Source organism: Vespula pensylvanica, chromosome 1 (assembly GCF_014466175.1).
Source record: "Vespula pensylvanica isolate Volc-1 chromosome 1, ASM1446617v1, whole genome shotgun sequence".
Taxonomy (NCBI): Eukaryota; Metazoa; Arthropoda; class Insecta; order Hymenoptera; family Vespidae; genus Vespula; species Vespula pensylvanica.
The window spans coordinates 9,095,163-9,220,557 of NC_057685.1; the positions used below are offsets into that span (position 1 = coordinate 9,095,163).

General features: G+C 28.9%; 28 protein-coding genes, 1 long non-coding RNA gene and 1 other non-coding gene across 70 annotated transcripts; 17 read left to right on the forward strand and 13 right to left on the reverse strand.

The window, feature by feature from the left end:
• Positions 1–6,011: 6,011 nt before the first annotated feature.
• Positions 6,012–7,099, forward strand: LOC122636461 (polyamine oxidase 1-like). Its single transcript, XM_043827685.1, has 2 exons — positions 6,012–6,721; positions 6,840–7,099. Exons 1-2 carry the CDS (start codon positions 6,580–6,582, stop codon positions 7,076–7,078), a joined length of 381 nt encoding a protein of 126 aa, XP_043683620.1. The 5' UTR covers positions 6,012–6,579; the 3' UTR covers positions 7,079–7,099.
• Positions 7,100–7,332: 233 nt separating this feature from the next.
• LOC122632945 (amine oxidase [flavin-containing] A-like) lies at positions 7,333–8,657 on the forward strand. The gene is made up of 3 exons (XM_043820275.1): positions 7,333–7,755; positions 7,912–8,400; positions 8,474–8,657. The coding sequence occupies exons 1-3, from the start codon at positions 7,622–7,624 to the stop codon at positions 8,655–8,657; spliced, it is 807 nt and encodes a 268-aa protein (XP_043676210.1). The 5' UTR covers positions 7,333–7,621.
• A 236-nt stretch (positions 8,658–8,893) lies between these two features.
• On the reverse strand, positions 8,894–10,402 carry LOC122636454 (40S ribosomal protein S7). The gene is made up of 5 exons (XM_043827672.1): positions 10,265–10,402; positions 9,758–9,928; positions 9,451–9,632; positions 9,134–9,284; positions 8,894–9,001 (listed from the first exon to the last, which is right to left on the reverse strand). The coding sequence occupies exons 1-5, from the start codon at positions 10,331–10,333 to the stop codon at positions 8,924–8,926; spliced, it is 651 nt and encodes a 216-aa protein (XP_043683607.1). The 5' UTR covers positions 10,334–10,402; the 3' UTR covers positions 8,894–8,923.
• Positions 10,403–10,682: 280 nt separating this feature from the next.
• LOC122636437 (PSME3-interacting protein) lies at positions 10,683–18,623 on the forward strand. Of its 5 annotated transcripts, none has more exons than XR_006328952.1 (7): positions 10,684–11,103; positions 11,412–11,510; positions 11,575–11,794; positions 11,981–12,048; positions 12,124–12,458; positions 13,338–13,397; positions 18,301–18,623. XR_006328952.1 is itself a non-coding variant. In XM_043827644.1 (6 exons), the coding sequence occupies exons 1-5, from the start codon at positions 11,007–11,009 to the stop codon at positions 12,453–12,455; spliced, it is 816 nt and encodes a 271-aa protein (XP_043683579.1). In that variant the 5' UTR covers positions 10,684–11,006; the 3' UTR covers positions 12,456–12,458; positions 13,338–14,760. The 5 variants fall into 5 exon arrangements, 2 of the variants coding, with proteins under 2 accessions (XP_043683594.1, XP_043683579.1); XR_006328947.1 differs by lacking the exon at positions 18,301–18,623 and adding an exon at positions 15,536–15,763; XR_006328948.1 differs by lacking the exon at positions 18,301–18,623 and adding an exon at positions 15,584–15,763.
• On the forward strand, positions 14,188–15,763 carry LOC122636424 (speckle-type POZ protein-like). The gene is made up of 2 exons (XM_043827614.1): positions 14,188–14,325; positions 14,718–15,763. Exon 2 carries the CDS (start codon positions 14,767–14,769, stop codon positions 15,679–15,681), a length of 915 nt encoding a protein of 304 aa, XP_043683549.1. The 5' UTR covers positions 14,188–14,325; positions 14,718–14,766; the 3' UTR covers positions 15,682–15,763.
• Positions 18,624–19,624: 1,001 nt separating the features above from the next.
• LOC122636432 (speckle-type POZ protein-like) lies at positions 19,625–21,366 on the forward strand. The gene is made up of 2 exons (XM_043827625.1): positions 19,625–19,853; positions 20,316–21,366. The coding sequence occupies exon 2, from the start codon at positions 20,369–20,371 to the stop codon at positions 21,281–21,283; it is 915 nt and encodes a 304-aa protein (XP_043683560.1). The 5' UTR covers positions 19,625–19,853; positions 20,316–20,368; the 3' UTR covers positions 21,284–21,366.
• Positions 21,367–22,172: 806 nt separating this feature from the next.
• Positions 22,173–26,471, forward strand: LOC122636415 (serine/threonine-protein phosphatase 4 catalytic subunit). The gene is made up of 6 exons (XM_043827604.1): positions 22,173–22,433; positions 23,117–23,290; positions 23,414–23,566; positions 23,663–23,914; positions 24,108–24,346; positions 24,473–26,471. The coding sequence occupies exons 2-6, from the start codon at positions 23,141–23,143 to the stop codon at positions 24,600–24,602; spliced, it is 924 nt and encodes a 307-aa protein (XP_043683539.1). The 5' UTR covers positions 22,173–22,433; positions 23,117–23,140; the 3' UTR covers positions 24,603–26,471.
• Positions 26,472–30,538: 4,067 nt separating this feature from the next.
• On the reverse strand, positions 30,539–33,671 carry LOC122636391 (60S ribosomal protein L3). The gene is made up of 8 exons (XM_043827575.1): positions 33,649–33,671; positions 33,081–33,273; positions 32,518–32,686; positions 32,114–32,249; positions 31,849–32,035; positions 31,397–31,599; positions 30,970–31,125; positions 30,539–30,787 (listed from the first exon to the last, which is right to left on the reverse strand). The coding sequence occupies exons 1-8, from the start codon at positions 33,649–33,651 to the stop codon at positions 30,587–30,589; spliced, it is 1,248 nt and encodes a 415-aa protein (XP_043683510.1). The 5' UTR covers positions 33,652–33,671; the 3' UTR covers positions 30,539–30,586.
• Positions 33,338–33,414, reverse strand: LOC122637399. Its single transcript, XR_006329241.1, has one exon. It is a non-coding gene; the product is annotated as a small nucleolar RNA U43 (small nucleolar RNA).
• Positions 33,672–34,067: 396 nt separating the features above from the next.
• Positions 34,068–36,720, forward strand: LOC122636541 (malonyl-CoA decarboxylase, mitochondrial-like). 2 transcript variants are annotated; one of them, XM_043827885.1, is made up of 10 exons: positions 34,068–34,495; positions 34,571–34,711; positions 34,794–34,934; positions 34,993–35,145; positions 35,225–35,378; positions 35,473–35,608; positions 35,786–35,814; positions 35,887–36,099; positions 36,165–36,270; positions 36,349–36,720. In XM_043827885.1, the coding sequence occupies exons 1-10, from the start codon at positions 34,295–34,297 to the stop codon at positions 36,467–36,469; spliced, it is 1,395 nt and encodes a 464-aa protein (XP_043683820.1). In that variant the 5' UTR covers positions 34,068–34,294; the 3' UTR covers positions 36,470–36,720. The 2 variants fall into 2 exon arrangements, with proteins under 2 accessions (XP_043683820.1, XP_043683814.1); XM_043827879.1 differs by having other exon boundaries at positions 34,072–34,495; positions 35,473–35,612; positions 35,679–35,814.
• On the reverse strand, positions 36,571–39,194 carry LOC122636553 (CCR4-NOT transcription complex subunit 2). Its single transcript, XM_043827898.1, has 7 exons — positions 38,869–39,194; positions 38,334–38,560; positions 37,889–38,131; positions 37,433–37,694; positions 37,127–37,234; positions 36,821–37,046; positions 36,571–36,677 (listed from the first exon to the last, which is right to left on the reverse strand). The coding sequence occupies exons 1-6, from the start codon at positions 39,192–39,194 to the stop codon at positions 36,827–36,829; spliced, it is 1,386 nt and encodes a 461-aa protein (XP_043683833.1). The 3' UTR covers positions 36,571–36,677; positions 36,821–36,826.
• Positions 39,195–40,392: 1,198 nt separating this feature from the next.
• Positions 40,393–45,102, forward strand: LOC122636556 (DCN1-like protein 3). Its single transcript, XM_043827912.1, has 4 exons — positions 40,393–40,937; positions 41,198–41,363; positions 41,440–41,750; positions 41,827–45,102. The coding sequence occupies exons 2-4, from the start codon at positions 41,282–41,284 to the stop codon at positions 42,424–42,426; spliced, it is 993 nt and encodes a 330-aa protein (XP_043683847.1). The 5' UTR covers positions 40,393–40,937; positions 41,198–41,281; the 3' UTR covers positions 42,427–45,102.
• Positions 45,103–46,178: 1,076 nt separating this feature from the next.
• Positions 46,179–48,082, forward strand: LOC122636575 (histone H3.3A). Of its 4 annotated transcripts, none has more exons than XM_043827947.1 (3): positions 46,179–46,336; positions 46,782–46,915; positions 47,030–48,082. In XM_043827947.1, the coding sequence occupies exons 2-3, from the start codon at positions 46,788–46,790 to the stop codon at positions 47,310–47,312; spliced, it is 411 nt and encodes a 136-aa protein (XP_043683882.1). In that variant the 5' UTR covers positions 46,179–46,336; positions 46,782–46,787; the 3' UTR covers positions 47,313–48,082. The 4 variants fall into 4 exon arrangements, with proteins under 4 accessions (XP_043683882.1, XP_043683895.1, XP_043683903.1 ...); XM_043827960.1 differs by lacking the exon at positions 46,179–46,336 and adding an exon at positions 46,471–46,602; XM_043827968.1 differs by lacking the exon at positions 46,179–46,336 and adding an exon at positions 46,603–46,621.
• A 735-nt stretch (positions 48,083–48,817) lies between these two features.
• Positions 48,818–51,213, forward strand: LOC122636563 (histone H3.3A). Of its 2 annotated transcripts, none has more exons than XM_043827926.1 (3): positions 48,818–48,985; positions 50,020–50,155; positions 50,250–51,213. In XM_043827926.1, the coding sequence occupies exons 2-3, from the start codon at positions 50,028–50,030 to the stop codon at positions 50,530–50,532; spliced, it is 411 nt and encodes a 136-aa protein (XP_043683861.1). In that variant the 5' UTR covers positions 48,818–48,985; positions 50,020–50,027; the 3' UTR covers positions 50,533–51,213. The 2 variants fall into 2 exon arrangements, with proteins under 2 accessions (XP_043683861.1, XP_043683869.1); XM_043827934.1 differs by lacking the exon at positions 48,818–48,985 and adding an exon at positions 49,593–49,938.
• A 240-nt stretch (positions 51,214–51,453) lies between these two features.
• On the reverse strand, positions 51,454–55,898 carry LOC122628510 (acyl-CoA-binding domain-containing protein 5). Of its 2 annotated transcripts, none has more exons than XM_043810885.1 (6): positions 55,569–55,898; positions 53,510–53,703; positions 53,274–53,436; positions 53,032–53,180; positions 52,603–52,956; positions 51,454–52,520 (listed from the first exon to the last, which is right to left on the reverse strand). In XM_043810885.1, exons 1-6 carry the CDS (start codon positions 55,627–55,629, stop codon positions 52,377–52,379), a joined length of 1,065 nt encoding a protein of 354 aa, XP_043666820.1. In that variant the 5' UTR covers positions 55,630–55,898; the 3' UTR covers positions 51,454–52,376. The 2 variants fall into 2 exon arrangements, with proteins under 2 accessions (XP_043666820.1, XP_043666830.1); XM_043810895.1 differs by having other exon boundaries at positions 55,779–55,885.
• Positions 55,899–56,356: 458 nt separating this feature from the next.
• LOC122627797 lies at positions 56,357–60,592 on the reverse strand. The gene is made up of 4 exons (XM_043809347.1): positions 60,103–60,592; positions 59,896–60,030; positions 58,866–59,821; positions 56,357–58,781 (listed from the first exon to the last, which is right to left on the reverse strand). The coding sequence occupies exons 1-4, from the start codon at positions 60,437–60,439 to the stop codon at positions 57,087–57,089; spliced, it is 3,123 nt and encodes a 1,040-aa protein (XP_043665282.1). The 5' UTR covers positions 60,440–60,592; the 3' UTR covers positions 56,357–57,086.
• Positions 60,593–60,658: 66 nt separating this feature from the next.
• On the forward strand, positions 60,659–63,036 carry LOC122627804. 9 transcript variants are annotated; one of them, XM_043809388.1, is made up of 10 exons: positions 60,813–60,932; positions 61,094–61,146; positions 61,207–61,391; positions 61,614–61,777; positions 61,867–62,046; positions 62,122–62,207; positions 62,288–62,444; positions 62,533–62,576; positions 62,662–62,736; positions 62,814–63,036. In XM_043809388.1, exons 2-10 carry the CDS (start codon positions 61,119–61,121, stop codon positions 62,912–62,914), a joined length of 1,020 nt encoding a protein of 339 aa, XP_043665323.1. In that variant the 5' UTR covers positions 60,813–60,932; positions 61,094–61,118; the 3' UTR covers positions 62,915–63,036. The 9 variants fall into 9 exon arrangements, with proteins under 9 accessions (XP_043665365.1, XP_043665357.1, XP_043665331.1 ...); XM_043809414.1 differs by having other exon boundaries at positions 61,333–61,391; XM_043809430.1 differs by lacking the exons at positions 60,813–60,932; positions 61,094–61,146 and adding an exon at positions 60,659–60,746 and having other exon boundaries at positions 61,333–61,391.
• A 1,357-nt stretch (positions 63,037–64,393) lies between these two features.
• Positions 64,394–70,282, forward strand: LOC122628128 (structural maintenance of chromosomes protein 6). Of its 3 annotated transcripts, XM_043810034.1 has the most exons (20): positions 64,394–64,697; positions 64,913–65,105; positions 65,178–65,330; positions 65,397–65,641; positions 65,721–65,840; positions 65,958–66,088; positions 66,166–66,366; positions 66,537–66,730; positions 66,823–66,969; positions 67,070–67,254; positions 67,331–67,641; positions 67,740–67,959; positions 68,043–68,213; positions 68,300–68,487; positions 68,608–68,773; positions 68,857–68,970; positions 69,055–69,252; positions 69,319–69,452; positions 69,547–69,602; positions 69,704–70,282. In XM_043810034.1, the coding sequence occupies exons 1-19, from the start codon at positions 64,596–64,598 to the stop codon at positions 69,569–69,571; spliced, it is 3,198 nt and encodes a 1,065-aa protein (XP_043665969.1). In that variant the 5' UTR covers positions 64,394–64,595; the 3' UTR covers positions 69,572–69,602; positions 69,704–70,282. The 3 variants fall into 3 exon arrangements, with proteins under 3 accessions (XP_043665969.1, XP_043665986.1, XP_043665978.1); XM_043810051.1 differs by lacking the exon at positions 68,043–68,213; XM_043810043.1 differs by lacking the exon at positions 69,704–70,282 and having other exon boundaries at positions 69,547–69,628.
• On the reverse strand, positions 70,212–71,389 carry LOC122628148 (cuticle protein 21-like). The gene is made up of 2 exons (XM_043810094.1): positions 71,278–71,389; positions 70,212–70,945 (listed from the first exon to the last, which is right to left on the reverse strand). Exons 1-2 carry the CDS (start codon positions 71,287–71,289, stop codon positions 70,289–70,291), a joined length of 669 nt encoding a protein of 222 aa, XP_043666029.1. The 5' UTR covers positions 71,290–71,389; the 3' UTR covers positions 70,212–70,288.
• Positions 71,390–73,599: 2,210 nt separating this feature from the next.
• LOC122628146 (cuticle protein 16.5-like) lies at positions 73,600–74,636 on the forward strand. Its single transcript, XM_043810078.1, has 2 exons — positions 73,600–73,651; positions 73,766–74,636. Exons 1-2 carry the CDS (start codon positions 73,640–73,642, stop codon positions 74,528–74,530), a joined length of 777 nt encoding a protein of 258 aa, XP_043666013.1. The 5' UTR covers positions 73,600–73,639; the 3' UTR covers positions 74,531–74,636.
• A 775-nt stretch (positions 74,637–75,411) lies between these two features.
• Positions 75,412–76,905, forward strand: LOC122628161. The gene is made up of 4 exons (XR_006326989.1): positions 75,412–75,736; positions 76,011–76,234; positions 76,414–76,485; positions 76,580–76,905. It is a non-coding gene; the product is annotated as an uncharacterized LOC122628161 (long non-coding RNA).
• A 1,071-nt stretch (positions 76,906–77,976) lies between these two features.
• LOC122628140 (mediator of RNA polymerase II transcription subunit 15-like) lies at positions 77,977–79,360 on the reverse strand. Its single transcript, XM_043810064.1, has 2 exons — positions 79,207–79,360; positions 77,977–79,001 (listed from the first exon to the last, which is right to left on the reverse strand). The coding sequence occupies exons 1-2, from the start codon at positions 79,312–79,314 to the stop codon at positions 78,072–78,074; spliced, it is 1,038 nt and encodes a 345-aa protein (XP_043665999.1). The 5' UTR covers positions 79,315–79,360; the 3' UTR covers positions 77,977–78,071.
• Positions 79,361–81,474: 2,114 nt separating this feature from the next.
• On the reverse strand, positions 81,475–82,870 carry LOC122628151 (larval cuticle protein A2B-like). Its single transcript, XM_043810107.1, has 2 exons — positions 82,809–82,870; positions 81,475–82,154 (listed from the first exon to the last, which is right to left on the reverse strand). The coding sequence occupies exons 1-2, from the start codon at positions 82,818–82,820 to the stop codon at positions 81,798–81,800; spliced, it is 369 nt and encodes a 122-aa protein (XP_043666042.1). The 5' UTR covers positions 82,821–82,870; the 3' UTR covers positions 81,475–81,797.
• Positions 82,871–84,144: 1,274 nt separating this feature from the next.
• Positions 84,145–85,535, reverse strand: LOC122628983. Of its 2 annotated transcripts, none has more exons than XM_043811961.1 (4): positions 85,026–85,535; positions 84,730–84,908; positions 84,431–84,652; positions 84,145–84,372 (listed from the first exon to the last, which is right to left on the reverse strand). In XM_043811961.1, exons 1-4 carry the CDS (start codon positions 85,101–85,103, stop codon positions 84,315–84,317), a joined length of 537 nt encoding a protein of 178 aa, XP_043667896.1. In that variant the 5' UTR covers positions 85,104–85,535; the 3' UTR covers positions 84,145–84,314. The 2 variants fall into 2 exon arrangements, with proteins under 2 accessions (XP_043667896.1, XP_043667989.1); XM_043812054.1 differs by having other exon boundaries at positions 84,451–84,652; positions 85,026–85,533.
• Positions 85,536–86,634: 1,099 nt separating this feature from the next.
• On the reverse strand, positions 86,635–93,320 carry LOC122631190 (popeye domain-containing protein 3-like). 4 transcript variants are annotated; one of them, XR_006327654.1, is made up of 10 exons: positions 93,140–93,320; positions 92,194–92,373; positions 91,790–92,050; positions 91,125–91,492; positions 89,955–90,112; positions 89,723–89,825; positions 89,482–89,622; positions 89,182–89,347; positions 88,137–88,410; positions 86,635–87,559 (listed from the first exon to the last, which is right to left on the reverse strand). XR_006327654.1 is itself a non-coding variant. In XM_043816774.1 (9 exons), the coding sequence occupies exons 3-9, from the start codon at positions 92,010–92,012 to the stop codon at positions 87,495–87,497; spliced, it is 1,224 nt and encodes a 407-aa protein (XP_043672709.1). In that variant the 5' UTR covers positions 92,013–92,050; positions 92,194–92,373; positions 93,140–93,320; the 3' UTR covers positions 86,635–87,494. The 4 variants fall into 4 exon arrangements, 2 of the variants coding, with proteins under 2 accessions (XP_043672709.1, XP_043672624.1); XR_006327644.1 differs by having other exon boundaries at positions 86,635–87,562; XM_043816774.1 differs by lacking the exon at positions 88,137–88,410.
• Positions 93,269–94,772, forward strand: LOC122631310 (centrosomal protein 20-like). 2 transcript variants are annotated; one of them, XM_043816916.1, is made up of 4 exons: positions 93,269–93,379; positions 93,549–93,762; positions 93,885–94,094; positions 94,177–94,766. In XM_043816916.1, the coding sequence occupies exons 2-4, from the start codon at positions 93,735–93,737 to the stop codon at positions 94,311–94,313; spliced, it is 375 nt and encodes a 124-aa protein (XP_043672851.1). In that variant the 5' UTR covers positions 93,269–93,379; positions 93,549–93,734; the 3' UTR covers positions 94,314–94,766. The 2 variants fall into 2 exon arrangements, with proteins under 2 accessions (XP_043672851.1, XP_043672933.1); XM_043816998.1 differs by lacking the exon at positions 93,269–93,379 and having other exon boundaries at positions 93,514–93,762; positions 93,869–94,094; positions 94,177–94,772.
• Positions 94,773–94,820: 48 nt separating this feature from the next.
• LOC122631008 (E3 ubiquitin-protein ligase RBBP6) lies at positions 94,821–108,427 on the reverse strand. 4 transcript variants are annotated; one of them, XM_043816300.1, is made up of 16 exons: positions 108,176–108,427; positions 107,157–107,340; positions 106,833–107,067; positions 106,366–106,605; positions 106,132–106,298; positions 105,686–106,048; positions 104,659–104,920; positions 104,322–104,589; positions 103,918–104,227; positions 103,710–103,779; positions 103,353–103,637; positions 102,977–103,279; positions 102,535–102,828; positions 98,290–98,538; positions 97,960–98,187; positions 94,821–97,848 (listed from the first exon to the last, which is right to left on the reverse strand). In XM_043816300.1, exons 2-16 carry the CDS (start codon positions 107,320–107,322, stop codon positions 95,421–95,423), a joined length of 5,868 nt encoding a protein of 1,955 aa, XP_043672235.1. In that variant the 5' UTR covers positions 107,323–107,340; positions 108,176–108,427; the 3' UTR covers positions 94,821–95,420. The 4 variants fall into 4 exon arrangements, with proteins under 4 accessions (XP_043672235.1, XP_043672148.1, XP_043672408.1 ...); XM_043816213.1 differs by having other exon boundaries at positions 108,093–108,427; XM_043816390.1 differs by having other exon boundaries at positions 94,822–97,848; positions 104,322–104,565; positions 108,093–108,426.
• Positions 108,428–109,099: 672 nt separating this feature from the next.
• On the forward strand, positions 109,100–109,953 carry LOC122631420. The gene is made up of 2 exons (XM_043817119.1): positions 109,100–109,547; positions 109,605–109,953. Exons 1-2 carry the CDS (start codon positions 109,460–109,462, stop codon positions 109,760–109,762), a joined length of 246 nt encoding a protein of 81 aa, XP_043673054.1. The 5' UTR covers positions 109,100–109,459; the 3' UTR covers positions 109,763–109,953.
• Positions 109,954–114,438: 4,485 nt separating this feature from the next.
• LOC122637820 lies at positions 114,439–115,719 on the reverse strand. 5 transcript variants are annotated; one of them, XM_043830240.1, is made up of 3 exons: positions 115,580–115,719; positions 115,177–115,408; positions 114,439–115,102 (listed from the first exon to the last, which is right to left on the reverse strand). In XM_043830240.1, the coding sequence occupies exons 2-3, from the start codon at positions 115,395–115,397 to the stop codon at positions 114,667–114,669; spliced, it is 657 nt and encodes a 218-aa protein (XP_043686175.1). In that variant the 5' UTR covers positions 115,398–115,408; positions 115,580–115,719; the 3' UTR covers positions 114,439–114,666. The 5 variants fall into 5 exon arrangements, with proteins under 5 accessions (XP_043686175.1, XP_043686185.1, XP_043686196.1 ...); XM_043830250.1 differs by having other exon boundaries at positions 115,321–115,476; XM_043830261.1 differs by having other exon boundaries at positions 114,439–115,092; positions 115,320–115,476.
• LOC122637778 (COP9 signalosome complex subunit 5-like) lies at positions 115,602–120,418 on the forward strand. Of its 9 annotated transcripts, none has more exons than XM_043830163.1 (5): positions 115,602–115,719; positions 116,795–116,972; positions 117,090–117,324; positions 117,389–117,583; positions 117,694–120,418. In XM_043830163.1, the coding sequence occupies exons 2-5, from the start codon at positions 116,821–116,823 to the stop codon at positions 118,138–118,140; spliced, it is 1,029 nt and encodes a 342-aa protein (XP_043686098.1). In that variant the 5' UTR covers positions 115,602–115,719; positions 116,795–116,820; the 3' UTR covers positions 118,141–120,418. The 9 variants fall into 9 exon arrangements, with proteins under 9 accessions (XP_043686098.1, XP_043686133.1, XP_043686081.1 ...); XM_043830198.1 differs by having other exon boundaries at positions 117,107–117,324; XM_043830146.1 differs by having other exon boundaries at positions 115,671–115,800.
• The last annotated feature ends 4,977 nt before the right edge of the window (positions 120,419–125,395 follow it).

Consider the following 125,395-nt stretch of genomic DNA (forward strand, 5'->3'; position numbering starts at 1 on the left):
CTCTCTCTCTCTCTCTCTCTCTCTCTCTCTCTCTCTCTCTCTCTGTGTGTGTCTCTCTTTCTCTCTCTCAACGATAAACTTCAACGAACAGACACGCGACAGGATCGTTTAAGCCCTTTCGTGATTATACGAATCGGAATTATGGTTATGGAAATAATGGAGGTGATCAATGATCTCACTCGGACTACGCGCGTAATAAATCAAGCGAATGCTAGATTTCATTATGATTTGGATGGATATATTGATACCAGATTTACAGTGAACGAACTCAACTAACAATTAGTATATCTCTATACCAACATAAGCAATGATTTTGTACGTTCAAAATCTGTTGTCGAATCGAAAAACATAGAATTCTGACGATTAATAAAATAAAAACTATATCATCAAGGGTCGATAATAAAGGATGTTCCATTTAATTTTGAAATATCTACGTTGCATTTGATAATAAAAGAAAGAAAATATTTTAAAAGAGCATGGTTCTATACAAAGGAAGAAATTTTTTTATTAGCACAAAATTATTTTCAACGTTATTTGAATCAAAAAATTTTTATTCTTTTATATTATTTCGTACCGTCAAAATATCTCTGTATTTCAAGTACTCGAGTTATGGTTAAAACATCCTGTACGTATGTATATTGTATTAGCTTTCCGTACATTACATACGATGTTGCATTGTTAGGTAGTAACGTATAACGTGATCGCATTGCATGGATCAAATCAGAATTTTGTTTGTCCATTTCCCGACTATTTGCGAATTTCATGTCTTGATCGGCTTAAATACGCGTGTTTCATCTGCTATTCCTTTATATAAAGGGTTTATCTTGCGTATCTCTCGCTGGACGATAATCAGATTTATCGGCCCGGGAAGTATTTTCAAATCCCTTTACTTTTTTACTCGATGCGGCCCACGGATAAACAGCTTTCGAAGGACGAATTATTTACCGTTCGAGGCGAGCACGTTACGCTCCGTTTCAAAGAAGATTCGAATCCATCTCATTCCGCATTTCAAGTACATATATTTGTTTCTTCTTAGTCAACCTTCTCGTAGCTATGAACTCTTTATTCCACATATACATATCTGTATATAGGTATACAAATATCGTATGCCTTTTGGTGAATCGGTGGACTCTCATGAATGCACGTCGGTGCATTAATTTAACGTCTCTTGACGAAATCATATTACTTAATGTTTAATCTATTAACTAGAAAAATTATCCCTATCATTCGAAGGGACTTGACGTTAAATCTTTAACACATACTTTGTCTTTCATAGCATCGGCACATCTTCGTCTTGTTAAGAGTCGATTGCTACATTAAACTCTTTGCTTGTCCTATACATCATATATTATAAACATTCCAATATTACATTTTTTTTAAATTTACAATTTTTTTCTTGTGTTTTATGAAAAGTAAAACTTTTTTTCCTAATAGAATATATAATTTATATCTACCGTAATTTAAACAAGCAAAAGATTCAAATTATTCGCATTGTGAAACATCTCGTAATACTGTAATGCATTTTCGCTCATAATGAATATATTCAATAGACATAAAAAAAAGGATAAAATAATTTACAAAATATTGATAGATTAATAAAAATCAGGTAAGAAGAAATTCTGTCAAAGATGGACAGAGAGTTTGATATAAGAAAAGATTTTAATAGAACGTCAACCATCGCCAACAATCCAAACGAAATACCACACACACTTTTAGCAAGGAAGGATATTATCTACGTGAGACATAAATTTTAATTTCAGATGAGAACAATCATATCCCGTCCGACGAGTCAACGGTCTTTCCACTTTAGGCCACCAACGCTAGGACCGCCGATCGAAGTTGTCTGGTTTTACATCACGGTAGAGGGCGATCTCATATATGTGTTTCATGTAAAACATGCCTCGAGCATCGACAGCTAAGTTACCTCGCGACGACCACCCCTTTTTGCCACCCTCACCTCCCACTTGCTCTCCACGTTACACGTTGAACCTATCCGAACGTGCACGGTTTACACGTCCATGTACCTAATGTTTACAGTGTTAGGTCTATTGGATTAGGCCATACATAAAGCACCTCGTTCTCTTTGATATGCACGTATGTGCATATCAAGAACTCTCTCTCTCTCTCTCTCCCCCCTCCCTCTTTCACACACACACACACACACACTTTCCAAATGAGCGTGCTGTGTGATCGAGCGTGCTTTCATTAGTCGAACTCGACCCCCGAGAGACGATCACACGAAGAACCAACGCCGTTCGAATTTTTTTTGTTACAATAACGATCCTTTCAATCTTTTCTATTCTGTAAGTTTTCGTTGTTATTATTATTATTATTATTATTATTATTATTATTATTATTATTATTATTATTATTACTTTGGAAATAACGAAGATTATAAGCGCGGATTTAACAACACAATTGTATCGAACTTCTACAAGAATTGTCTATTACCGTTTAAAAGATCAATCGAGTTCTCGATATTTTTTATTTTCTTTATAGAAAAAAATGATGAAAATTTATTTGACAATCAACAATATAAGAAAGACGTTACTTTGGAAGAATTGGACGTTCTTATCTTCTTAAAAAAGTTATAACGAAAAATTGTGCTCGTGCGAGCCATTTCTCTCGTTCGTTTCTTTTCAACATCCAAACCGTAAGGCGCACGCTTTCTAGCAATTGGCCCGGCTAGTAGGGTGGAAGATCGTGAACGGAGATATGAGCCCGCGTTCTCCGCATATAGGGAATTTCCTCCTTCGTATCCCAGCAGATTGAAACATTGCTCATTCAAGAATCGCAATGATCGTTAATCTTGCACGAATTGCGCTGCCTCTCTCTCTCTCTCTCTCTCTCTCTCTCTCTCTCTCTCTCTCTCTCTCTCTCTCTCTCTCGTTTTCTCTCTCTCTCTCTCTCTCTCTCTCTCTCTCGCTTTCTCTCTCTTTCTCTCCCACTCTCAATAATTACGGGACAATGTATAAGCTTAGAAATTAACCCTCTAATTATTAACACTGCTGATTGTTAAAATAAATTTCCTTTCTATGTTACTATTACTAGTAATTAAAATAGAAAATATCAGTCTTATATAATTTAATGTATTACTTTTTTATTACTTTGAATTCATTGATAAATTTATCAGTAATATCATATAATATTTATACATCAAAAATAAATATATATATAATATTACATAGATATATACATATATATCTAAATGATATTACTTTTATAAATTAGATAGATCAGATCAGCAATATAGATATTCGAAGCACCTTGAATTTAAAAAATTAAGATTGTTAATAGCTTTCTCTCTGTTTCTCTCTCTCTCTCTCTCTCTCTCTCTCTCTCTCTCTCTCTCTCTCTCTCTCTCGTTCTCTTTTACCAAGTTTAAAAAGAAATTCTCAAAAATAAATTACATAAATTATATTTTCTTTATCAAGCTATTACAATTTACTATAAATAATTAACATTCATTCTATTATAAAGAAGTTTACATTAATACAATAGAAAGTGCAATTTTTGATTAACCGACGAACGTTTCTCAAACCATTGCGTAAGTCTTCGAAACTCGAACGTAATCAAATCGGTGTATTGGCACGGCCGAGAAAGGCTCGATTAAATTCACGGTTACGCGAAGTTTGTGGCAATTGAAACGGAGAGCGGGTCAAACTGGTTTCAGAGAAAGAAGTAGAAAAAGGAAAATAAAAAAGAAAGAAAAAAAGAAAAAAGGGAGAGAGAGAAAGGGGGGGGAAGAGAAAGAAACGATAGAAGGAGAAAAGATAGAGAAGAAAAAGAGTCTGGATCGTAGGGAACACGAAAAGAATCCACGGGAGAAAACGGCTGGATGTTACGGTGGATAGAGGAGTGAGAGGAGAAAGAGAAAAAGTGAAGAGGAGAAGGAGAAGTGAAAGAGGAATAGAGGAGAGGAGAAGGAGGAGTGAATGAGAAAGAGGAAAGGAGAAGGACGAACGAAAGAGGAAAGTCGAAACCCGCGCCGAGGAAACATAGGAGCGCGTTCCACCGTACAATACACGCGGAGGAACACGCGGGCTTTTTCTCGAGACACGTAGAGATATATACTACATGTAAAGAGAGAGAAAGAGAGAAAGAGAGTAATGTGCGCGCGCGCGTACGAGCGAGAAACACGCGAGTACCATGGGCCGTTTCGCACGTACGTTTCACGAAGAAGAAGGAGGAGGAGGAGGAAGAGGATGAGAAGGAGGAGGAGAGAAAGAAGGAAAGTGTGAGCGAAAATACACACAAGAAAGATACAGCATGTACGCGTTTATATATACACGTGCGCACGCACACACACTCAAAAAGAATAGACAGAGAAGAGAATACAGACACATAGATCGCATACTTATGCCGGTGCTGTGCACATAAAGTTAGGGGGCCGCGCGTTCTCTTTCCTACGCTGCCGCACAAGAATAAGAAACACGGTAGCATACATAAACAAGGAGGTTGGGGATGCAGCAATTTAAAACGTACCCCGGAATTCCTCCCAACGGGGCCGTAGAGCGGCCCTCTATATTACGAATTCCCCTCCTCTTTCTCCTCCTCCCCACCACCTCTCACCCTTTCTTTTTCTCGTTCTCTACGGCATCCACGCTACGAAATTTCGGTCGCGTAAGAAGATCGAAACTGCTTGCGATCGCATAATTTCTTTTCGATTTCATCTTGTCTATCTAAATGTATGTGTGTGTGTGTAGTAGTAATAGAAGCTAGTACAGTAGTAGTAGTAATAGTAGTAGTAGTAGTAGTAGTAATAGTAGTAGTAGTAGTAGTAGTAGTAGTAGTAGTAGCAGTACTAGTAGTAGTAGTAGTAGTAGTAGTAGTAGTAGTAGTAGTAGTAGTAGCAGTACTAGTAGTAGTAGTAGTAGTAGTAGTAGTGTAGTAGTAGTAAAATAGTAGTAATAGTAATAGTAGTAGAGTAATAGACGTCGGTAAAAAATAAAAATTAAGAAATAAAAGAAAAAATGATGAATCCATAAACGAACGATCTCCGTAAAGCTTTTTCTCGCAAATTATTAAAACTCTACGGCATTGTCGAGTTCCTCTCGATAGATCTCAGCTAGTACAGGGCTCGTAATAAACTTTTATGAGACGTTAACCGCGTATAATATCGAAGTGGAAATCCTTGGCTTTACATGATGACGCCCATTATGCAGATCCTACGTCGTCGTAGTCGTCGTTGTCGTCATCTTCGTCGTCGTCGTCGTGGCAATGCCGCGGATAAGTCAAATAGCGATAACAATGGCGGGAGGGAATTTGAAGTTGTGCGGCTCTGAACGTTCTGAAGGCAGGGCGATTGGCTGTTTGAACGGCGGTGTCGCCTCAGGCTGCCGTGTTTGCAGACATAAGGGAGTCGAGGTCGGTCGGTTCTCTCTCTCTCTTCTCTTCTCTCTCTCTCTCTCTCTCTCTCTCTCTCTCTCTCTCTTTCCCTTTCTCTCGTTCTCTCTCTCGTTCTCTCTCTCGTTCTCTCTCTCGTTCTCTCTCTCTCTCTCTATCTCCTTCTCTTCCTTCGTGAAGTGCGCACACGCGATGACTTTGGATTCCAGAGAAAGAGAGAGAAAGAAAGAAAGATAGATAGAGAGAGAGAGAGAAAGAGAGAGAAAGTGGATGGAGAGGGTACAGAGACGAGGGAGTTCAATTGGTGGCGGCAATCCTAGTAATGTACCCGTGGGGCTGTGTCAAAGTGCCTTCTAGAAGAGAACGATGTTGCATTCAGCATTCTAAAACTTCTTTCTTGCTACGCGAAAGGGCCGTAAGCTCGAGAGAATGAAAAAAGAGAGAAAGAAAAGAGATATTCCTGTTCTTGTACCAACGATTTTATTCGAATCTCCACGCATAAGCATTGCACATTTTCGGTTCCTTCCAAACAGGACTATCGAAGAAAAATTGACATCGGAGAGAATGACCATGGATGCCGTTCGAAATTTTCGGACTCAAGAAAAATGATATCGTTAAAGAAAACTCGATGAGAAAGAAGTTCGATGCTTCTTACGTTCGCACCTTTCTACTCGAAGTATGGCAAACTTTTAAAAAGGCGACGATCTCTTAATAATACATATCGTGGTGGTGGAAGCGACCGGTAAAACAGTTATAAAAACAGCGGTAACTACGTTAGAATCAATTATTTAAGATGCAGAGCTCCGTAAAGAGAGAGTGGAGCAGTCGTAAAGGGGGTGGAAGAAAGTAATGCCGTTCGTGGAAGGATGCTGGTGTCTCAAGGAGGTGCCTTCGGGCGAAGAAAGAGAGAGAAAGAGAGAGAGAGAAAAGAGAGAAAGAAAGGATAGATGGAGAGAGAGAAAGAGAGAGAGAGAGAGAGAAGCAAAAGGAGAGAGGTAAGATGGCTATCGCGGGGATTATAAAGGCCGTAGTTAAAAGTTGCTTCGACTATCAGGGGACTGACCGGCCGGAGACGAAGTCGAGCGTTATTGCGAGACGCTCTCGTTTCGTGTGAACTGCGAAAAGTTTGAAAAACATTCGATAAACCTTTAGAACTAGCTGAAATTCGAGAGAAAGAGACGATCGATCGTGAATCGCTTCCGATCGGTTATTTAGATCTTACTCCTATTTAAAATGACCGTACATGTTTGGAACGAAGAAGATGACAACGACTTTGACATAGTGATCATTGGTGCTGGTTTAACGGGACTTAGCACAGCGTACAATATACTTAGAAGAAAACCCGCTTTAAGTATACTGATCATCGAAGGAACCGGTAATAATTCATAATTTTTCCTATATTTCCAATCGAAACAGTATATATACCTTCTTACAAACGAGATTCTTTCGTCATAAAATCTTATGTATATCTTATATCTTTACGATTACTATAGATAAAGCCGGAGGACGCATTTTATCACAGAATTACAGCGAGAGCTTTTACGCCAGTCTCTTGCAAGAACGCGTCACTCAACTTATCCATAGACTGAACATAAATACTTGCCCGAGTCAGAGCACAGATGGAAAAAGAGTGTTTTTTACGAAAAATGGTCCCGTAGAAAATTTTCCAAGCTTATTCGCAGCTGAAATTCGCTACTTTATTCAAGTTGTGATTATTTATTTGGATCATTGATTTTCAGAAATAATATTCTTAGACTCGAGATCTGATAGACTTTATAATTTTCTTCTTTTTTGTTCAGATTCAAAAGAATTGTTTAAAACCATGTTTCAAAACCTATGTCAAGAATAAGATTACACGTAAATTAGCCACTACCAGCGTCGATCAACTACTGAAACAACTTGTGTTCTTCTCTTATGCCAGATCCATATGCAGTTCACTTATTTATAGCACATGCGGTAAAATCCAATTCTGACGTTCTAACTTTTCAATCAATCCTCTTCCCTATTGGATCTTTCTATCGTATATTCGTTTATCAGGAATGAGAGATCTTCGTAAACTATCAGCGTTATGGATGTTTGTAATGTTAAATGGTGCAGGTGGATTGCTCGGTCGACTAAAAGTAACGATGGGAGATGAGAACCGTTATTTCGTTCAAGTTATTATCCAATATCCTTACAATTAAAACAATTATAATTAACAACGTACCAATAATATCGCGATATTTTTTAAAATTTCAACGAAAAAAGGAAAGATTGCCCTATTTGACAGGGTGGAATGACGCGAATAACCGAAGAATTATTAAAATATATACTTGCCGAACATGGTCATATAATTTATAATGAAATTGTTACAAATATTCAATTCAACGACGATAGAGCTTATTGTTATACTACACAAAATTGTTTCAAGTACGTTTAAATAATATTAAGCTATATATATATACATATATACGTATACAGATATTTGTATAGAATTAATTGATATTAATCATCGTATGAACGTGCGTATTAAAGTAATATTTTCGTAAATAATTTTCATAAATTCAATTGTATACGGCTATATAGATGTGACATCGTTGTGATAGCAGTACCACCCCCGGAAAACTCTCAAATTCGTATCGAACCATCTTTACCCGCATACGTATCTCAATCCCAAACGTCATTCCTACATAGTGATAACATATTTTTCAATGTATTTTACAAAAAACCTTTTTGGAAAGATAAGTATAACGGCAATGTTTTAGCCACATTAGAATCCAATACTATCTTAAATATCGCCTACGATGCAACCTGTAATAACGCAAACAGAGGAATTATAGCTGGATTTCTTAATGATACCAATGTTGTATCGAATACAGCGAAATTACAATTGTTCGAAACGCTAAGTAAATGTTTTCAAAATGAGGAAGCGAAACGTTATATCAATTACAAAGAACTTCAACAATCTGCGAACGAAGATATTGGAATTAAATTAGAAAGTGGTTGGCCTATGAGCGTTATGCAACCATCTCATGTATTTAATCCTGTTGATCAAATAAATGCATCCAATGATAGGTACGAATATTCCATTAATCTATTTCAAATGTATATTTTTGAAGTATTTTAATGGTAACTCTTATTCTACAAGAATTCTCTTCGCTGCTAGCGAATATGCTACAAAATGGCCTGGAACGATAGATGGTGCAATAGAGATTGGCGAAGTAACAGCGTGCCTGATACTTTTAAAACTTAGACCACAATCTTTAGAGACTGCTGACATGGTAACTATGTACGTTTTAAATTTACCAATTCATTATATAATCACTACCTAATATTTTTTAATAAATATTTTGTTTAAAAATAAATCTTTTGTTTAAAAAATATACAAATCTCGATGTTTTACTTTTGATACAGATCAAAAAGCCTCATCACCCAGAGATCGTTCCACACTGAACTAGCCATGATGCAATATTTTTGTTTAGCAATAAACGCGGTCATTTTTCTTTCATTTTTACACATGGCATATGACAAATATTAATAATGATATAAATTTACTAACTAAATCAAATAATTTCAATAACCTTTATTTTTTATGAAATCATACATAAGATTCAGGAAATTCAAATGTGACATCCCGACCCGTCAGTTTCTTATAGACAGAGGCAAAAGTATCAACCTAAAAAAAATAACAAAGAATCTTTGAAATTGCAAATAGCGATACATGTATGACGACGATACAATCTGTATATGTATATTATATGTATTTAATGTGTGATTTAATCACACGATTAACACCATGAAGACATACCTTATGCTCAATGTTTGTCTGTTCATTCTTATCCAAATGCACTTTGATCAACTGCTTGCCTTCTGCTTTAACACGAATGCGTTTACCAACTATTTCTACTGGATATACCAAATCTTCCAAAAGAGCATCATATACAGCGGTTAATGTACGGCTATAAAGTTAAACAATGTCATATATTTAATATTAATACATATATAACATTCTATTACATTACATAAAATTTAAGCAATGTGTTTTCATGAGACAACAATATCAATATAAAAATGTTTATAAATAATTGTATTTGCACTGATATAATTAACAAATAATTATATCACCTTCTTGGCCTCTTTTGCTTATTCTTTGTACGAGTTTTCCTCGTTGGTTTAGGTAAGATTTTTCTTTCACCTACAAACATGACATGTTTACCCGAGAACTTCTTTTCTAATTCACGTACCAGCCTTGTATGAATCTTCTGGAATGCTTTCAACTTTGGCATCGGTACATAAATAATAATCGACTAAAATGAAAGTAAACATCAATTAATTTCATAAAAATTAAATGTTTCGACCTTTTCTTACGTATCACGTATATACATATAAAGGAAATTTGTACGTGAGATAGTTGTATCAAAAAATATTTCACCTTCTTATTATTGGTCTCGATTTCTCTCGCTTTAGTGATATAAAGCTCTCTCAGTTGTGATTTTAGATCACTATTCATTTCTAGCTCCAAAAGAGCTTGTGAAATACTAGCTTCAAACTGATCAGGCTCAGCGCCACCGCTTTTTATAATTTTAGCGTTTGCCGTGAACATCTGAAAATAATTAGGTTATGTTATTATTGATGCAAATTTTACAGCACTGATTTAAAACTAATTTTACTACTGCAATAAAATATTAAAAACTCTAATAATAATCTTTTTAAATCACTAGATAACACTTCAAAACGACGATATATTATCAAACTACAATCTTTCGGATGTCACACGGTATGCAACATCCATCGGTATCAACTTGCTGAACATGTCATCTGCGAAAAATATTCACTTCCATATCACTTTAAGGAATTTTTAATCACATTCACAAAGTAATTTAACATTCTTTTTTAAACTTTTCTGTTAAATCAGAAAGAAGCTCTAAAAAGCACGTACCTTGACGGCTTCACGACCGCATGAAAGAGAAGCGGAAGAAAGAATGAAACATAGATATGCAACTTCCATACGAGTATGATTTGCTCATCTTTTAACATATGCTCAGGATTGGTGGATTTATCGAGCGCACAATATCAGCCAATAGTATATGAATATATTTTTACGAACTTCTATAAAAAATCTTTATAGTAATTAGTAAATATATTTCCTTTTCTATTTACCAAAATAAATTTATATAGAAAATATTACAAAACTATAAAAGTATTATTCTATAATACGCCTATATGTATGTGAGCAGAATAATCAGTATCGTACAAAGAACATAGATCACAAATGTAACGGTTACTAGATGGCAGTATGAACGCGTTTCTGGAACATATTCCTATTATTCTAGATACTAATCTTGAACATTATATACTTGGACTATTCATTGTATTACGTTGAATTGTGCTTAGTACCACTACCGACAAAGAAAAAGCTGGTTACGAAATATTATAAAATATTAAGAAGTGTAGGATGTAAATGTTTTCTCAATAATGAATTGTATATTAATATGTTAAACGATTATTTTTGGATACATACTCGATATATAATTACGCATATTATAAGCTTGCAAAGCAAGAAATTTTTTATGGTCGGCTTATTATGATCGGTGTTTATACACCGCAGACCGAATGTGAATCAAAACTTCTTCATTATATAAATATATATGCTTATCGTTGTTTCATTAAAATAGTGAAAAATGAGTTCTGGATTTATATCAGAAGCTGAAATAGCGGAGCAAAGGAGAATAAGACAAGAAGAATGGGACCGTGTACGAACAGCTGACCAACCTTTAGGTTATTATCGTACAAGTTATTCAATTGTTCTTTATTTATCAAGTGTCATACCTATCAAATTTAAGTAGTCTGTTAACTCTATGTAATGAAAAAAAAGTATAAGAAAAAATTAGAATTTTAAAATCAATATAAAATATTTAAACTATTAGTAAATATATTCTTTTTCTCTTCAATTGTATTCTCGCAAAATATTTATAATATAACAGTAAAATGATTAATATTTTATCATATTTTTCAAATAAAAGAATATATAAGACACGTGGTTATAAAAGTCTAATAAATACGATAATATAAAATTTACTTTTTAGAACCTCCTGAAGAATCATACGATCCTAGATCTTTGTACGAACGATTGCAAGAACAAAAAAACAAAAGAGATGCAGAATATGAAGAAGCGCATAAACTTAGTAAGCTGAAATTATTTTTTATCAAATTAAATTTATTAGAAACATTGTTATTATTGTTTTTCAGAAAATATGATAAAAGGATTGGATGATGATGAAGTGGAATTTTTAGATTTGGTTGATAGGACCAAGTTAGAGGAAGAGCGTAAAAAAAATCTTGAAGAAGAAAAAGAAATGCGCGATTTCAAAGCTGCTGTTGCTTCTTTACAAGAAAAGTCATTAGATGAAAGATTAAAACAAGAATTAAAGAAACCTCAGATCGCCAACAAGAATATTTGTAGTAGCAGGTAAAATATTAAGTCAAAATACATTTATGCTATATTTCAATTGATCGTTATAATTGCATTAATTATTGCAAATTCTATTCATAATTAATAATTTCTTCAATGTCAAATCAAAAAAAGATAAGTGAAAACTAAATTAATTAAATAATTGCTTTAAAATTTTATTAAAAGATTTACTTTATCTTTTAGTGGTCGTAATTCACAGTTAAAACTATTGGCAGGTGTAGTTGTGAAAAAGTCAGAAAAACCAAAGTTGAGTAAGTCAGAATGAAAACTTATGAAGTATAATACAAACATTCAGTTAAAAATTTTCTCATGAATTAATAATTTAGGTGAAAACAAGGGTGTCAAAAGAAAATTGTCTTCGCCAGAACCAGATAAATCTTTAACAAAGGAGGATGACCCTCATTTACAATATCCACAAATACTAAATGCCGAATCAAATATACTTGTAGAAAACAAAAATTCATGTTTATCTAACACAATGATAAATCATACAGGAGGAATGAAATGTATTGGTATTTTACCAGGACTTGGTTCTTATGATGATTCGAGCGATAGTGACTGTAGTTCAGATACTGATCAAGATCCAGAGTTAAATCAATCTAAATATGATCTTTTAGGACGTAAAATAGAAGCTGCAAAAGATAAGGAGAAAAGCTGAATGGAAAGTATAAGTAAATTTTTTTTCAAATAATAAGATGAGTGGCATTTTATTGTAACTAGTTGTGAAATCAGAAAATATAATCATAACTTAAATTTTTAATTTTGAAAATATTAAAGTTCCAATATATGATGCGTGGATATATAAAAATTGAATTATTCTCTTAAAAAGGTCGTGTGATTTTTATTTTTATTTTAGCTATATATTATATGTTAATACAATAAGATTAATTAAAGAATGAAGAATGTAATTATATGGGGGTATAAATGTATTAAGCAAAGACGACCAAAAAATTTACATTCCTATACAATCGATAAATGGTTCTAATCAACGTTTTTTCTAATTGGTATTAATAATACTTTAAATTGTTGACGAAATATCAACAATAAATAACTTATGTATATATACATATATATATATGTATATATGAGCCGTTTTTTAAACGATACATATCCAATCTTTATGCCGAGATATTTAATGTTTTGTATTTTAAAGTATTTAAAATATTGTTAAATGTGCTAATAAGCTTGTTTTATGCTTTTAAAATTTCAAATATGCTTAATTTTATTATGTGTGACCATTTTTATAAATATTCTCAAAGTACAACTGTTTTTGTTAATTGCTATTTTCAAAAAAAAAGTGAAAATCGTGAATATCACATTTAAATTTATATTATAATTAAGAAAAACTTTTTGAAACTTGATTCTAAAATAAATAATGACAATTATAGAATAAAGATGTATTGAACATAAAAATTTATTCATTTGATAAATATTTTTGAGAGTACTATTATAAGTTTAATGGGAAAACAACTTTAAAAAAATGAAAGTACACCGTGGATAATATTAAGGATAATATTAATAACTCTTATTCATCTTTTAGTCTTTATTTGGCTTCATACAAAGTGTCATAAATATTCATGGTGGACAGGAGATACATAAGGTAATGAACTTATCATATCATTGTATTTATCTACTACTATAAATTTTGAATTAGTATATAATAGTAATATTATTTTGCTGAAATTTTTTGATATTCCACATGTCACTATAAGTTATAATATGTTCTTGAGCTGTAACATTCTGAATGTTTTTATAAAATATATAGTATTTTTTAATTAGGCCAGAATCAGTCATAAGCTCTTATGTTCCACAAACATAATTAATGAATAGATTTCCATTGGTATAAATAGGTTTATACCAGTTTAAAAAAAAAATCATTCTTACAATTTCATTTTTAAATTTCTTTTAACTAATTCGTGAAAATTGTACTATATTGATTTTGTTACAAATATAAAAAAGAGAAATTTATTTCTGACTATCTATTGCTAAAATTAACTTTAATTCACTTTTTCGTTTGGACTTATACCATTTATAGAAAAACGGCTCGTATATATTGTAATTGTATTGTACATAAATTATAATATATAGATTCTTTTCTTCTTACTGTTTTATAAGCTTTTTTAGTGTATATAAAATTCTAATTTGCTTATATCTTTATAATAAATATTTAGCTTATATAGATTTATTTAATATAAATTACTAAATAACATACATGATCTGTCACTATAACATAATATCTTTTTTGAAATTTTCTTAAATTATTTAATTACTTTTGCAATAATAAATTTGTAGTATTCATTTTTACTTTATATTCTAATGTCCTAAAGCCACATTTACAAATAAAAACACTTTGTAGCGAATCAAGTTCGCCACAATTATAACCTTAAATGAAAATCGATCATGCAAACATTATTTAATGAAAAACAGCCAACAAATAATAATCCTGTACAAATGAAGACATTTTGTAATATGTTTCATTTTATTGTTCTCTACGTGTATGCAAAATCCTGCTGAACAAACGTGTTCTCGTACGTATACATTTTTACATATATATATATACGTATATATGACAAGTAACTCCCGTGTAAAACTAAGTTCCTAGAAAATATATTATACGAATTCGTTGTACAAAACAATGAATTAAAATAAAAAATAGGCTTGTTTCAAAAATTAAAAAAATTATACTACTTTTTTTAAACTATTAAAAGTCGAATAAAATAATTTTCAAATTTTTATCTTATTTTTTTAACGAACACAAAGTAGCTATACAGAGCTATTAACGAAATACTCATACATACAGAACGTTTTACAAAAGTAAAATAATATCATGTAGGAATATCATATTATAAAGGGGTTACTTGTATAGCCATACTCTTGATAGACAATAATTTCATTTTTTTTTATACGATGCGTGTTTTAGGGCTATTTAATCAAGATTATTTTACCTTATTGAGATATTAGTTGAAAAAATGGAAGGAAATACTTATTATATAGAAACTACATTTATGAAATATGAAAATCCACAATTTTTGTGGCCTGTTCAACAATTTCATTCTAATACAATATTAATGTCACCCGTGTTTCTATTACCGTCTTGTACATATACAGCTACGATGGAGCATACTGGTCGTAATCTAACTTTACAATTTGATTTTGACGAGAAACAATATGGCGGATATTTAAATGTTGTATATTCTTTGTTAGATTGTTGTCAAAAGACACAGATTATAAATGGGACCAATAAATCAATCATATATCAAAACTTGTCTTCATTTTACAGCAAATTTGATCTGTCACTTAAAGTCACTCATATGCTTCCTGTAACTAAACAATTGCCCAATTTCAAGATAAAACATATACGAGAAATAATGAGACATATAAGTTCATTACATTTTAATTCTGAATTAAGCGATTTAACAATATGCGTTGAAGATTCAGTATATCCTGTGCACAAATGTATACTTGGAGCACATAGTCCTGTATTTGAAAATATGTTCACATTTGGAATGAAGGAACAGAAAGAAGACAGAGTTTATATAACTGATTTAACAAAAGGAACATGTACTTCTATGTTGTCTTATATATATACTAATAGACTTGAAGATTTAGATAATATTGCAAGTGAACTTATTTTTATAGCTGACATGTATAACATACTAGATTTGGTAAAATTATGTAAAGGTGCTTTGATCAAACAAATGAACGAGGAGAATGTATTCGACACTCTTGTTATTGCAGATAAATTACATATGCATGATCTAGAATTACGTTGTCTTCAATATATAGCGCACAACAAGACCATTATTCATTCAAGCAAGGAATATGAAGATATAAAGAAATATCCAAATATAGTAGCAAAAATTTTGGATTACTTCATGGGCTAAAAATACTTTATTGTTTTACCAAAATCTTAGTGTATTAAATTGATATGAATAAAATTAAATAAATTTCTTTTCTATAATTTTATGTTCTGCAATTTCAATTTTTCCATATAATCGATAAGTAGTTCTTATTTATATTTCTTCTAATTGGTATTAAGAGTATTTTATTTCAAATTAAAAAAATATAAACAATGACTTATGCACACAGGATATAACAAAATTTCAGAAATTGATTCCTTATATATAAAAAAAATCTAAAAAAAAAATCTAAAAGACTATCAATATGTTTAGATCCAAAAATGCTTAATTTCTGAGTCATACTACCAATTAACAGTACATATAATAGTTTAGTACGACTCGTGAACGTAATAATACTTGACTGACTATAACTAGCGATAAGAACTTAAACACTTTGCTTCGAATCTGTTTCACTTGTTTAGTGAATTCGAATTTTTCAAAATTCAAATTTGTGCTCAAATGTGATTTGAAGCATATGAAATCTTGAAAATCTTGATAAATCTCGAGTCTTCTGTCACTTTCATTGTTATATCGACAATAGACACACGCTGAAACAGTTCAAATTACTTCGAAAATTATTGAATATCTTCATGGTTAATTCATACGTTTCAGTCTTAAAAGTTTCGATAAATTTTAAAAGCTAGATGAGTGAATATCCAATATAAATAGATATAAATATTTTATATCAATATAAATAAATATAAATATTTTATAAGCTTTCTGATTACTTTTGTTCAAGCTATATCATTAACATAAAATATTTAAAAATTTACTTAAAATTAATGTACTATTGTGTATAATATAATATAATAATATAGATTACAGTAATTATATTTTCAAAGATAAATAAATATTAGAACCATTTCAACAATTTACGACATTTCTTCTTTTTCACTTTAAGATTTGTTTCATTTAAAAAAAAAAAAAAACCGCGAACTTTTCGTAATAATAATTTTATTAATTGTTTAGAATACTAAAATAAGTAGATTAAAGAATTTTAAATAATACCTTGTTACTAAACAAGTAATAAAAATTATTAATGGTATAAGATTTAATATATTGCGCGCAAAAAATCCATTCGCTAATACAATATAAGTGACAATATATTCTAGATTTATCAAAATCATTAAGAATTATAAACTTAAAATTATGTTCGAAATTACGATACAGATGCAAAACGGTTTGAAGTATCCGAGATCTCATTATGTAAATTCATGGTTGCTTGAAAAAAGATTCATCAAAAATTCAAAATGTATATTAACTATATTAAGTTTCGAATCATATTCGAAGAGTTTGAAATTGTCGTCATTTGTTTAGATTCAATGCGATTCGATCATTATCTATAACGAACTAATTTGAATGAACAAAGAAGATTCTCGTAAATCTCTATTGGTTCGCGTATTGGAAATCAAAATTCTCAAAATGTAGATGAGTTTTCTCATCTAGACGTGCAATACGCTATCTAGATGTAATTACTTGCCTTTTAAGAATTGTCACAGTTTACATCACATAATCAAATAGTTTTTCATTCTAATAAACGTTATGCAGCCAATCTCATAAAATATTTTAGATTCCTATGACTCGTTGTAAATGTTAAATTCAGAATTTTCAAACTAAAGCTCATTGGCAATCTTGTTTAACATATTTTGCATTGTATCGTCCGTAGATCAAGTGAACATTAAACAAAGAATGTTGGCTAGCATGAAACAAATTTTGTTAATTTCATGTTAATCTATCAAAATATTCCCTAAGAAAAATTATTACAAGTTTGTTGAGTTCATATGTTCATTTATATGTTAATAGTGTGTATAGATAAGTGCAATAAAAATACCAAAGAGTCATGGAGACATTTGAGAAGATAAAAAAAAAAATAATTAAAAGATCTTTTAATTTTACGTTAAAAAAAGAAAACATTCTGTTAAGATTAATAAAAAAATATAAGAATGAAATTGAGTATAAACAAATTGACTGTAATAAATAAAATAAAAGCTACTGAATACTAACAAAATAAAAGCTAATGCTTGCATAAAGCTTATCAAAGATTTCAACACGATTCTTGAAGAATTTAGAAATCTTAAAACATTAAAAAATATATATGAAAATATAAAAAAAAAGAACGAAGCATAAATTTAACGAACATAAATTATATGATAACTACATATTTAATATAATTATATTTATATATTATATATAAATTTATATATTAACCCTTTGACTGCCAGCGAGGCGATCGGCCCTTTGTGTCTATACAAAACCTGTCATAGGTTAATGCATCAGTTCCGTGCATTTATATTAGGATTATCGCTCCTCTATATTTCTTATATATTTTTCTTTAAATTTAGAAAATTTAGTATAAAGTAAATATTAAAATTTTCTTAGAAAGAGAAAAATCGACATTTTTTTTTATAAAACATAAAAATATGCATGTCAAATCGGCTCTGGCAGTCTTCGTATATACCGTACAAATGAGACTAGAAGGCAAAGGAATAAATATAGTTATAATCATATATATTATATATTATACATAATTATGTAGAATTTGTAAAAAAATTAGATCATTGAATTATTTGATTTAAAACTCGAATTCTTGTTTTTCTCTTTTAGGACGGCTGCTTTAATTATTAAACTATCCAGGCGCCTCTAATCTACTGCTCGACGAATACTTATATCAAATGAAGGTGCTCACTCACAATTAAAATAAAATTATATTTATATATTATATGTAAATTTTGGTTATTAAATTACATATTTATATATTAATATGATTATGATAATTGTATTTTTAATTTCAATTTGAAAGCTTAATCGTTCTATTTGGTGCAATGACGTGATCTTTCGCGGTAAATTTTTGGTTATGTTCTACTGTTGGCAATAAATATTAACTCTCGAAGTAAGGATAAAAAAAAAGTAAATATTATTCTATTTGATTCTGTCTTATATTAATCTGTCCTGATCCATCTCGTCTCATACTTTTTTTATCTTGTACTATATTTCTACTTACTCTAACTTTTTATTTAAACGATCTTAGATATCATAGAATGTAGGGGCTATATAAAGAAATGTTTCATATAAAAGTTATTTATTTTTTATGTAAAATAAGATAACGTTATAAAAATTATTAGTTTCTATTAAGAAAAATATAATTGACCTTAAAATGGTCTTTAAAACACTACCGAATTAAAAATAAATGAGATTGTAAATGTATTTGTTCTTTGAATCAAACAATTTGTATTTGAGATTTTCTTTTCAAAAATTGCTTTCGAGATATTTAAGTCTTAATTTAAAAAATTTACTTTGTATATAATGATTAGGTATCTGTCGGCATCTTCTGTTTTAAGAATTATACAAAGCAATATCCAAATATTTAAAGTAAATAAAAATTGAAGTCTTTTGGGAAAAGAACATCTTAAGTGAAAAAAATTATTGCATATTATATGTTTGATCTTTCGAAAGATTGAACATTTTTTCCGACTTTTTATTTTATCAAAATCACAAGAAATAAAAATGGAAAAGAACTACCAAATTATTTTACAATCTCTCCTCTGCATGTATATATGGTTTTATAACACTGCTTTAAAAATAAATTTGTAAGAAATTATTGTCTTAATATAGGTTTCTTGATATTTTCTTCGAGCAAAAATATTGATGTATTTCAGACTTTAATTAGTAATTAAATGCTGCAGTTTATAAAAAAAAAGAAAAAAAAAACTAGTTTATTTATATAGATATATAGAAATGTAGAAAAAAATATTAATTTTAAACAAAAATAAAATTTTTACTTTCTAGATTTTGTATGTAAATTTCTACTATGAATATATATAATAAGAGAGCATTTTTCGGCGAGCTTCTTTTATTTTTCGAACTGTACTACGTGTGTTAATGCGCTCCCATTGGTTAATTCACCGTTATGTGATTCGTCAGTCTATATCGGTGTGCCTTCTGTGATGTCACGTTCATTGGTGCCCTTTTTGTTTATGACATGTCTTTTCATGGCGTTTTAATGCTCCATACATAACCTTGACTGAAAATCGATCATGCAAAAAATTATTCGATGAAAAACGGCCAAGAAATTATAATCATGGATAAATAAAGACACTTTGTACTATGCTTCCATTTTATTGTTTTCTACATATATGCATGCTGAATAAGAGTTTTCCGTACGTATAAATGTTACGACGTATATGTGTATGTACAAGTAAACCTCGTATAAGACGGTCGGCTAATTCCTAAAAAAAAACAGTATTATGTAAATTCGTGCTATTCAAAACAAATTTAGTTAGAACAAAAAAGAGACTTAAGTTTCAAAAATTAACAAAACTATACTACTTTCTTTTTAAAACTATTGAAACTGTATTGTTCCACTGTGCAATATTTAGCCGAATAAAATAATTAAAAAATTTTTATTTTATTTATTTTATAAACAAAAGTAGCTGTCACACGCCTATTAGCGAAACAGTATACATACAAAACACTTTACAAAATTAAAGTGGGACCATGTTTATTAGAGTAATAGCATATATAAAATTAGAGTAATACCATATTATAAAGGGATTGCTTGTGTAGCCATACTGTGTGTAGACATATTGATTTTATTATTTTTAATACGGTGCTTGTTTTAGGGTTATTTAATCAACAAACTATTTTATTTTATTGAGGTATTATTTGAGAAAAAATGGAAGAAAATACTCATTATATAGAGACTACATTTATGAAATATGAACATCCAAAATATCTGTGGTCTGTTGAAGAATTTTTTGACGATACAGTAAAAATGTCACCTATGTTTCTATTACCATCTTGTTCATATGCAGTCACAATGATGTATCGAAATGATGATCTTGTTCTGCAATTTGATTTTAAAAAGAACCATTATGGTGGATATTTATTTGTTATATGTAATATATTACATTTAGAACAAGCCAGACAGATTATAGATAAGGCTCATAAAATAATTAAATATGAAGATCTGATGTTAGATGAAGAAGAATTTGATGTGTCACTTGAAGTCGCTCATATATTTCCTGTAACTAAACAATTGCCAGATTTCAAATTAAAACAATTACCGACAATAATGAAGCATATAACTACATTGCAAACTAATTCAGAATTAAGTGACCTATCGATTTATGTTGAAGATTCAGTATTTCCTGTGCATAAATGTATACTTGCAGCACAAAGTCCTATATTTAGAAGCATGTTCACAATTGGAATGAAAGAACAAAAAGATAAGAAAATTTATATAACTGATGTAGCAAAAGAAATATGTAACTCTATGTTATCTTATATATATACTAACAAACTCAATGATTTAGATAATATTGCAGATAACCTTATTTTTATAGCTGACATGTATAACATACAAGATTTGGTAGAATTATGTAAAGAAACTTTGGTCAAGAATATGAATGCAGAGAATGTATTTGACACACTTATTATTGCAGATGAATTACATATGACAGATCTAGAATTACACTGTCTTCATTATATATCAAAAAACAGGAGAAATATTAATTCAAAGAAGGAATATGAAGAAATAAAGAAATATTCAAATATAGTAATCAAACTTGTGGATTTCATGATGGAGTGAAAATACTTCATTATTTTACCAGAAACTTAGTGTATTAAATTAATAGAAATAACTTTTAATAAATTCTTTTTTACTTTTACATATATACTGTTGAGTATCAATTTTTTCATGAATCTCTCAAATTTAATAAAAAAAAAAAATATAGACATTTTATAATTATATTTACATTTTGTAATATTTTACGTGTTACTTAATTAACGGCGTTTATAATTTTCGTTTATAGTTTTAAAGTTCAATTTCATTAAGATTAGTATTACCGCTTCCGTCTACATAATATACTTCGCACGTTAATATCTTATTAATAATTAACTTGTAGACGATACTTGTTTAATAGTTTTTTAAAGATAACTAAATAAAATATATAATTAAATAAGAAACTATATAATATATTCTATAAGAAAAACTAAAAATCATTCAATTTCCGGTCAAACAGGAAATCGGGTGTTTTATTTCGTACTTTTAAAATATTTTGCTCATAAAATTATGAAGTTTTTCTTAATACTTTTTTTTTTTTCTATTGCTTCTAACAAAGAAGATATTCAACTGGACCTTCATTTATAATCAACTTGTATACATAAGTGCATTCATTTTTAGGTCGTTTGGGTTAAGGGGAAGATATTTATAATTAGACGAATTATTTTCTCGTATTCATTATTGTAAAAACTTACACATCAATTTTATAAATCTCTAATTCATGATCCCAAATAATATGAATTTACTATGATATGTGTGCGTGCGTGCATGTGTGTATTATTTTTTATATATTATTTAATATTTAAAAAAATAAATAGTTTTATATGTTTTCAATTATACATAATAAATTACACTGACATTATGCCAAATTGATAACGTAGTTACTAAAACTAATTTTAACTGACCATCATTGTATTCGTTTGCATTAAATAGAAAATAATAAAAATTTCTTTAAAAAGGTAAAAAACCATTTTAGTGTCTATTTCCTATAGATGGCACAATTGTCTCATCTTCTGTACTTCCAAATGCAACACAATTGGTATCTTACTTGAATCGAGTAGTCATTGGCATAAGAATATAGCCTAAAACAGTTTTTTCTAACGACTGGACTGTAAATTTATTTACTTGATGTATTAACAGCTTTATATAGACATATTTCACACGGAATTTGATATAGGTATGCATTTGAATCGATATGTATATATATATATATACACACACACATACGCAGCTACATACATACACATATACATACATATATATACAAATTGTATATAAAATAACATATCTCTACATTGTGTGTAATTAACATATTATTTTGCATAATATTTATTTATTTATTTATTATATCTTACATTTTATTTAAATATTATTAAAATAATATAAATTAGTAAAAGATTGTTCTTTATAAAATTAATTATGCTTTCAAATTTGCTCTTTCGAAATATTCTAAAAACTATATCGTAATTTATTTTGTGTAATTGATATAATTTATATGAATTATTTGTACAAATAATAGCTTATAATCATATAAGAAGATTACATGTTAAGTATACAATAATATATATGCTTATATATTTTAACTATGTTTACTTCTTTAAAATTCTATATATATTAATTACATTTATTATATTAAGAATGAATTGAAATTTATATTTTTATAATATGAAGAACGATAAGAACATATTTTTTTGCGATAAATTAGTAATATTTATTACAGATAATGTATACCAAAACATTTCTGATTAATGGATAATAGATTATTTATTTTTAGAATAAAATATATACTACTATATTTTATCTTATCTATATATAATCTTTGTTATTTTGATATAAGGAAAGAGATATGTTTATTTGTAGCCATTTTCATCTGGTGTCATTACAATGGCCGATTCCAGTGATTTGGATCGGCAAATTGAACAACTTAAGAAATGTGAAATCATAAAGGAAGCAGAAGTAAAAGCTTTATGTGCAAAGGCTCGTGAAATTCTTATAGAAGAAAGTAATGTACAACGAGTTGATTCTCCAGTGACAGTAAGTTTTAATTGACAAAGTTAAAAATATCTAATAATTTGTCACAAAATATTATATACAAGATAATTAAAATTAAGTATATGTGTGATTAAGGTTATTATTAATTGTAATTTATGTTTGTAGGTATGTGGAGATATTCATGGTCAATTCTATGATCTGAAAGAATTATTTAAAGTAGGTGGTGATGTTCCAGAAACTAATTATCTTTTCATGGGAGATTTTGTTGATAGAGGATTCTATAGTGTCGAAACATTCCTTCTTCTCCTTGCATTAAAAGTAATATATCTATAAATTTAGGAGTACATATTACTTGTTTTCACATTTTCAATGTATTTGCATTATTATTTTTGGAAATTTTGATTGATTTTATAGGTACGTTATCCTGATAGGATTACATTAATAAGAGGGAATCATGAATCAAGGCAAATTACTCAAGTATATGGATTTTATGATGAATGTTTACGTAAATATGGTAGTATTACAGTATGGCGATATTGTACTGAAATTTTTGATTATTTATCGCTGTCGGCAATTATAGATGGTAAAATATTTTGTGTTCATGGTGGTTTGTCTCCTAGCATTCAAACTCTTGATCAAATTCGCACTATAGATAGAAAACAAGAAGTGAGTAATAATAATGAAATATTTAATTCTTTTCTTATAATAAGATTTATTTGTTGTTATATAGTTTTGTTATATTAATATTTAATATTTATACACACACATATATATAGACTAATAAAAATTATATTTAAAAATGTGAATCCAACTTTCTATATATAAGTTATAGAGAGAATAATATGAAACTTTTGTACAGGTTCCTCATGATGGTCCAATGTGTGATCTATTATGGTCTGACCCAGAAGATACTCAAGGTTGGGGAGTCTCACCCCGTGGAGCAGGATACTTATTTGGTAGTGATGTTGTAGCTCAGTTTAATTCTGCTAATGATATTGATATGATATGTAGAGCACATCAGTTGGTAATGGAAGGTTATAAATGGCATTTCAATGAAACTGTTCTCACAGTATGGTCTGCTCCAAATTATTGTTATAGGTATAAATTTTAATTAATATTTTAAATGCAAGTTATATTATTATTGAAATGTATATGGCTTTGTTGTAATATATTTAGAAAATCGGACTATTTTCGTATGTTATATATTTTTTTATTTATTTTTAGGTGTGGTAATGTGGCGGCTATATTGGAATTAAACGAACACTTACAAAGGGATTTTACGATCTTTGAAGCAGCACCACAAGAAAGTCGAGGAATACCTAGCAAGAAACCACAAGCAGATTACTTTTTGTGAATTGAATATTATGAAATTCAAACCTGCATGTTATCATTCTAAAATCACTGACATAGGATCTTTAAGTTTTTCATAGGTAATATGTGTGTGTTCATGTTATGACACCACAAGTATTTCCAATTTATACGAAATCATCAAATTTATTTTTAGTATATTTTTATGGCTATATATATAAATCGACAATTATATTTATTATTGAATACTGGACAAAATTATTTGCCAAAAAGATTACGTAGAAATGACAACATATGTTTAATATGAAAGAATACTAGCACTCACGATAAAATAATCGTGCTTTACTTCGTTATTTTGCATCTATAAAGTCTTCAAAAACTTTTTTGTAAACTCTAATATCGAAAGAAAAGTACATTGAAGTTTCCACTACATTTTTTTCAAAAAAGAAAAAAAGAAAAAAAAAGAAAGAGACATTAAAAAAGCCATACAAAACTTAATTCTGTATCCGTATAAAGATTATATTTCTTAATTAGTTTTTCTGTATCTTTCCAATTTTTGCATTCTTTTATGTATATCATTTGTTGATACGTAATTTTTTCTGGATGTACATGTCAAAGGAAGTAAAATACAAGTTAAACGCTTAAATTCATTAAATACATTTATTGAAATAAAGCGTAATCTTTAGTCTTAATAGAACTGACCGTGAATCTAGCAAAACAACAATTTATTGCATAAAGTAATTAAATGATTCATTTTATATTTACGTTATTTCTGTAAATTGTAAATCTTTCATCGATCTTTAAATAACAGAAGTCAAACGCTATTTGTCATACGTGTTTTTGTAATAAATATGCATAAATATCAAATTCCGTATAATCATGAGTTATATCGTTGATTAATTTTATTTTTTACCAAGACTGTTAATATAAACGGTACGATACGATAAAAAAATGAAAGAAATTGAAAAATGTTAAGAAATGTATGAAATTTACGTATATTAGGATTAAATGTTTTATTTAATAAAGCCGTTTATAGACGGATACATTAAATCTGTTTTATTTTATGCATGTAAAAATTAAAAATTCACGCGCTTTGTCCTACGTATAATTTAATTATTTGTTTTAATTTTCAAGTTTCATTTTCTACCTCCTTTTAATACTGATACATTGTATGTTGTTATATTAAATGTTTTTTTAGTTACTTTTGATTTAGTGAATTCAATAAAAGTCGAGAATTACATATTTATATTATTCGACGTGATTTGAATATAATCATGTAATTTGAACATGCATATGAAAAAAAGAAAATTAAGTTATCATATACATCTATATACACTTGTTAAATTACACATAAAGGATAATAATTGATTTTAATATAGTCGCATATCCCTAGAATTACTTCCTTCTCCGATTTACTTTCATCCAACAACTTTTTACTATTTTTGATCTTTATTTATTTAATTCGAATATATTAGATGAATATTACATGCACGATGTTTCACACTGTTATTTATTTATAAAAAAATTTATTGGAATGATTTGGAAATAAATTCAAGTACATTATTTTAATATGTAAAATTATATGATATTGTCGCATAATAAGAACATATATTTTCTAATATACAGCTTATTCCAGTATATCAATTGCACGAATTTCATGCGATGCAAGTCGTGGTATAATTGTATTTAAGAAATATTTGCGAAATTGACACCCGTAGAAATCTCTTGTCGGGTTTTCTTTGTCTTCATCTTATGTTTATATATATTGCATTTTAATTACTTAATTGGATAGGTTGGATTTATAAACTTTTCATTTGAATGATTTTGTACTCTAATATATATCGTATTTATAACATTTTTTGAATCCTATATACTGAAATATTGTAATTATTATTAAATCTTCATGACTCAAAAATCGTTCGATTACCCTGCCGTTGATTATCCATGTTGAATTTACGGACGCTTAGATATGAAATCAGCATAGTATTTTGATTATAACTAATAAAAACATTTTTAATAATGTACAGCTCTATTCAGAATATCTATTAATTATCAAAAGTGCAATTTTCATGGTGCAATATTCGCAAATTGGGGCATCGTCACATTTAAAAGAAAACCGGAGTTCTTGGTATCCTTTCGGCAGAGAGACAACATTACGTATATAACGTTTTTTCCGAAATTTTTGAATCTTATTTTTATGATATTGATATTATTTTCGTGAAACTTGTGAAAAAATTGTATGTTCTATATAGAGACGATGCTGTAGATGATTTATCATTAAGAAAATGATTCCGATTATTAAAAGAGGTTATTAAAAAGATTATTAAAGAGAGATAAATTTAAAAATGTATCATAGATACATTTCATAAAAAATGCTAGGGTTAACTCTTCCCAATAAAATTTTATTTAAACGGGCAGTTGAAATCTCACTTTTAAACGAAATAACATTTGTATTCGTGAAATTAATAATGATATGAAATATATATATATCCTGAAGATCCGATTTTATGGATTCCGAGAGCGTTAAAGATCGGAATAAATAAAGCAATCTCTTTTGTTTATAGAAATAAGAAGAAAGAAACTGTTTCTCCATTACTTTATTTAACTCTTGTGTATGATTACGTAGGAAAATAAGATGGAATAAACATGCTTAGTCCTTTTTCCTAAGATCAGGTTTCAATATATGAAAAACGTTTGTAAATAATTGATTTTGTTCGCTTATGATATAGATTCGATATTATAATCGATATTTTTTTATTAATATTTAAATAATACATAATATACCTAGAGTATAATAAATAAATATTTAAACAATCATCTATTTATTTAAATATTATGTAGCGTTAAATATAAAATTAATACTTCAAACAATGAAATTTTGAACTCGGAATTGACTACATGTAATATTGACAAAAACGGACGCTCAAATGACTTTGTCAGTTATCGAGTCAGTACTCTTTCACATTTCAAAGAGTAAACGTCGAAGTTCCTTCTTTCCATATGGGTAATGTTAAATAATTTATAATTTCATTTATTTTATATTTTATATTTACAATTTATAATTTCATTTATTTTATTTTATAATTTCATTCATTTGGATAAGTGTATTTTATACCTAAAGTATAAGTAACTAGTATTTAAAGAATAGTTTACAGAAACGCGAAGTAAATTCATTGTTGGTTATGATGAGAATCATTTTGGGACAGAATACACATGGTAAGTAAATTTTTGTATCAAACATTTTCTGAATAATTTCAATAATTTTATATAATAAGAACGATACTAATAATTTTATTTTTATCTTTTTGTTTCCGAACATTTTGTAATCATACGCGTAGCAATGATGAAATCGAGTGTTTGTGTCCTTAAAATAAAAACGAAAAAATCGCGATATAGAAACAGTATTTATTCGTTTACGTTTCACGATTTAAGCAACAAGTGTATTTGCATCGACTGTGTGCAGTGCAGTCGTAGAATCAGTGTTTTTTCACAAAGTTCTTTTTTTTAACAATCGCGCAAATTATATTTATAATATAAGACAAGTAGAATTTCGCGAATTAAATTCAGTGACGGTTTGTTAATAATTATCGTACTAGAGTTAGTGCATCATTAAAAAGGATCTCAATTAATTTCAACGTCGACTTACCTCGTTCATTCACGAATCGACCAATTTCAATTTTAACCTAAATCACAGACGAGTGTTTTGGAGCCATCGTAGAAATTCTTAAATAGTTCGTTTATTTTATAGGAATTCACTTGGTTTGGTAATATAATGTGATATTGTAAAATACTATTATATCTGAAATATGCGACCAAGTATTTAAATTGATGAAATAATAATATGGTTAATTAATAATATCGTGAAAATTCTGAGGTTATATCTAATTATTGATTATTTCTCTTTCTATCAATAGGAAAGTATTATTTACATATTCGTATTGACTTTGGCTACTCTATCAGTTATTGTTATATATCTTTTATAATTGTTATATAACCTATATATTATTATTATATATCCTATATCTCCATATAGAAATCCTAATTTTAACTCACCATTTGAATCAATTACTTAATCAAACACAAATTAAAAAAAATATATTGTAGGTTTTTATTTCCTAAAAAATTGTTTATTTATTAAAAATTTATATATAAAAAATTGACTTCTTCGCATATCTATAATACTGGACTCTCAGTGAAAATCGATATGTCACAGGTATATGAAACTAGTAGCAAACGTGTTAAACACTTTTCTACATTATCTACGCATGCCAAAACATTATTGGAAATGGAATACGAAGTATTACTTCGTTTCAGGCTTCAATATTTTTATATTAATATTAATAATAATATTTTAAGAGATTGTTTAATATCTTATTTCAAAGGGATTAGTTGGTTAAAATCTAAGAAAATTTTTATTTTCTTTAAGAAAACATAAAATCAGTCCTAAATCATCATTGGTATTGTCTGAACATTCCTTGAATCCTATTTTTTATTTTATTAAATTATTTTTCTTTTTATGACGAGAATGATTTTTAATAATTATTGTGTATTGTTTTCTTTAATGTTTCTTTTCTTTTTTTTAAGATTAATTTTAAAGTAACTTTTTAAATATACTTAAAATATACTTGAAAAATTTAAGAAACTCAATGCCTTCTAAATATAATTGAGAAATTATTCATTAAAAAGGTAAACCAAAAAAATAGACAAAATAGAGATAAATGACGTTTTGCAACAAAATGAATATGCAAACTCATTAATATTTTTCATAACTTTCACAAACTTTTAAACTCCATAGTAATCGTTGATTTATGACTTCTTGAAGATCCTTCAGTTCTTTGGCGCATTTTATTAAGTTTAATAGATATGTTTTTGACAGCATCGCATATATTGGCAGCCTTCATCTCATTATTTCTTTTATCCGGTTAACCATGCAATTATGAAGCATTAGGAAGTCGAGAAAAATGATGAAAGCTAATATTAAATGTGTCATTATCATTATGTTGCTTATTTTATTATCTATTCTTATATTGTTACACTTTTCCTTTCTCTTCGCATTTCTTTAATTTTAATGGACCGACTGAAACATCACAGAATATTATGAAACCTCTCAACCATATGTTATTCCATACCTTTATATTTCTTTTTAACTTAAAAATATACAAGAATATCCCGTTTTAATCATACTATTTCTTATCAAAATATAATAATTATATTAATTAATGCGACAATAACAGAGAAAAATTGTTCAACATTTATAAATATTTCTTTATTTTTTATTTTCTTCTAATTATTAGTATTAGATAGCTTACATTCTTAATTTATTGAACAGTATATATCGGATCTGTTAATAATAATTTTTTTCTTTTAAATTATTCACAGATCTTTGTTAATGTATAGATTAATTGGTGTATGACTAATAATTAGAATAATTAACGCACATGAAGGGTTTCGAAAGAGATTATTTTTAGAGATGTTTGTTATTTAAAAGATATAGGTCGATTGATAATATAATGTTAGTGCAAATAATTAATTATTAATTATAATAAGATACAATATCTACAAATAGATAGCTCTCCTAACATCAGAAGAAAAGCAAAAAATTAAAAGAAATAAGAAAGAGCATAATCTATCTTCGAATCGTCTAAGATTTTCTTTTTGTTTGTTTCTCATTTGTTTAAAAATAAGAAAGTCGATGAATTCGATACTTTCGAAGAAGCAAGAAATTTACAATCGTTTATAAAAGTTATACATGTTTATCTGTCCGTATTTATAGTTAAATATGCATATCTCTTCATGCAATAAAATTTCACGCATTCAAATATTTCCGATCAATCTATAATCGTTATGACTCGAAAATGTTATACTTCTCCAATTTTAATTTAATTACTACTAAAGTACATGATGTAGAGAGATCATAAATATCATAAATGTAGATAAATAAAACAAGGATACTTTAAGATTTAAATGATAACAAATTCTTGATTGATTTAAATCTTTTTATTTTGATCACAATGCATAACTCAAACAACTTTATTGAGCACTTGCAGTTGCAGGTGTCGTAGTAGTGGCTTGAGCTTGCTCCTCTCGAAGGCGATCTTTTTTGAGTTGACCCATAAAAGATACCTTGTCCGCAGCTGTCTGGAAACGACCATGACCGAACTTCGAACTTGTATCGATGAATTTCAGATTAATCTTCTCCAAAGCAGATCGTTTCGTATGTATCAATAAAGACTGGAAAATAAATTATTTTACTTATGATATGATAAAAAATAAAACTTTCTTATCATTAGCACATTAATCATCAGTCCTATCATTATATATCATACGTTTGTCAATAATTATTTGGCTCAAAGAATCTCATCATATCAAACTACATTGATTTAGATTTACATAAGCAATATCGTGGTGCTTACCTTACGAAGAGTAATTACACGTTTCTTTGGCCCCATACAACAACCTTTTATCATAATGAAGTCGTTATTGACTTCACCATAGTGTGGAAAACCACCCATGGGAGTAATGGTTTTTTCAGTGAGATCATATTCCGTTGAAGCATTATTTTTAATGATCTGTAATAAAATATACATTAAGTAATCACATAAACAACAATTATTCATATATTTTGAAATGAAGATTCTTATTTTTATATAAAATTGTTGCTTTCATTGGAGACCTAAAATAATAATAGTAATACCCTAGGTACTATGACGAGAAATCATTATTATAGCCCATTTTTTAATAATACGCAACGACACTTCCATTAAAAAGAAAGGTTATTGCGGAGAAATGGGCAATATCAGATTGAAGTTTGACTTTCTTGATAAAAATGTAAAAAATTACCTTGCCGTCCTTCGTGTGTATACCTTGACCAATACGATAGATTTTTTTATTCATTTCGGTACGATGATGGTATCCCTTTTGTCCAGCTCTTGCAACAGTAAATGAAACGCGACTTGGATGCCATGCACCAATACAAGCCACTTTCCTTAAACCTTTATGAGTTTTGCGTGGCAACTTCTTGGTATGCCAACGAGATGTAACACCTGTTAATAGAAAATATACTAACATTAGAAGAATAAATATACATGTAAATATAGATATCATGTGCATATTTGAAATTAAATCATGATTAAAATAAAGGACGTCAGAAGGAAGGCAGCAACATGACGGTATCTTCAGATTATCAGATAATGAAACATCATGCTTTATCATCACAGTCCAAAATGTAATTGGTTATGAAATAATTTATTAACGTGATTATTCAAAAATATACGCATATTCAGATAACATACCTTTATATCCCTTTCCTTTAGTAACTCCAATTACATCTACCATCTCATCTGGTGCAAACACATTACTAACAGGTACAGGTTTTTCCAAATGTTCACGAGCCCACTGAACCTTTTGCTCGATAGTTCCTCCATTCAATTGGATTTCCATAATATGAGCTTTCTTCTGGCGTTGTCTCAATAACTTCATCTATTTAAATAATAGATTTTGTTGGATTAACAACTTGTACGTAGTTTTAAAAATATTTTAAATATCTGTATACATTACCTGGGTATGAGCAATGATGCGGACGACTTTACAGTACTTCATAATTTTCTTAAAATCTTTTTCTATAGATTTACGACCGAGATCATCCTGCCATTTTTTAGAAGCTTTAGTGAAAGCCTTCTTCTTACTCTTGTACCTGCACAGAAGTAATCAAAATTCCTTTCTATGTTTCTATGTGAGCATCAACTATCCACCTGTAACGTGTCAATCTCTTCAAAATGAGCGGAGATTAAACACATTTCTCAGATAAGCCGAATAAATAAGCCATTATAACAGCTCAGTGGCATTATCTAAAATATTGCTCTCATCTGATGAGCGGAGAGCTAATTTGAAGATAACTTTAGTTCAAATTTGACAAAATATATATATTATATAATAAGTAAAATTACAAGTCATACTCGTACCAGTTCTTGTAGAAGCGTCTACGACAATCTTCAGAAAGATGTTCTGCCCATACTGTTGTGAGTGCACGAAGACCATGTGGGGTTTCAATATACCCAACAACGCCAACAACAATCATTGGTGGAGTTTCAAGAATTGTAACTGCTTCTACAATTTCTTTCTTATTTACCTCTATAAAAAAAAAAGTATAAATATTAAAATTTGCATGCAAGTACAATATTTAATAATATTTCTTTTGCAATGTTAAAAAAAAAAATCTGTGCCAGACATGGTTTGTCTCAATTGTCATTGCCCAATGGGCTCCAAAGAGTTTATGGAATATGCCGTGCTTCCGTATATTTCTACAAATGTAGAGTACAGAATTGATTTACGACATCGCGGATAAGAATATACTGCACAAGATCAAGCAGCTCTCTGACCGCTACCAAAACTGACTGATACATTTCTGTATCTATCAGATAATGGAAAATGTCGATTAAAAAAATATTTACAAAAGAATACAAATTACAAAAATGATATAACTGAAGATATATATTTAATATATACAGTCTTTGCAAAAACTTACTTGATCCAGGTCTATCAGCTTCACGAACAACATGTGTCATACCAGCTTTATATCCAACAAAAGCAGTTAAGTGAACAGGTTTGTTTGGATCATCTTTAGGAAAAGCCTTAACTTTCCCTCGATGCCGCTGGGATCTCTTTTTTGGATAGAATCCCATAGATCCATGGCGAGGAGCACTGAATTTCCTGTGTGACTGAAAAAACGATTGGATATTAGATATGTAATAAATTGATATTCTTCATTTTCTTTTCTAACATAAATTCAGACCGCCCTAGAATAATATCTTCATGGTTTCTCAGATATAAACCATAAACATTAATTTCTAAATCATCATGAGAAATTATACAACTTTTGTAACATGTGCTCGTGGCATAGTAAATCACATACGATACGATATATTATTGATGGTCCATAGAACATTTAGTTTAACTATAAATTAGTTAATAATATGCGCAGAGTGTAAATAATGCATTTGTAAATATTATATTAAGACAAGTAATTTAAAATTTATTGAGATGTAATAAATATAAATTGATTCAAAATTTGACAAAACTGTTTTAAGACTTACCATGATGAAACGAACGAAGCAAATGGAGGAAGTGTTATAGTAATTTTCCTTATATACTCATGATGGTAAGAAAATGTCTCTAGGAAGAATTTGAAAATTTATGGGGTAACACTGATTCAGTACAATTCCATTCGATAAATACTGACCAATCAGATATTTACTATATAACATTGTTCGTAATTGTAAACTAAGCAAATGTATCCGAACTTATAATTACAAAATTTGGCGGGATTTATAATTGCTAAAAATTATAATATAAAAACTTTGTAAAAAATATCACCTTATAATAGATTGCAATGAAAAAATACATTCGAATATTTTTAATGAATTAAAATTATACAAAAATTTAATTACCATATTAACAAACTATTCATTCAAATATTTCTTGATTTAAAATTTTGTAATATATTTCTACATATTGCATTAATTCGTATAATGGAAATGTTAAATAAGATATGACTCTGCATTAATCTTATACATGTTAAGTTGAAAAGGAACGAATATACTCACTTTTTGACTGTTAGAATGAATCAATTCGCGCAGTAACTGTGGAACGAAGTGTTTGTTTTCACATATTATTATTTTTTTAAAGGATCAAGAGAAAAAGGCAAAAGTTTGGAATAAATTATACGTCATAAATTATACGATGTTACGTCAAATAGAACATTTAAGAATTCCCATAAAATATACACTTATGTTTAAATTAATTTTAAATCGTTCTTCTTCACTAAATTTGTTTAATAATACATTTTTATGTACTAATGTTAATTTCAATGTATATATCGAAGAACAATTAAAGGAAATTTTTAAATTAAAAAATACTAATATTAGTACATGGATCGTGGAGGTTAATATTTCGTAGTACAAATCGAATAAGGTAATAAAAAAAATTATATAATTAGTATAAATGTATTTATTATAGAATAAGGTACGGAATCTATGTCATACATATATAGGAAGTGAAAAAAAACAAAAACAGCATATTTTACAAGTACTAGCTGTAAATTATGCAATTAAACATGATAGTGTAATTGAAAATGCAAGAAAACTTCTTTCTACACAAGTATGTGCAAATTATTAATTAATCATAAATTTATTGTTTAATCATAAATCATATATAGAATTATATATCTTTTTTATTATAGTCGAATAATGAAAGACAAATAATTGTTCATGAAAGAACTCTAAAAAGTATTCTCATACCACCGTATCAATGGCTATTTATTATCATGGGACGTCTTAAACATGGTGTGAAATTTTTAGTTGATCTAAGAACAGACATTTTAGTAAGTAATAAGCAATAAATAGTTCTATAACGTAATAGTAACATAAAAATTTGATTAGGAGTTGATATCAGAAACAAGTGACAGCGACAAGAATTTTGTGATGCAGCAACTAAATCTTACACTCAAAGATTTATTATTATTATGGTTTTCAGTAGGATTTTTGCATTTAGAACGAATAACATGGGAAACCTCTTGTGATATATTACAAAAGGTATACGTATAAATATAAATATGTAAATAATAGAATTTATATATTAATTTTATATATAATATTTATTTTTAATAATAAGGTTTCAGATTATGAAGCAATACATCCAATAAGAAATTGGGTAGACTTAAAACGAAGAGTTGGACCCTATAGAAGATGCTATATATTTATGCATCCGTCTATGCCAAGAGAACCTCTTGTTGTATTACACACAGCATTGTGTGATACTATACCAAGTAAATATAATCTTTTATTGCTTATTATATACGTACTATATTTTTAATTATCAATATTATAAATAAATAATTGTATATGTTCATATATTTATAGATAGCGTAAAAGGAATTGAAGAAGCAGAACAGAGAATTCTGGGAAGGGTAGGACGACAAGTAACATATTTAGAAGAAGATAAGTCAAAAATAACGGCAGCAATATTTTATTCAATAACATCCACTCAAAAAGGCTTGCAAGTAAAAACATTTTAAATGTTATGACTATTTAGAAAATAGGTATTAAAATAGATTTAAAATTTTTAGGGTATTGAATTAGGTAATTATCTAATTAAAGAGGTAGCTAATCAAGTGGTTACAGAATTTCCAATGATACATGAATTATCTACTTTATCTCCTATTCCTAATTTTAGAATATGGTTATTGGAAAAGATGAAACAAGGTAAGGGTGAAATTTTTTTGGTGTATGCATACATACATATATATGTACATAATATTCATTTTTTTTTTACAGATATATCTTTCATATTTACGTTAAAAGAGCAAGAATCTATACAAAAAATTCTTCGATCAGAAGATATATTTACAACGTTAAAACAACTTTTTAATAATTCTTTGTGGATAACTGACGAGCAATTATCAGAATTACTTAAAAAGCCATTACTTCGAGCATGTGCATGGTACTTGTATAAAGAAAAACATCGTAGTTATGCCTTAAATAACGTTGGTATGTACTCTCTGACATAAGATGTTCTTGTATTGATTTAAATTTTTTACTAAATTTTGTCACAGCAAATTTTCACTTGCGTAATGGTGCGATCATGTGGAGAATGAATTGGATGGCTGATCCTTCACCACGAGGTATTGCAAATAGTTGTGGCATAATGGTAAATTACAGGTAATATTTTAATAGATTATATTTTTATGAAAAAAAATTATGTAAAAATAATATTAATATAATTTTTTATATTTTTAGGTATTATTTGAACGATTGTGAAAATAATAGTCGAAATTACATTGAAAACTATTTCATAAATGCTTCCGAAAATGTAATCAACCTTGTGACACAAACAAAAACAAATGAGAATGTCACTTGATGAAGATATCTAGAAAAAATCGTAACATATTAAACAATTCAATTGAACAATGGTGTATGGTATTGTCAATAGGATCGAAATTCTTAACAAAGAAGATTTTATTACTCTTCAAATTTTATATTTTTATTAAAGATTATTAAATTTGTTCATTTATACAATAGCTGATTCCTTTCCAGCTTAAAGACAGCACAAAGGTCTGCAGGCAGATCTAAAACAAAATAATAAATAATTGTTTAATTATTTTAAAGAAATTTATTCTTGTTCTATATTATTATTATTTCATTTGCGTTTAAAGAGCATTCAATTTTTTTTTATAATCGTTATAAAATATAATACAAAATAATTTCATACCTGTAGTCAAGGCTGGGTTTGATGAAAGTTTGTGGGAAGATGAGGTCTACTTTCTAGTTTTGTATAATCCAGATGGAATTCCTTAGCTACCTTCCTCCAGTTTTGCGCATCAAAATAATAGTAAGTACCACGTTCGTATGTCGATGTTTTTTCTACAAGTCCTAATCCAGGTGCTTGAGTAATCCACACTTTCTCCTCCATGTGATATCTCCATTCCCTGCTGTACCTTAATAGTACGAAGTCAAAATATATAGTATTTTTTCAATATTTTCAAATCATTTGATATGATACTTCTGCTTTACTTACAATTCTGCTGCAGCTGCCAGTTGGAGGACATCCCCGACATTTGTATAAAACATATAAAATAGTAGATCATCTTTGTATCGATTTAGTTTAACTGGTGCTAACTTATCCCTAAAAATGCATTACATATGATTAAAATAAAAAGGCAAGTAATTCAATATATCTTAAAAATATAATCGAAGTATCTATGTGTTTGTGTGTGTATGCATGCACGCGCATGTATTTGTAAAAGATAAAAAACTATATTATTTGACACTGCATTCCAAATCATATAAAATATATCTAATATTATAACAATTAAAATACTACCTGATTGCTGCATTAATAAGATATTCTGGTGGTACGTGAAAGTCGATATCTTGTGGTCTACATGGTGTTTCTGCCCAAGGACCACCAAAATTTTGATACAAATTTTCAGGAGAATTAAGATTCAATCCTAATGCTGTAAGATCTTGTCCTAATGCCAAAGATACTAAATTTGGATCCGTTTCTGCTGCTCTGATAAAAGTTAAGAGACCAACCATTCCAAATTGATCTTTTACCATACTTGCAGGTATATTTGTCACCTTCCCTATAAAAAAAAAATTTGATAAAATTATTAAACAAAAAGAAGTCTATTAAAATTTTATATTGCATGTATATCATAATTTTATATTAAATGACAATAATTAATAAAAGAAAATTTATAAATAAAACAATAATTAATTTAAAGAATTCATAAGCTAGCAATGATAAATTCACTTTACATCGAGATTCTTTGTTTACCATCTGGGGATGTTTGAATGCCTCTTTTAGATGACTGAGATTTTTCAGATCCAGGTGCTCTGTTTGCTTGTAATACATCCTGGCCAATTTCTGGACCTAGACCAACGGATATACTTTTATCTCCAGAAACACTTCCACCTGGTGATGGACCTTCTCTGTTTTGTGTGCCTGGTAAAGCAGGAAAATCTTCTGAACTCATAGTAAATTCACTCGACTCTGATGTTGGTTGCTTTACCATTCCAACTATAATATAAAATAATAAAAATTATTTTTTAAAGTTAAATTATATGAAAATATGCAAAGAAATATTGGTAATATTTAAAAAACATATGTCTAAATATATAAAATCATTATTTACATTATTTTGTAATACACATTTTCTGTATTTTTTACATAAATGTACAATAGAAAATTATTCCTAATTTATCATCTGATGAACACTAACCATAAGGTTGTTTTCCAGGCATGGGACTAGGTTGAGGCATGGAATCACCCTGACCTCTATTTGTCAAAGATGGAAATTCCGAAAGATCTAATAGAGGGGGTGTACTTGTATCTCCACCTCCACCACTTCCAAACACAGAATGGAAATTATTAATCGCACCTTGAGATCCGTAGTTGCGACTTGGAGGTATACCAAAACTGCCCATACTACCCATTGGATTTGAGGTTCTGTAAAATAACACTTATATATCATCTGCGTATTAAAAATATAAATATTTTCACTTTTTAATACACCACAAATTTAAAATTTGAAATACATAAGTCAAATGAATAGTACAGAATATAATTTCTTTTTTCAATTTGTCCTTTGATCAAAGTATTTATTTATATTATCAATAAACAACACTATGAAATACTTTCTATAGAGACAAAAGACATAAGATATTACTAAAAAATAAGTCAGTTATATCATTACTATAATTGATATAATTAATATACCTAACTATTTTATTTTTATAATCTATCAGTAAACTTACCCAAGAGCAGGCATTGTACGTCTATCTGTGAAAGCCCTTTGTCCAAACAGCCCTCTGCTACTCATAGGAGAGAGCTGTTGTTGTTGGGATTGATGACTGGTCTGCGTGCCTCCTGATCCTGATGCACTAGGATAAACGTTGGTAACCACTACCACAGAGTTCGCTGTGCTTGAGGTACTTGCAGATGAGCCTGAGAACATGCCCGATGTGGGCGTGACATGACCCGCAAGGGTCGATGAATTTAAGCCCCCCCCACCACCCGCGCGCGAAGTAAGGCTTGTGTTCGCAATACTGCGTGGAGGCTGCTCAAAATTCAGGTTGGCCATAGCCCAGTGGCTCCAATATATAATACCTGCCAGGGCACACCAACACACTTTTGTTTTATGTCAATTACCACAACCACTTTGTTTGTATACTGTGACACACAAGTTGTGCAATTGCATGGGATCCATGAAGATCCATGACAATACCTCGTTGTAATAACCTGTAATAATGAAGCAAAGACTAAAACATATTAATTACAAACTGTTTACTATAGCTTAATATGAGAGTTCGAAATTATATTAATATAAGTTAATTTAAAACATAATGATTGAAATACCAAGAGGTTTATTGATAAATACAATTTTTCTCATTCATTGATCTGTTTTTATCCAGTATGTAACGTATATAAAGAATTACTAACATAATGTTTTAATGAATATATAAAATATTCTTTTAAAAATATCCTAGATCTTTAGCATGTTTATAAGAACAAAGATTTGGATATTTTGAAAAATATTTGGGAATTAATCGTTTTGATAGTATCAAGTCAAGATTTCGTTGACAAGCACAAAGAAGTAAGCAGGTTATAATCCATGCAATGTGAAAATATGAGAATAATAGGAAAGACTTTAAGACTGTTACCTGTTGTACTTAATCTGATTGTATGTCACTGAGGGCAGAATACAATCAAATTCATAATAAACAAAGTAGATGAACGTAAGGAAAAAAAACACAAAAACTTCGATGTTGACTTGGAATGAATGTGATACGAAGATATTATTATAGTCAGTTTTTTTCACAAAAAAAAGACTTTCACATGGACGGGACCAGAAAATTCACGACTTTGTACACATCACAGCACTCTTTAGTAATAGATTACTGTTTTGTCAATCAGTTTCACAGCTTAAACAACACTAGATACACGAATTTCTGCCATATTAACAATTTCTACAAACGTGTTCAAATCAGCAAATAATGTTTATTTTGTAAAAATTCATATGTGAGACGAGTAAATTCCAATTATATTGACTTTAACCGAATAATAACAAATTAATAACATATTCCAATTTCGATTATTACTTCTCCATATGCTGATCTAAAAAGAAAATAAATGGTTCTACATTTGACTAACAATTGTTGAAATTTCTAGGGTTATTTCTCTACACGAAATTCTGGATAATGTCGTAGATAACGTACAAAGAAATCTAGTGTGTTTAAGTCAAAGACCAAAAAATTAAAAGTTATCCAATCATTCTTATGCTTATGATTTGTTTTTTGTAACTAAAAAATGACTTTTAGAACTCTTCGCCGATGACAAGATTATTTCTTCAGATTATGTTGCATTCTTTTTTGAAAATATACTTGCGAATAATTCTCTTTCCAAAATAGTGCTTTATCTAGCTTTATTTTTTCCTAATATTTCTATTGGTCGATGGTAATTTGTGTTTTCTCCCGGTAAGCGGCCATATTAGTTCTAGATTAATTTAACAAAAGTGAGTGTTTCGTGCGTGGAATGAAATTATCACCGTCGTGTATCAAGTTGAGCGTGCACTGTACCAAGCAAGGTTACATTGTTACAAATGACAGTGGCACTTGGTCAAATGCGAATACGACCGAGAAGTCATGTGAACGAAATGCATGGAAATATTAGGACGAATACGTCTTGTTGATCTCTATCAGTGCATACAAGTACATCTTTTTTGTGACACTTTATGAATGTGGTCAAAGCAAGAGATCATCTTGCGGGGGGTCTTGGCTGGGATTACCAAAATCTGACTAGACCAAAAAGCCGCCTTACTGATAAGGTATCCACTTATATTAGTTTGTTTTCTCTATTCTTTTTATACAATAAATATCATGTAGTACATATATTAATGAAATATTCACGTTATTGTGAAAATCTATATTTATTTTCTATCTATTTATATTTCTGTATTAATGTAAACATATATTAGGTATTGCCATAAAAAATATATGTATAAAAAATTTTGTTAAAATTTGTTATAAATTATATATGCATATATCAATGTATACTGTTAATATTTTTATATGAAATATTTTCTAGCTTTTAATATCAAGACTGCCAATCTAAGACTGAACTACTGATGCATGGGATAATTATCTTTAATGTCGAGTACGGACAGCATCAATGGGAAACTGTTTTTCTTGTTTCAAGGTGCCACTTCCACCAGTCACTACGGAACAATCAATTGTATTGGAACATAAAGACGGTAGCATCTTCATAATATGAAAATAAAACTAATATAAATTGATAAATAACTATCTTATAAATTTATTTCAATATAGACACAATGGAACTAAGAGGATTATTCCCAAATTCTTGCCAACAAACTGGTCCACTCGTGCCTGCAGAAACACATGTCAATGGAAACAGGAAATCATTAAATACTGTACCTACGCTTAATAATGTAGGGTCAGATAACTGTGGATCTATGCCTAGTATACAAAATAACTTACGTTTGTCTCGAGGATTTTATGCTCGATTACCTCCACTAGGCCGTTCAGGCACTTCTTCAGGTCTTAACTTAACCACAGAATTTAAACAGCAACGAGAACCATCAGAAAGCAAATTGAATACGTTGTTTGACCAATATAAGGTATATTATTTATAATATCTATGAAAATACAAGGTTCTATATTTAATTTATTTAAAAATATTTGTTTCTTTTAAAGGATTTACATGAGGATGTAATATTAGCTGATGGAATAGAAAGGCTTTGCAATGATTTGCAACTATCCCCAGACGAATTTAAAGTACTTGTTCTAGCTTGGAAATTAAATGCTGAACAAATGTGCCAATTTACGCGTCAAGAATTTGTAACAGGGCTGAAAGCTATGCGTGTTGACAGTATACGTGGTATTCAGGCAAGATTACCTGAAATTGTGCAAGAGTTAACAGTCAATAGTGATTTATTTAAGGATCTCTATCGATTCACATTCCGCTTTGGTTTGGATGTTACCTCTGGTCAACGAATACTGCCAGCTGATATGGCTATTGTCCTTTGGCGACTTGTTTTTACAATTCGAGAACCACCACTTTTGACAAGATGGTTAAAATTTCTTGAATGTCATCATGTTCGAGGTATACCTAGAGACACTTGGAACATGTTTCTGAATTTTGCTGAAAGCATTGGAGATGATCTTGGTGCTTATGATGACGCAGAAGCATGGCCAAGTTTATTTGATGATTTTGTAGAATATGAAAATGATCAAATGAACCAAAATATTACTAAAGATGACATAATGAAGGATGCTTCTATTGATAAGGCTTAAAAATCGGTTTAAAAAAACATTTATTGAATTAAAGTACAGTCATATATTTGGCTTTTGAATAGAATCTTCTAAAATGACTTAATGACATAGATATATGTGAAGAAACGGTAGGATAACATTGTGATATTTACGAATATTTTTAATCAGTGAATTAGTGAAATGACTAAATTGTACATTTTTTATTCAAAAGTGGCATTACATTTCCAAATATGAATAGGTGTATTTTAAGTTATATGTTAATTTATTAGTAAAGGGTTGTGAATTTTATACACAAAAAATTAAATGACAAATTCTTTATTTGTTGACAAATTCATGTCAAAAAACATGGTGTAAAGTAAAAATAACATACAATACTCTTTGTGAATTTTATAATTTTCAAAAATCTGTATAATATTACAGAATTGTAACATTACAATTTACAAAAATAATTATATGCCAAGAGGTATCATTTTTTTTTTTACAAGATATTTATTAACAATGATAAAAAATAATATGTATTATTAAAACTGTATTTTGTTACATATTTTTGTGTTGTAATACTAAAATTTGCATTTAAAATATATTTAAATGATAATCTATAATGGTTTATAATATGATATCTCTTTTCATATGGCATATATAAATAAATTGAAAATATTTGACGAAAATGGAAAGCATTAATAATATAGTATATAAGATTAATTGATTGAGTATGAAAGTATACTATGTTTTTGATAAAAACGAAAATTATAACGATTATAAAAATATCTGAAATACATTTTGGTTAGATACTTTATCATTAAATTTTATCAAAGTAATTCTAAATTATAATAATACATAAATATTGGATAAATATTTGGCAATTACTCTGTTACAAATGATTTTCAACTTCGTTATAATTATAAAGAAAATTATATGATGCAATCAAATTAAAAAAAATATATATAAAATCATGTAGTTTTCCAATTATATAATTACACACTTAAATGCTGTATATACAAGAAAATTAAAAATAATGTGAAATTATTAGATAATCTACATGCGCCAAATCCAAATTATTATATAAGAGAATAAACAAATTTATAGTAATTATGAAAAATGAAGAAGATTCTGTTCAAAGGACTTTTTGCATAAAAGAGTTTTTAATAAATCTCTCAATCTAAATTTGTGATACAGTGTGTACAAGTCTATACAATCTTGGATTCATTAATATTTCCTACTGATAAAAGAGAGCAAATGTAAAGAAGTAAAGTATTTTATATTAAACATAGATTCCAAAATTTGTCTGGTTAAACATAATATATTTTATTAGACTAGAGTGTATAATGTAACCCTATGCAAAACATACACATGTATTCTAGTGTAACACATGTCCATTATGAATTTTGGTTTTTAATAGTTATTTCTACTGATTCTTTCTCATAATGGAACATAAAGGATTATTAAAATCAGGTTCCTATTTAGTTTTTATATTTTTTAATGCACTTACAGCAGTACTAAGGGAGAAATATTTACTTTTTATTATTGTTGTAAATTTTTCATTAACTAACAAGATCTAATGAAATATTCTAATACAAAATTAATATGATTTTTATAATGTATTATGAATATGTAATATAATCTGAGTATATGTATCACAGTGTATCATGTCAGTTTAAAAAATTCTACAAAGATTTTATAAACTATTAAGGAACCATTTCCTGTTTTATTTCATATAAAATTGTGATATATATTCATATTAAAATCAATTTCATGAAAAACAAAACTTTCTTTAAAATTATGGTTATCTAAAGGTTGATTTTTTGTAATGTACTTTTTTAATACTATGCTTTAACATATTCACCGTCCTTTTGTCCACAGTACCTGATACAGGTACAATATATGAATACACAATTATATATATATATATATATATATATATATATATATATATATATATATATATATGGATTAATGTTGGATATAAAGCAAAGCTTACACAGAGATACATAAACATAATTATATATTATGAAAAAATAATTGCAAAAATGAAAGTATAGCTTTATAATTCAGAGAAGATAACTATTTAAAAAGTAAACTATATCAAAAACTAGGATTAATAGGTTCTTTTTTCATATTATGAAGCATTGAAATAATATGTCTGAAAAATAAAATTGCCTTGTAATATCTATCTAAATTATTATCAATCACTATTACCATTGCTATCATAAATGAGAAAGGTTCCTTTTTTAGAATCTCTGTGTAGGTTACACTTAATTTGTACGAGGATTATATTAATACACATGAACGTATTGCTTAACCTCAACAGACGCACACATATTATTAACAATATACTATTAAAATAATTTAAACTTAAGCTTCAATTTAAGTTGAAGCTCTTGCTTGACTAAGGAACAATTTTATTTCGTATCTAATGATCGCACATATGTCATTATTATTTCTTTTAATGCTTCCACTAAACTTTCCTAAAATATCCTAAGATTAAATAGAATTACTTTGATTGTGATAATTTTAAATCAGATTGAGTCACATTTTGTAGAAACGTTATCATTACAAAAAATAGGTGTGATAATTAAATAAAGAGTCAACTGATAGTTATAAGTAGGATTCAAACATTGGTATGATAGACTATTTATAATAACAGATGTACATTTCTAATAAGTCTTAATAAATTCATTTTAATTCTACAAAAGTAAATATGTGAAAATAGTGCATGAATAACAATGCTTTAACTCTTTAAATTCTCCCTTACGTAAAAATCAAGATTTTGTATAATCACAAAGAAGCTTCCATCCAATTTTAACATATTTTATTGATAATTATATATTGATGTTACACTAAATATTGTATACTTATATCACAATTGAAAGTGTATTTTATGTTGTCTTTGATAATAGTTTAATATATAAAAATAGAATGTAATTGGTGATACATAAGGGTACACAATGATAAATAAATTCAACATTAAAGTAAAAAATATTTTTTTCTAAAAGATTGTGTGTGTGTGTGTATGTGTGTGTAGAAAGCACTATATATATATTTCTAAAAGATTATATATATATAAAGGATTTTATTTATATTATTAATTTGTATTCATTAAGCTATAAAAGGTAAAATATTTTAATGATTAAACTATGCTATTCTATGATATACTTTAAAATATATATTATATGCATTTTTTTTATAAAAAATGCAATGAATATAAATTACTTATAATGTTTAAAAAATTTATTGTGCTTGTATAATATAAACAGATTATATGCTTTCTGATACATGAAATTAGTTTCGTTTATTATAATATACACTTAATCAGATGCTTCAATACTTATATAGGATTAAAATAAATTTTAAATGACTATAAATAGGTAAACGGACTTTACTCATACATTTTTTAATTTAAAAAAATAATACACTGTTAAACTACGAATTAAAGGCTATTTATTTTTAATTATGTACAAAAAATAATCATATGCGCGATATATTATTATTTTAATAAATATTTTAAATTATTAAAAAATGTAATAATTTCATTCGCTTTCTATCTATTATATATATAGTTACAATATTTGGATGCACCCAATACTTTAGATGCATCTAGCAAAATCCTGCATCGACATGCAACGCTATGGCACAGTGGACGATGCTGATTGGTCGATATCGGGAATAGACACCAATTATATACAGCGTACGTTGAAGACAAGATGATGCTGTTGCATCCCTACATAGCACACTAACCAATCGTAAGCGGTGAATCTTGCTTTCACACGCTATAGTTTTGTATTTATATGTGATCTGTAGTACAAAGCTACGAGAGAGTAAGTGGAGTGAGTAGAGTGAGTAGAGTAGTCAAATATCGTTCGGTTAACAAAGCGCTTGTTGAGAGATTCTCTAAATTTTTATTAAACTTCGGAGAACAGTGTAAAACGACCAAGTACGTATATTTATTATTTTTCACAGAAAATAGTAGATAATATAGATATAAATAATAACTGTAACGTATCGTTATTTACGCGTGAGAATGTTTGTTTTCTTGGTACGAAATTTCTACCTTACACTTACGCAGTTTCACGCAAGGAAAACTTCATGTACGCCTTCCGCCATTTTGTTTATTCGGTCTGCTTTTGGAGGGAAACCAAGAACGACTTTTAGTTGATTAAAATTAGTCGCTCATATACATATTATCGTAATTCTGCTTGTGTATGTGTTATAATTAATCGTGAGTCATATATCGATGCAATCATATATTTGAATGAAGACGATTGCTTCTACTTTATTTTTCCGATTAACGCCATTTGTCAACAACGGGGTATATTGACCCCACATACATATCTAATTTATTGTGAAGTGTATAATATAATAATATTCTGTAATTTTAGTAAACTATGGCTCGTACGAAGCAAACGGCCCGTAAATCTACTGGAGGAAAGGCACCCAGAAAACAACTTGCAACAAAGGCAGCCCGTAAAAGTGCACCTTCTACTGGAGGTGTAAAAAAACCACATCGTTACAGGTATGAATAAAGAAGTATTATGAAGTGCATTATGAATTGATCAACTTATAATCTACGAACAACATTATGTATTTATTTTCTTGTTTTTGTATTTAATACTTTGTTCTATTTTAGACCTGGAACTGTAGCACTTAGAGAAATCAGAAGATATCAAAAATCTACTGAATTGCTGATAAGAAAATTACCATTCCAACGATTGGTTCGTGAAATTGCACAAGATTTTAAAACTGATTTGCGTTTCCAAAGTGCAGCTATTGGTGCCTTGCAAGAAGCTTCGGAAGCATATTTGGTCGGATTATTTGAAGACACAAATTTATGTGCTATTCATGCTAAACGCGTTACTATCATGCCTAAAGATATTCAGTTGGCACGAAGAATTCGTGGCGAACGTGCTTAAATTACAAACAACTTGCAATTTTTGTTTCAATTCATTTTATTATCATGTCCTGGGACATTATCTTATAAAGTAATTAAATACATCGCAATTCAGTTCTTCCCACAAATAATCACTAGAGTCTACACTGCCAAGCACTATAAGTAGTATAAATGGGGAAATATAATCTAGGTTTGTCTGTTCTATTACATCATAAATCATTGAAAAATATTTAAAATTCAATAATAGACAATTAACTTCTCCAATTATGGTATGTGAACATGATTATAGTGGAATAGTATTTGTAATCAAACTTATATCATTACACACGAGCAATAAGTTATAGAAAACATTTTGATATGTAGAAGATCAAGATTAGGATAATAGAATATGGAAACTCATATTTTTACAATCTTACAAGATTTGTCATATTAATTTAATTTTCATACATTTAATGTTGTGTCAAAAGAAACATAAATTTATGTTTGAAAAGTATCTTGCTATTTGATTGAAATATAATTAAATTAAAAAATTTTGTAAGTATAATATTTTGTTAGTAAGCAATATTGTTATGTAAGGAAATTTCGATTTGCATTTACATTTCATAAATATTAGTTTAATAAAATAATAATAATAATAATATAATAATAATAATAATTATAATAATAATTATAAAAAAATTAGTGAGTATTTCTTAGTGTTTTATTACTGTTAACTGTCATGATTATAGACATTATAATTTCATGTAATTACTCTCATAAAAATTTAAATAAATAACCTACTAGTGTACAGAATAATTATTACATTTAATTGTAAGATTTATTTTTTACATTTATTTTAAACGTATATATATATATATATATATATATATATATATATATATATTAATTTATGTTTACTCCGCATAAATCCTAATTTTATATTTTCATAATTCTCTTTTTCTTTAAATGAAAAAGAAAAAGAAAAATTTGTTACTATTTTTTTTTAGCAATGAGTAATCACATAACATGATGCGTTATATGTACTTCTTTAAATGGAACTTGTGTCATCATTTTTTGAAAAATGTAAATGATACAATCTTAAACATATTCTGTCTAATACATTCATTGCGCAATATCTATGACGAAATCAAGGGGTAATGTACGTAGATTTCCCCCACGCATGGAAAGATCGGCGGCGGTACAACCAACAGGGGTAGCTTCAGATTGAAAGTTTTAACTGCTGATTAAGAAAAAAGTAAATTCTATAGTCGCTTTTTTTTCGTCTTTTTTCTTTGTTTTATTTGATTTCATTCATTTCAATAAAAAAATTGTAATTTCAAAAATAATGTAGTAATGAAAAAAAAGATCCTTATCTTTTCTAGAATCATCGTAGGCGTAGTTAGTAAGTAAGGAAGTAAGAGTAACATGTCGGACCAGAGACGCGTATGCTGTTAATAAATCGTCACAGGCTCACAGCTTTGTATTTTCTAAACGTAGGAAGGTAAGCCAATCGGCTAGCTCGTATTACAAGACAAAACTCGTCGTCCAACGTCCGATTGGATGGCCCGTACCGCGGGCTTACGTGCCTCTCGCAATTTAATTTCTAGGGGGTAGGGACAAGGGAGCCCGTGACTCGGAGAGCGTCCACTGCCATCGAAGTACAAGGAAGCGGATAGCGTTGGCTCTCAGCTTCTTGCGTAAATTTTCCTTCTAAGGGTAAGTAAAAGCTTTTCGATTGACTTTTATGAAGTGTCAGAACGTATTTGTTTTTTCGCGCGATAATGTCGTACTATCGATTATGTCGAAAGATATCCTGAAGGCAAAGAAAAAAATTTTTATTTTCAACTGCACTAACAAGAAGCCTATCGCAAGAGCTTGCCTCCATTTTGTGATTGACGTTTCGTAGTAGGAATCGTTCACGAGCCTGACTGGTACGCCAACTAATTCTTGCCTGTCTCTCTCTCTCTCTCTCCTCTCTCTCTCTCTTGATTTTCTTTCTTTCTTTTCGCTTCGATCACTTCAGTCTTATCAACATTTTCAATGATCGATGTGTTTAAACTCTCATTGACAATCTTTTTTCGTCAGTTTTCTCGCGATCATATTCTCGAAGATTTTTTTCAATCGACAGCGCGTGGGCTTTTCCACGCTAAACCAAGCGAGGGACGAAAGTTCGTCCATTGCGCAACGCACAAAGTTCCTCCGTGCGTGCTTCCTCGGAGTGCGCACGGTAACGGATCCTACCCCCACCAAACATAAAACCCCACCACTACGACAATTTCCTTTCCTCTGATCTTCCCCCACCATATATCGACTCTATCGCTTTTCAGTTTATACTAGTTTCTACTCGCGATTGTTTGTTGTGTCTAGCTGACTTTGTTTTCATGATCTTCGATCATTACCGTCAATTATCGTAGTCTCAACTTTTGTCTATTGTTGTATTGTTTTACGTTCTGCTCGCACAACGTTACCCTCCGATCTTTTTATTTTTATTTCTTTTTTAATAATTTATATTTCTCTCTAGAAACGTTTTTATACTTTATAGCATGATGCTTCTATATATTAGATTTAATAGCAGTTGTGTGTTATAAATTAAAGTAATCGTGAATGTGTGAAAGTTGAAAAAATAGGATAATAAAAAGTACACAAGAAGAGAAGAAAAATTTTGTTAGGTGTGTCATGAAGCACAATTAATATAGATATGATAACTTTTCATAAAATTATTTTTTAATAATATATAATTGTTCTTTCAGATTAAACCATGGCACGTACAAAGCAAACAGCCCGTAAATCAACTGGTGGGAAAGCTCCCCGTAAACAGTTAGCTACAAAAGCAGCCCGTAAAAGTGCACCTTCTACAGGAGGTGTTAAAAAGCCTCATCGTTATAGGTATAAATAAAAATTCACTTATCACACATACACACACCACACCACAAATATATATTTAAAAAATTATTAAAGAAAATACATTTGTTTATTTTAGGCCGGGTACAGTAGCTCTTCGAGAAATCAGAAGATATCAGAAATCTACTGAATTGCTAATTAGGAAACTACCATTCCAGAGATTAGTCCGTGAAATTGCACAGGATTTCAAAACTGATTTACGTTTTCAAAGTGCAGCTATAGGTGCTTTGCAAGAAGCATCTGAAGCTTACTTGGTTGGATTATTTGAAGACACAAATTTGTGCGCTATTCATGCCAAACGTGTTACTATTATGCCGAAGGACATCCAATTGGCTCGGCGAATTCGTGGCGAACGGGCTTAAATAATAACGTGTATTTCCCATACATACTGTTTATTACTACTACTATTATTATTGTTCGTAATTATTGTGGATGATACCTTTTCATTCCAAGATACATGTTATGTTGTATTTCACAAAAGCATAGAAACTGTAAGACACTCTTATGCGTGCGTAAAATTTCTAATATAATTAAGTAAAACATTAGATAAAAAATAGTATCTTTTTGATTAAGAAACATTTGGAAATTGGTTTTACTTATACGCACGAAATATTTTAAAATATGTAGTTTTAATATCTGATTTCAGAAGAATTATCAATACTTTGGAAACGTTTACAAGACATTAACAAATAAGAGTAATTGGTATATTGAGAAATGACTGCTGAAAGATTTACTTTATGAATAAGCAAAGTAAATAAATATTGCTAATTCTTTTGAATTTACAGAGCAAAAGGTCGAGGCAATGATAATTGTTTTTTCATTATTTGCCTACTATTATCATTAATATCATGATAACATCATCATTATTATTACTATTGATATGATATACAGAATATGTGACTTAGCAAATAAGAAATTTGTCATAGTGATCTGATGTAGTACTTGTCATATTAGTCTTTTGATTGTATTAAAAATATGAGATAAAAACCTGAGTATTCAGTGTATATGTAAAAACATTTCATAAATAAATCTTCCAAATTGTATATGTATGTTCATAAAAATATATATATTTATATCTTAATTTATATTATTTTAAAAAATTAGTATTATTTTAAAAAATGGATGATTAAATTTTTTTGTAAAGTGCATATTTAAAAAATTTAATTATTGAATAATTTTAAGGAATTTCAAAGTTCATTTATTAATTTATTGTCAATTATCTTACATTATGAATTCATTATTTAATTTATTTTGTAATGAAGCTTAAAGAACCAATCTGAAAATATATTTAAAAGTTATATTTATATACCATATGTACATAAAATTAACATTTTTTTTCTTTTATAGTCGGATAAAAATAATTATTTATAAAAATCGGTAGTTCCCCCAATCAACGATCGAACATTTGTATAGTGATGTTAGAATAATAAATAGACTACAAGTGAAATATATAGTATATGCATACTCTCTCTGTATGTTTGTGTGCGCGCGCATGTACGTACGTGCGTGCGCGCATTTGTGTGTGTGATACACGTATATTGTTTTTTCATACAATAATCTAGTACTCATGGAAGCACTAAATTATATCAATAAGTTATTATAACCGAATTTTTATTAAAAAATAATGTTCACATAATTTATTATTACGAACAATCAAGAAAAAAGTACTGCATATATGGATAACAATAAATTCTAACTTGATAGTCTACATTCACAATAAAAAATTTATATATATATTATGTTTATATTATATTATGTAAATGTATAAATATAACTTAATTCACCTTTAAATCCAATTGCATATACCTTCGTGGAACATAGATATACAGAGATTAATAAAATACTAAGAATGAAAAACTATTTTTTATAAATTTTTATATACATACTATTGTCATGAATTATATTTTTTAAATTTGGATTTATTTATATAATGGATAAGTATACTTCTATTGAATTTTGGAAAGATTAATTTTCAATATTTAGAACTATTTATATTGCACTTAACATTTTTTTTAATCTTATTATATCTATAACTTGATCAAATATCATGAAAAATCTATTTATATAAACAAATTCTCCATTACTATTACACCCTTTAGAATATGTCGTATATATAGACTTAAATGACAATAATCTCTGTATATGTTTAACGTATCCTAATTATAAACATGGTATTCAGATTAATAATAATATAAACATTAAAAAATCACAGTCTCCGTTGACGATACCGTTGTGTAAGAGAGATAAGAATTTGTGCTACAAACGGCCATACTATAAGTAGAGTAAACATTCGTGGCGAACATTCTGGAAAAGGCCACCATTTTGGGTAAAATCGATTGTTATTTTGCTCCTATAACATATAATTTATATATAAATCAACTCAGGATCTCAATTAATATACATTTATTATGACATTTTTATATTTAACATACTCTTAAAGGCGATAGTGCTTGAAGCGCTTGACCTTCTAAACTGCGAACTCGTGCGGTTATTCGATCGAGATCTCGTTGTAAATTTTGCATTGTTGATGCTATTTGACTAAAAAATTCAGCATTTATTTTATCATCTTTCCTTGTTCTTTGCCGACCTCTTTCTTGTTTCGTATCTACATTTATTTCAGTAAGATCATTTGTTTTAGCACGACCATTAATTAACTCTAATGAATTTTCCTTTGTAGTGCTTTGCTGCTTATTTGCATTATCATCTGAAGTATTAAATGTAATACTTGTTTTCTGAATGCTTACAGAAGATTTAATGGCATCTTTTTGTGTTCGATCTGGAGCAGACTATAAAAAATATACATAGTAATTCGTTATTAATATTTTTTATTTTTGTAAGAATAAGGAATGTCTAATACTTACTTCAACTGTATCAATAAATTCTTCTTCTTCACCATCTGTATCAGGTGGTAAAGGACTAGCACTGTGACTGCTAGCTGGACTTGTTTCCAAACTACTTGTTATATGTCTTGATGTATTGCAAACTCTATGTGGCGATGTTTCTCTAGATGCTAAATAAGTTTAAGGAAATATATGTCATAAAAAAAAATATTAAAATAACTTAAAAATGTTGATATTATATTAATGTAAAAATAAAAACGAACCTAAAGGAGAACCAGACAATGGCGAACTTGGTTGTGTGCGCATACGGTCTAAAACTGGTCCAACAAGCAACTCTAAATCTTCAACAGGTACACTCTCATAAAATGAATCCAAACTACCCAAAAAAGTTGCTACATTGTCTGTATATGACATTGTTTCAACTATCTATACCATAAGAATAAAAAAATTTTCATATATTTTTGTAGAAGCATGTAATGTATTTAAAACTTCCACATACTTTTTTTAATTCTTCTACATAATTGTTCATAGCTTCTGTACGACTCATATTGCCTAAACGTTGCCAAGCATCCCATTTTGCTTTTTTTATTACCTCCCAAAAACCTGGTTTTGGTTGCTGGCATGGTCCTTCTGTAGCTTGTTTGTAATAAGAATAAAAACGTAGCATGATTTCATTGCTAGGTTGGTAAGCTCCTGAAATCATGATTTTTATGTGTATATAATTATATGTAATGAAATTGATTTACAAATGCTTATATTAATAATAATAACTATAATTTAAAAATATACCAAATCATTTCTTATATTAAGATATTTTTTATATGCTACTATCAAATGTAGAGGTATGAAAAACAGTTTTTATCTTTTAACCTTTGGTCAATATATAGTGTTTACTGATAATTAGGTATTCACTCTACATGAAGTAGCAATAATGTGTCGAATCATAGACGTATATCATCTTCTGACAGAGAGAACAAGGTATAATTTTTTTGTTCTTTTATTTTGTATCAAATTATATACAAAATATTTGCGAAACATAATTTGCATACTATTGTAATAAATGTTAAATAGATCAATGACAATAAGCTTCTAAATGAAATGACTTTAATAATGGTTATTAAAGATCTCTTTATAACAATTTATATTATTATCATTTAATATAATGAACTTTAATCTTACTTAAGTTACATAACAGAGACATCTCTTGCATTTTACTTTTTCAAAAATATGAATTGAGATTAAGAATAGAATGAAATAGACTTATACTAATAAATTAATAAATAAAACATATTTTTTCTTTTTTCTTTGATATGTGCATATAATATATCATACTTTCTCTTTTGTTATTATAATTATTTATTGTTTAACAAAAAAAAATGTTTAATTAAATCATACTTCTGTATGATTTGTACTCAACTGTATTTGTACTCAACTAACAGGAAAGTTATGGTTCATGCAGTTATGGTTCAATATTATGGTTCAGTAAAGACTGATTCATGCACCCCACATTGTTAGAAAGTGAAGTGAGAACATTCACTCATCTTTGTAGTATACATATATGGAATGTATTCTCACTTCCCATTGATATCTCTCTCACTCATAATAATGATCCATAGTTGATGCTTATAAACTTTATAGAAGAAAGTGTATATCATTTTAGAATTCATAATCTTATAAGCTTTATAATTTTATTTTTACTATTCTAAAAAAATTGTAAAACTGTGATGTAGAAGATAAGTATATACGAACTTTTGATATAATTGCTAAATGTATGAAATCGTATTTGATAAATATCTGCTTAGTGATTACTTTTTATCTTGTATATATCTTATATGATGATAATATTTCAATATTTATATATATTGAAATTATTGATAAACAACAAAATTCAATAGATAAATTGATTTTTAGGTTTCAATATAGTTACTAGTAAAGAAATATGGATAGTGCCTAGTGGATATATATGCAGATTTATTCACATTTAAATGTACACGTATTATAACAGTTGACTTTCTTATCCATAGATAGAGTCAATGTTCAAGGACTTATTTAAAGCTGTTATATTATCAATGTATGCAACATAGATGCATAATAAATGTTGCATTTATGGATACGGAAATAATAAAAAACTTCATTAGAAAATATTCTTCCATCGTACTCGCTGATAATTATCTTTAAATAAGATTTTATTTAGTCATAACGTAAATAGAGGAATTTATAAGATTATTTCATGAAAAAAGTTTTCATTAGTATTTTTTTACTCCTGACGACTGACGTCAATAGACAAGAACCGTATGTATTATGAAAAGAGTGCCATTTAAGTTATTAGCATCATAGTTATTAGTTTCGTAAATTTTTTATTGTAGGTTGTAACAAATATGAACAACGAAATTAAAAATGTGACGCAGCAGACTTTACAAAAAGTAACTTTTCGCATTGTTTATACTATGCGATCAAGGACAATGTGCTTCGTTCGATCTGCCGTATGCGTAGTAGACAGTCGTCAATTTCGAGTTGATAGATAGACCTACGTATGCTACGATCGCTGAATAAATTACCGTTTTTTGGCAAGCTCCTAATTACGTTCACAGCCGCGTTAAACTTCTCTTCCGTCGTCATGTTAAAAACTTCGTTGTTAGAGCTCCAAAAATTGTACTTCGCTTGTTATGTCCCAACGTTTCTGTTGTCAATTTTCCTTCTTGATTGGAGAAATAATGACACGCACAAGATTGAAGATTCAAAGAATGAAAATTCACAGCATAACTTACAAATTAACGTACGGAAGAGAGTAACTGCTGAAAACTGTGCAAGACCCCGCCGTCTACGAGTGACAGATTACCGATCAGTGATTGGCGATCGTCCGGTGATCGTACAAGTCTCCAGCCTTGACGCATGCGTAAATCAGCACTTTCTGTCGGACTATGTGACGATGCGGTTTTTTAATCGGCGTCGCGCGGCCCCGACGTTGTGAAAATTACTACGAATGTTTTCACCGTTGATCGTACAAATAGCTGAACGGCTTAAAATATTTCATCTAATCTTTTTTTTTTAGAATTTATACTGATATTTTATAATGATATATTTTATAATAATGATTTATATAATGATAGTATTTTTGATAGTTATATTTAATAAAATGCTATATGTTAATATTCGATAAAACCCATTATATTCTTCATCTTTATTTATTAATGCGTTTTAATTTATTCCGAATAGATTTGTACAACATGTTATTTTTGTACGACGAAAGAAATTCTTAATAAGTGCAAATTTACTGATATTTTTACAGTAACAAATTTTCTTTCTCGTTCTAAGGATCGATTATTGATACACTATCCTTAAAGAGTTTGTTGTAAATTATAAGATTTATTGATAGAAGAAAACGATACAGTTACATATACATAGAAATACAAAATTTTTATATTTGGTACGATAAATTAAGTATTGTTATATTAACTACTTCATAGTTAGCAAACACAAAATTTAGCTTATATTAATTAATTAATACTAAGCCACTTTAATTTTACTTTTTATTTATAAAAAATACAATTTTATACTTATAACTGAATCTGCAACTATGTAGTTTTTGTTTACTCAATTTCACATTGATAAATCTCACATAGTTACATAAAATTTAACATAAATGTAATAATCAATGCACTATATTAACAAAATATATGAATGATTTTGACAATAAACACAATGAAAAAATATTTAACAAAACATACGTCTTTAATTTTTATGCATCTAATTGTAAATTGGAAAATGAAAGTAGACATTTGTATTTTATATAAACAAGAATTATACTTTCAATCATAACAATGCAATATTCTATTGCACTGGTGTTTGCTTAAAAATTAATAAGGCACTTTTATTATTAATTTTAATTATTTAAGCATGATCAACTTTCAAAATAATTCTTTTAAAATAGATAACAAATCTATGAGTTAATATCTAAAAATATCTATGTTAAATTCAATGATTCAATTTATAAAGAAAAATTAGCAAACATCATAACTTACTGTAATATAAAATCAAATTGTAAAAAATAACAATACGAAGTATTTTTATCAGAGTTAACTAATTGTACAATGTGCAGGAGTTAGCTTGTTTGTTTTCATTGAATGAGCAGTCTCTGTCGAAGTTGTACCTGTTGAAGTTAAAGATTCTCTACGTTTAATTATTGGAGGCATGCTTCCTGTAGTATCTAAAAATTCATCCTCATCCGAATCGATCTCTTTATCTTTAACATTTCCAAATTGTTTTCTTGGTATTATTTCACGTATATACCGTTCGATCATATTTTGATTGTAGCCATTGGCATTACCATTGTTTGTTGAAAATGGTGAAATTTCAGTTGTTTTCTTTAGTCCGTTATTATTTTGTTCAATGTACATTCTTTGAAGTTCTGCTAAAGCCTCGTCCATAAAACGCACATTTTGCTGTTTACGATCGATTATATTATCAAGAAATTCTATGGATTTAGTATCTTTTACTATCTCATTAGCCTTATCTTTTGATATTTCTTTATTTAATATAGTAGTAGTAAAACCCATAGGAAAGACAGATTTTTGTGATGCTGGTTCAGTATGTAATGAAGACTTGTATATATTCGGCTCTTCACTTACTGATTCAGCAGAATATATTTTGTTATGATCATATGGAAATCCTCTACGAACATCTTGCTTTTCTTCCTTCATTTCTGAAGATAACTGAACATTTGCTTTCGGAGCAGTATAAGCATTCTTTCTTTCTTGTTCCATAAATTGTTCACTCTGAGCAGGAAGATTCCTCCATCTTGCGCTGTTCATTACAAGTTGAGCTAATTGTTGAATTGTCTGTTTGGGTACTACTTTATGAGGCTCTTCTGAATTTGTAGTATGTGTTACTAATTTAGCTGGGGTAGATGTATCACATGGTATGTAACATGGATGAACATTTGATTGATTCAATTGTCGTAAATATTCGTAATGTTCACCTTGGCCAGCAAGTAAATTATCATCTATTATTTTTTTAAAGTTGCTTTTATTTGAATTTGCAGAGTTAAAACGACTTATAAATGGTTCTGACTTTTGTCGTTCTGCTTCTAAGAAAGCAGTTGTGAGTATCATTGCTGCTGTAGGCTCTCTTTGTGTAAATAATTTTCTCCGTGCATTTAAACTTTGTCCTATACTTTGCTGAAGTCTTGCATTCTCAACTTTCTCTTCAATTTGTCTTTCTACTTCTAAAAATTTAGTCGTTTCAACTATCAATGTCTCTAAATCAAATTTCATGTTTCCAACTTCCTTAGCAATACGTCTCTCTGCCGAAGATTGTGTTCGTGTTTCTGCATTAAATACAGGTTGTAGTCCCAATCTTTGTTGAGCTTTAACAAATGGAGATTGCGATACAGGTCCCAATTTCGACCAAATCGTGCCTGGTTTTTTTGATGGACTGGTAATTGGTGAAACGATACCAGGTCTTGTCAATATAGGATTCTTATTGATTAACTCTATATTAGAGTTTGGTATTGTACAAGGTACACGACATGGTTTTGGAGGAACTAAATCCAATTTTGGAGGAACCACTCCTGGTTTTGGTGGTGGGTCTAAACACATTATAGCTGGTTCTTCAGAAGATGGTTGATTTTGTTGTTCTTCGTCTGCATTCTTATTAAGAACTTTAGCATGAACAACATTTAATAAATGATCTAAACGACTTTCTAATCTACTTTGTCGATCTCTATCTATGTCTAAAAATTTAGATACCATATCATTTTGCGCTGCAAGTATCTGAAATAAAATTATAAAGTAAATATATATGAAATTATGCACATAAATATAATTAAATTAATAATGAAAATATTAATATAAAACCTTATTAACAACATCATTTTGAGAATTAATTGCACTAAATACAAGTTGCTCCAGCTTTTGCGCCTTCTTTTTTCTCAGTGGAATGTTTGGTATATTCTCTGTATTTACAGCTGTATCTTTTAATTTATTATCATTTTCCAATTGATTAAGAGAGTCTATTGAGTGATCCAATAAAAGACTATCATCATTACAAGTTGCATTATTTGTTACTACTGAAACTTCAGGATTTGCTTGAGTAAAATTATCTATTTGTAATGAACGATTATATGTCTCATTTAAATTATGTAATTTTGTTTCGTTTTCTGTTTGACAAAAAGCTACATTTAAATTTGGCGTTACATCTAATGAATAATTGGGAGATTCATATTGTTTTGCATCTACTGTAGCAGATGTTGGAACAGTATCTTGATAACGTCTGGAGGTACCTGATGCTACATTTTGTCCATAAATAATTTTTTGTGGTTCTTGTGGCATTGCTCTATTATTTGCCATTGTAGTTTGATGTAACTGGTTATGTTGCCTTAAAATATTAGGATTCATAATAGGTAAAGTAGCAGTTTGTGTTGTGTCATTAATAAAATATGGCATTCTTTCCTGATTTATATTATTTTGAAAACCTAAACCAGGAATAAACATATTTTGTTGCTGCATTTGATTCCATATATGGTTTTGTAGGAAATTCTGATTTTGTTGCATATTTTCTTGTATTATTTGATTTTGTACATTCTGTACACTATTTTGATATGGGATATCTCCAGATGGATAATTAGAAAATATGTTTTGTCTACATTCTTCACGGATTGGCTCTTCTATAGGAGCAGAAATACATTGATCCTTCGTTTTTCTTTCTTGCATACAAGTATTAACAGCAACATCTCTTGTAGGAGAAAGGACACCATAGGGACGAGCTATGATAGTTTCATTTGATTCTGGAGAATCAGGGTATTCATATTCACCTGATATTATAATTATAACTTAGATAATTCTGAAATATTTTTATATATCAAATTAAAATAAAAATTATTCTTACGGCCAATTGTCCATGTTGGAGAGAGAGCTTCTGTGCGAAGAAAAGATTGTACTGGTTCTTGAAACTTATGCCGCATTTGTAGGTTTTTAGATGATTTTACATCCTTCGAAAGAGATTTTATATTTGTTGCAATATCTAAAAAAGTATATATATAGACAAAATTTCATTACTATAACAAAATTAAAATTGATTATCATTGATACTAACCCACTGTATCAATTCCATTATCAATATTATTCTCTAAACGTTTGCTTTTGGAAACTTTGTCAATCAACTCATAATATTGTTCTACATCAGCACGAGTACCTGCTTTTTTTGCTTCACGATAACATATTAATACTTGTTTCATTCTTGAACGACATTGATTTGCTGATACATTATATCCTTTTTTTTTCATGTATCTGGCTACACTCTCCCATATAAGTTTTGTTTTTGTAGCATATTCAAATTGTTTTTGTACCTGGTTGTCCGACCATATAGAAACCAGCAAAGATGTGCTTTCAGGCGTCCACTTATACTTCGGTACATTCTCGGTATTATCCATTTTTTATAAATTTATAAAAGAATTTATAGGATCGTCAATGCAATAAACATAACAAATAAAAGATAATACACCCTACCACAATATAAATCAACAGGTTGTTGATCAAACAAAAAAACGAGATGGACGTTTCGAGAACGATGAATCGATTCGCACAGTCTACGATAGACTAACTGACTGTCTCCAAGCAAGAGTGTTCAAAATTTAAAAGAATCGTTGTACAATTCTCTGATTGGAGAGATACAAGTGTTTTAACTGGTCCATGAATTATGCGCATTCGTACTGCGCATTTCTTATGAAATTAAACAAGATATTGAATACACCATGCTATATGTTTTACAGTAGCATAATCCACATATTTTTGCAATAACAAAGTCTCTAATCTTCTAATAATTAAAAATAAAATATTTGTGGTTTTTTTCGAATCATGATAATCAATCCAAACCCGAGTACCTCCGATTGGAATTTTTTCTTCATTCTTTTGTTTTTAAATTAGGTTAATATCTATTTCATGTGTATTTATACAAAAGAATTCGAAATTATCTTTAATTATTTTATTAAAATTTAATGCAATAAATTGTTAATCATATACACAATATACGTTTATATCGAAAATATTTAACGTTTCATTATAATCAATGACATGGATGATTTTAACTTTTACTTAAAATTTACGAAATCCATGATTTTTAACCTACCAAATCTTAAAGGTAAATTCGTTTCACTTGATTATTGTCTTAAATTCTGTAAAAAATTCTATGTATACATAGATCGTGCAATGGCTGCTTTATGGTTAAATAAATTGACTGAAATAAATGAAAGTATTCCGAAGGACAATCTTCATGTTGAATATCTGAAATTATTGTTATTCGCACTACAAAAAAACAATCTTACAGGTATTTTTGCAGAATATCCACCTGAAGATTCACTTCCGTATCATCCAGGGATGAACACGGTTTGTTAATAATGAAATTATGTTAAAAAGTTTTTCATTGAGCAGCAATAAATTTATTTCTTGTTTTATTAAATTTTTAAAAAAGTATGAAATATGTAATAGAAATGTGGTTTCCAATGTATCAAAATGCTATATATTTGTATTAGTCATGAAATTTTAATCTAAAAAGAAAAAAAAAAAAGATAAGACAATATATCTGTTGTATATAATGTATTCTGTCAGGCAATGGATATGATAAAATTAGTAATTCCAACGAAAAAATTGTCTTCCTTTCCTTCAATTTATACTGTAATAGGAGATGGTATGTCTGAATTAGCTGCAATTCAAGAAATACCGAATTTTGGATTGCACGGTTACTATGCTATATCTAGTGAAGCTTTACCATTGTATGTATATTTCTATTAAATTTCTATAGAACTACTATACTACTTTAGAATTCTTATCTGTTAAATAGATTTGCTTAAAAAATTTATAGGTGGACGCAGAATAAAGCTGGACAATTAAAAAGCAATGAGAATATAAATAAAATATCTCGATTTAAAGATTCTCTTGATTATAAAATGCTTAAAGAATTTAATTTGCAACAAACTACATCACGAAATAATGACCCAATGAAACGACCCATAATCTTAAATGAAATGGATACAGAAGAAGAGTACTCTTTACAATGACTATACATGTTGAATAAAAATAACTACTTATCCGATTAATTGTAAACTGTATTTTTTAGAAGCGAAAGAAAGGAAATATCAACAGATGAAACAAGGCCATGTTGGGGAACAAATCGTTATTTTGAAAAACTTTTAGATCAATCTCGTTAGTAAATTTATTAATGTATAGAATTATTCCTTTACTGCCAATGAATTTAAATTCATTCCTTATTAATTCCTTTTTAGCTCATATTGCTACAGATCTTGAACTAACAACAGCAGATACATTATTGCATATACTTAAAGACAAAAAATTAGATAAGAAAGAAATACAAGATGATTCTTGTAATTTATCTGTGAAAAGAAGACAATTCGAAAAGATGTCCAATTTGACACCTTCTACGTAAGACACATCATTAAAATTTATATTAATTTTATTGTAAAATTCATGATTTGAATTTTTCTTTTAATTATTATAATTACTTATTTAGATGTGAATCAGGATGTGATGGAATACAATATCAAAGTGATAGTGGTAAGACAAATTAAACAAAATTAAAAATAAAAAGTTATATTATTGTATCTATACATTGTCTTAATAATTTCTATGCATATTATAGAAGAACAATTACAATACTTAAAACCAAATTTTGGAAGCGATGGCAAAAATTATTGCAGAGGAAATAATATTCCAAGTAAAAGTCTCAATAATATAGATATAAAAGTAAAATATATTTTAAATAAACTATTTTTAAAACACAAATTTATTTAGGACATAAATATAGAAATAAATGGAAAAATGCCAGGGCCCATGAATCTTCCATTTCTTCAAAGAGCTGTTTCTTAAATCCAAATTATTGTTCCCGATTGTAACATGGACTTTTATTTGATCAGATTTATAACAGATCTTTATGAGACTTTTTTATGTTATAATCAATTGATCAATTATACAAAATATAGAAACAAAGAAAATAAAAATTGTAAATTCAATTAAATTTTACATTTTTTTAGTTTAGTTATTTCTCTTTGAAATTGAAGTTATTTTGAATTGTACAAAGATAATTTTTGTATGTTAAATGATACTTAATCCTTTTCTACCTCTGTTAACATTCTTTTGAAATGTTTCTAAAGATTCATTTTCTACAAGTATTTGCTTATCTCTTTGAATGATTTCTGATCAGGATGTTGGCAATTTGGATAATAATCTTTATAGTATTTAGCAACCATAGATATATTACCTGCATATGTAGCTAACATAAGGATCATGTCAGTATACTCTTTTATATCTTGCAATATTTCTGTTTTATTTATATACTGTACTATTGTTTATTATACTTTGTTCTATTAAACAACTTTTTTTTACAATTGCTGCAATGTTTGAATACGAATTACCCTCCTTAAATAAATTTATAACAATGTTTCTTTCTTCTAATGTCGTTTCTTCTAATGTTATTTCACTTACTGATAATAACTTTAGATTATTAATCTTAAAATATTGTTATATTGGTTAATTTCAAGTAGACTATCTCAATACGTTACGTAATCTACACACACACACACACACACACACACACACACACACACACACACACACACACACACACACACACACACACACACACACACACACACACACACACACACACACACACACACACACACACACACACACACACAACACTGTTTAATTACCAATAATGTACGAATACTTTTGTTTTGATAAGAATTTAGCCACTAGTGAATTTATAATTATTACTGTTGTTAAATTTTGTTTTTTTTTTCATACTTGTTATTACTAATGTTAAAATACAATATACGATCATATATATATATATATCAATATGATTAATAATGTATAAAAAATAAAATACTTTTTAATTTAATTTTTTTATTTTATGTACTATATTTGAAAGTTTTTGTCTCCTATTGTGTATGTAACTATATCGACATTATGACAAAGACTGAATCGTAAATCACAGATTAGAAAAAAAAAAAGAAAAAAGAAAAAAAATATTCTACATTTTTTTTATTTTTCATTTAGATTATTAACTTGGTAATTATTATACCCCTGAAAAAGGAATATAATAATTATCAAGTTAATAATAATTACTAAGCGTATTTTAAAATGTTTTTAGTTTGTAAATTCCTTGTTTTGTTATTGGTTCGTAGTTTCCCAATTTTAATAAATAGCCAATCAAGTTAGAGAAGAGTTATTGGTTAGTATATGTCATTGGGTTATTTTTCGATAGGTTTCGAATCGGAGATTATACAAAGATTGATAAACAGTCTGGCGGGAACTATTTCTATATTATACTTATATACAATCAACGTTTATTGTTTTATGTAAAATAATATCAAATATTTTGGAACAAATTTATATTTTTACATGTTTAATGTATTATTCAATATTATAGTGAAAGAAGAAATATAACCAGTCATTAAAAATTAATTCAATATTAGAATTGTATGATAAAGGAAAAGTTTATGTGGTTATCGTTTTGTGTCTTATATTTTGAATGATTTTATTATCGTTGTTATTTTCTCTAATTATAAGATGGCAAACGAGGAAAGGATTAGAAAAAAGAGAAGAAGCCTGGAATTTGAAAATAGTAAGAGAAAAAAATCGAAGACTTATGACGACACTTATACGCGGGAAGTAAGTATTTTGAAGGTATAGCATAGAATGAAAAAATGTAATAAATAATAATTATTATTAAAAGAAACATTATAGAATTTAAAATCTAAAAAGAATTTATTTACTGATATATATATGTATATATAAGAAATTTATTTACTAATTATTTATATACATATTCCATAATATACGTATCCCAAATGACGAACTTATATCTTTTTATTTCTTTTTTACAGTATACTGTTGGTAAAATAACAAAAATTTCTATGCAAAACTTCATGTGTCATGATGCTATGCAAGTAACATTAAATCAAAACGTTAATTTTATTGTGGGAAGAAATGGAAGTGGTAAAAGTGCTATATTAACTGCTTTAACGGTAGGACTTGGAGCTAGAGCCAATGTTACTAATAGAGGTGTATCTGTTAAAGGTAAGTATATAATAAAGTATTATAAATATTAAAATTAAAGTATATATATTATAATTCTGATCTATTTAATAGATTTTATCAAGAAAGGTAAAAGCGTGGCAATTATAGAAATAACATTGATTAATAAAGGTTGTATGGCCTATAAACCTGATATATATGGTGATTTGATCACAATTATTCGATCTATAGGCAAACGTTCTGGATATAAAATAAAAAATTGGCAAGGTATGTACATCTTTGTTTTTTATATTTAATATAATATAATAATTGTTTGTTATATCTGTTTTATAGGTGAAGTTGTTTCAACAAAGCGAGATGAATTAGAGAGTATATTGTATGCGATGAATATACAAATAGATAATCCAATTTCAATATTAAATCAAGATGTATCCAAAACATTTTTAGTGTCATCTAAGAGTGAAGAAAAATACGAACTATTTATGAAAGCTACACGCTTGGATGTCATTGGGAATAATTATAGAGAAGCAATAATTTCTAGTGAAGAAGCAAGTAAAAAGTTGGAACAGGCTAATGAGGTATGCATATATTTTTTAATGATATTATTAATGATTTAATTCCTAATGAAGTTAAAAATAAAATTAAGAAATTTTATAGGTATTACATAAGACAAAACAAGAGCTTGATGATCTTAAAGAAAGAATAAAATTGTTAGATGAAATTGATGGATTAAGAAATAAATTGAACAATTTACATGTGGAGTTGCAGTGGGCTATTGTAAGTTAATATTATCTATTAATATCTTTTTAATTTATTTATATATTTGAAAACTTTCAATATTAATAGTAATACAGATAATAAAGTATTGCTTAAAATACGTACTTGAAAATTTAGGCTATATCAGAAGAAGTAAAACTTCAACATTATGAACAAAATCTGCAGAAATGTAAACAGAAATTACAAGAACTTAAAGAAACTACTGGATCTATGGAATCCAAAGATGCAGAAATTATTGAAAAAATTACGTAAGTATGAGATATAATATATTATAAAAAAATCATTTATTTGATAATTTTTATTATATATTATTTTTATTTTGTAGGCAATTACAGAATGAAATAAATCAAGCAGAACAAGAGGTTTCAGATAGTTCCAATAAATTTAAAGATACAAAAAATAAATATACGGTTGAAAAAGAGAGATATTCTGCTAAAATAAAAGAATTGCGTATTGCACAAATAAAAACAAAACATTTGGTGGAAGATATTAATTTACTTCGTAAAGAAATTCAGCGGTTAGAATGGTAATCTGATTTTAATATAACTAATATAAAGTAAAATAATACACACACACGTTAAATATAAATATATAATAAATATATATAATAATATATACAATATAAATAATATAAAAAAACTTGTGTGTGTTTGAAATAGTAAGATTATATAGGAAAAATTATATTTATAAATATAGCGGAGATGATAATCAGGATGAACGAAACAAGATGAAACAATGCCTTGGAGAATTGCAACAGAAACTTGATGAAGTTGAAGCTATGTTACGTACGAAGAAAATAGATTCGATGCATTTAGAAACAAACAGAGTGAGACGTTCTCAAGAAATACAATCAAAAAAAATCGAAATAGATAGTAATGAAGTTCGGATTCGTATGTATGAATATTGTGAATAGATTGAATGCATTCTTACTTTCATATCATATAATATCGTATAATATATTTTTTCTTATCGCTAAAAAAAGGTAAACTCAAGCGAGAATTACAGGTTTTAAAGCAGCAATCTGATAATGCATTAATTGTGTTCGGGCCAAATATACCGCGGCTTCTTAAACGTATTGAAGAAGAGTATAAAAGAGGACGATTTAAACAGAAACCTCGTGGTCCTCTAGGTATATTAAAATTATTTATTTAATTACTATTCATTTTTTATATAAAATATTTAAATTATATTTTATACTGAATGTTTTTATATACTCAATAATTATACAGGTGCATATGTAAAGATGAAGGATCCAAAATGGATTCCAGCTGTGGAAAATTTTTTGGGTGCCACTTGTTTTAGTACGTTTTGTGCAGATAATAGTGAAGATGCCAAAGTTCTTACTAAAATCATGGAAGAAGTTTTTCTTAATGAAAGAGCACCTCAAATCGTCTATAGCAAATTTTTCAGTAAAGTAAGTAAGTTTGGTAAATGTGATAAAACATAAATAAAAAGTAATATATATTATAACAATATATAATTATTTTCAGATCCATGACGTTAGTCAACATTGTACTCGTTCGTCTAATTATTTCAACATGTTAGAGGCAATGGATATATCGGATCCTGTTGTAGCAAATTGTTTAATAGATCAATGGGAGATCGAGTGTGTATTACTCATTCCAACGAGTCAAGAAGCGTACGACATTATGTCCGATGCAAAGAAAGTTCCACGTTATTGTAAAAGAGCCATAACTCAACAAGGTGATTTGTTTTATCCAGATCCAAATTATCGAACTTATGGAGCAAGACGGGGAATAAGGGCTAAGTATCTTCAAATATCCACTGCGGAAGCTATTCAGTGAGTATATATTTTTCCTATACATACTACATATTTTTCATAATATCCTATTTTTTAATAGCAATTAAAAATATTTCATAAGTTGTCTTTTCTGATAGTCGATTAGAAGAAGAACTCGCTATTGTTGAAGAAGAAAGAAATGCTGGTATGGAATTATATAAAAATCTATGTGGAGAAACAGAACGAACACAACGAGAGTTAGCAGATGTTAATGCTAAAATAGTGAAATTACATTCTGCACGAGACAAATATAAAATAGCAATTAATGATTTTACAGATAAGATAAAAGCGAGTGAAGCTATATCTGTAACTGTATTTGTAAGCATTATTTAAATAACGTAGTTAATCACTTAACATATAAATTAAGTTAATATTAAACTTCATCAATTTCCTAATTATAGCATACTGAATTAATAGAATTAGAGAAAAAATTACAAAATGATAAATCAGAAGAAGAACGTTTAAGTATAGAAATAGAACAATTGGAGAAGAGTATTAATAATTTAGAGAATGAAATCAAACAGTATAGAGAATTGAGATATGGTTTAGACTTGAAAATCAATCCTTTAAATGTAAATTACTATATTATATATTCTTTATTCAATATTTGTCTAAATAGTTATCTATTTTGTTTCATTTTTGAAATGTGATTTGATAGGAGGAAATTCATCGCCTTAAAGATGAAAAAGAAATACTTTATTTGAAAGATCAGCAAACAATCCATGCTTTAGAAAAAACCAAGGAAGCTATGCAAAGTGCTGTTACAGAATTTGAAAGTCAGCAAGAAATAACAAATGAAGCGATAGAAAATGCGAGCAGATATTGTCAAAGAATTAATACAAAAAGGTTGAAACTAGATTTTATTTGTTATTATTATTATTATTATTATTTGGACAATTAATTACATGAGTTTCATACATATATTTATAAAGTTACATTTTATTTCTAAATAATGTTGTTTTACAGAACAGTAAATGAAATTAAAAACTTACATAAAAGTTTGAAATTGAAAATTCATGAAGTAGAACAATCGTTTGGTTCTAAAAAAGAATTGTCTAAGAAGTTGAAAAGCATGAAGGAAAAATACAGTAACGTAATTGAATTCGCTTCTGTTATTGAAGAGAATAATATAGTAAGTTATCTGTATATATAATTAAATTTTAGTTTGACAATATATGTCGGTGTATAATACTCTTTTTTTAATTATACTTATAGAATCAATTGCGACGTCTCAAAAGCCGGAAAAAAATGTATGAAGATATGAAAGAAGCTATTGGCATTAATGTAAAAAATTCTTTTTCTACTATATTAGCACTTAGAAAATATAAGGTATCAAGATATATATAATATTTGATCTTACAAATTTCATTTTGTCCGCTTAACTATGATCTAATGAAATCACTATTTTTTTAGGGTAGTATAAACATCGACCATGTACATAAATTACTTACATTACAAGTAAGTCCTCAAAATGATAATCAAAATTCAACTACTGATACTAGATCATTATCCGGTGGAGAAAGATCTTATTCTACAGTTGCTTTCATGTTAGCTCTTTGGGACTGCACCAATTTGCCATTTTATTTTTTGGATGAATTTGATGTATTTATGGTACGTTGATTATTTTCTATCGAGTTTTTCATCATTATAATATTTGCTTTTACAATATTTTGCCAGGATAAGGTAAATCGACGAGTGATAATGGATATTTTATTAGATTACACAAAATCACATCCTCAATGTCAATTCACTTTCCTTACTCCTTTGGATACGTCAAATATCTTGGCAGAAGATTTTGTGACGATACATCAGTAAGCGTAGTCTACATTATTTTTGTAATATAATGAAAAAGCAAAATGGATAAGTAAATTTTGTAATTGAATTATATTTCTATTCCTTTTTCAGATTAGCTCCGCCAGAAAGAGCGTAACGGATAGTTTCTATTTTTTAATGAATTTTCTGTAATTATATTTTTTTGTAAAAATATGAAAAAAAAATAACAAAAAAATTACAATGTCAGAAAAATGTAAAGTTATTATTTAATCACCTTATTTCTGTTTAGGAAGATATGATATAGATATTACTACGCTCTACACTTCAAAAAATGAAGTCATATGAAGACATAAAGTCCCGCGAAATATATCGGGGAGGAAGATATATTAACCGTAAGTGGATCAAGGTTCGGGCCATTGCGCGAATTTGGTCCGGTAGGAGTTCCCAAGTAACGCAATATCTTATATTACGCGCATTACGTGCGACGCTCCATGTGTGTTCGCTGGGTGGAGGTGTGGGGCGTGGTTGCGTTGTGCAATGATTGGTACTTAGCTTTGTCGGAGAAAGTATTCAAAGAACGGTGCCCGTGAAACGGTGCCGGCCGAACTCGTTACCCAAATTTCAACCTTCATTTCCTCTTCATGAGATCACGTAAAGAGATGTTAATTAAAGTCGTAAAACTTGATAGACATCGGTGTTTTCTTTTTTTTGTTTTTTTACAAAAAGAGAATGCTAGATATAAAAAATACGAGGATAAAGTAAAAAGGCGATGCAAGGATCTAAAGAGAAAGACAGTCTTTTTATATAGTTGCTAAAAAAAACAAATTTATTGATCAAACATTGTTCCTAACAAGAGACGAGTGGAGAGATTGGTTCAGTGATAGTAGGCCGGGGCTGCTTGTGCGTACGCGACGGGGGTTGCGAGTTTGGCTACGGGTGCGGCGTAAGTGAGAGGAGCGGCGAACTTGGCAACAGGTGCGGCGTAAGCGAGGGGAGCGGCGTGGGCGACGGGGGCTGCGGCGAGTTTGGCTACTGGTGCGGCGTAAGCGAGGGGAGCGGCATGAGCAACGGGAGCTGCGACGTGTGCGGCGTAGGCCAGAGGAGCGGCGTGGGCGACTGGGGTTGCGACGTGAGCTACTGGAGCAGCTGCTACGGCCTTGACGGCGACGGTGGCGGGTTCTTTGCGTACAACGGCGTTGAATCCGTTCACGGGGTCAGCGGTATAGTCAACCGTGCGTCTGGAACCATCAGCTTCGAGAAGAGAGTAGCTACCCTGAACGACATCGCCATCACGAGTCTCCTGTTGGCTCTTAGCATCACCGGTCAGGCTGTCGTGCACGTCGTAAGCGTAGCTGTATTGGGGATGCGGATCGTAGTCGGCATCGACGGCTTTAGCTACTACAGCTTTAGCTACTGGAGCCACTGCAGCTACTGGAGCCACCGCAGCTACTGGAGCCGCAGCATAAGCCACAGGGGAAGCTGGGATCAAACCGGCATTAGCGGCGGCCACGAGGGTGGCGAAGGCTACGAACTGTAATGGAAAAATAGATTCATTAGTTAAAAGAAGATATTTTGAAGATTCAATTGATTTCGTTCAACTCAATGATTCTCTCTTTTTTTATATGCGTATGCTTAGTGCGTTTCCCGAATTCGTGTGTGCCAAACGAATCGAAATGCAAATCGATATGTCGCTTTCGAATAGATTGCATTCGCGACGATATTCGAAGGATTACGATGTTGCGAACGATCTCTTTACTTTCTTTCACGAAGACCACGATTTACACGACGTAACGAGCGAAGAGAGAAAGAAAGTGACTATATTCACAGCTCTTCGATACGCATAAAAGCGTTCTTTCGTTATACCTTGAAGGCCATTGTTCTTCGAGTGGATTGGTAGATCTGTCGATCTGCTAGTTTGTGATGCGAATGATGCTATGGATGGATGGTTTTCGGCTTTTATACTCGACGGAGCAGGGCTCACGGGGCTGCTGACGTAACCGGGTGACGGTTCTTTCGACGGTCAACCGATTCGCGGCCACAGAGCGATGCGAAATTGAGCAAGAAAACGGACCACGCCCAACGCACGACCAGCCGGCGATTGTTGGATCATCGGCACCATCGATGGAGGAACCATCGTTTCGGACTGGGCCACGTCCTTGCTACGAGTTACTTAATTGTACCGTAGACTTCTCTGCCAAGTCTTACCTTTCTTTCCGACCTTGTCATTCGATCCGTTTATCAAGGTATCTATTTACCAGTCTATCCTCTGCCTTTCCACTTTGATCCTATCTTCGAACCATCTGTCGTTTCTTTCTACCCTCGTAACGTTTTCCATATTCCACTTTCTCCTTTAAGTTGTTTATCGGAGAAACTTTGATAAAATGTTCATTCTCTTTGCAACTGCACTCATTGAAGTCTCCAGACGTATACATTAAACGCAATACGTAACTACAATCTATTCTATTAGATGAGTTAAAAACAATGATACTTTGATCATTTAATATTTCTTCGAGAGATCGAAGGTGAGATATTAGGATTACTGAAGTACATCCGGTATATAGTTCGTCGTCGGTTAGTGGCCCACAAACTTCCTTCTTCGACCTTGAGTATTCCCATACTTGGTGAAATCAAAGCCGACTGCTTTTTTTTTTAATTAATGTGAAACAGAGAAAAAGCATAAGGTTATAATATACAAAGGACTCGATCGAAATGGATTCGAATCCATATATGGATATATTGTCATACCCGTTACATATCGTCCTTTACGAATTTTTTTGAAATTTGATCAAATTCTTGATTGCTCGTTGTGATACTACAGAAGAAAAAAAGAAACTCATGCATGCCAATTCGATTTGACGTACGCGGATGTAGAAAGAACGTACTGTGATCTAGATGGACCTAGTTAAAGCTATCTCTTCGCATTAAGATTCAGATTTCGCTCGAGTTTCTTGAGTCTTCCTGGGCGTATTGCCATGACAAAAGGCGGTGAACCAGCAAAATCTTGATTTTCGATCAGCACGGTACGATTTTCGATGGCCGCGGGCTGTCAATCGATCGAGGCGTACCACTGATTCGGCAGCCCACCTATCTTTTCTTTATGAAAGTGCTCCACTTATTTCTCGTGGTCCCGCCAGCTGTAACGTTAGATATGACGCAATCGAAGAGGTAGTTCGCTGTTCAGGACATACCGGCTGACACGTTTCCTTCGAAACTTTCGCGACGCACCATCGTTCGCGATTTTTGATACGTGGCATCAGACTTGAAACATATGAGAGTGACAAAGAAAGGATATCCTTTCGATCTGTTTGTTCTCAAAATACAAAGAAATCGAAAAGAAATAATATCGTAATATTATAACATGTAACACTATATTTCTTATTAATTTCTGTTCTAGAAAATTTGTAATTTTGTATGGACATATGTTGCGTTCTTTAATATGTGTATTTCCATAAGTTAAGAAAACTATGTTAGAGATTGTAAAATATTCACTATAAAATTTCAGTTATATAATATGATTTTCATTTTTTCATTTTTGATAAAATTCCTATTTTAATATAAATTATGTGAAAATTTAAATTTAAGAATAATTATCCATTATTTAGTCCAAATCTATTAATGATCTTTAGTTTATTCAAGAATTCTGTTTGTATCCAAACAAACAATTGCTTTAATGTCTCACGTTATCAACTTTATGAGAAATAGGCAAGATGAACTAAACAAGGCCGTTATTACTTAATCTATTAAAAAAGAGTCTGCATCTATTACAGAAAAATTAAGAAATGAAAAATTAAGAGTACAAGTTAATATCTAATACTTTTCAATGTTTTTTAAAGATATCGAATTGTTTACAAGTTTTGTTATTTATTATAATATGTCTATACTTTCTAGTTAGAAGTTACTTCAACTAATTATCAATGATTATTCGATCGACGTAGAATATAAACTCGTAGGAGATTAGAAGATTATACTAATTTTTAAGACATTCATAGACTTTTACCGAAATAATATATACAAGTATATAGATCATAAGAGATTGACACCGACCAAGTTCAAGTGCGGTTGACTTCAGTCGATATCAACCTGGCCTAACTTTCAAAGTTCGGTAAGCCGAAAGTAAAGTGGGGGAAAGAGTAACCGCGCGAACTCGAGTATATAAACCAGCGGGGATCAACGTTGGACATCATCAGTCGCTTAGTCGATCCAAACCAACCGAGTCTATTCAACAATGGCCTTCAAGGTGGGTAAAGGATCGGTACGGCTTTTGTTTTAGAAACATCCGTGTCCAATCTCTAAGTTAGAACGTTAAAGTAAAATTTAAAGTCTTTCTAACAAGTTATTGTTTTTCTTTCAGTTTGTAGCCTTCGCTGCCCTCGTGGCCGCCGCTAACGCCGGTTTGATTCCAGCCTCCCCTGTGGCTTATGCTACAGCTCCAGTAGCTGCAGTAGCTCCAGTAGCTAAAGCTGTAGTAGCTAAAGCCGTCGATGCCGATTACGATCCGCATCCCCAATACAGCTACGCTTACGACGTGCACGACAGCCTGACCGGCGATGCTAAGAGCCAACAGGAGACTCGTGATGGCGATGTCGTTCAGGGTAGCTATTCTCTTCTGGAATCTGATGGCACAAGACGTACTGTTGACTACACCGCCGACCCTGTAAATGGATTCAACGCCGTTGTACGCAAAGAACCAGCTACCGTCGCTGTGAAAGCCGTAGCTGCTGCCCCAGTAGCTCACGTTGCAACCCCAGTCGCTCACGCAGCTCCTCTGGCCTATGCCGCACCAGTAGCTAAGATTGCTGCCGCCCCAGTCGCTCACGCTGCTCCCTTCGCCTATGCCGCAGCTCCAGCATACGCTGCTGCTCCAGCATACGCCGCAGCTCCTGCATACGCTGCAGCTCCAGCATACGCCAAGTTAGCTGCTGCCCCAGCTCTCAGTTACGCCGCAGCTCCAGCTTATGCTAAGTTCGCCGCTGCCCCAGCCGTTACTTACGCCGCCCATGCCACACCCATCGCCTATGCCGCTCATCCTGCTCCCCTTGCCAAGTTCGCAGCTGCACCAGCCGTCTCCTATGCCGCCCCAGCCGTCTCCTACGCCGCACCAGCTCTTTACCATTAAGTCCACTCTTGCCTCAACGCACTACGTTGTTGTCGACTAAGGCCGAATCTTATTTATTTTTCTTAGCAGACTACATGTGACTGATTAAATTGAGTTACTAAACTAATATTTTTGATTCGTCTCTATCACAATCCCGATTTCTCTCTTTATCTTTCTACTTTTCTTTCTCTTTATCTTTATATTGTTAGATAATTCATGTTAGATATATTCATATCGCTATCACTGTGAACAACATACACATATCATTTTTTCTCGCAACTTACTTGAACGTTCATAACTTCATAACTTATTCCGCTTTCTTGTCCTTGACGAAAGGATTAAGCTCTCTTCTACTACAAAATGCTATCTATAACCCAAGTTCTTTTTGACGATTGCCAAAATTGACCTACTTTCTCCATTTTTCGCCTGTTCTTTCTTAAACGTCTTTTGACACTTGAAAGATACGTTCCGTAATCCGACATCGTTGATCCGCGTTACGAACGTCTACCGACGACTTGAAAGGATCGTTAAGGTCGTACGTGCTTCGATTTAAGGAAGTCGTTGGTACATATGCACAATGAAATTATATATTATTTTAATGGAGTTTGGTTGTTAATCGTAACCTATCTTGCTTCAGGATTTTTGCTAAAAAAATTCTGACAACGATATAGTGATTCAGATGAATATAATAAATTAATGAGCGTTTCAATACCGCACAAACATTATTTCGCATACAAATATAAATACAAAAAACAAGTTTTTTCCCAATATTTTCTTTTTTATTGCAAATAAATGACCAAATCTTGATTGTAATTCAAATAAGTTATTGATATAATTTCGTTTGTTTCTTATATGCGGTTTTCCTTGTTCCTTTCCTTGGTTATCCTTGGCAGAACTTTACAGTCGCCATGCGGAGACATAAAAACGTATAACAAATCCATGAGTGGAAGATTGAGTCGAGTAAAATGGTAGGAGAATGAGAGGCTTCACGTGGGTTGTTGTTGAGGGCAATGTCGTTGATCGTTGTTGATCGCACGGGCCGAATTCGTTACCGAGGGAGAAAGGAGTCCAAATTCCGGGACACGATTTAAAAGATTGTGTAATCGAAACGAAACGGAGCGCACTCGTACTTTTCGGAAGTACATATACATATGCATGCAGCGTGTGCGTATCACAGTGTATGTAGGCTGGTTACGAAGTTGAACGAAATTAACGACGATCGAGAAGGTATGATTTCTAAATTTCTCATTCACTCTAGTTCTTGTCACAATTTACATATTATTTCGTCATTAGCACCGTTTTGTCTTCTCTAGAATCAGACTTTTTTTATTATTCGGCTAAAGACTATATTTAAAATCTTTTTTTCTTTCTATATGTACGTCATACAGTCGGATCTCAAATGTAACACGTATTTAAATGTATTGTAGACTTTAATATAGATAACTGAACAGTGGGAAATAACTAATTATATATATCCTCAAATAAATTTTTATAATTAAAGTCAATAAAGAAATCCATAGCCTCCGGCTGTCACTCTGTTGATTTGGTCGAATACTTTGACGAAGTGGTCTACCAAAAAGTGAACCGGTTTCTCGAATGGCTTATACGTATGTATAATACGTAATATGGGGCGCGATTACGAGAAGGTACATAATGACATTGGGCGCGGTTCTCCGATGGTCGTGGCTGCAGCCCTGGTTTATTTGGTGAAAGTCGAAACTTTAGGTATATATTCTCTCTCTGTCTCTCTCTCTTTCTCTCTTTTTTCTCACTTTTATCGTGCCTCTCGTCGCACGCATACCTCTCACTATGTCTGCCGCCTTTTATCGTGTTCCATTTTTTATTAAGACCATACCAGCCGAATTTATAGAGCAATTATGAGTAACGTTACGTTGTAATTGCAGGTGGATTATATAATACGTGTGTTGTCCTTCAACTTCACAAACATTTTCTTTTCTCTTTGACGTCCTTGCAAGGTATTGTCCTTTAATTTAAGAAAGAAAATAAATACAAACTATTATATTTTAATCATTGTATCGGATTTAAAACTTTCTTATGATTTCTTAACAGGAGGAGAATGATGGATGTGATATAATTAATATTGAATCAAATAAAAGTATAATTGATTTGCAGATTCAAGACGAAAAGTTGTACATTACAATTCTTTAAAAGCCTCAAGTTAAAAGTAGTAATCATGACGATATAGTCGGACATCAACCGGTTTTATCTACTCACTTCTCTCTGCGTCTGGTCAATGTTGATATTATTACTTACTTCTAACGACCAGCCGCATTATATGTTATTAATTAAACAAACATATTATTTTTATGGTAAATATCCTTTCTTAATCGTGCATAGAAATATAAGTAATAACGTCGTAATGATGAACTTTTAAATAAAATTTTAATTTGTAAACACTGAATCCAATTATAAGAATCATGTTTGTAACTTACGGATATATTTAAAAGCCGATCGTTCGTAGTTTTTATCTTATTACGCATTTGTCACGCAACAAGTAGTATTTGTCTAGCTTAAGTCCGTTACGCGGCCAGCATGTGTAGTCGAAGGTCGAGGGGTATTACGATGTCGCATACTTGCTCGCATACGCACATTGTTTGTTGCGTAAAGAACGTATACCCGTCGACGTAACACATTTTGCGTAACGGTGAACGACGATGAATCGGCTCCATGGATGAACGTGACAAGGCATCGATCTATCTATCGGTGACATTGATCGCCGCGCTTTTACTTTATTACACCCACGCTTGATCATGTATTGCGGGTGCACCACACACTGAATTATGTCGATACAAACGAGGTGATTCTTTTTTCCCCACTTACGACGCAATTCGATTGTTTTCGACAAGTCGCGAAAGTTCGATATATTATTTGCGCGAATTTTAATTTTTAAGGTACTGAAATAATAATAATAAAAGTCGTTGTAATGAGTGGGTTTATTATTCACATATTTATCAATGAAATAGTATTATTTGAACATGTATATACACCATAATAAATCATGATAAAATAATGAGAATAAATCATAATAAATTATACACATCAGTTATATTAGGATATCGATAATCAATCATTGTCACATAATAAAATGTAAAAATAATCAAAATCAATATGCAGTATTGCTTTAAATAACAATGGATATATCTTATGAGCAAATGATTTAGATTTAATGTCTGCTGAAAACAATGTTTTTATTTTTTTAGTTCATACATATTTTCATGAAATAAGAAATGAGAAAACTGTTATGAAATTGAGTCGATTTCTCCAAAAAGGGAAGTGAGTATTATCCAAATTAATTTTAGATCTTGTTTGGTACATAATCATAAAAAATTGTTTGGTATATATTATAAAAAAGAAAATTATTGGCTTTCGTAGATGCATCATCAAGAATCATCGTACGTATCATCAAGAAAGTTTAATTGTTATGAGGTATAAAAGAAAAATATCAATTTCAGAAGATTACAAGCAATTTATTAAAATCTTAATAGTAACATATTATTCGATGGACAAGTCGTGTAAAAATCGAGATTAGGCGATACATATTTTACAGGAGTGCAGGTGCATAAGTGAGACTGGTAAGAGGTGCCGCATAGGCAAACGGCGATGAGTATGCTGCCGTATAAGCAGTGTAGGCGGGATAAGTAGCGACAGCTCTTGTCGTTGGTAATTGGACTAATCCTCTTTGAGCATTCTCAGTTTGTCCTAATCGAAGTTGAACCGGACTGGCGAGAGCTCTGACAGGTGAAGATCTCTGTTCCTGCTGCTCCTCCTGTTTTTGTTCTTCCTGTTGACCATCTTCTTGCGAGCGCTGTATTTGTTGCTGTTGCTTTTGCCTGACTTGTTGCTGAATCTGTCGGCGTGTCTGTTCTTGCTGTTCTTGTATTTGTTTGAGCTGCTGCAACTGTTGTTGCTGCTGTTCTTGTTGACGTTGCTGTTGCTGGCGTATCTGTTCGAGTTGCTGTTGTCTCTGCTGTTGTTGAAGTTCGAAATCGCGTGGAGCCGGTGCATTCTTTAGAGGTCCTGTTCTAGCTTCGACCACTTCAACGTCCGAATCGGGACCAGTCGCAGGAATAGCTGGTGCAGCTGGTGCAGGTACAGGTGCAGCTGCAACGGAGGGTGACACAGCAGGTGCATAGGGTACAAAAGGTGCAGCGATAGCAGCTAAACCAGTGACAGGTTCCCTGCTAACGACGGCATTGAATCCGTTTACGGGATCGGCCGTGTATTCGACGATACGCCGGGTTCCGTCGGCTTCGATCAAACTGTAACTACCCTGAACGATATCACCGTTTCTTGTTTCGTATTGAGCCTTCGAGTCACCCGTTAAAGTGTCTTGAACGTCGTAGGCAAAACTGTACTGTGGTGTCGGGTCAAATTCCTCCAGTCTTGACGCAGGAACAGTCGCTACAGCTGGTATCGCCGCCGGTACCACCGCACATTGCCCGAACACCACCAACCCCAAAAATACAACGAACTAAAAGGGAGGAAAAAAAGTTAGGCATATTCTTCAGCTTTTATCCGACAACCATTTTAACCATATTAAGATCTAATGTCAATTTATAGCATTTTACATATTAGCAATATAAATTGATCAAGATTCAAGGATTTTAATCGTTTCTTTGCCTTCGATCAGAATCATAGACCTTCTTCGATTCTAGGACGTCTCTTCCCTTACTTACCTTGCCAGCCATGTTTGTCCACAAGAGGATCGGCAGAAGACTGATGCCTCGGGGTAAAATCGGTGGCACTTTTATACGTCTCGGTTGCGACTTACATTTTTGTGCCATCCGTAGACAATAACCCGCGAGAATTCCTTGCACCCAAAGCCGTCAAAGCACCCGCCTTTACCGCCCCCACCTAATCTTTCGGTGATATCTTCTTTCTTCTTCTTTTATTCAACGACCTTCTCATAATCGTTGCGATACTACCTGGGCTTGCCCAGGACATGATGCGCACGTGTACCAACAAACACAATGAGTACGCGCTTATGTTTCTTCATATCGAACTGTGCCGCATACACGCGACCTGTATGCCAATACGCCAATGACCAGGAACGTTCCTTGTACACCGAGGTCGTTCGACGAAAGCAAGTCTTTCGAGTTGCACCTCAGCATACCGTCCTTCCTCTCCAAGCGCCAACCTTTCGCGATCATTGGGGTTGCTCGCCTCGACTCAAAAGACTGATGACCGAGCCACATCTTGTTTATTCGTAATACGATTTCAGTATGTCTTTCTTATTTTTATCTTTGATTATTTAGAAATAACATTTCACATATTTAATTAAGAATATTTCAATAGAACATTGTATATTTTAGAAAGTGATGACCGAGTCGCATCTTGTTTATTCGTTGTACGATTTCAGTATCCCTTTCTTATTTTTATATCTGATTTTTTTTAAATATTATTTTACATATTTAAAGAATATTTAAATTTTAATAAATATTTAAAAAGAACATTGTATATTTTGTAAAGTACTATTATACTATATAATATTTTCGTATCAGACACTTATTTCGTAAAGCCAATTTTTGTAAAACATTTATTTTCTTCTTCACATTTTGGTTAAAATTCCTTTAGTTTTTGTAAGCGATCATCAAGAATCACTCGGAGTAGTATACATTGTATGCTAATTGAATATCGATGTAAGTCGATTTCGAGAGACAGTAGAAGGCCATTGAATAATGTGTCCAATACCTACAATGCAGAACATCGGAAAATTCAGAACGAGTGACGAGCAAGGAGAGACGATTATCGTCGACAAAACGGTTTACGTTATTCCTAAATGAAATCCTACGTGGATGCCTACTTTCATCACTTAAAACAAACATCAAGTATTAATTGTCGCCAATTTTCTGCGAGTATGATCAATATCCATACCAATATATAAAGAGGCAAAGTTTGTTTGTTTCATTGTCCGAAGTAATCTCAGAAACTACTAAATCTACTAAATCGATTTGATAAAATCTTTCATTAGCCAACAGTCTAGATCTTCCTGAATAACATAGACTATATACGATGTATAAAAGCCCAACAATAAAGAAGAACGTGCATGAAATCCAAAAAAATACGTCCTTCACCCTCTATATTCTAATTTAACGTAAAAATTACACAATCGATTTTAACAAAACCTTCAAAGAATACATTTATAAACATTTCAGGAATTTTTAAGGATAATAATCATTACGTTACAATTTCAGGAAGTTGAGCAATAGATGAAAAAGTGGAGCACAGTGTAAAAGAATTAGTACAGGAAGGCGATTCTTCAAAACTCCTGGTGTAATCGTACGAGATTTTCCTACAAAAGAGAGAGTTTCCTATAAAAAGATTTATTACAAATAGATTTTTGTTTCATTGAAGTACATTTTATAAATCTATACTGGGTGCTCGAGGAACAAGCGCCAGCAAGTCGAATATAATTTTTAATGCAAGGCACGTTTCTCCGCGTACTCCACAAATATCTTTTGCGAAATAATGACGAATCGTCGATAGTTCAACGATTTTCTTCATAAGATATGCTGGCAAGATAACAGAAAACAATTGGGACTTTATATCGCAATAATTCGCACTATTTTCGATTGAGAAAAATAGACAACTTCATTTACATTGTTCTAGCATTTAATAATTTGTAATTGATCCTTCCTCACATCACACCTTATGCATGTAGGAGTAAGTATCTCTTCTAAATCGATTAGTGAATATTAATTGCCCATTTACGATTTAAATTATGAAAATCATTCTATTTTTGACACAAACATTTCCTAAAGGCATCATTTTTCTTCGAAATCACTTTTATTTTCAATGGATTAATAACACAAAAGTCTTCAAAAGATGTGTAATCAATCTTCTTTCTTTTCGAGAAATACTCAGTAAGCAACTTTAAGTATTTTAACATTATCAAATCAAGAAGATAAACAGAAAACAAATGTATTATAATAAAATATCTTTATTATGCATACAAAATGTTAATTAAAATTATTAGTTATATACAATGCTACAAAATTTCTCATTATCGACGAATAGTTTAAAATCTCAAAATTTCTATAAAATGTTAAATAAATTTTCATCCAGTATATAACATCTTCGTTGCAATTTACCTATAAAAAACATCACGATGATTCGTGGCAAGCATTTGCAATATCTATCGCAAACTTTGTATCTTCATTAAGTTGAATGAAGAAAATATGAACCGAGGAAAGTTGTAGAGATAAACGTGACTAGTCGTATGGAGAAATAATAGTATCAGTTATATTTGTATCTAGAATAGGTATAGTCAATGACGGTAGGCAATTGGAGCAACAGGAGCAACAGGAACGATCGGTTTAATAAGAGCTACAGGTTCCCTGTGGACGACAGCGTTGAATCCATTAATTGGATCAGCGGTGTATTCGACGACTCGTCTGGTACCATCGGCTTCGATTAAGCTGTAACTGCCACTAACAACGTCACCATTTCTGCTCTCGTGTTGACTCTTCGAATCACCAGTCAAGCTGTCGCTTACATCGTAAGCGTAAGTATATTGCGGATGAGGATCGTAATCCGTTGCTGGAGCTACAGCAGCAACAGGTACTGGAATAGCTCCTCCATTGCATAGAACAAACGTTCCAGCTGCCATGACGACAAGGATCAACTGAAAAGAAATATTTTTTATATCATCGAATCTATACATCGGATAATTATTTTTTTTCTGTTTACTAATATTGTAAGTGCAATAATACTGAGCCTATGTAATAACATCAAATTGATATAAAATAATAAGACTATCTCTCTTCTCGCATAACGTATGCAAAGCTCGTTGTTTTTGAAAGCGAATTGGTTCGAATGTGAAAAGGACGAAAGTTTCACATCGCCTTATGAACACTTCCTAAGTGGGTTACGGTACAAATGATCAATGTCTAATATGATTGTGCATGATTATTGACAAATACAATCAATTAGTGATATGTAATTCATACTTTTATTAAACCAAGGTGCTATAACGATGTACATCATATTATATTAATAAATTATATTTCAAAAGTAATTTCATCGTTTTCTGAGATACTTTTTTTGATTGATTTATGATTCTCTTTAGTTTCCAATTTGCAAATATTTTTAGATGTTAGTTGTGAAATGAAGCAAATTAAAAGATTTAGAGAAAAAGAATTAAAAGATTTAAATGTTTTTAGTTTTCTTCACAATGTTTGTATTTTTCTAATTAATTTATACTATTTGTATAGAAAATATATTGTCGCACAATATCTTATTATTTTCGTATAGATTTTATTTAATCGCGTATTCTCACCTTGATAGCCATTTTTTTACTTGAATGTAATCCTATGATCTCACAGATGTGTTTAGAGAAGGACTGACGTTCGACCAAGTGCTGACAATCGTATTTATAGGAACGACGGGGTGGTCATTCGTGAAACGTGTGCCGCATCCCTCGTTGCATTGCAAACAGTTTGAAATGAGTGTACGTGACGTGTATCATATGAGACAGGAAAAGTTTCGCTCTCGTTTTGAACTAATTTCGTATCCTCAAATGAGCGTATTATAATAAATAATTACAAAAACTTTTGTTAAAAATAAAAGTCTTTAGTTTTTATATCGACAAAAGGTAAACAAAATCTATAAAAGAGTTCAGTTTTGTAAATTTTCTTCTGTAGGATCGTTTACTCTCACGTTTTCAAACAGTATTCTCTTTTTATAAACAATGTAGTTATATACGACATTCATTAATTTTTTATTAAAGTTATACGCCAAGTCAAATATTTAATATTTAAATGGTCAATAATTTTTCTGTATCACCGTATTACTTTCGCTATTGCGTAACTGAAAGGTTTTGGTCTCAGTTGCAAGTGTAACACTTCCGCTATGTTAAGTTGGCCCGCACAAAGAATACTAAGTGCACTCACGATTTATCGTGGAACGCTCACCTTTTGATTGTAAAATTATAAAGTATACTAGATAGTTACACTAATTTTAACATATGTCTCTATTATAATTTTTTCTTTACTTTTACATTTGTCATTTTTAAATAAATATAAGAATTAGGACATTTATTAAAAATCTAATAATCTATAATCTATAAAAGAATAAATTTATAAATCATTAATAATCGAATATATAAAGAAAAAAACAATTCTTATAACGTTATGTGAAATATAAAGTAAATTTGTACGTATGTAACAAAGCTTATTAAATTGAAATAATTTTTTCTTGAAATATTTTACAAAAACACAAATACATGTGTATATAATGATACACACACAATTTTTGAAAAAATACAATGTCATTCGGGGATTTATAAATAACATTCTTCACGTATGTATTAATGTTATCTACCATTAGGGGCATTCTTTAACAATTAGTTACAATTTTACATTACTAGATGGCATTGGTAATATACCGACCAAAAATTAAAAAGCGCGCGATATTCTTTTATATGTTTATATTTTCTTTACATGATAGTATAGCACATATATAAATGATAAATCATTTTATTTATATATAATTTAATTTTTAGTGTAATCTATTTTATTTTATACATACTTTAATCTTCATACTTTATTTTTACATGCATTAATCAAGGAATTGGAAGCATTATTTTTACATGATAAACCTATAAGAAAAAGGCATTTTATATCAATGGAAAAACGCTAAAATATATTCTTATAAATACATTAGCTGTCAATCAACTGTAATATACAGTTCAAAATTCTTTGTAATAAGAATAAAAAGTGTAATAATATAGAGAAATTTCAAATTTTTTAAATTAAAACAAAAAAGTTCGCATATCACTTATCAATTAGAAGTTAGGGCCATGTAATTTTTTGCCTTTTCTTTGTAGGTGGTAAAGTTGAATCCTATAACACAAGGGTAATAATTTTAATAATAAAATGAATATATATAAATATATATAAAATAAATACATCAAACCATACTTCATTTTCTTCATTAATTTCATGTTTGTTAATTCCATTACAATCAATTTCTCTTTTTGATATAGAAGTTAGACGAACTTTTTTCAATACTGATTTAGTTTCATGCATGAATGACTTTGGTTCTATTAAATTTTCATGAAATACTTTTCTTTTTTTTTCATGTAAGTTAGTAATGCTTGTATTGTCATGTTTATCAGAAAGCCTAAAAAATAAATTTACAAATTATTATTAAAATATTAAATCTACAAACATGTATTACTATATTGTTATACTGCTTACTGTATTGTCATATTTTGATCTATTTCTGATACAGGCTTCTGATTCAAATTACTTCTGTTTGCCTCTTTACAATTTATGTTTCGAAGTTGTCTTTGGGGTAACGGCATAGCAACTCGTTTGTATAACTCTATCAATTCTACTTTAGATAATCTTTCAAAATTTCTTATTTCAATACATCTCTATATAAACAAGATAAAACTATATTATATAGTAAAAATATTATATAATATAGAAAATACATATATTTTTATAAAACATTTATTTCAAAGTAGAGTTAACATTAATGAGTTACTCACGTTTTTTAATATTTGACAGAGTTCATGTTCTGATAAGAATTCTGGTTCGGTCAATCGACGTGAATCTATTGTTGACATTATTACTTATTTACATAAAATCAAACTACTTATATTACATGAAAATATTTTATTCTACTAGTAAAACAATATTATTAAAAGTTATTCAACTCCCATTGTTTACTCGAATAATTTTTATCAATTATAAAGGTACTGATAACGATTATCTATTTAACATTAAGGCGTACATTCAGTATCCTTTAGTATCATTAAATAAATAAAGAATACATAACCTAAAACTTTATATCGAATGAAAATTATAAGGAATTTCCATTTTTACTTTTTAATCGCGTTATTTTATCTTTATTCGTAATAATTTCGTATTATTTTTAATCCCATAGCTCATTTTTTTGCGTTTGTACATTATACATTATAACACACAGAAGCAAAATCCAAGCAGTAAGATTTAATCGTTTACTATCGCGTGACGATAATTCTTGGAACTGTGATAGTTCCTAATTCCAAATACACATAGATAAATATGATATTTATCTATAATAAATAAGATAGTAAATAATCATCTATCAAAATGTTTATAATAAAAATTATCAGATATTTAATATTCATAAGGCTTAAAACAATAAAACATGTTTAAATATAACATTTTCTGTGAAATAAGTATACTAAATGAAATATATTGGAATTGAAAATAACAAGCCAATTTTTTCTAAAACTAACTTTATTCATGTCATTATTTAATCAATCATTATTGTATTCAATATGATACGTTTTTTTTTTTTTCATTTTATTATTCACATATTTATTACCTAACTATAAAATGAAAATAAGTACATATACAAAACTATAATAACAACATTGGAAAACAGTAAACAACAAAGATATATAACATATAACTGTAATACATCGACATAATTATAGTTGTTTTTTTATATATAAATTATATGTAAAGTACATTAAATTTGAATGGTCCTTTCATCAATGACATATACTGTTGAAAGGAAAATTTTTATTTTTTGCAGAATAAATTTCATTCTTTTTGTTAGACGAATTATGCACGTATGCTTTATGTGTACGAGAAAACGATGTCATTTTTATGCAATGATTAAACTGGCAATATCTGGAATAAAATATGTGTTCAGAACTATGTTTTATATATAAAAAGTCTTCTTAAAGTATGTATTACAACCTTAGCTGTGCATGATTTCGATATCAACGACATTTGAAACTATTAATGCAGATTTATAAAGACTAGATGATACTGTCTCCAATAGAACTTTTTTGTTTTTCATTGCTGAAATCGTTTCAACATCGAAACCTGAGATTTACACTTTAAACTCCAGGAAAATGCTGTAGTTTTATTTTTCATTAAAATTATTTTTTAATTGTGGCTTGTTCGTCAAAGCAGTTATTTGAGACTTTCTTATTTGACATACATTGGTAAATAGTAAAACATTTATCTCTCTTCCTCTGTACAGTTGTCCTTATTATTGTTTCATCCATAATAACTAATTTTAATGATAGATTATGATCACAAAATGAAATGAATAAGTCTTTTATATACTGATAATTTATACTGAAAATTTGATCAACATGATTTTAATATTATTATAATATCTTTGATAATTTCACATTATTAACATTACAAGTTACAGGCAATGATTTGCCTCTACCAGCAATATGTCAGTATAAAGGTTTAAACATTTGCTATGTTGCACTTCGTAATATTCGTACGCATTCATGGCGTAACTTCATTTATCTCTCCAATCACGAATGTATTCTTCAACAAGATTGTGACCTTATTTTTCTCATACATGATATATAGTAATATTGGAAAATTTCTATTTAAAAAATATTGAATAAATATATAACGATTTTATACAATTGTACTGTATATACTTTTCATTCCGAAATTAAAAATTAAAGTGGAAGTAAAAAGGCACTATTTTTGGGTATAGAAAGCAATCCTCTTCATAGGCCTCTCTATCTTCTATCAGTTAGACTGTAATTTAATATCTCATGTTATAGAAGTTACGCCGTTGCGATCGAACAACGCTCATTCTATTGTGTTTATAAAATCATATTCATTATATTATTGAATGTGATATAATTAAATAAGAATATATAAATAAATAATGATCGTTGATCCTTACAACAAAAATTTCATAGTACCTTATAATACAATGGAAGCATAAAATAATGTTATTTGTATATCTTATTACAAACTATAGTAGAATTATTATGCTGTAAACAATTACTTTTTTATTATCACTTAATAAATTTGATTAATTGTGAACAAAATTAAAGATTGGCAAGAGAATGTTCAATTGTTCCACGCACAGCACATCATGCTATGAAGATTATGATGAATATTGTCTCATCATAACTGCATTACATAAAAAGACCAATATTATATCATATTGACTGTCGAGGATGACATCAATTTAACAATCATTAAACAGGTGTTTCATGATCAGTCTCTTCGATTCTTCCCAATCTCCAAGCATTTGGATCACCTGCTGCTGTAAATTTATAATATTAAAAATTTTATGTAATAAAGATTAAAGATTTCATTGGACTAAATACATATTATATATATAAATTTTAAATTTACTTTCATAAAATGAGCATAATACCATCACTAAATGATTCATATAAACAATAAATAAAAGTCACTTATCAGATTAATATAACTTATAGTAAATAATTGTTCTTTTATGATACTTCTATAATCATTTTAATAATTAGAAATATAAATATAATTTCAAAGTATTTGCCGTAATCAAAATAAAGCCTACATTGTTATTGCATATTTTAAAAGCTTTATCAAATACTAATAACAATGCACACACATGCACACAATTTAAATCAATATAAGTAATATTGTTTACGATATTTGTCCAGCTAATGTGTCTAAATTATTATAATTGACTGAAAAGGATATATATATTAAATCATTTTCTATAAATACTTAACATCACATATAAGCTGCTAAAATGGGTTAATACTGATAAAAACTAAAATTATTAGTAACTAGTTTCTTAGATCTGAATCTAAAAGTAAAAACAATAGGAAAGACGCTTAAGAGAGACCTACCTGCATACAATATTCGGGAGAAAAGAATAAATGAAGTCTTTCTGTAAGAGTCATATGAGATGTGTATGCTCGTTTCGACAACATAATATATGCAATGCATACAAACGTGCTAAATAAAGGCACAATTTGTAGCAAAAGCATTATAAGGAAGACTGAACGTTGCATTGCACAGGATTTAAAGGACGTGTATAAGGCGCACACAGATGATTTGAGGTATGATGTAAGGCATTGTGTAGTACTTCTTGGCTCATGTACAGCAGCGGCATTCTCTCTTCTATCCAAAGCAAAATCAAAATTGAGGTAAAATTAAAAACTTGAGTACATAATAATAGTTGCAGGTAATAAATATTCTCACTAATTATTAATTTATCATTGAAACGAATTCTATAGTGTTCCCTTTATATAGAGAATTTAATACAATTTTATCTACTATTCACATTAAAAAAGATGAAAAGTTTTTATAAAATATAAAAGCAATCAGAACAAAGTACTTATAAAAAATATTTGTAGTAAAACATTTAGAAATTGAAACTGTATCAAGTGTGCAAGAACAAATCAACCATAACCATAAATTACGAAGGATAACATATTAACATGCATATTAACATGCTACCATATAGAAGTCATATCAAATCAAATATGTAATATAGTTGTAATAAAATATAATTTAAAATATATTCTAAAAATTTAATTATACTAAACATTTATTATGATGTATATTATTAAATACTATAAATACTATAATATCCTCAATGAAAATTAACACTGATCTTATAAAAAAAGTTAGTTAAAATAACAGAAAAATAAAAGCAGCATTAAACATATAAATATGTAGATATAATTTTTTATTATAGAGGCTGCTGTTATTTTTGTTTTGAAATTCATCATTTTTTAACATCACGTTAAATGTTATAAGGAATTAATATTTCATTTAACCACAAATAGTAATATTTTCTCTTATTCTATTGAACCTCAATTAAACATAAATTGTCTTTTTAACACATAAACATATAAACATGCTTATATGTAATTTGATAATTGTTACCTTGAAGCTGACGACTGATAAGAGCAGTAATCCCCTGACTATCACCCGTTTTTTTAACGACGAACAGCTTAGTATCTGGATCATTTTCTAACGTCCCTATGCTGCCAAGACCAATAACTTGTCCATTTTGTTGTTGATGACTGCTAGCAGCCATTGTTTCACTAACCTGTATTATAATTATAATGTAGTTACTGTTATGTTTTTAGTTAACATAAAGATGTATCTATTTTTCCCGTTTTCAAAATATAACACACACTTTATGTGCGTCTTATTAATAATAAGAGACAATCAAAAAATTACCTGCATCAACTTTTTAACTACATCTCTGCCAAGGATATGATCAAAAACTGCCTGCAGGAATTGATCACTAATAATGCTTAATTTTAACTTATCTCTGTGCCATAATAATATCCTTGATTCTTCCATGGCTGTTATAGATACCTGTAGAATAAAATAGATCTTTAATATATATATATATATTTTTAGATAGTATATAAGTTCATGTATTATAAACTCTATGCATAAAGTAAAATAAAAATACCTGGAAATATTCATCTGTAGAGACACCAAACCATTCTGGAGAATCCAGGAACTGATGTGGGAAGACAATATGCAATGCTCTTCCATTCTGTGATACAACTAATCTAAAATAAAACAGAGAAGATTCATGTTCTTTACTCGTAAAATCTTAATTGTAACTTAAATTCAATATTATTTGTACCAAATTCATTATTATTTATTCATTTCTTAAAGATGAATAATTAAATACTTACTTTCCTGATAACACCAATGATAAGGAGTCAACTTTTGTTACTTTCTCTTGAGCGTAAACTTCTTGATATTTTAATTGTCTGATGATCTTCATACAATTTAAGACTTTTTTAAATTGATGACGTGATACTCTCAATGGCTGGAATACAGCAATATATACCTGTATATCAAAAACTAAGTATAAGATATTTTTTCTATATATAGATTTAAATTCTAATGTAACATTGCTATGGTCTTAAAGTATCACTAATATATTTATAATATACACTATAACTTAACTGAGACTTATTTACATAAAATTTATTAAAAATTGCCATGTTACTCCTGAAATCATTATAAGACTAAGTTAAAGAAGGTTTACATGGTTTTGAAAGAATAAAATTTATAGCATGCCTTATATACCATATTAAGATAACAGTAGCTACAATAATAATAATAGCTACATGATTACAAGCTACATTTCTTATATATATTAATTGATATTTAATTCTTCCAACTGTTTTCAAAACTTAGTTTAATTAGACTACGATTATTATCATATAATAAATGATAGGTTCTAATGAAAAAGACTTTACAAATTAGAAAATATACCTAAAAAAGTTCTGATCAGTTGGAATTTCCAAATGCATATTTGAAAGAAATTTTCACATTACAATCTACAACTATGCATTCCTTAACAAAGGTCTAATTACTAATAAATCTATTGTTATGCAAAGCATAACTATACATAATTTTCAAACATATTTTAAGCTATGCAATACAATACATATCAATCTACTTTTCGTCTTATATGATATAAATATATATCTCTGATGCATGTTAAGATAACTACATATATATTTGACAAATAAAAGAAATGTTATAAAAACTTTATCATATAATTCCATAAAATAATACAAAGCATCTTATATACAGAATGTAACATTTTTCAAACCTTAATGAATTACTTTATCAATTTCTAGTAACCAGTTGTCAATTTATATACTTTTAAAACAGGCCTGAACATGGGAGTTTATTGAAAACCAAATACTTGTGTTTTCTCCACCTAAACAATATTATGTTCTCCTATGCCCAGATCTGTCTTAGGACGCTGCATAAATATTAAATGTGCAAAATAAAATATTGTAACATTGTCCTAAGTCATTATAGCTTCTCTTTTATCTTTTACTTACCTCTTCAACTTCCCTTGAAAACTTGATAGGCCTGAGCTTGTAAAGAAGCGTGCATACATGGACGAAGTTGATGACAACAAAGAGAGCATTCCAGAGCACGACGTCCAGCCAGCAAGCTATTGTCCAGCCCCACAAAGCAAGAAAGGCACAGCCCACGAGCAGAGTGCACCTTAAATAGAGGACACCATGTATGCCACTTGGTGCAAGGTGTGACAATAGGAAGAAGACATTTGCTAATTGAAAATAGACATGGTTCACATAAATTCCTTGATAGGGTTGGCAGGTAAGAACTCCGTGGAGAAAGGTTGGAGGCACTGTTGGCGAATGAGGATGGCCAGTTCCATGGCTGACCACTGACAGTCCAGAACCTATGAAATATTAATGAAAGAAACTGTCCCGAAAAAGTAGTGAATAATATTTATGAAATTTAAGAAATTAAATATGATAAAGAAATATAAAAAGTGTTTCTAACAAGATAAAGTGTCCTTAGAAATATTTGAAAACATTACAAAAGAAAAAAAACTAGAATTATCTATTCTATGTCAAACTGCATTGTCATAAAATTTATGTATGTACATCGATACTTGTATCCATGTGTATGTACCATAAAAGCAAAGCAAAACTATACAAAGTTAAAATATACACAATTAAAGAGGTATACATACTTGCTCTATCATCAGTGGTCACATTCCTACATTCGTCATTCTCATGATGCGTAACAGTTGGTGATGATATATCTGACGTGACAGTGTTATGAGGTATATTGGATGTATCAGCATTTGTCAAACTAGCATCAACACTATTAGAAATTGAATATAGAAGTATAAGGAATGAAATGGAAGCACCCAAGCCTTCTCGGCTTCCTATTAAATCAAAACAGATCCACATCCCCGCATTACCACCAAATTATCCAATTTCGTTTCAGTCTGTATAAAAATAATTTTATCAACTTTTTAGTTATAGTGTAACAAAGAAAACTAATATTCGAAAGTACTTCCAACATGTTATAATTAGATAATATAATTAACTATGGAGTTATTAATTAACGACTAGAAATTATATTTCATACTTATTCATAAACGATGCAATAGTGAATTCTCTGTGCCATTTGTGAATATGTAATTTTTGTTTATATATCTACATTACTCTCAGCTAAAATTAGAACTTGAAGATGAAAACCATCTTGTAGGCTTCAGGTCAAGGAAGGATATTTGCATTACAAACAGCTGCGGGAAGACAATGTCAACATCTGTAATGTAGACCAATAATATATTTATAACAATTATCTTGTATAAAGAAGTATAGATCGTTATTAATACATTCAGTAAATGTTAATTTTTTAAATATTAACTTCCAACTTCACATTAAGATTATCATACTGTATATCATATTATTTTAAATCATTGCTTTTAAAAATTATAATTAATTTTGGAAAAAGTACAGATTATTATTTATAAATTATTAAAATTTTCTATAACAAATTAACTGATAATATTTAATAAAATAAAGAGGTTAGATTAAATCTTCTTATATATGATTGTATTTAATATTTTACAATATCTATCACTATAAATATTATTTTTTTATACATTATAGTCTAATTTTTTAGTCAGAAGTTTTATTTAACATACATGTGAATGATTGCATGAAAAAAAATGTATGTGCTCAAAATAAAATTTAGTAACTTATTTAATAGTTAGAATAGAAACATTTGTATTTCACAGAATTTATTGACGATAAAATTAATTCAAAGATTATTTATATAATAATCAAGATAAGTCGTTATCACTGATATTGTTGAAAAGTATACGATATATAGACCATTTTTAGAAACATAAAAGCAAGCTTGAATTTAATAGTAAATAAAATGTGTTGATCATTTTTTATTGTCCAATTTTTTATTAAGATACAAAATCTAATAATTGAAATATCTTTTTTTGACAATGTATGTTTATGAGATTGAGAATATTGACGCATGTTATTAAGTATCGTATTGAAATCAATAAATAACTTACTCATGGAAGATTTAAAATGATGCGGGCTTACGCAAGGCATACAGATAAATAAATAAATAGAAATTTCGAGTATTTCCTTATGATTGTTAAAATTATTTGAACTCGGTACACGAAACAAATTCACTTATCCAATAAACGTCAAACTAGCAGAAAGACGTTACTGTAGCAGGGACAAGTAAAGGCGACGGCAAAGCGTAAGAGGCAAGAGGGGATTAAATAGGCCACACTACAACTAATGAGGTACGTTCGGAAATGTACCATCTATAAACAACAAAAACATTCGCTAATATTCGATGGCATTTCTATGAAATTGCTTATAGATAAACAAAAATCGTTGATTGGCTTATTCTTATATATCTTTCTATTAAATTTTCAAGTTTGTTACAATTTTCTCTTGAATATTCGCAAGGTGCCAGCACAATACAATTGCAACGCATGGAAGGATCTAAGATGTTTGGTATCACTGATAGAATTTGGAGGTTGTTTTAAATAATATTTTGAAGAAATTTGATAAAGCTTCAAAATTCCATTTATATACGTATACGTGTGTATACGAATATTAATATATATGTATTGATATAACTGTACTGATAATATGACAACGGAAAAAGATTTGGTAAATGGTATGTACTGGAAATTAGAAGTATTCTGTACCACCATGTATATCATTTTAGAAATACATAGCTCTTATATAAATTACAATGTATGAAACATAATCATTACGTTTAGCGTCATTTTTCTATAGCGGTAAGAGAATCTTTAGAAGCTGGTGGAGAGCTTGGTCGTATAAGAGCTGAAATGCGAACTGAAGTTTTCAAATTATTAGATAGTTCTAATATGGAAAATAAAACACAAAATTCCAAACAATCTTCTGATATTGTTATTTTCAATGAGCTTGTTCGCGAATATTTAAATTGGATGGGATTTAAATACAGTTCAACTGTATTTGTTGCAGGTAGAAAAAATGTTAAACTATATCATTTAATTCATGTTTTAAAAAATACAATATTTAATCAAAATTAATATCCTCCTTGTAGAATGCGATCTTTCAAAACATCCTTATGATCGAACATTACTGGCACAAGCTTTAGGAATAAAAGAAACTGATACAAGCAAAAAGTTGCCCTTGCTTTGTGGCATAATAGATACATTGAAGCATATGAAAAATACATAAGAAATTATATATTATATGTATCAACGAAGTTTGCTTATTAAGCACATTTATTTTTATATCGCATTATAGAACTTCTATATGAATCAAACATTAATATCTGTCAATAATTTATGATATAAATTATAATAATGTCATTCATTTTGTATGCACTTAACATTTAGATTCAAAATAATACATTGAATACTGCATTAATCGATATAAATGATATTGATAAAGGTTGAAATATTTATATAATTTTAGTTTTCCTTTGTATTTATAAAAACTGCAACATTAGGCTTACTTCATAAATTGTATTTATTTACTTCTTAAATTGTATTTTGTTGTACTGATTAATTTTCTATTTGTAATTGTATTAATGTAATATTCTAATGAGTACATAAGCTGTAAATTTTTTACATTAGAGTATACATGAAAAATTAGGTTTTAATGTATAAATAAATTTAAAAAGACATTAAAAGAATTTTTCATTTTTATTTCCTGACATCATATATATATATATATATATATATATATATATATATATATACACATGTATATATATGTATGTATGAGATATTACATTATGAAAGTACAATATAACATTGAGATAGCAGAAATCCTAAAGATAGGTGTTCTTTAGCAATACCATCATTGGAAATCTTAAGGATATTATGACCTACTGACAGCTATAATGTACATTTCTTTATAAATGATGATACTTATAGGGTTTTAACATTGAAATCAGAATATAATTACTTAAAGGCCATACAATATTACCAGATAGAAGAAATGCTTTCCTTGTAAACACAATATTCTATTTACTCTGTATATATTCATAAATTCGTTATGATCATAAAATTTGTTCATTAATAAATAATTCATTAATAATTTTTATAGTTCATATTAACCTTAAAGTCCAAATTACTTTTGGACTTTGTATTAACATTATGTATACAGTAAGAAGCAGTTACCTATTACAGTTCATGGATATGCAAAGAACAATGCACATTTTTCACTTTCGTCAATAATTTATGCAATCGTCAATGCTTGTTTTAATTTTAAAAGATATTTACCAAAAAGAAATGTTTACCAATATTTCATTAGAAGTTTCAAAATTACCTAATGATGTCATTTATGTTTCGACTTTTTTTTCTTCTTGGATTGCTTACTCCTGCTTTTTGATTTTTTTGATTTTTTTCTGTGTTTTTCTTCATCAGTGCTTGTCTCAGATGAATCAGTGTAACTATCAGATTCTGAACTACTATCTTTTTTAGTAGATTTCTTCTTTTTATGTTTCTTATGTTTCTTTTTCTTCTTTTTATGCGATTCATCAGAACTATCAGAATCGGAACTTGTGCTTTCAGAACTGCTGGATGTATCTTCACTGCTAGTAGATTTAGACCTTTTTTTCAAGGACTTTATATCTATATCCTTTTCTAATTCTGATTCTTCAAGTTTTAATTTTTTGGTAGGTAAATTGATAATTTTACCATCTTCAGGTTCAGATTCAGAATCAGATGCAGAGTAATCAGGTTCAAAACTAGATTCATCGAGTATGCTACGTTTACGATCAGATACAAGTCTAGGATTTTTTCTTTGTTTTTTTAAAGTCTCTACAAGAGGAGGTTCTGGATTATCATAATTAATTTTGCTTTCATTTGTCTCAGTCTTTTCCTTCAAAATTACATTTTCTCTGTGCTTTTGTTTCTTTTCTTGACTTTTTTCTTTATCTTTCTTATGTTTCTTTTCTTTACGTTTCTTGTGTTCTTTAGATTTACTTCTACTACGATGTTCCTTCTTTCTTTTTTTATCTTCTCTTACTTTTTTATCTCTTCTTCTATCATCTTCATCTTCTTTAGGTTTACCAGGGCCTACTTTAGGTACTTCGTTTCTTTTAAATACGCACGGAGGTGTTCTACCTCTCCTTTCTCGTTCTCGATCTTTTTCTCTATCTTTATCCGATCGTTCTCCTTTTGTTTCGCCTCTATTCGATCGAAAATCTTGTCTTGATTCTATCCTCGTATCTCTTAATTCGTGCCTCTCATGTCTGAAATCATTTCTATCCCTTGAACGTTCACCTCTGTCTTTATCTCGTTTCCTTTCTTCTAGAAAGACTTTACGATCGGTACTTGGTATACCCAATGAAGAATCGACTCTTCTCTCCATAAGTGGTGATATTCTCTTATCTCTTGTACTTTTTGGAGATCGACTTCTAGACTGATTTTCACTTTTCGTTTCCCTTCTATCTAAAAAGCCTTTAATTGGACTAATTTTTCTCTCTTTGTTATCTTCCACTTTGTCCCCAAGTCTCTCCTTAGCAGACAAACGCGTTGGAGAATAAGTCTCTGGAACTGGTTTAAACTTTGTTCGATCTATCTTCGCTTTTTTCAAAGGTTCTGTAATTTCTACATTTCTTTCATTTCTACCAACGTTAATGGTTACATTCACACTTTTTCGTTGTTCTCTAGTTGGTTCTGCTTCAAGCACCTTTGGCTCTGGATTTTGATATAATATCTTCCTACTCTCACTAATCTTTTTTATTTCTATTGGTCTTATCGCATTAATAGCTTTTTGAAATATGGCATTCTCAGCTCTTTTTAAAACTTCAGAAGTAACTACTTTCATTGATTTTGGTTCGTCCATTTGCATTTTATCTGTAGGAGATTCACATACATCATCAGACTTTTCTATTGTATCATCTCTTTCCCATTTAGAAAGCTCTGGTACAGGAGCTAAAAATTCATCTTTCTTTGGTGATTTTTCCTCACATATAGTTTCTTTATCCTCTACTTCATTTTCTGACAATAAAGAATATTTTTCTGTAATTACAGTATTTATTTCCGTATCATCTAAACCACTGTAAAGACTATCTATTGGTTTTATTTCTGATTTTAATTCTGGTATGGGTTTAAAATTAGGATTGGGTGGATTTGTACCAAATTCTGTATGTTCCAATCTTTCTGGACTAGGTTCGTTATATTCAGGTGGTTCAGGATTCATGGCTAAAGATTTATCTTCAAATTCTTCTTTTGCAGAAACTATGGTTTCGTTAGGTATACACTCTATTCTGTTATCTACGTTATCATCCTCATTATTTGGTTTTACAGTTTCAATTTTGATGGGTGAAGTTACTTCTGTTTTATTTTCTGTCAATGTATCCTCACTCTCAGTCATTTTAATTGGCTCCTCTTTCATTACCTCCTTTTGTCCCGATTTTTTCTCTTTCTTCTTTTTTTTCTTCTTTTCTTTCTCATCGCTGTCTTTCTTCTTTTTCTTTTCTTTGATCTTTTTCTCTTTCTTCTTATCTTCTATTTTCTCTTCATGCTCCTTCTCTTTCTTCCTCAGTCGTTCTGGAGAGGTGTCCTTCGCTTCGCTTTTACTCTTTTGTAAATATGGAGTTGGACTCTTCCTGTTCTTTTTTCTTTCTACGGAACGTCTTTCATACCTATCATGACGATCCCTGTCCTTTTCAGGATCATAATCTCTATCACGTCTATCTTTATCTCGTATACGGTTTTTGTCTTCTACTCTGTGACGATCTCTTTCATCTCTGTAACTATATATAATACAAACATTATTTAAATTAAGAATTATTAATTATAGTACAATAAGCAATTTTTGCAAGTTTATCTTTAGAAAGAATAAGATAGCATCGCAAAAGACATACCGATCTTTATCATAATCTTTCTTTTCTATATGTCTGTCTTCATCGCGACGATCACGAGGATGTCTATCATCACGATCTTTTTCTTTTTCACGTCTATCTCGATCATCTTTTTCTCGAATTCTATCATCATGGTCTCTTGATAATGCTGGTCTTTCACGATCTTCTCGATCTCTATTTACAATTCTTCTGTCTCTATCTTCTCTTACACGATCATCGCGTTCACGAATTCTATATTAAAAAATATATATATATATAATTAACATTAAATCTTTCCTTTTTTTTTTTTAGTTTTATTTTTGTAATTATATATTTATATTTAAAGTATTTTACCTGTCATCTCTAAAGGTTAATCTATCACGATCCTCAGTATCATGATCCTTCAATGGATGTTCACGATCTTCTTGATCTCTTAATACACGTGTCCTTTCACGATCTTCTCGTAAAGGTCTATCCAAATGTTCAACACCTGGAGGAGAAAGGTCATAATAACCTTCAGTTCCTGGAGGTGCAACATCATCAAATCGTTTATGAGGTGGATCTCGAAGTGGACTACCAAAACGTTGTGAAGGTCCAGAATATCTGTTGACAAAAAGTAGAAAAAGCTGATCATGTATCCGTTACATAATACAAAAAAATGCAATAACATTCTTTATATGTCAAAGTAAAAAAATTAGTATACAAATTTTATATACCCTTAATATTTTCGCACATTCACTAATACCTTTTGCTTTAAAAGTCATATATAAATTTAAAAGGGAGTTATCGTGTTAACCTGGGTAAAAATAATCACAATGTATTTTCTATCATATCAAGTAAATATTTTCATCTCGTATAGAGAGTTATCAAAATCATAAACTTACTTTTAACAGTAAATAGAATAAACAGCAATAAGAATAATATATGTAAGTCATTTTTGTTTAATTATTATTTTTCATATTCTGCTCCATTTAGCTAGGTACTTTATTAATTTTTAATAATACAAAACTTTGAATAACTGATGAAATGTGTTATGTTGTAATTGACAATAAATCAAATATTTAAAATAAAACTTTACAAAACCGTTTCATCCACATTTGAAAAATTTTTTTTCAAAGCCAAAATATTCTACAAGGTATAACAACTCAGAATAATATGTTACTCAAATTTTGTAAATAATAGAATAAAGTATCATAAAAATACATGAAATGATTAAACCAACATTTATAACTTTTTGTACATGTTAAGTGCAGCAAGGGAAATACATAAGTATTATATTAGATATGCAGTATTTGCTAGTATTTCTCTGTAAAATAAGTTTACTCACCAAAATACAATTAAGTATGTACTTATTCAAAAGTTATATAAAAGTCAGCCAGATTGTAATTTCTATCATGTTGGTAATTCATGTTTCACAAACATTTTTAACATGCTCAGTAATACCTCTTGCTTCAAGCACTGCAATTTAACAAAAATACAGATGTTTCTTTTATTTTGTTACAAATGTTGATTTGGCCCTGAATTCACCTGATTCAGAAACCATGTAGACGTGTCAATCAGCTGGGTAGCTTCTGCAATCTCCAAGATGGTCCATGTTGATCAAATTTTTCCTTGCTTCTTTCTTCTTCTTTCACTTTTTGACTTTATATATTCTTATTTTATATAACGTAATATTAATATATGTATAATAACACGTTATGTACATGCAATGAAATGACAATGATTAAAGTAATGGTGACATGTGTAGCTTCATGGAAAATAATAGTTTGTGTTATATATATAAAATAATATTTTATAAATTTAATATAATAAAATAGAACACATAAATGTTCAATAAAATTACACAAAAATTAGCTATGAAGAGAAACATAACAAACTGTTGTTTGTTGTACATAATACTCAATTTAACATTATCCAATTTTTTGGAAATGTGTATCAAAATGAAATCATACAGAAGGATTTGATACAGTATCTTAAATAATATATACACTAAATATGATTCTTAGATATAGATATATAAATATATATATATATAAATATATATATATATAAATATATATATACACATATATATATAGTATGTATATATACACACTATAGATAATAATAATATAGATATAATTAAGATTCAACAACACATAGCAATGGCCATGTTTATACAAATAATATTAAATATTTACTTATTTCATATTTCTTATTAATCTATAAAAAGTCGACTATTTCATAATATAAAATTAATTATATTAAATATTTAGAATAAAGCTAATGTACAACTTATATACAAAATATATACTTAAATAATTTGTTTCCAAAACTTATCAAATTTTTTGTAGAATATATAATCGGAAAGGCTACTATATTTAAAAATATTCATTTACACATACTGTTATTAACATTATTCAATTATATATTCTTCAATTTACAAAGTTAATGAAATAAATGTAATGAACGAATTGTTAGACACACTAAAATAAATTTCTAATATATAAGTAGTAAATTTTATATTATAGTATTTCTCAAATGTGATTAAAATATTGAATTATTTTCATTATAAACATTCACTAATTATTTCTACTTTTAAAATTTTATAAAGAGAAATATGTAATAACATAAAATTAAGTAATTAATAAATTTATAAAATAGCAACAGTATAAAGAAACAATAGCATAATTTAAGTATCATGATTTCAAATTTGAGTTTTAATTCTACTCAAAATATAATACCTTATTATTCAATGATATTAATGATGCATATATATTGTTCACATATAGTTCTTCAAAAACATGTATAGCATATTAAAGAAATCAATACATCACCAAATAAAAAGCTACTATTATATTTTTCGTAGATGTGTGAAAATAGTTTAACTATATCTTTTACTATTTCAGTAAAATCATACTTATAAATTTTTATGATACAGAATCCATTTCATACATAACATTCTGAAAGATTCTTATCGTGTTTTAATAAAATTATGATGTAATATACATTGTGCTTTATAACAAAAAATACAACAAAACAATACAACAGAATATATACGTGCATTATGCACACATCCGCATACATACATTTTGTCATTCATGAATCCAGTACCATTCCTTGAAAAGTATAACATTTTTACTTATGCCAATTTCACAATGTAAACGAATGTTTCTTCTGCAGGTAACTTACAGTTTATAAAAAGTCTCAAATTCGGAAAAATTTAGTTTTAGTAATGCTCTTAAGTATATTATCATAATATAAAGCATGATCACAAATCTATTATAGTAAATTCTTAGGAACTTAATTGCATTGTTATTTGTTAAAAAATAGTTCTTTAGTTCATGATATTATATTCATATTAATTAATATAAAACAGAGTTCATGGCTTTTTTCAAAATTAAAATGCACATCATTGTTATAACAGTGCATATATCATGAATTTATATTTGCTGAATGTTTCTAAACAAGCTTATAATTAAATATTTGTACTATGCATCACATATTTGCCAACACTATTTAAAGAATTCTTCATAAATAATAGATACATCTCAATATAAATAATACGTTTCACCTTATAAACATTTTTAACTTCTGTTGTTAATATCAAAATTTATCTATTTTAAGTTTTAGCTTTGAAAAAATAATATATCATAAGCTCTACTACTGTATATAGATACTACTTTATATAAAAGTTATAGATATAATAGGATAAATATACAGTAGAATGCTTGAAGAATGTTGATAGCACATGTATATACATATGTATTTGCAACAATATTAAATTGCAATAAACTATAATGTATAAAATAATATGTATTAAGTGAAGTATTAATTTTTATTATCCCTAAAGATAAAACTTCATTGCATGCTATGTTTTTCTTATTTTTTATAGTAATAAAATTGTGTACAATTATTTATAACGTCTTCTTTCATTTATCAACGGTTTTCTCACAATATTACGATTTCATAAGGGTTTTCAATGCACCAATATTGCATAATGCATAGTGGTAAAATTAATAAAAATATGCATAAGTTTGGAACAATTCAAAATAAATTAATCTAATAAAATGTATTATTTACTATTACAAATGACTAGAACTATATATTAAATGCTTCTCAGATATAAATATGTAAAAACATTAATATGTGCACATAAAAAAAACGATTACTGATATAACACATATATTGAATGTACCAAACTTATGTTTCAAACCCATTTTATTATGTGCAAAGTGCACACATACACACACACGCATATATATATATATATATATACATATACATATACATATACATATACATATACATATACATATACATATACATATACATATACATATACATATACATATACATACGCATATATATATATATATATATATATATATATATATATATATATATCAACATTTCTATTATTGTTTGAATAATAAAAATGTTTAAAAATCTATTGCATACATAAATTGTAAAAAATGTGGTCATAAAATTACTAAAATCGCTTGTGCTCTATTAGTAATGTACTCAAGCCATTGTACGATTAGAACAACAGCATAAATATGTTGATAGACGATTTGCTTAACATTTACATGTATTAAAATACTATTGAGGCGAAAATACCTGTTGTAGGATTCATAATAGTCTTTCCTGTCCGAAGGTGGAGGTCCCAATGACATAAGAGGTGGTGGGTGACCTCCAGTGACTAGATGAGGCAACAATGGCGGTATGTTATGCTGGGATGGTTGATTTCTTATTGGATATCTAGATATCGGTCTGTCTCTAGGTGGTAAGTCACGCTCTCGATCTCTGAACTGATATTCATGCGCCGGAGAATCATTATAATAACTATTATATCCATCTCGTGGTTCTCGTGATCGAGGACGTTCTCTTTCACGATCTCGATCTCTTTGAAATCTGTAATAAAAATGATATATTCATTATTGCAATGGAAGTTGGATGATGATGATGATGATGATGATGATGATGACGATGACGATGACGATAATGATAATAATAATAACAATAATAATAAAACAATAACATAAAATAAATAAGAAGATACCTGGGTGGTGATCTTAATGGAGATCTATATCTGGGTAGTATTTCTCGATCTCGATCTCTATCACGATCTCTATCCCGATCTCTATCGCGCTCACGATCTCTTTCTCTTTCTCTATCTCTTTCTCTATCTCTTTCTCTATCCCGATCACGATCGCGATCGCGATCGCGATCTCGATCTCGATCTCGATCTCGATCTCGATCTCTGTCTCTGTCTCTATCTCTATCTCTGTCTCTGTCTCGCTCTCTATCTCTATCTCGAGGGATAGACAATCTGGGAGATTGACTTCGTGAATATGATCTGGATCTACAAATACATTAAATAAATAATCGTATTATATAAAATATGTTAATTCTAATAACAATGTTGCATTAATTACCTGCTAATAGAGAAACTGCCACTTCTCGATCTACGTTTTGGTGTACGACTACGAGCTCTTAATGGCAATGGAGATCTTGATGATCTTCTTTTAGGAGGACTTCGTGATCGACTTATACGACCCGGGAATGGTGATCTTCGACTAAAAGAACGTGATCTAGATCTGGTGTAACTACGAGATCTTGATCTTGTTCTACTTCTTCTTCTATGTTTCCCAAGCCTCCTATCTCTTTCATCTTTTTCCCTGAGCATTCTTTCAAATGCTTCCAATGGATCGTCAATAATACTAATAAATAACAAAAAAAATTATAATAGATTATAGATCCACAGTATAAATGTTAAGTAAAATTTAACTTACCCAGGAGGATTTCCATTATGTACATTCCTCCCCAATCCTGGTGGTGGTGGCTGTATACCTCTGTACCCAACTAAATAAAAGTTCATATAATGATCATTGAAATAAAAACTATGATAATATTTAATCATATATAACAACATGTAAAATGAGTGTATATTATATTTTCTCTAATATTGCTTTAACATATATGATATATAGTATTGCTTACTATGATGTAATCCACGGAGAGGTCTTGGTGGTCCGTTATAATTACGTGGTGGTTGAGATGGTCTGTATCCTGGTTGCTGATAAGGTGGTCTTTCATATCTTGGTGGACCATAATGAGAACTTTGTTGATGAGGATACATTGGTATACGATGAGTCATATATGGATCTGGTAAAAGTGGAGGATTATGTGGTTGTGTATTAGGTGGAGGTTGATTATAATTTGGTTGTGGTATGCGATCTTCTCCTGGTGGGAAAGGTAATAGAGGTGGTTGATTTCCAGAAGAAGGAACATGTAAGTGGGGTTCATCGACCTGTAATTGAAAATATTCCATATAAATATAATTCTACATTATAGTATAATATGTAACAAAGTACTAATGAAGTATTTCTATATATCAAACTTACAGTAGGAGTCCCAGGTCGATCTTCTGTTGATCTTCGCATTCCACTATCATAATGCATAGTGGACGAGTAATGTCCATCATCTGGTGGCATACCCTGATAAGTTTTTGAAGGAGGTTGATTCATTACATGTGGTAATGTCGTTCCCTGAGATGAATAATCGCTATGTTGAGAGTGCCTAGGTGATAAAGATCGCCTACGACTCACTGTTCGTAAATTTTCCATCCTACGACCACGTTCTCCACTCCTATAATTTCCAGTAGAATCCAATCTTAAGAAAAAAATATTATACTATACTGCACTACTCTTTTGTAACATTACTTGTATTTTGTTTACAAACCTTTCACGATGACCATCCCTACTAAAACTTCTTCGTCTTTCTCTTGATTGTCTTTCTCCACTATAGTCATTGTCACGATCTTTTTTATCACGACTTGGAGGATCACTTCGTTCAAGATCTCTTTCTGGTGAACTGCCAATAGCAGGAATTGGTAATAATGGTTCTGTTCCTGGTGGTGGTGGAACTTCTGCTTCTTCATCAGTTGTTAACTTTGTTACCGAATCACTTTGTAAATCTGATTCAGAATTTGACTCGGGAAGTGCTACAATAAAAAGAAATAATAAAAAATAAAATTAATGTATAACAAGAATAAAAATAATATTTATATAATATTACAGACTGCTAACACTTTAAACAATATGTATTTTGTTTATATTATTCTATTATGAACTTTACATTTAGTTGATAATTGAGGTTAGGTACAATAAAATATCAGCTGCTAAAATAAACTTTGAACTACACAATTACGTCACATTACATTGAGAGTCTACAAAAGAATCACTGATATAACATTAAATACGCACGATTTTTTGATCGCAACATACGAAAGTATATGACATTAAAAGTAGACTCGTTACGCACGTCGATAATGGCGGCTGTCATTACTTTTGCGTAAGAATTAAAATTAAAAGGTAGCAAAATTTGGAAATAAATTTTTCTCCCCCCATTCCTGTTTCTTATAATTATATTTTAAAATGATATTTTTATACACAAAATTCTTTGTGTATGATTTTAATGAAGGTTAAGTAACAAAATGAAGTGTAAATTTATAACATTTAAACTTTTTAATATAATCTATTCATATTTTATTGTATAATTACGTTTTATTTTTCTTTTTTGATAAGAAGAAAATATAAAATTTGGAAATATAAGATTTGTAATGATTTAGATTAATGGTGTAGTAAACTAATAGTATATATATTTGAAAATTTATTATTTGTATTTATTATTTAATGGATATCACGTAATAAAAATAATTAATTTTAACGACACATAAATACATACAAAAGAGAAAAAGAGTACTCACTTGTTGTAGTTTGCGGTTGTGCACTAGTGGATGGAAATTGTTGTGGTAAGGATTCAAAATTAGCAGATGGTTCAACATATTCTACTAATGTATTACCAACACTAGATGTTTGAACACATTTAACTTGGCCAGTGGCTTGTGTAGTAGGTTGTATTTCAATTTTTGGTGGTTCTGGTTGCACTACCGACTGATTAATTGGAGCAGGTCTATATGTTTGTCTTTTAGCATATCCAGTTTCGTTTTTAAAATTCATAACAGCATTACGTAAAAATCGATTTGGTATAAGCGTTTCTGGTGAAACATCTTTTTCATTGCAATCTGGACATTCGTGTTCTTCAGATTCTAATAAAAATGTACGAATACCTGTTACATAAAATAATAATTATTATACAACAATATATATACTATAGAATTTTACTTTATATTCATTAAAAAGATGAATTTACATTCGTCACAAAAAGAATTCCCACAACATGGTATCATTACTGCATCAGTTAACAAATCCTTACAAATGTTACACAATAGATCTTCTGGTATTTCTAGCTTTTCTACAATAGGTTCAGGGTCTTGAGAAAATGGTGGCTTTTCTTTTTTACCTTCTTTGTATGCTTGACTAAAATAATCACAATAGTCATTATTTACAATGTTACAATGAGTCTAATTCTTAATTAGAAACTTACTGGTCAATAGCAGGAACAGCATATTGCCCTGTAGGTGTCATCATTGCACCTGGTACTAATGGACCTTCAACTGGTACCATAAAACTCCTAGGAATTCCTGTACTCTTTTTAATTTCAATTGGCTCTTGGTTTGTACCAAGAGGACAATTTTTTATCCAATGTCCAGGTTGATGACATTTATAACAACGATAGTTTGTAGGTACATCTCCTGTCTGATTTGCACCACGTATTTTCATGTAGCTAATGAAACATGAAAAATGAATATTTGTATCTATCAATAATAATGATAATATTAAAAAGAACAGTAACAATAACATTGAAATGGAATAAGTATAATATAGTAATATTATATACATTTAATAAATTGATTTAATAGAATATTTTTAATTGTTTTTATGTTATTTTAAATGTAAAAGTATAGAGATAGCATTTTATATATATAACTGTTGAAAATTTCATACACGTACTTTGATGGATCATAGTCTTGAGTCGATTGAGTCATCATAGCTCGAATTTTATCTTCTTCTGAACCATCAAGTCTAGTAAGATCTACACCACGTCCCAAATTAGCTTCATCTTTTAAATTACTGAATGGAGGTGTTTCATTACGATCCCAGGATCTTTTCTGCTGAATTGTCAATGGAACTCTAGCAACGATAAGGCTAGTATTCTTTGCTATTAATGCATTGTCATCTGTATAATCTAAAAATAAAATTCTTTTATAATTGTGTTATTCTTTACAATTTAATAATATATATAAGAAAATAAGAATAATATTAAAAAGAAATTGCCTTCTTTTGTTTGGGCATTTGTTATTTGTAGATCAAAATCAGTATTTTTTCCAATACGTTTCTGATGAAAAATAGCTTTCTTAAGATCTGCCACAGAAATATGGAGTCCATCAAAAGAAACGGTATCATAGTCCAATGTAGATTTAAACTTATAATGGACTGACATCTTGGATGTTTAAGTATCCTATGGATGTAAAATAAAAACAAAGAATTAAAATACAAGTAATATGTCTTTAATACCTTTATAAATACTTTTATAAAAACAAATATCGAATAATTTTTAGTTTTTCTAAACAAAGATATAAAACAGTATTTACATATTAGACTTTGCATATTTGAGGGGAAGGTAGGGTGACATATACACTTTTTATATATTTCTATATGAATATAGTGTGTAACATAACATGTGTAAACAAAATTGTTATAATAAGAAGAAAACATAAGATAAAACTTTTAATCAATTTATACATTATTCGAATAAAAGTAAAGGTTTTTATATAGAGTGTATATAAAATACAACACATATAGATATACAGCACTATAGCATTTCATAATTTTATTAAAGGAGCATTAAATCTGATAGGAAAAATTTTCGATGTATCACATCAGATGCTAACTTATATTACTCTGTTTTAATCTGTATATAGGTTAGATAATTACAATTTAATCTCCATATGCATAAGAGATTATAAGACGAAATATACGTAAGCAGTATTGTACATTTATTAATTCTTATGAAGTGCAATTAAGGAAGATTCGGAATTATAAAAATTTATAAAAGATTACAATCACGCCACAGATACGTAAATTAGAATATTATGATGTTTTGATCAAAGATGGATAAACACAATACATATTTCGAATATCTATATAAAAGATTACTATACTAAAATAATAAAATGATGATGAAATATGTAATAAACTATAATATATTACCTTAAATCAAATTCGTGCTCACATTACGAACACAACAATACAATGCGAACACCACAAACGCGAAGTGAACAATTCGACCGTACCTGGTAAGGGTTGAAAATATTCAGTTTATAGACGGCACAATCGGTATCACCTCAGGTACTAATATTACAAATAAATTTATCTCAAATGCTTTTTTCGTTGAAATTCTGTCTGCTTTTATACAAACTTGTAAAAAAGAATCATTTTAATGAAATGAAAAATATATTAATTATTTCACGTCGTTGCTGAGTACTTCCGTCTAGTGAATTATATATCACAACTAAATTTCCCTAGTTTTCAAGAGGGAGAAAGAGAAAGAGAGCAATTGCACTTTCAAGTAATTCTTACATTGGGAAAGTCAACAACTATTGATAACAGAAAACTTAACTTTATTAAAATAAATTAATATAACTTTCTGTGTAATGATGTTGTAATGCTCTGTGTGAAGCGAAAGTAATACGGATTCGTAGTCTTACTAGTATCTGAGAGATGGCGCTGCAGTTGTGTTGCCAACTTTATTGTGCGCGGTATGTTTTTAGCGTCATTACAAATCACACACGGTGTGTCTTTTTCACATTTTAAAGATTTACTGAAAGGAATTTATACTTTTATTTAGTTACTAACGTATAAACAAAGTATGATCATTTCGTATATTACAAATATATAAATATTATAATCAATATGTATAGTATCATAATCTACTTTATCCTTTATATGATTATCTTACGTAATTCTACATATAATAATTTTATTGTAATACAAAATAAAAAAACTTGATACCATTTAGTAAATATATAATTTTACTAAAATTTCCCTATAAGTATATGTATATATGTATACATACATATACGTATTTACTATGTACATTCTATGATTTTGCTATATTTTATTTATGTAGTATGAGATTTAAATAAAACAATCGATATTATCAAATAAATATAATTGATTAAGAAATAAAGAAAGATGCAATCTTTTCTAAAAATAGGTAACAAAACTAGGAGAAACAACGAAACTTACTTCTCGAACGAAAAAAGAACAAAGTAACTTGTTGACAACATTGTGATCTGAAGATTATAAATTGAATACTCGATTCTCCTATAAAAAACAAAAGTAACCAATAACAAATAAGTTCCACTAATTTTGATTGGATGATACTTGTATTTATATTAATTTTGTCCAATCAAAACTTTAATATATAATATTTTATATGTTACAATTTGTATCATACGTATTTTTATATATATTTTTAGATACGAATTATCTAGTTTAAAATCACAATTTTGAAAAATTCAGTAAAATTATATTTTATCAATTGTATTTATAAAAAAAAACATTACAAAATAATAATGTCAAAATATTCTGATATATTGCCTCAGATACAAAAAACAGATTTGAATTTAAAAATGATATTAGATGAAATATCAAAGATGAGAGGTAATTTTTTATAAAAATATATGCTAAATATATATTTAAAGTAATATTATATTTCAGTTAAATGTGCTCAAATGCAATTGGAAATTTTATGCCTGTATAAACCACAGTGTTTACAAATACTTGAAATGTTAAAAACATTAGAACATGATCAACATTCTTTTATTGACTTACCATCTATACAAGAATCAAATTTGTTATCTGATAATACATCATGAATTATTTAAACTTACTATGTTAATTTAAATATATTAAATATTAATAGGCATTTTTCATTGTTCAGTTTATTCGCATTCAAATTGTTCTTTATTTTTGTTAATTATAAATTGCAAGAAATGGGATATTTATGTTTAAACGTATTATATTCAGATTATAGAATACACATGTAAAATATCAATACAAGTATACATGTACTTATATCATACAAAATAGGTGCAAAAATATAATCTATATTTTTAATTTATTTTTAAACATTTCTAATTATAGATATTAATGTATTTTTTATGTTCCTTATTAATAAAAATTTGATAATAGAAGACAATTTGTATTGTATTACAGATTAAACGTTCTTAATTTTTTTGTAATACATATAAACAAAAATATATATGTTGGAATCACATACAGAATTTGGAATGATTCTCTTGTAATGCCATTTGATATTAATATTTACAATTCATATGGCTAGTAAAAATATATTTTAAAAAAGTTTCATATGGATACAAAAAGAACTTTTTGTACATTTACTATTTTATCATTTAATCTTATCCTCATCTAAATTAATCACTTAGACTTTGAATATATTTCTAAAATATAACATATTAAGTCTTAAGGACTAAGAAAAAATTCTACTGCAATCATTTGTTAGCAAAAATATTAATAAATCATACAAAAGAAAATATTTTTATTACCTAATCTTATTGTTATTTTCTGTACTTTCTAGATCTTTCTATTAATGTATTTTTTACGGTTATTACTTTCAAATGTTTCATATATCTAAAAAACTTTTCATAAAATTTGTTGGCAAAATGTATATACATTAAAGATTAAATATTTGTAATAATAATTAATAGAAATTCTATTATTATATGTATTAAATGCAGCAAAATGTATTCATAGAATGTTTATCAAATTAATTAGCACTATATCTCCACATATATCATTTTAAATAGTTTAAAAACTAGAAATTAGAACTATAATATAGAAATAGAATAAATATAGAATATATAAAACTAGAAATAGAACTATAATTAAAAATATCTTGGGCTTTTTTTGCTGCAAGTGTTTAAATACTTATAAAACAATGATGTTTATTCTTGAAACATTGAATCGTGATAAATGATTCAATAAACATGTTTATATACATATGCCTGATGTTTTAACAATATTTTAATCTATATATTAGTCTAGTGATATAGCTTATTGATTTGGAAAAAACTATTGATTGGAACGTTCTAATTTGCTGTGTAATCTATTTCTTATCATCAATGCTGATATTGATAAAAAATAGATTACTTCATTTCATAATGATTAACGATATGTTAATTGTTCATTGCTAATTTTGTATGTAGAAGTGTATCAGCAATTTCTTGGATAGTTAATCTTGGATCCGGCTCAATCAATTATTTTAAAGTATCATTATAGAGTTCAGCAGATCGCCCAATTCAAATACTATGTGACAAGTCCAAATCATCTCTGGAAAATATTCTAAATCAATGTCGGCACTCATTTATCTTCAAAACGTACCCATATACGCGACAAATGTTTTTTGTTGCAATTGTTGCATTAAACCTCAATTGAAAATGATGCAACATGCAATGGCGTATATGTTCTTCTGTAGGTTGGTAATCCGCGATTTTATTTAGGGATAATCGAAACCTCCTTTTTTGTTCAAAACAATAAATCCACAATCTGCTTCATAATATACGACACAATCTTAATCATTATATGTCAGAGACTTAAATCAAACTTAAACTAATTTATTTATTAACATTTTTCCTTCGAACGTCAATATTGAATTATCAGCAATAGATATTGTTCACGGAAAATTTTACAAGCATCCAAGCGAAAAGTTTAGAGAAGATAAAAAATGTATTTAAGATAATAAATAAAAGGATTAAATGATGTAAAAAATATATATTTAAGGTGATTTTATTCGCTTATTTATCTTTTTTTTATCGATGCTTAAACATATTTCTATGAGTCTAAATTGTTGGTTTGATGGAGTTCATATGTTTATTGAAACAATTGTTTATTCTAAATTAAACTATAAAATTGTGACAATTTTATAGTTTAAAATCTACCTAAAGAATCGAGTCATTAAAAGTAAATACGCAGGTAATTCGGATAGAAACATTCATAACCTTCATATATTGTAATACCTTTCGGGCAAAATTCTCGAAATGGTTATAATTGCCACAAAAGTTTTGTGTTCATTGTATTTTTTTAATTTTAAAGTTGTTATGAATATGAAAATAAATAACATAATAAATTCGATTCTGTATTTAATCCTAAATTACTGTTATTACCATTTACATTTATAATAAAAGGTTCAATGGTGCTTTCAATAAGAATAAATGCTGTAGATGCTTGTTGTAATCCTATTACATCATAAACATTGTATTATTTGTTCATTCATTCTTTATTATACCCACGTCCTGTACGTTCATTTTATAAATATATTAAATTGAATTTGTTATAAAAAGTTTCGGAGAGGTTACTAAATAGAATTTTCGCAAATTTAACGATATTCTTCTAAAAAATCCTTATTGGTTCGCTCATTGCTCGTTCAAAAGATATAAGTTTATTTCATTATTTCTCCTTGAATATAGGAAACAAAAAATGAAATTGCCTTTTAACAAAGAATGTTAACTTAATGTGAATAATAAACGTTATTTAATTAACAGAAAATAAAATTTCTTTATAAACTTCCTTGCATAAAAAAGTAGATATTGCTTTTCTTATTTTGTAGTAATGAAAAGTTAAGAAAGTTACGCTCACTCTGAGCTCTTTACCTAAAATAATATTAAATTTAATTCAAAGTAAGAACTGCTTTTGAGATTTGAAGAAAATATTTTAATATTAGTAATCACAAATATTAAATATGTAACGTTAAGATTATAAGGAAAAAAAAAGAATAGCGACGTTGGAAAGTAACAATGAATTATATAAGAAACGCAAAAAATTATTTCTCATTTTTTAAAAAAACAAATATAATAATTTATTTTATTATTTCTTTTGGTTAATTTTAATATATAAAATAATATAAAATTATATAAAAATTTATTAACAATTTGATATATTTAATGAGAAAGATAAACAAGATGGCGCTTTTGTTTCTTACATGCATCGAGACTGGCATTAAATAAATGAAACGAATGAAAATCGACCAATCAGCTTGCAGAATTTGGGCGTTATTACTATATTGGCAACACCGCTCGAAACATCGAGATCGTTTGGGACGAAATAACGATTCAGTCCAGCTTGAACGGGTGGTAGGTGCAGTCGTTTCGGCTGCTCGCGATTATTTTCATTGCAAATCATTGGCAACGCATTCAATTTTTCGTAGCTTTTTTATAATACTTTTTTATTTTGTAGAGTTATCCCGTTTCAGGCTGGACTTCGAGTACGGATCATATCGAGACGCTGATAATTTCGGATATCGAGGTAAGTGCCAGCTTAGTTTCACTAGCCTATCGTTATAATATAGTCGCCTATCCTATCTTTTTCTATTCCTTTTCTTCTGTCTCGTCAACAACGCTAACCAAAGAACGATTCTAGCTGATGGTGGTCTCTCCGATGGGTGGCCTACCAGGAGGTTATTTCCGGCTTACATTCGATCTTTTGTTTTCGCGTTGCGTGACCATATCTCCACAACGTCTACGCGGTTTAATTCCGCAATTATTTCCTGACCGCCTTTTTAATACGGCTTCTTTTAAGCCGGGCGTAGGCAGGGTAGATGCGTGCGAGATATGCACCTACTAGGGATCTTTAGCCATTGCGGAGGAATGGAAACGTAGAAAACATGTATTCTTTGTTTTGGCGTCCGACGCAAAATTGGCACGTGGAATGAGGTAGAATGATTGTTCTACACCATTTCACATTATTTTTCCTAACCTTGGCGAATTGTATTGTTTCTATAGGAGGTGCATCTAATCTGGTACTTTTTCTATAACCTAATGAAAGGTAATAGCTTTTGTTATAGCATGAGAAAAATCATTGTCAGTGGCTCGTTATGTGTACCCTTTCGAGAGGGTTTTTCGTATTCGAATTTTCAGGTTTTGTAGCATCATAGAAGAAAGAAGGAGCCAGTGGAGGAGCATGCTGCACGATCTCTTCTTCGAGGGTCCAGTTGGAGGAGAACCGGATCACCATGCATATGAATCCATGCCTCTCGAGGGGGATCGGTGACGATCCGGATCACCCATCCCCTTTTCCGGAAAATAGAAAAAGAACATTCTGGTTGTATGTTCTTCGTATAACTTACGATTTCGGCATGAGGGTTGGAATCTAATATACGACGATCCTACAAACAGAATTGGGCGCATGTATATTTTTGCAATTGATACAAATTGGGCCCGGGCCCAAGCCCCACCCGGGGGTGGGTCACCTTCGCAGCAACCTCCACGTGGTGTGACCTGGGAAGTTTATGTATTTCGTGCCTTTGTCCAATTAACAAACGAACAAACATAAACTTGCAAATGGCTGCGACATTATAAAGAACGAATTATCTAGTCATTCAAATGTTTTTGTTTTCTATTCAATAGATATCAGATATTTAATTACTTGAATATCTGATACGCAATTTTTATCGCTATTTCGAAAAAGATATTACTAATCGTATAATAAAACTTTGTTCTTTATTGTATATGGTCCTATTAAATAAAAATATTGATTATTTACTTATAATTGTTTGAATTTATTATTTATAAACGTTCAAATCACTCTCCTACTCCTCGATTTTAGTATTGCGTAATATGTGTTCATTTGTAACGCCGTTACTTCCGTCAACAAACGTCCACGTATCACTTTTTGTAGTTCATTTTTGTAGTTAATATCAAATTCCAAATTATTTAGGTTGTAATTTATAATGCATAATTTATTATTCAATGATACATGTTTCGTCTTAAAAAATGTCTTTGTTTGCGTGCTCATTGTTTTGTTTTCTTTGTTTCGAAATATTACAAGCTAAAGCTTTTACTTTTCTATTACTACGACATAACATCTTTAAAATCTTTGGTTTGTACCTAATAACACGTAATTTAAGTCGTATAAATTGTTTCTGTGTATGTGATAATTTGGATATCAAAGACTGAGTGTTTTTATGTTGTGTATATTTTTTTTCGGCTTGCTTTAACTTCCATCTGAACAATAACATTTGCTTGAACAGCGTGTGTTGTTTTTTTCTTAGTTTACAGATTATGTCGTAGAAACATGTTGATTTAGGTCTAAGTTCTATTTCATTCGATAAATTTAATTCTCGATGGTACGATAACGATGATCTCGCATTCCAATTTTCATCGTCCTTCAAAATTCCGACTTCCTGGCTATGCTGAAACTCCGAGCAAAATAATATCCTGATAGAATTATGAAAATATATGTAAACTAACAGTAAGATAAACAAAAATAAATTACCATAATATTTTTGTCTTCTTGTTCTTTTAAAAGATTAACGTTTGTAGACATTAAATTTATACTTGGAACAATATCTGGCCTAAGTTTTCTATATTTATAATCCATTGTAACATAATCAGTATCTTTGAAATGCAAGTAACATACCATACATTTTTTTAATTCTTCGTCGTTTAATATATTTCTTTTGAGCGATGGTAAAGCAATTTTCCAAGCTATAAACATTTTCGGATTTCCTGGAAAACGATGTGAGGGAACTTTTACTCCCGATGGGCATCCAAGGACACAGCAAGCTCTAACCATACTTCGGAAATTAAACAATTTACAATATTTTTTTATCTTTTACATTATATAATAATTGAATTAATTTTTAATTTCAATTCAAATACATATATTTAACTACTTACTTAATGTCACATATTATTCTTGGTCACGTATGAAAATGCAAATGAAAAAATTTAATACGCAGTTATCATACATATGTCGTGAAGATTGTGTGAAACACTCATGTAAATATAAGAAAGAGTGGCATGTGAAAGTTCGACAAGTAAAGCAATCTAGTTGTTTAACTCTAAACTGACGTCATTGTTAACTATTTCCATATTGTGGATTTAATATATGAAGTATTGTAAATAGGATAGGATTAATTATCGATACATTTACTTTTCCTTTTTTCCTATTCGATTTCTTTGAAATTTTTTAAATTTAGAAGTAATGAATAGCAAAATACGAACAGGAAAACGATTTAATTTAAATGATTAGATATACAATGATATGTATGTTAAACAATCATTTAAAAAGTAAAAAATAGTTCATAATATGAAGCCTGTTTTAATTTTATTGTAGTTAAATTTTATCTACGTTTTGGCTTCGTCCTTAATATTCTTAAACTAATCGATAATTTTGAGAAAATAATAACAATTAAACAATAGTGTTTATATAGTTTTGTAGATATTCGTAAAACTTATAATTGTCAATAACTTTTATGTGTACTAAAGAAGTAGTTATATATAAGTCTAGACAAAAACAGTAGATGTCAATAGAAGTACTCATGTTTCAGGTATAGCGAACAAGATATAATAATCTTTTGCTTATTAAATGTATTATTATTAACATCTTTAAGAAAATAACTCAAATTGGAGGAAGAAACTAATTTCATTTTGTTATTAAAACTTATAATGATTCATGTTAAATATGTTTATGAATTTGGTTTAGGTTAGGTTACATTTAAAAGTAATTGTTTATGATTGTACTTAAGGATAAATATAATGCAAATTTATAATAATATATAATAAACTTGATATATATATATGTAAATTTGTTAGAATTTATATATATGGGTGTGTGTGTATAATATATATATATATATATATATATATATATATATATATTAATCTCATAATTTTAGTTATAATCAATAATCAATAATTAATTATAATATTAGAATTATGGCAAATATTTAATATTTTATGATAGATTTATGTATGATAGATTTATATGATATTTAATAATGGGTTAATATGTAACAGATTTGATTAAAAAATCTATTTTAAAATCCATTTTATTTTTTAAAGTATTGTAAAGAATAATTAATTTAATTAATTAATTTTAATCTGTAATAGTTTATAGCTTTAAGGAAGTAAAAGAAATGGCTAGTACATCCAGTGATCAAAATATTATTGCTCAAAAGACTTGGGAGATGTCAAATAATGTTGAAACAATCAGTACAGTCGATGAAATCTACAGATATGATAAAAAAGAACAACAAGATATATTGGCAGCTAAACCATGGGAAAAAGAGTATGTCTAATATAAATATATAATCATTTGCACAAGTTCAATATTATTCTTTAGAAGTTCATAATAAACAGAAATTACATTTTAATTTTACTAATGTATTGAATTTTCTCAATATAGTCCTCATTTTTTCAAAGATATTAAAATCTCAGCATTAGCATTGTTAAAAATGGTAATGCATGCACGTTCTGGTGGAACATTAGAGGTAATGGGTCTTCTGCTTGGAAAAGTAACAGCAAATACAATGATTGTTATGGATTCTTTTGCATTACCTGTTGAAGGGACAGAAACAAGGGTTAATGCGCAAGCTCAAGCATATGAATATATGACTGCATATATAGAAGCTGCAAAACAGGTGAAATCAAGAGAACATAATTTTTTTCTTTATATTAAGTTTATCTGACAAAATATTTGTATAGGTTGGCAGACAAGAGAATGCTATTGGTTGGTATCATAGTCATCCAGGTTATGGATGTTGGTTGTCTGGTATTGATGTGTCTACACAAATGCTTAATCAAAATTTTCAAGAACCATTTGTTGCTATTGTAATTGATCCTGTGCGAACTATTTCTGCAGGTAAAGTTTGCTTAGGAGCATTTAGAACTTATCCAAAGGTGCGTTGAAAAAGTCATAGAATCATAAATTCTAATATATTTTATGATAATATATTAATATTAACATAATTTGTACTATATTAATATCAACGACTAATCTCAATTTATAGGGATATAAGCCTGCTAATGAGGAACCATCAGAGTATCAAACGATACCTTTAAATAAAATCGAAGACTTTGGTGTACATTGTAAACAATATTATTCGTTAGAAGTATCATATTTCAAATCGTCATTAGATAGACGATTGTTAGATTCCTTATGGAATAAATACTGGGTGAATACTCTTAGTTCTTCTAGTCTATTAACAAATGCAGATTATACTACAGGACAAATATTTGATTTGTCGGACAAATTAGAACAATCGGAAGTTGCGCTTGGAAGAGGATTTGTTTTAGGTGGAACAGATCCACACGATCGTAGTACAGTAGAAAAACTTATTAAAGCAACACGTGATAGTTCTAAAACTACAATTGAAGTTATACATGGTTTAATGGCACAAGTTATAAAAGATAAATTATTTAATCAAGTTGGAACAAATATGACAGATTCTTGTTAAACCATCATTCATAATAAGTTAATTTTAAATGAGAAGCCAAACAAATGTATTTGTGATATAAGCAATATAACTTATGCAGTTTTTCTGCTTTAAATTGTGATTTTTCATGTCTTGTTATGGCACAAGCATGTATTCAAAGACATATATACTTTAAAGACTTAATGGAATAAAAATACATTTTATTTTTACATTTTGATTTGCTTAGAAAGTATATATAATGATGTATAAGCTTTTAAAAGTTTTATAGATCATTATCATGATACTTAAACCTGCTTTTATTATCTTATGTTAACCCGGACTCCAGGATTTTCTAAAACCAAATAAACAGAGGAGCTGCTTAACAAGCTTCTTTCTGCTAACAATAGGTTCTGTACAAAAATATAAAAAGGAGGTTATCGTTAATTATTTATACGACAGTAATTATTGAATTCACAAATGAAACAAATGGAATCAAATTACTATATTCCTAATCAAATAAAATTCTGCAACTGAAAAATTGTATAATTCGATTTCAGTCTTCTGACATTTGGAAAAGTCACGGGAATCCAATAACTCATTTATTAGATATTAAAATAATTGATATATTTTTATGACGATGAAAAGATATAGATATAACTTTACTTGAATTCATTCAATTTATTGATTTACAATATTTATAATACATTACCTAAAAATAGCATAAGAAGCAATGATGAAAATCGTCCTACAAATTACGCGTATGCCGTAAGATAATTATTATCAATATCAGTATTATTGGTATTTGTATTTTTCACCATTATAATTATGATAATAATAATATTAATAATAATAATAATTATTATTATTATATAAATTTTCAGTCATCAAAAAAATATTAGAACGAAATTTATTTATTAATTACATATAACTACTATACTATTTTAATATTTATTAACCTTTGTATTGCCAAAAATACGAGTTATTAGTATTTTATTTACTCAAATGATGTTTTTTTATTTTTATTATTGAATTTGTACTGACATTTATTAGAATATACTACAATTATCAATGATAATGAAGGAATCTTGCTGCATTTATGTGCAGTAATTTTGTTATACAATAAAACGTTAAATTATTTTAATAGTTACGCACTTTCGTAAATTACATTATTAGTTTGTGGTGCGGTTTGATCTTTTAACATTCTAATCGCTGTAAAGCGCATTTGTGCTTTTGTACTTTACGAGTGAAAAATTAATATTTGGAATGTAGAAATATCGCACGCGCTCTTTTATGAGAACGTTACAGCTTTCATTTTTATTATATTCATATGAAATATACATAATATACTTTTAGTAGATCATTTAAGCATCACTGTTTGCAAAAATATTAAGATTCTAGAAATAACTTATGTATTACATATATTATTGTAACAAATACAATAATTTAAAATTATAATAAAATTTAGAAATATTATATTTTAGAAAAAAAAAGAAAACTAACATTTTCGAATTGCATCACTTTTATAGTCATGACAAGATATAATCCATGCAATTTTTTAATAGACTTATGTATACATAAATATGTTTATGCTGTTTAACCAATTTTCATTTAAATAACAGTTGGTAACCTACGTCTTTTTGAAAGTTCTTTCTAATAAATGCTTTTATTTGGAAACAGTAAGTAGAAAATTAAACAATTATTAAGATTTAATAATATAAACATTTAGAAGATTTAAAAAAGATTATTTGTATGTCTTCGAATCTGTTGATATAGCAAACATTACAGAAGCGATCTTTGTAATAATAATTTGTTGTAATATATTATATACCTAATACATAAATGCAGACAAGCTTATATATGGTTAAACGCAATGTTAATGAAAATCATTATTTGATGCTTTTGAATTTGAAAAATGAAATTAATTTTAAATAGGCATACTATTACTATACAAAATACCTGTACTATATTTATTAATAACATTTATTATTTTTGATCCAATGTCAAAAACTTTTAAATGAATTGGTAAAATACAGAACCATGCACGATGACTCGTGCAGTAAAATCTAATAACATTATGTATCTTTAATTCCTACTTCTATTTTATCATACACATGTATAAAAATCCATTGTATGTTATATACGTATGCTTAGTGTATAAACACGAATTTTATGTTACAGCAACACAATAAAAAATAAGCAATGACGAATTACGATAAGCTTTACTTGCGATTAGTATAAATTTCCGTGTACAAATGTGTGACATAATTTTAAACTGTAAAGAAAATAATTCAATTGAATAAAAAAGACCCATAGAGTTTAATAAGATTATCAATCATTTGTAATCACGACATAGAGCGTACGGAATTATATAAATATGATGTAATATACAGTTTTTTAAAGATCAAATTTCCAATGGCATTATGATAATCTCTAAAGTTTCAATTTTGTTATTTTATTAGCACCCATGACAGTACTATTCTTCAAATTTAGATTTTCAAAATCGTTCTTCTACATATTATTAATCACACACATTTTGTGGATAGATTATTTCATGAGATTATAATAGTAAATTGTGTACACTAGCAGTTATTAAACTGCTGAATTTCACAGTAATAGAAGATTCCCTTCTATCTTATTATATATATTATTGCTCAAATGTTCTAATGTATATACAGAAAGTATAATTGTATCAGTTATTTTTATATATATGAGTACATGTCGAGTAAATGTTTGTTAAATAAATATTAGCTGATGTTTTGATTGCCCATAAACGCATGGTTTTCAATTCGTTATCCTAATAACGATCATATGTAGTAAAAAATCAATATTTATATGAATTGAGAACTATGCGTAGCTCTTCGTTCTATTTTTAGTTGGTTTTAATTTGGGCTACTATTTTTATATGTTTAGCAAGATCTTATCTTCCTGATTTATTTATATATTTCAAATATATACGAATATTTTTGAAAAACAATCATATTTCGTTCTATATGATTAATGGAAGGGAAATCTTTTCCTACTGATGTAAAATCCATCGGTGCATTATTGATAGTCACGGATGTACATTATACATATGAAGTTACTTCGTATTGAAAAATTTTTAGAAACGTATAAAATCCGAATGATACAAAAAGTAGTTGATCATATGAGTTTAGAATGAATAACAGTCATATAAAATGCACATCTACGAATATCTCAACCAGAAGTGACCACTTAAAAAATTTTTTAACTTTTTCTATGCTATTATTCTTTCAATTATTTGCATTTAAAAATATTTATATGTGATCATTACTCGTTATTATTTTCCAGAATAGCAGTTTATAGTTTATATATTGCATTAACAATATTTACATAAATTTAAGCAATATTTTATATCAGAGACGTGCAAATTTTTGGTTGAAGAAATAATTCTTTTATTACTGCTTATTGCTTATCCCCATTCGAGTATGATTACTCTTTTGGCATCTTCAAATATTATAATACCTATATTAAACAGTAATATTGTAGTTGTTACAATGTAATAACAGCAAACAAACTCGGAAAAATACTGATATGATGAAAGCAAGAATTCGTTTAGAGAAATAAAAGAAAGAATGGGAATAAGAGTAATAGGCTCTATATGCCAATTTTGAACGTCTCTGTTGTACATGGAGTACAAAAACATGATAAATCATTAATTTAATAAGTATTTATATGCATATAAATGCATATTAATTAACATGCATTTATATACATTGAAAAACTTCTCATTTTTGAAGCAACTACACAATGTATCATGAATTCCGATTAGAAAAATAGAATTGACAAATAGAATGGTAACCATCCTGTAAACTGAAAAGATCGATTACACGAGCGAAGTGTATGTGTTAGTTATCAGTTAATTCATACGTAAAAAATTATATTTTTAGCTTATAAATAATAAACGTTATTATTTTCAATCGAATAGAAAATACTTATTAATTAAAAAACTAACTATATAAAGATATTTGGAAGTCAATATTACTCTGTGTTATGCAAAAATGACTAAATATATTGATTATTTTATTTGAAATGTAAAGTTTTTAAAACAAGAAACTTCTACAAGCTTAATATTTTCATTATTTAACTGCTTTCTATATAGCTCTACTTTGTAATACAAGTATAATTATTTAGCAAATTTTTGGAATCATCTCTGTAATTTCAATAAGAATTCAAATTACAAAGAGATAAAACGAAGCTATATCAAGTCTAAAAACAGCATCACATTCATTCGTACAACGTTTCATGTTGTACATGAGTAAAATATATATTATTATAATTTATTATAATAAATAGCACACATTGCTTTAAATGTTATAAACTATAGAATATGAATATATTTTCTTTGTCTCTTGAATAAGTTTGAATTTGACATTGCACTTGCAGAAAACGTACATGTTAAGCTTAGGATTATAATTTATAAATATTTTCTTTAGCGTTTTCAAATTGCTCTGTATTGAACTTTAGGCTACGCAAACATTATTGTACCGGAAGACCATCTTGTCATAAGATTGTAAGAATAGTAAAATATATTAATGGGTATTTCTATGTAATTCCGCATTTCTAAAATCAGGGGAAATTTGATTGATTATATATATTATATTATACTATTATATTATGTTATACTATATATTCCATAAAAATCAAAAATAAATAATAATAGCAAGATAAAATTCTTAATAATAATTAGAGATGCAGAATTAACTATAGAAATTAAGAATATTAACAGATTTCACGCAAAATGTAACTTTATTATTACTTTCAAAAACCTGCTCACACATAATGGCACCGTTTACAGTTTATTTTTTCGTGCACGGCATTAATATTTTATTTGCTTATTTGCTTATTTCATTCAGATCTATTACCAAAAAAAGTATATTGTGTTGTAATTAAAATTTCAATAAAAAGAATTCTTAATTTGTTATTTATTAATTATTACTAAACACCAATTTTATTGGAGAAAATATGAGGATGCAAATGACTGTGATGCTTTGCAAATTAATTTAAAAAATTAACATCAAAATGAAATAGAACTAAGCGATTAATAACAGCACACATTTACATAAATTAAGATATACAAGAATAGAATATTGTTGCTATTGTGATCATTTTTATTAGCTCTTTAAAATTTGTTAAAACGATATAAAATTAATTTATTATTATGTCAATTAATTAAAATTTATACATAAAAATGTTATGCAAATGAATAAAAATGAAAAGTTACACAAATTCAAGCAATTTCTGTATTAAAATAAAAAAATGGTATAACTACTTTATATTATCATTAATATTAATGTTACCAATTTCTAAAGGAACATCTTATAGAGATATATTTTAGATATAATTTGAAAGTAATTACAAAATACGTATCATTATGTAATTAAATTGGTGTACATAACATTGGAAAATTTTGTCTGTTTATATATCGTGACAATACACTGAATTTTGCACAAATGTCAACATACTGATTGAATGAGTTTAATTGCAGGCAAAGGATTATTATATAATCACAGTAATACAGCCATTTGTTACCTCGTATTTCACAGAAAAATGCTTAGATATTAATTATGTAAATAGCTATTGACATGAATTATACTTAATACATACAATTTCTTTATATTTTAAGAAAAATGTAGAAATGACAAATATCATTCCCTACCTAAGCAATTTTGTGATATCTCGGTAGACAGAAATATAAATTTTCAGATACACATAACACAGTAAACATAATAAAAAACATTTTACATTGAATCATGAATGTGTTGCTGTCTGCTTCATTATAAAATAAATATTCAATAATTCTATAAACATTGGACACAATGAATTTGCAAATAAATATGCCTAATCTCATATCAATATTGTTACATGGTAGGTAATATGATAGTTTAATATCAAAATTACAAGCAAATAAAAATGCTACAAATTTATAGCAAGTAGTTTTTAGTTATACATAACATAAATTCGGTAAATTTGATCATCAAATTTCTTTTTTAAGTATTCCATACTACTATTTTACAGAATTTATTATTATACAATATTCTAGTGATTATGTATTTTTTTATCTGGAGTGTGCAGATAATTCTTCCTCTATGTTAAAAAACCATCTGCTTTTCTATTAAACACGTCTTGCACATGAAATAACAGGCAATTTATAAATGTCCAACTAGTTCATAAATAAATATCACAATATTGTTCTGTTCCAATTTTTTTTTAAAACAGTAGAAGAATCATTCGCACAAAACAGAGTATGTAACGTTTGCATTTGCATTATTGTATTTTGTCAAAAATATATTGTTTAATTTTGTCTGCCCTATTGTTGGTTTTTTTTGTGCAATATATAAGAAATGTATAAAGATAGTAATTTATATGATATTTTATCAAAAATGACATATTTCAAAGTTTAAATGCAGCTGAAAATTTGAAGAATGGATTAATTGTGCACTGTATTTTTACATCACACACACGTAAAAATAGATTGTTCATGAAATGCCACTTATTGTGTCACATACGCATATTTTTAGCGTATATAAAGCTTAGAAAATAAACCAGCATTAAATAGATATTATATTTTCAATAGTAAGAATTACTATGATAGATAAATACGATAGAAATTACAATATAATTTTCAAATATTTTGTATCTGTATATATGGAAAGAAAAAGAAAAAGAAAATAAAAATAAAAATAAAAAGAAAAATGCAGCTTTTGAGTACAAATAGTATATATACTTCTATATCTTAAAAATTGTATTATTATATTATGTAAGATGTGAAATACAAAAATTACGATTTATCAGAATTTTGTAAATTATATAATTTAACTGCATTTTATATGATATTATTGGTGGTTTCTTTTTTTTTTTTTTTTTTTTTTTATAATCTCATATATACAAGGCAAGAAAAATTGAAGATTACTGAAACCAACAAACGGGACAGTAGTATATATATAAATATTCAACTGTTTTTCTTAATACACAATATCAGCTACTCATTCATTTTGTTACTTTCCTATTATCCTATTTTGTAGCTAAATTTGTTGTTTTCATAATATAATTTATGCTTTTATTAATTATATTTTATTCATGTTATTGTTATAAGTAAAATAGTATATATTGTAATTGTTTATTATATTCATAAATGTATTCAGGAATAATTTTCCTAGAATTTTCAACTTGACGCGACCGTAATTTTCCTTATAAAATGCAAAATAAAGTGATATATTTATATTTATTATATACTTTTGTAATGCTGCAAATTCTTTAAATATTTTGCATGAAAATG

Coding starts and splice junctions, on each gene's coding strand:
- LOC122636461 (XM_043827685.1), top strand. CDS start 6,580: ATGACCGTACATGTTTGGAACGAAGAAGATGACAACGACTTTGACATA. Junction 6,722..6,839: donor ACTGATCATCGAAGGAACCG/GTAATAATTCAT, acceptor CGATTACTATAG/ATAAAGCCGGAGGACGCATT.
- LOC122632945 (XM_043820275.1), top strand. CDS start 7,622: ATGACGCGAATAACCGAAGAATTATTAAAATATATACTTGCCGAACAT. Junction 7,756..7,911: donor ACTACACAAAATTGTTTCAA/GTACGTTTAAAT, acceptor ACGGCTATATAG/ATGTGACATCGTTGTGATAG. Junction 8,401..8,473: donor ATAAATGCATCCAATGATAG/GTACGAATATTC, acceptor TTATTCTACAAG/AATTCTCTTCGCTGCTAGCG.
- LOC122636454 (XM_043827672.1), bottom strand. CDS start 10,333: ATGGAAGTTGCATATCTATGTTTCATTCTTTCTTCCGCTTCTCTTTCA. Junction 9,285..9,450: donor AAGCAAAAGAGGCCAAGAAG/GTGATATAATTA, acceptor TTAACTTTATAG/CCGTACATTAACCGCTGTAT. Junction 9,002..9,133: donor AGACAAACATTGAGCATAAG/GTATGTCTTCAT, acceptor TATTTTTTTTAG/GTTGATACTTTTGCCTCTGT.
- LOC122636437 (XM_043827644.1), top strand. CDS start 11,007: ATGAGTTCTGGATTTATATCAGAAGCTGAAATAGCGGAGCAAAGGAGA. Junction 11,104..11,411: donor AACAGCTGACCAACCTTTAG/GTTATTATCGTA, acceptor TTTACTTTTTAG/AACCTCCTGAAGAATCATAC. Junction 12,049..12,123: donor GTCAGAAAAACCAAAGTTGA/GTAAGTCAGAAT, acceptor TTAATAATTTAG/GTGAAAACAAGGGTGTCAAA.
- LOC122636424 (XM_043827614.1), top strand. CDS start 14,767: ATGGAAGGAAATACTTATTATATAGAAACTACATTTATGAAATATGAA.
- LOC122636432 (XM_043827625.1), top strand. CDS start 20,369: ATGGAAGAAAATACTCATTATATAGAGACTACATTTATGAAATATGAA.
- LOC122636415 (XM_043827604.1), top strand. CDS start 23,141: ATGGCCGATTCCAGTGATTTGGATCGGCAAATTGAACAACTTAAGAAA. Junction 23,567..23,662: donor TTCTTCTCCTTGCATTAAAA/GTAATATATCTA, acceptor TTGATTTTATAG/GTACGTTATCCTGATAGGAT. Junction 24,347..24,472: donor GCTCCAAATTATTGTTATAG/GTATAAATTTTA, acceptor ATTTATTTTTAG/GTGTGGTAATGTGGCGGCTA.
- LOC122636391 (XM_043827575.1), bottom strand. Junction 31,600..31,848: donor TAAAGGAAAGGGATATAAAG/GTATGTTATCTG, acceptor TTCTATTAACAG/GTGTTACATCTCGTTGGCAT. Junction 31,126..31,396: donor TACACACGAAGGACGGCAAG/GTAATTTTTTAC, acceptor ATTTTATTACAG/ATCATTAAAAATAATGCTTC.
- LOC122636541 (XM_043827879.1), top strand. CDS start 34,295: ATGTTACGTCAAATAGAACATTTAAGAATTCCCATAAAATATACACTT. Junction 34,712..34,793: donor GAAAACTTCTTTCTACACAA/GTATGTGCAAAT, acceptor TTTTTATTATAG/TCGAATAATGAAAGACAAAT. Junction 36,271..36,348: donor GGCATAATGGTAAATTACAG/GTAATATTTTAA, acceptor TTATATTTTTAG/GTATTATTTGAACGATTGTG.
- LOC122636553 (XM_043827898.1), bottom strand. CDS start 39,194: ATGGCCAACCTGAATTTTGAGCAGCCTCCACGCAGTATTGCGAACACA. Junction 38,132..38,333: donor GCCTGGAAAACAACCTTATG/GTTAGTGTTCAT, acceptor TTTATATTATAG/TTGGAATGGTAAAGCAACCA. Junction 37,235..37,432: donor CTTATTAATGCAGCAATCAG/GTAGTATTTTAA, acceptor ATGCATTTTTAG/GGATAAGTTAGCACCAGTTA.
- LOC122636556 (XM_043827912.1), top strand. CDS start 41,282: ATGGGAAACTGTTTTTCTTGTTTCAAGGTGCCACTTCCACCAGTCACT. Junction 41,364..41,439: donor TGTATTGGAACATAAAGACG/GTAGCATCTTCA, acceptor ATTTCAATATAG/ACACAATGGAACTAAGAGGA. Junction 41,751..41,826: donor CGTTGTTTGACCAATATAAG/GTATATTATTTA, acceptor TTTCTTTTAAAG/GATTTACATGAGGATGTAAT.
- LOC122636575 (XM_043827947.1), top strand. CDS start 46,788: ATGGCTCGTACGAAGCAAACGGCCCGTAAATCTACTGGAGGAAAGGCA. Junction 46,916..47,029: donor AAAAAACCACATCGTTACAG/GTATGAATAAAG, acceptor GTTCTATTTTAG/ACCTGGAACTGTAGCACTTA.
- LOC122636563 (XM_043827926.1), top strand. CDS start 50,028: ATGGCACGTACAAAGCAAACAGCCCGTAAATCAACTGGTGGGAAAGCT. Junction 50,156..50,249: donor AAAAAGCCTCATCGTTATAG/GTATAAATAAAA, acceptor TGTTTATTTTAG/GCCGGGTACAGTAGCTCTTC.
- LOC122628510 (XM_043810885.1), bottom strand. CDS start 55,629: ATGACGACGGAAGAGAAGTTTAACGCGGCTGTGAACGTAATTAGGAGC. Junction 52,957..53,031: donor AATTTATTGATACAGTTGAA/GTAAGTATTAGA, acceptor TATTTTTTATAG/TCTGCTCCAGATCGAACACA. Junction 52,521..52,602: donor AAGCACTATCGCCTTTAAGA/GTATGTTAAATA, acceptor TATATGTTATAG/GAGCAAAATAACAATCGATT.
- LOC122627797 (XM_043809347.1), bottom strand. CDS start 60,439: ATGGATAATACCGAGAATGTACCGAAGTATAAGTGGACGCCTGAAAGC. Junction 60,031..60,102: donor TAATGGAATTGATACAGTGG/GTTAGTATCAAT, acceptor ATACTTTTTTAG/ATATTGCAACAAATATAAAA. Junction 58,782..58,865: donor AAAATGATGTTGTTAATAAG/GTTTTATATTAA, acceptor ATTTTATTTCAG/ATACTTGCAGCGCAAAATGA.
- LOC122627804 (XM_043809360.1), top strand. CDS start 61,080: ATGGATGATTTTAACTTTTACTTAAAATTTACGAAATCCATGATTTTT. Junction 61,778..61,866: donor TCTAGTGAAGCTTTACCATT/GTATGTATATTT, acceptor AAAAATTTATAG/GTGGACGCAGAATAAAGCTG. Junction 62,208..62,287: donor AAAACTTTTAGATCAATCTC/GTTAGTAAATTT, acceptor ATTCCTTTTTAG/CTCATATTGCTACAGATCTT.
- LOC122628128 (XM_043810034.1), top strand. CDS start 64,596: ATGGCAAACGAGGAAAGGATTAGAAAAAAGAGAAGAAGCCTGGAATTT. Junction 66,089..66,165: donor GAAATTATTGAAAAAATTAC/GTAAGTATGAGA, acceptor TTTATTTTGTAG/GCAATTACAGAATGAAATAA. Junction 68,488..68,607: donor CAAAGAATTAATACAAAAAG/GTTGAAACTAGA, acceptor GTTGTTTTACAG/AACAGTAAATGAAATTAAAA.
- LOC122628140 (XM_043810064.1), bottom strand. CDS start 79,314: ATGGCACAAAAATGTAAGTCGCAACCGAGACGTATAAAAGTGCCACCG. Junction 79,002..79,206: donor GGACAAACATGGCTGGCAAG/GTAAGTAAGGGA, acceptor CCTCCCTTTTAG/TTCGTTGTATTTTTGGGGTT.
- LOC122628983 (XM_043811961.1), bottom strand. CDS start 85,103: ATGTCAACAATAGATTCACGTCGATTGACCGAACCAGAATTCTTATCA. Junction 84,909..85,025: donor TCTGTCAAATATTAAAAAAC/GTGAGTAACTCA, acceptor TTGTTTATATAG/AGATGTATTGAAATAAGAAA. Junction 84,653..84,729: donor GATCAAAATATGACAATACA/GTAAGCAGTATA, acceptor TTTATTTTTTAG/GCTTTCTGATAAACATGACA.
- LOC122631190 (XM_043816689.1), bottom strand. CDS start 92,012: ATGTGGATCTGTTTTGATTTAATAGGAAGCCGAGAAGGCTTGGGTGCT. Junction 89,623..89,722: donor CTACAGATGAATATTTCCAG/GTATTTTTATTT, acceptor TTTATTCTACAG/GTATCTATAACAGCCATGGA. Junction 87,563..89,181: donor TATCAGTCGTCAGCTTCAAG/GTAACAATTATC, acceptor ATAAATTTACAG/CAGCAGGTGATCCAAATGCT.
- LOC122631310 (XM_043816916.1), top strand. CDS start 93,735: ATGACAACGGAAAAAGATTTGGTAAATG. Junction 93,763..93,884: donor GGAAAAAGATTTGGTAAATG/GTATGTACTGGA, acceptor ATTTTTCTATAG/CGGTAAGAGAATCTTTAGAA. Junction 94,095..94,176: donor TTCAACTGTATTTGTTGCAG/GTAGAAAAAATG, acceptor TCCTCCTTGTAG/AATGCGATCTTTCAAAACAT.
- LOC122631008 (XM_043816300.1), bottom strand. CDS start 107,322: ATGTCAGTCCATTATAAGTTTAAATCTACATTGGACTATGATACCGTT. Junction 106,299..106,365: donor GCTGTTCCTGCTATTGACCA/GTAAGTTTCTAA, acceptor TGATTATTTTAG/TCAAGCATACAAAGAAGGTA. Junction 103,280..103,352: donor GGCAGTTTCTCTATTAGCAG/GTAATTAATGCA, acceptor ATGTATTTGTAG/ATCCAGATCATATTCACGAA.
- LOC122631420 (XM_043817119.1), top strand. CDS start 109,460: ATGTCAAAATATTCTGATATATTGCCTCAGATACAAAAAACAGATTTG. Junction 109,548..109,604: donor TGAAATATCAAAGATGAGAG/GTAATTTTTTAT, acceptor ATTATATTTCAG/TTAAATGTGCTCAAATGCAA.
- LOC122637820 (XM_043830219.1), bottom strand. CDS start 115,475: ATGGTTAGAGCTTGCTGTGTCCTTGGATGCCCATCGGGAGTAAAAGTT. Junction 115,103..115,176: donor CAAGAAGACAAAAATATTAT/GGTAATTTATTT, acceptor ATTATTTTGCTC/GGAGTTTCAGCATAGCCAGG.
- LOC122637778 (XM_043830137.1), top strand. CDS start 116,351: ATGATTCATGTTAAATATGTTTATGAATTTGGTTTAG. Junction 116,973..117,089: donor GCTAAACCATGGGAAAAAGA/GTATGTCTAATA, acceptor TTCTCAATATAG/TCCTCATTTTTTCAAAGATA. Junction 117,325..117,388: donor ATATAGAAGCTGCAAAACAG/GTGAAATCAAGA, acceptor ATATTTGTATAG/GTTGGCAGACAAGAGAATGC.